Source organism: Amblyomma americanum, chromosome 1, assembly GCF_052857255.1.
Source record: "Amblyomma americanum isolate KBUSLIRL-KWMA chromosome 1, ASM5285725v1, whole genome shotgun sequence".
Taxonomy (NCBI): domain Eukaryota; kingdom Metazoa; phylum Arthropoda; class Arachnida; order Ixodida; family Ixodidae; genus Amblyomma; species Amblyomma americanum.
Window position 1 is genome coordinate 177,428,006 of NC_135497.1, and position 140,062 is coordinate 177,568,067.

Sequence of the window (140,062 nt, forward strand, 5' to 3'; positions counted from 1 at the left end):
TAATTCGAATACCGCAGGAACTAATCTGTAACGAATATCTGTGAGAAGGCCAGTTATTGTTAGTAAGAAAGAGAGAACAAAACTCAGCTGTACAGTGATGGGGATTTTACACTGCTAAAACTTCTGTTTTACGTAGAAAATATTTTCATGCGTGGAAGCTTGAATGAAGGATCGGCTTTCTACAAGAGTTTCTTGCGAGCACCGCGGATCATATTGCCCTCGAGTGTGGTAACATCGGGAGTGACCTTCTCCGCAAAGGCCATCGCTCATCTGGAGTTCGTTCTCTCCTGGACGTCGTTCGCAGGGAATTTAGCAGCGTTCCGGTTTTAGAAGCGGTGTTTCACCTCACCGGCAGCTGACCGTGACGACCGGGCCGCAACATCGATCGCCTGCGACGGCTGCGGCAATCTGACCGATGGACGCATCGCTCTTCCACTCGCGCTTGGACACAGGGATCGCACTATTGATCCGACGAGCCTTCAGCTGGAGATGGCTCGCAGTACGTGCCTCTATCACTTTTGTTCGACTGACAGTGCGTGCGCCAGGTTGGTGCAAGTCCACTTTGTGCCACGGCAGTGATATTTTGGAGCGATAGTTGCGTGGAGGGCTCTCTCCGGGGCAGACAGTTTCGACGTCGCTGGATGCCGCAACCGAAAACTCCCACCTTCACCTGCTGGCCAATGAGAACAAAGTCCAGGTGGACTTGAGTCGTTCGAGCTGGAAAGTAGCGCTCTTGAGGACGGGCCACTCGTGGTCGCGTAGCCCATTCTTCGTATGGGAGTCGGTGCTGTCATAGGGCCGAGCAGGTTGTATGCGGTGTAGGTATCGGTATTCCTTCCTCGCCGCGAGGGGGGGGGGGGGGGGGGGGGCAAAAAGTTGCAAAGTGTTATAATAATGAATGCAGTCTTTAAATACATTCGCATCAGGATTGTCATCTCCTCAAAAATTGACTTGCTAAAAATATGTGACTTTTCGGCCAGGCGCGTGAGGAATTAAAAATGAAAAGGCAGAGAAATGAGCAGTAACTGTTTCACTTCTATGTGTACACGTAGACCTCGCCTGAGTGACGAGACGAAGAAGGGAATCGAAAGATCTAGGGGCGTCCAATTGGATTGCGCGGAATAAATACGATAACAGTTTCCTTTATTCTAATTCTGATTTCATTGTCTTTCACTCTGCAATCTATTCCAATGCCTTTTTTATTACAAATCTGATCCTGTTTGAACTCTGATGCCATTCAAATTCTCATTGTATTCCTATTCCACTTCTATTCGTATTCGCTTCTTTTATTCATTTTTGCTGAGTCTTTCTTTTTCTTAGTCCGCTGTTTTTCGTACAAGTGGAGAGAGGGGGGGGGGAAGAGGGAGCGAAAGACGCCCGTTACGGGGCTGCGCGATATGAAGCCCGGCATACAATGAGTTTCAATTAATGCGTATTTACCACTCCTGCACACAGATTTTTCAGTTGGGCACAAAGTGAACACCAACATGTACCCCACACCTGTAGCCCACAGAATACAAGACAAGGCCGGCGCAGTAATGGATACTGTATGAACAGAGAGGGAGAGAGGGCGCTAGAGGGCGGTGTACAAGAGAGGAAAGAGGAAGCCACGAAGTTGATGGAATAAGGAGATAAGGAAATTAGGGAGGTCATCTAACGACGACGGTTCCCATCACAGGAACACACAGAAGCAAGCATGACACAGTTATCGGAAGAGGAAATAGGCCAAAAATGGTAATCTTATGGACAAACGAAACAGCAAGTGCAGGTCCTCGTCCAGGCTAAAATAAAGCAGTCCTCTGATCGCTGGCTGGCTGAAGTTCGCGATGCAACTAAACGGGGGCCAAGAAGATTCTGGAACCATATAAGCTGGCTGGGCAAAGCTGATCACATAAAGCAGGAACAGATTCACGATGCCGAGGAAAAATGTTCAGAGAGAGAGCGGACGCTGTGAACTACATTGTATCAGTTAAAGCTGAGTCTTTAAGGAACGACGGTAGAGTAATCTCCCCGAATGAGGAAGCAACACAGGACAGCACAATAGAAAACGGCTTAGAACTGACCATTCTTAACTGAAGATAGGCGGAAGCAAGTATTCCTATATGCAGATCCCCAAGGATAGACGAAATTCCAATCTAGCTGATTAATGAAATTGGCCCAAATACCAAGGAAATGCTGATAAAAGCATTGGAGGGAGCCATAACAAATAAACAAATTCCGCACAGCTTTAAACAGAGTAAAATGAATTTGATTTATGAAGGGAAAGGCGATAAGACAAAACATAAAATCCTTCCGACCGATTGCGATAACATCAGTTATATGCAGGCTGACGATGCAGGCGGTGAAATTAGAAATGCAGTCATGGGCAGAAAGTAATAGAATACTCGGAGAACTTCACGACGGTATCAGAAGTGATAGGCGTGTATATGATAGCCTGTTCGTGCTTACCCAGTTCATTGATATTGGTAAGATGGAAACAGACCTCTGTATTTAGCCTTCCTGGACATAAGCGGTGCATACGACAACGCTAACAGAGAACTTCTGTGGAACAGTTCGTTATATTGGTTTTAATGGCGCAAAAGCAACTATGGCTATGATGCGCCAAACACAAGGTTAGGTTTTTGTTAAATGTTACACTTTTTTATAACTAGAGTTTGTTTAAAACATTGGCTTCATTAAGAAACTTAAAAATACTTGAAATATCAACTAGTGCTTGATCACCTAAAAGCAAATTGGGGTGCAATGGGATGTATTCATTGTAGAGTGTTGTAAAACATTTTTTCCTCAGTTGTTCCAGTTTTGTACATGAAATTAAAATGTGGTTTACAGTGAGTACATCGCCGCACATTTCGCAGAGAGGTTTGTCTTGTTTTGTCAGTAAGAAGTTGTGTGTAAGGTGTGTGTGCCCAATGCGTAGCCGACATAAAATAACTTCAGTGAAACGTTCATGATGTCTACATGATTTCCATTCTCCTAAAATGGGTTTTATAGAATGCAGTTTGTTGTTTGCCTGTTATTCCCATGCAGCCTGCCACTTAATTCTGAGTTTACTGTGCACTAATTTCAAAAAATCCCTGTGGTATGTTATCTTGTTTTATTTGATCAATTCGAGCTTGTGCTGCGCATGCATCTGCTCTCTCGTTACCGACAATTCCAACATGGCTGGCCGCCCAGCAGAATATAATGTTATGTTTGTTTTTTATTTTAATTATTGTATGTACGATGTTTCCTATGATGGGTGCAGCGCTTTGAGCATACTCAGCGCTTTGAGCATACTCAGTGAATCGGTGTAAATGACGCTATTTTTAATGTTTTCTTTTACTATTTGGTCTACGGCTACAAAGACTGCATAACTCTCGGCAGTAAAAACCGATGCATACTGTGGCAGTCGTATCATTTTTTCATTTTTTCCATGAATTACTGCACTTCCAACATGACTTTCTGTTTTTGACCCATCAGTGTAAAATTCAGTGAAGGTGTCATATTTTTCTTGCAGTTCAAAGAATTCTTGTAGTATGAGCTGATGTGGCATTTCCTTTTTATGTAAGTGTGTCAGTGTGAAGTCGCACACTGAAGGCAGGCTGTACCATGGTGGTAAATTTTCATATTTTTGTGCAATATTCGGCAGGGCATCCAGTACTCCTAACTCTTCACATTTATCTTCAAAGCGCATTATTAGTGGCCGGATGGATTGTGGTTTATTGTTGAATAATCTTTTGGATGGGTACTTGGTAACAATGGGATGGCAGAGATGTTTAGGAAGAGAACGGGTTTTTAGGACGTATGCGCATGTCAGTGTGACTCTTCTATCCTCTAGTGCAGGCTCATTAGCTTCAATGTAAAGACTGTTTACCGGGGATGTTCTATATGCTCCAGTTGATAGTCGCAGACCAAGATTATGAACAGGGTCCAGTCGTTTCAAGTAGGATGCTCTTGCTGAACCGTATACTATGCACCCATAGTCCAGCTTGGAGCGTACCAGAGAGCGATAGATGTGTAATAGGCATGTTCTATCGGACCCCCACCGTTTTCGCGAGAGCACCTTTAATACATTGAGGGCTTGGGTTGCTTTCTTTTTAAGGTTGTTAATGTGTGGTAGAAATGTGAGTTTCTTGTCAAAAGTGAGCCCTAAAAATTTATGTTCTGGTTTAATTGGTAGTGTGGCTTGATTCAAGTATAGGTTGGGAATGAATTGTAGGCCTCGTCGCAATGAGAACAGAACAGCTACTGTTTTTTGAGGAGAGAACTTGAACCCATTTATCTCTGCCCAAGCAGCCAGTTTATTTAGTGTGATTTGTATTTGTCTCTCGCAGGACGATATGCTGGGGGAAGTGCATGCTATCTGTAGGTCATCTACATAAACCGAATACATTATGGACTTGGGTATTACTTTGGCTAACGAATTCATTTTTACTACGAAGAGTGTCGTGCTTAGAATGCAACCTTGGGGTACGTCATTCTCTTGGGTGAAAGTCATGGAGAGAGTTGTTCCTAGGCGGACCCTAATTGTGCGGTTAGCCAGGAAGTCGTTCAAGCAGTTCAGCATCCTGCCTCGGATACCTAGCTCTGCTAGGTCGCGGAGGATGCCGAACTTCCACGTGGTATCGTATGCCTTCTCCATGTCGAAGAAGACCCCGTTACCCTGCTGCTTGTGGATGAACGCCTCCCGTATGGTGTTCTCTAGGCGGACAAGGTGATCGGTGGTTGAGCATGCTTTTCCGAATCCACATTGATGTACATCTAATAGTTGCCGAGATTCGAGTACAAAGGTGAGTCTAATTACACTTTAAAAAGATTTAGCAATGCAGCTGGTGAGGGCTATTGGTCTGTAATTGTCAGGACTTGTTGGTGGTTTTCCGGGTTTCAGAAAAGGTACTATTACTGCTTTCTTCCACTCCTCAGGTATTCTGCCAGTCATCCATATTTTATTGAAGAATTTTAACAGTGCCTGTACGGCAGTATCAAAGAGATGGGCAAGCATATTGTAATGCACATTGTCTGGGCCTGGTGCTGTCTTTTTACCGGAAGATAATACCCTATTTAATTCCTGGAGCGTAATGGGCTGGTTGTAGTCTTCCTGCATGCCTGTTCCGAATGGAAGTTTTTGTTTTTCAGCTATAGCTTTGTGTTTCTGGAATGTGTTTGTGTAGTGGGATGACCTTGAGACTTCAGCAAAGTGCTCACCCAATAAATTGGCCTGTTCTTCCAACGATGTTTGTGTACCGGGTGTTGTCAAAAGTGGAAGTGTGAAGGAAGTACGGTCACCAGTGAATTTACGAACTTTGTCCCACATTTTCTTTCATGGTATTGAACTATTTATAGAGGACACATATTTCTGCCAGGAGGTTTTCTCAGCATTCCTGCGCACGTACCGCGCTCTCGCCTTGGCCCTCTTAAAAGTGAGTAAGTTGTCTGCAGTGGGGTACCGACGCAGGGTGCCCCATGCTTTATTTTGCGGTTTTTTTGCAAATGTACATTCTTGTGTCCACCATACTTTGTGTTTCTTCTGTACGAGTCCTGTTGTTTGTGGTATAGCGAGTGTTGCAGCAGATATTATGCATGTAGTAAACCTTTCATTAATTTCATCTATGCTGAGGTCTTCAGAAAATTCTTTATCTAGAGTGGCACTTTCTGTAAAAAGTGACCAGTCGGCGAGGTGAAATTTCCAGCGCCGTGGTCTTGTGGGGATGACTGGAGTGGAAGACGAGAGTCTGATGACAGTGGGTAGGTGATCACTTCCCAGAGGATCATTTAAAACAACCCATTTAAAATCGTTAAAAAGCGATGGTGATGCGAAAGCTAAATCGAGAAAGCTCATTTTTGCCGAGCTTGGGCAACAATAAGTTGCTTTTCCTGTATTTAAAAGACAGATGTTATTTGAGAGGATAAAATCTTCGATTGTTTGCCCCCTAGAGTCGCAGCGCTCGCTTCCCCAAAAAGGGGAGTGAGCGTTAAAATCCCCAACTACTAGATATGGCTCTGGAAGTTCACCTATCAATTCTTCTAGCTCATGGACTGTTAATGTAAAATGTGGAGGAATGTATACGGAACAGATTGTTAGTGTTTTATAGCTGACGATGCTCACTGTAACCGCCTAAAGTTTTGTATTGAGCTTGATTTCTCGAGCAGGGACGCCGCTTTGGACGAGAATTGCGACGCCTCCTGAGAGTCGATTTTGATAATGTTTCAGGATATGCACATGTTGTGGACCAAGATTGGTCTCCTGAAGACATAAAACTATGGGTAACATTGACCCTAAAATATGTGTTATGTCACTATAATTCCGCATAAGTCCTCTGCAATTCCATTGAATTAAAAAACCATGCTTGTGTTTTTAAAAGAAAATGAAAGGGGATTTACTTATGTGGTGGGCCCGTTATGAGGGCCTGTCTTTTTTTCGCTCAAGAGAGCTGTTCCGCCGCTGTAATGGAGGCGGAGTGGGTGTTGTATCCATCACCTCAACAGAGGTGCTGGAGGACCGCGCAGCCGCGGTTGTGTTAGTTTCAGGCCTCTCCCGACGGGGGGATGTCCTGCGGGATGCCGACCCATGGACCGGCGGTCCCTGCTTTGGCAGTGACAGGGCAGCTTTCGCTGACCCTGCCTGGGGCGTGGATGGCCCTGCCATAGGCTCGGTGGGAGCGGCCTTGGCAGGTGCCGGAGTGCTGTGTGGTGCTACGCCCCTGCGCACCACATCAGCGAAGTTTTGTTTTGCTGTGAAGGAGAATGTGTTTGTAAGCGCAGAACGCCTTCTCGCTTCTTTAAAAGAAATGTATTCTTTGGTCTTTATGGTGATAATTTCTTTTTCTTTCTTGTAGGACGGACACGCCCTGGAGTATGCAGCATGTTCTCCTTCACAGTTTGCACAGCACAGGGCTGCGTCACATACATCAGACTGGTGATCGTTAGAGGCACATTTTGCGCAAGTTTTACGACCGCGGCAGCTCTGTGAGCCGTGGCCGAACCTTTGGCAGTTGAAACACCTGCGAGGGTTTGGTATGTATGGTCTTACATTGATTTTCAAATATCCCACGTCGATTGTGTCGGGCAGGGTGCTGGTGTTGAACGTCAGGATCATGTGTTTTGTGTCTATTTCCTTGTTGTCCTTCCGGATTTTGATTCGGTGAACATCTATGACGTCTTGGTCGATGAGCCCTTAGAGCATTTCTTTTTCAGTTATGTGAAGAAAATCATTTTCCGATATTACGCCTCGGACAGTGTTTAGTGAGCGATGAGGAGTCACGGAGACCGGGATTTCCCCTATGGACGTTAGGTTGGAGAGCTTAGAATGTTGGACATTGTCACACAGTTCGAGCAATAAGTCGCCGCTGGCCATTTTTGACAGCTTATAGCCAATGCCTAGGGTTTCAGTCAAGCACTTTGACACAAGGAAGGGGGATATTATTCTTGCCTTTTTATCTTGTTGTTCACTGTGGATCACATGATGAAATCTAATGTTCGACGAAATCTCGTCTGGTCGGGTGAATACATTGGCGAAAATAATGAAGCGCCGACCAAAAGGTGTTGTCAAGATGGAAGGACGTTTCGACTTCCACACGGAAGTCGAAACGTCCTTCCATCTTGACAACACCTTTCGGTCGGCGCTTCATTATTTTCGCCAATGGATCACATGATATTTGGGGAAAGTTACTTTTCTTTTTTGAAAGAAGTTGTCTGCCTCGTTCCGCCCTCTTTTGAGAGAGCGATCAGGTTTTGAAAGTTGGGGAGCCATAAAAAAACTTTGTTTTTCGGTCATGGTGCCAGCCAACCACCACGGAGTCCAACAAAGGGACGGGACAGGAACTTGATAGCAAGTCCTGCCCACGCCAGCTGTACACCTCAACTATAACCAAATATGACGCAACTCAGGGTAGTTGGTCACACAAAGTTAACCCTCGCCGCCAGGAAAAAAGGAAAAACCAAGAAGCGAGTAGGACATAGGAGAGTTGTGAGACAGAGATAGGAAAGTTAAAGATGAAGGGGAGGATAGGAAAAGGCGACTGCCGATTCCCCCCGGTCGGGTCAGGCCGGAGGTGCCGTCTGCAGGAAGCTGGGGCCAAAGTGGTGTGTTGCCTCCGCCAAGGGGCCTTAGGGGTCCAAACGCTCGGCATCAGCTCAACCACCAGGATCCCCTTTTCCCCGGACACGGCGATGCCACGCACGGCGAGGCGCGGGTGCTCGGGTCCGTGGTGATGCACAGTTCACCATCATCCCCTTGCGGGGATGTCCCTGCGGATGCTCGGGAACCCGCGGTGTCGCCGCTCACCGTCGCGACGCCTGCAAGCTGCAGGCGCCCCCCTGCGGGGTTCTGTGGAACATATTCATTAAAAGATGAAGGCATCGGTCATGAGGTAATTGATTTCTAAAGGAAATAAATCGAGAAAATAAAGTTGAAATAACTTGGGAAGGAATTAAGAGTACAACAACTGCCAAGGTACATAAAGGATTAAGGCAAGGTTGTCCTCTATCACCGCTGTTCTTCATGCTTTTATGATAAATATAGAAAGAAGGCTACAATGAAGCAATCTAGGCTATAATCTGTCGCACACATTAGGCGGAAGGGGGGAAGGGGATATTGCACTGTTAGCAGATAGCCAGGAAGATTTGCAAACTCCGGTTAATTGCTGTGGAGACGAAGGATACAGTATAGGCTTCAGTTATAGCGCAACTAAGTCAGGTGAGATGATTTTCAACAATACAACTGATCAGGAGCTTACAATACAAGACCATTAAATACCCTGAGTGGCCGCATATAAATATCTCGGGGTATTGGAAAACGAAGGGCAGATGTACACGGAAAAACACGAACAGTCTCTCATAGCAAAAGGGCGAAGATATGCCGGGGTAATGAAACATAAATCATTATGGAGGTACGACAAATATGAAGTACTGAGAGGTATTTGGAAATGAATATTGGTGCCGGAGCTTACTTTCGGGATTGCGGTTCTGTGCTTGTGGGCAGAAGTTCAGTCGAGATTAGAAGTAAGTTAGAGAGCTGTTGGAAGATTAGCACTAGGTGCCCACGGGAAGACCACAAACGAAGCAGTACAGAGGGATATGGGCTAGGTATCGTACGAAGCACGGGAAGCTCAGTGTAAAGTACTATGCGAAGAACGCCTGAGGAAATTGGACGATAACAGGTGGGCAGCTCAGGTATTTAAATACCTATACACAACGAGCGTTGACTCACACAGGCGCAAAAGATTTAGGAAGCTAACCAGTGTGTATGTCAAACACGAGGACGGAGAAAGAAAGAGCATTAAACGACAGGTTAAAAAAGCGGAAGGTAAAAATTGGATAGATTCATTAAAGAAGCACAGTGTAGAACTATATCGATAATGGAAAAGGCAGATCAGGAAGGAAGCGTTTTATGATAACTCAAGAGGCAGTGCCCTACTCTTTGAAGCTAGGTCAGGATGTCGTAGAACGCGCAGCTACAAAAAAGAAATTTAACAAAGATGACACATGCTCTGTGTGTGGTCAATCTGTAGAAACAATAGAACACCTAATACAAAGAATGATGGTATCCATCCCGTTGTCGATGCAGGCACAGTCACCCTTCCTGGGGCCTTAGGGTTTAGAGATGATAGTCATGTCAGACTATCATTTAATACCAGTTACTGGAATAAAAAAGCGGAAGAAATGCGGGACAGGACGAAAGGGTGGATGGGCTGTAATCTTTCCATTTTCACGCGTGCAACTGTATGTAACAACTTTCTTGTTGGAAGGATCATGTATTTACTTCAGGTATTATATTGTGCACGAAACAATATCCAAAGGTTCCATCTGGTTTTTCCTGTCTTCATTTGGGCGTCCAATTGGGAACGAATTCTCAGGGATAATCACTTCTGGAGAGTAAGGGTCGGAGGACTATCTCTTATGCATCTATATGTACGGCAGGTGGTTTCAAGGTTTTGCTTCTTGCGTGACCAAAATGACGTCTTCCTGCGAACATTCAAACAAACCATGTTATCTAATGCACTTCCAGAATTCATAGTCTCTTCTCTTCGTACAATGCTCGGAGGTACACAGTGTCTCGCTTCGTGCGAGAGGTAGTCTGGTCGTTCAGGTTTTTGCAAGTGCGGTTCTCGCTAGAGTATTTAGCGAGTGTAACGCCGAAGCGACTATACATGGATCTTGTTGAACAGTTGTTTCCAGCTCCACTGCACAGAACCTTATACTGTGAAGGCCTTGGAAAAGACGTTCCCAGGCAAGTTAAGAAGATGACTGTTGCACCTGGCGTCAGAACATTCTTTTTCAAATTGCATACAGGAACCCTAAAATAAAATATGGCTATAGGAAAAGGGCCTTTTTGTTCCTTGGGGCCCAAACTGTCTCTTGTGCAGCATAAAGCCAGAGACGGTAGAACACGTGTTCCTGGGGTGTTGGGATGCGGTGTTCTACTGGGATGTTTTGCACAGAACCCCTTTTGCAAAGACTTGCCATTGACACCGCGCGGAATTCACTACCTGACCACTGAAAGTGATGTTGCACAGTATGACCAGATTATGTTATTGGGCCTTCACAGCATTTGTAGGAGTAGAATGGCTGCTAGACATTGTGACTTGGATGCACGATCGGTATGGGAATATTTTGTTGAACATATGTATAAATTAAGAGAAGTCCTGAAGCAGCAGGACTATGCGGATGATGTATTGAGAATGATGTACCAACTTGTTTTAATGAAAGTTCATTAGACACAGTTGTCTGCCAAGGGGCATGGCAACTACGATATATTACTGATGTTTTTATTCATGCAAGAAACAAAAAAGTAGCGTAGTCGTTAGCACGCTTGGCTGCGGATCGGAAAGATGGTGATTATAACCTAAACGTGCATAAAGATTTTACTGCGCGCACAATCCAGCATTTCACCCTGAGCCTGGGAGGCCGATAGTGTGCATGCGCGAAACCAGAGAGGAGCAGCAAGTGCGGGGCGCATGACGTCAGAGTTCGCCGCCGCCGCCGCGCGAGGAGCCGCGCCAGCCCGACTACGCCCGCCGGTGCCGCGCGTGAATGCGCGTTCGCGGTAACCGGAGGAGGGCAGCAGATTCGCAGCGCATAACGTCAGAGCTCAGCCACTGCCGCGGCCCCGTGTTTAGTCGTGGGGATAAACTGCGTACGTGCGACTGTGTTTATAAAAACTGAGGTGATACGACCCCATGTATCACAATCGCTTCGTATGGAGCTAGCGATCCTCGCATTCAGGCTACAAAGTAAGGAACTAACATTGACCTTGTGTAACTGAGGTCCGAGTATTTTATACATTACGGTCTGTAGCCGGCCTGCAAGAACCTTCACATAAATTTTGTAGTCTACATTTGTGAGGGCTATGGGCCTGTATAATGTTACCTGTCTGAGTTCTTCTGTTTGAACGGTTTTTGGTATGAACACAGTATGCGAGGATGCATATGATGTAGGCAGAGCATGCAACTCATACGCTTCATTAAATACCAATGAGAGGAGCGGTGCAAGTTCCTTCTTGAAAGCTTTATAAAAAGCCGCGCTCAGGCCGGTAAGCCCCGGATACTTTCCTGAGTTTAATTTATGAATAGCCTGTTCCACTTGTTCGCTAATTGGCAGCTCTAATCTTATTCTGTCTGCGTCATCAATACGTGGCATGGCCCCTAAAAATATGTCCTTAAATCTTCCCATGTCTACATGCCTCAAAGTGAAAGCGCTTGATAGTAATCAAAAAAAGCCTTTGCTATGCGGTCGTCGTCAGATGCAGTGGCACCGCCCCATTGAATTTCCGCGACATGGTTTCGCCGAGCGTGCGCCCTTTCCATTCCTAACGCCCGTTTTGTGGGTGTTTCGCTCGCGGAGAATTGCTCAGCCCTCGCGCGCACAAGTGCACTGTGATATCGCTCTTCCTCTATCGTTTCTAGCTTTTGTTTGGTTTTTCTGACGTCTTCACTGAAAACACCCGGTGCCTTGCATTCCCGAGCTAATAACTTGTACAGTAAGGACTTCAAATGTGCCTCGCTTAACCTTTCTTGAAAAACGTATGCAGCTGGCCCTTTCTATTATTGCATACACTTTTATCTGCTGTTTGCAACTTTCTCATTCTTCTCCAGCTGCCCGATTGCCATTAACGGTTATTTTATTAATTTCCTGTGCTGCAAACCCGGTGAAAACTTCGTCTTTCAGCAGCTTATTGTTTAATTTCCAGAGGTCCCACTGCAAAGAGTTTTTGCGTTTTACCGCGCCTATGCTACATTTCACCAAGCAGTGGTCCGAGAAAGTTGCAGGAACAACATCGGAGCTGTGACACTTTGGCGACAGGTCGACCGATAAATATATTCTATCAAGGCGGGCATGGCTACTTCGTTGGAAGTGCGTGAACATCATGCCGCGCTTATATACCACACATTCAGTCCAATGCATACTTATCGATCAAGCGACGGAGAAGTTCGGTGCTTTCATCGCGGTGGGACCGCGTGCTGGTTTTGTCAGCCGCGCTCAAGACACAATTAAAATCTCCCAACAATATCAGGTGTTTTTCAGTGCTTAAGAAACGCTGAATGCTCTCAAAAAAGGCTACCCTATCCTCGCCCAGGTTAGGTGCGTAAACGCAAATTAGTCGCCATTCAGAGCGGGCGAAAGCAAAATCCACCACTTCACAACGACCCGAAGGGCACGATATGTACGTCTGCACCTCGAGGCTAGGCAGCTTTTTTATAAACACAATGCATCCCGCAGCTGTGCCGACGGCATGGCTCTGGACCGCATAGAATCTTGTCGTAAAACGTTGCACGATGCTCTCGGTGTCTTGCTCCCCTTCCACTTTCGTTTCCTGAATAGCAAGCAGATCGATATTATGATCCGTTAAAATGCGGTGCACTTGGCTCTGCTTCCTCTTAGCGGCAAAACCTCTGACATTGAGCGTTGCAAAAGTAAAGGAGGTTGCAGAAGCCATATTTAAAACTTATGATGACGCCGAGAGCACCGTGCTCACCTTTCACGTCTAGCACGAAGCTAGACGCCGTTGCCACCACCGGAGCCGTCAGGAGCGGATGCCTGGTTTTGCTGCGGAGGGAGTGGAGGCGCCTTCTCGGCGACCCGCTTGCCTGCCGCAAGGCTGGGCGTTGGCCTGAGTGTTGATCGCCTGGACTGGACTGTTTTTGCTGGCGGCTCCTCAACGCCGCCAGCTGCGGGCTTGTCCCCTTCGTTGTCGGCCAGGGCGTGAGGTCGCTTGGCATGGGCGGCGACGGTAGTCACACGGTCGCTGCTCTGGTCCATCTGTTCCTCGCTGGTCGGTGGCTGGTCGACATTTTTAGACGGATGACTGGTCCCGTCTCTGGGCGACCCTTCATTTGTTCCAGCAGGAATTCCCGTCTCCGGTTCCTTCCCACCGCCGCTGGCCATGTTTCCGTCGCTGCTCGGGTGCCCAGAAGACTCCGTCGTCACCGCCGGTTTCGTCGTCACGTCGGTTCCCTTTGCCGCCTCTTCTGTCTCGGCGACGTCCATAATGTGCTCCGTCGTGTCGACTCCCATTGCCAGCCCGGTTGCCACTGCGTATGTGCGGACGCAGTCAATGTCGGCGCGGCCGCAACGCCTGCATTTCGAACACCGGGGCACTTTACATTCTCGCCGAACGTGGCCCGTGCCATAACCGCGCAAGCACTGCATCGGTCGCCCAGGCGCCACAACAAGGGCCAACTCCCCGGCGACACGTTCCTGGTGAGGCAGATCGTCGACCTTCAAACCAGGTTTCAGTTTTAGGAGCACAGTTCGTGTTGTAGAACCCTTGTCGTGGACGCCTTGGACGCGCCACCGTTCCCGGGTAACTTCGGTTACCTTCCCGAACGCAGCAAAAGCCGTCCGGATGTCGTCATTGGCCACGCCTTCCAGCATCCAGTGGAGCCGTAGCTTGACTTGTTGGTCTTCCGGATCGATGATAAGACACCGCCTTCCTTTCACTTTCAGTTCCTTGAAGGCGAGAAGCCTCTTGGCTCGTTCAGCGGTCTTGAAAGTCACAGCCCAAACGTGATTGATTTGGTACGCCCCCAAAGCCACCACGTCAGGGAGCGTACCAGCCAGCGCATCACGAAAATCCTCGACCCGAAAGGGCCTAACACGAACATCACCATGCAGATAAAGTGTGTTTTTGCAGATAAAGGAGTCTTTTTGTAATTCTATCCTGTACATTCGGCCTCTACATTCGGTCGCCGTTTCAACGTCGGTCACCTGACACCAACAGTCTTCTGCGGTGGCTCGTAGCCTTCGCTCACTTTGGGCTCTCCATTCGCACTGTGCTCGTGCGGTCGCTTCCCTGCTTGGTTGCTGGTTGATGCATGTGACATTTCCATGCTGTCACCATGCTGGGAAACGACGGGAGCTGACGCCCCACTGCCCAAGACATTTTCCGTTGACACCTTTACTTCTGCAGGCTGCGCTACCTGTTGCTACCGCTTACTGCTGGGCTCCTCTACGCTTGTGGATGCTTCCGGAGGGGACACAGCTGGGGATTTCTCCTTCTCCACCCTGTCCCCTGCCTCTGCTGCAGCGTCTTCCGCGTCAGCCTCGTCCACGACAAGTTGGGACGAAATGTCAGTGTTGACTGGGACGGCAGCACTCGCGTACGTGCGTACGCAGCTGCTTTCTTCGTGCCCGTAGCGACGACAGGCGCCGCATCGTGGAACCTTGCACTCACGGCGAATGTGCCCAGTACCTTGGCAGCGCAGACACAGCGGAGCTCTGCCCGGCACAACCACGAGAGCCAGCTCACCGCCAACCCTGACTTCGTGAGGGAGGTCTTCCAGCTTCACGCCAGGATTCATTTTCTATGAAACCAAGCGTGTCGTCGACCCCTTGCTGGCGACACCCTGGACGCGCCACCGCTCCTTGGTGACTTCGCTCACCTTGCCGTACGGAGCAAAGGCTACCCTTACGTCTTCGTCGGGCACGTTGTGCAGCAGCCAGTGCAGCTTGACGCGGACGTCCTGGTTTGCCGGGTCGATGACGAGACAGCGGCGGTCCTTGACTTTCAGTTCGCCGGCAGAGAGAATTTTCGTCACCGCCTCAGCACTCGCGAAAGTAACAGCCCATACATGGCTCATGCGGTACGCCCCGAAGGCGATAACTTCAGGGAGCAGCATCAGCTGAGCCAGCGCATCCCTGAAATCATCGACCCGATAAGGACGGGCCCGCTCGTCAGCGTGCAAAAAAACTGTGTTTAACACAGCACGTCCTGTAGGAAGGGTAGGCAGAATCACCTGATATTCTTCATCCGAGGCAAAAGCCCTGTTTCCGCAGCCAGACATGGCCGCTGTAGCTGCTCCAACGGAGCCCGTCATCGCACGTCCGTCACGCTTGGTGGCCGGAAGTCGAATGCCCTTGAGCTACGCCCCCGAGACAGATGGCAGCGAGGCAAATCATTCATATAAAGAAGAAAACAAGAAAGCCGGCTGAAACAAAAGCGAATCCACAAAGGGGGCACCCGGTTTTGAACCGGGGACCTCTCGATCTGCAGTCGAATGCTCTGCCACTGAGCTACGCCCCCCCCCCCCTTTTTTTTCTTTATTGCCTGACTTCGGCAAGAACCACAATACACAAATACACTTACAGGGCACAATGAACAATACTTCACACTATCCACCTGGTGGGTTGTGGCTTCGTCATATTAAAACTCAAAACTCTCTAAGCGCCACCAATGGTTCTACTCTTTCGAGCCACTAGGGAACTTCAGGAGCGATTTTCTGAATTTCAGTTAACTTATACATACACTCCTGAAAATAGATCCGTGCTGGCCCCTGCATCAGGATCGCAATGATATCCTGCCATTCTGGAGCGCCAAACACAGTGGAGTCCCATTAGCATAATAAGGTCGAATGGTGTCCCATCCTCACTATCTACAGGCAAGTACCGTATTCCATGAGAGTCTAGCGGAAATTCCTTTTTTAATGTCCTTTGCAAGATGTCCCAGAAGTATACCCCTTCCCAACAATGCAAAAAACGTGGTCTATTGTCTCCGGTTGTTTACAGATTAAACAATGTGATCCCCAAGGTAGAAATAAATGCTTCACCTCCAAAAATTTCTTCACTGGTAGTGTTCCGGTATGTAACTTAAAGAAGAATGTTTTTGCACCTGGCGGCACCTGCATCGCCTTCACACGCTTAAGTACGTCGCGTCCCAGGCCTCCACTGTATATGGCCCTGTACATAGGTTGTGGAAGAACTATATCGCACAAATCCCTATACAACTTCTTTCTGCTAACAGAAGACAAATACTCATTCGAAAACCGAACAGATAGGAATCGAACACTCGCGACAACCTCTCTAAAGTAACCAAAAATACGTCCCGACAAATTTTCGGTTAAGACAACAAAATCCGGCAGTGCATTTCCAAGCCTTAACTGGCACACAATGCGCATAAACGGATCCCTGACATCACGCACAAAAAAAAATCTGCTTACGACCTGCCGCAGAAATAAGTGCCCCAGACTGAGGCCACCGTCCTTGACCCGCATAAACAAATTCGTCCGGCTGCATCGTTCCCAGCCTGCAGCCCATACAAAAACGGCAAATATCCGGTACAATCTCTGTACGTTCATCCTTGCACAATGCAACACTTGCATCACGTACCACAACCTAGACATAAAAAACAGATTACACACTGTGGCCCTTGCGAAAATTGACAGCTGTTGCTCTTTCCACCTCTCAACCTTTTCACGCATGGCTTGCGTCTGTTCTCTCCAGTACGGTTCGCTATCGCGATAACCGTCTAGTGGGACGCCCAAGTACTTTACTGGGGTCGTCACCCAGGACATGTTCGCAAAATTGTCGGGCTTCGTTGGCCATTCTCTGTGCCAAAACCCCAGGGACTTTGACCAATTCACTTTACTGCCCGTGACTTTGGTGAATTCTTTTACACATGCCACGGCCTCGGTTACACCTTTCAGATTCACTGTGAACACTGCCACATCATCCGCATAGGCCTGCAGCTTAACTTCTGCCGCCTGAAGCTGGAAGCCACGAATTTTTTTTATTTTTCATGATATTCAAACACAACGCTTCGATGTAAATGCAGAATAGAAGGGGGCTAAGGGGACAACCCTGGCGCACCGAACGCTGCAGGACGATGGGGGCCCCCAAACTCTTATTTACAATTAGTCTTGTCGTGCAGCTCCGGTACGCCAAGGCCATTCCCTCGCGAATAATGGACTCTGCATTTACATGGTCGAGTATGCAGAACAGGATGTCGTGCGGAACTCAATCAAATGCTTTCTCAAGATCAAGCTGAAGTATTGCTACACCGCTATTTGTATGATCACAACATTCAAGCACACACCTCGTTCTATGAATATTAGTGACAATGGAGCGTCCCTTGATCCCACACGTCTGGTGAGGACCGACTATATCTTGAATAACTGACTGTATTCTACGGGCTAAAATCTTCATGAAAACTTTATAATCTAAGTTTGTGAGTGTGATAGGGCGATATGCTGTGACCTGTTGTGACTTTTCTGCTTCATCATATTTAGGAATTAATAATGTGTGGGATGTACCGTAAGACGGAGGCAATTCATTTACTTTGTAGGCTTCATTATACACTGCTATCAGTACTGGCACTATTTCGTGTTTATATGCTTTGTAAAAAGCCGCACTTAATCCATCAGGTCCAGGTGCTTTCCCAAGGTTCAAATATTCTATCGCATGCTCGACTTCTGACGCAGTTATCGACAGCTCCAATCTTTCTTTCTGTTCGTCATCTAATCGTGATAAAGCGCCAAGAAACTTTTCCTTGAATGCGCTCACATCCACTTCTTGCTTTGCAAACAGCACCTGATAATATTGAAGAAATGCCTGCTGGATATGACCGCTTTCTCCAGATAACGCCCCACCCCAATCAATCTTCTCAATGTGGTTTCGCTGAGCATGCGCTTTTTCAATTCCTAGCGCTCGTTTTGACGTTGTCTCCCCAGCTGCTACATCTTGCGCCCTAGCCCGCACAAGCGCGCCACGATAGCGTTCTTCTTCGAAGAGTTCAATTTTGTGCTTTATTTTTCTAATGTCGTCGATCCATTTTCCAGGCTCCTCGCTTTCTTTTTCGAGAAGTCGAGCCAGTAAAGATTTAAACTTTTCTTCCTCACGCTTCTTTTGTCGTATACAGCTTGACCTTTCGATCGCTGCTATCTTTATTTGTTGTTTGCAAAGTTCCCACTACTGCCATACTTTCAGTTCCCCGCCCGGCTGTAATTTGCCGATTTCTTCATTTACTTTCCTGCTAAAGATGTCCTCTGTAATGAGCTTATTATTTAATTTCCACATCTCCCAAGAAAACTGATTTCCTCTTTTCTTTGTCCCTATCCCATACTCCACTAAACAATGATCAGAAAATGATACCGGTACTACACTGTAGGTACTGCATTTAGAAATAACATCCGGCGACACATAAATGCGATCTAGCCGTGCACGGCTTGACCGCTGAAAATGTGTGAACCTCGCACAACGCTCGCCTTCTAAACATTCCGCCACATCATCGAGGTTGCACGTCGCTATAACCTCTGAGAGTGCCTCAGTGCTTCTGTCCCTAAACGCCCGTGCACTGGTTTTATCACACCCTCTCATGACGCAATTGAAGTCACCCATGACGATCAGGGATTTCTCACAAATTAAGTACTTTTTTTAGGCTCTGAAAAAAAAACTGTCCTTTCATCCACTGCATTTGGAGCGTACTTGGTCAAGCCAGAGACGTTCAGCACGTGCCCGTATCATGGCAGCTGTATACTTATCTTTTTCGATAATCTCAAGTTTACTTTTTGTATCTCTTATCTCTTTCTTATATCTTCCCGGCTGGGAACTTTCCAGGCTTACGAGCAAGCCAAGTTGGCAATGTAGTTCTCTTTGTTTAACACGTTTATCGTGGCATATAATGCTTGCCCTTTCAATCGCGTTTATTTTCACTTGCTGTTTGAAATCTTCCCACCTAATTACCCAGTTCCCAGGCTCTGCTGATAGCAATGCTTTAATGCATTCATTAACTTTAATGCCAAAGCGTTCATCCTCGAGTAACTGTGCGTTAAACTTCCACAGGTCCCACGAGAAACGAGATTTCTTGTCTTTGTTCCCCAGGGTAAACGTAACTAAGCTGTGGTCGGTAAAAGACATGTGTTTTACCTCGTAGCTATTGCACAAAGGAATCAGATCAAGCGACACATACGCTCTGTCAAGTCTCGCGTGACTTTCACCCTGGAAGTGAGTAAAATGCGGCGCTACCGAAAGAACTTCAGCAACATCATCTAAACCATTTTCTTGCACAATCGAATTCAACAATTCCGCACTTTTGTCACGAAGGAGTCTTTTTGTAATTCTATCTTCTGCTTTAAAAACGCAGTTAAAGTCGCCCAAAAGCACAATTAACCGCTCACAGCACACATATGGTTCAACGCGCTCAAAAAATTCCTTGCGCTCGTTCTCCCTGTTAGGAGCATACACGCATATGACTCTCCATAGCAAATTGCAATAAAAAAAATCCACTACAACCAAACGGCCAGTTTGACACACAGTTAAATTCTGCTCGACAATCCCCAGAGAATTCCTAATAAATACAGCACAACCGCCCGATGTGCCAGAAGAATGGCACACACAAACATTGTAGCGTGCCGTAAAAGGCTGCACCATAAGGTCCGCCTGTTCCTGTCTTTCGACTTTCGTCTCCTGTACGGCTATTATGTCTAGGTCATTATCAACGAACAGCCGAACAACGAACAGTTGGTACTGACGCTTCTTGGAAGCCAGTCCCCTGACATTAATTGTTGCAATGCGCAACGCTCTAAGAGGTGTAGGAGCCATCTAGTTTAGGTACAAGAGCCATATGGCGCATACCTCGGGACACAAGGCGACGGTGCGGGTGACTTGCCTAGTCTAAGGTGTTCGATGGGTGCGGTGGCGGTAATCCAACGTCTTTTGCACAAGGGCCTCTTGCGTATGGACTGCAAAATCAGCCCATGCAGTCCGTCACCGAAAAAGGCCATCTCACGCCCACAGAAACCACTCACAGGGCGCTCACTCCAACTAAGGCGGCGGCTTAGCCGCCGCTCGTTGATCGGCCTGTACATTCGGCCGCGATTTCAACGTCGGTCACCTGACACCAACAGTCTTCTGCGGTGGCTCGTCGCCTTCGCTCACTTTGGGCTCTCCACTCGCACTGTGCTCGTGCGGTCGCTTCCCTGCTTGGTTGCTGGTTGATGCATGTGGCACTTCCATGCTGTCACCATGCTGGGGAACGACGGGAGCTGACGCCCCACTGCTCAAGACTTCGTCCGTTGGCGCCTTGACTTCTGCAGGCTGCGCTACCTGTTGCTACCGCTTACTGCTGGGCTCCTCTACGCTTGTGGATGCTTCCGGAGGGGACACAGCTGGGGATTTCTCCTACTCCACCCTGTCCCCTGCCTGTGCTGCAGCGTCTTCCGCGTCAGCCTCGTCCACGACAAGTTGGGACGAAATGTCAGTGTTGACTGGGACGGCAGCACTCGCGTACGCGCGTACGCAGCTGCTTTCTTCGTGCCCGTAGCGACGACAGGCGCCGCATCGTGGAACCTTGCACTCACGGCGAATGTGCCCAGTACCGTGGCAGCGCAGACACAGCGGAGCTCTGCCCGGTACAACCACGAGAGCCAGCTCACCGCCAACCCTGACTTCGTGAGGGAGGTCTTCCAGCTTTCATTAAAATTCCCCTTTCTTCTCTCCTTGCTGGCGACACCCTGGACGCGCCACCGCTCCTTGGTGACTTCGCTCACCTTGCCGTACGGAGCAAAGGCTACCCTCACGTCTTCGTCGGGCACGTTGTGCAGCAGCCAGTGCAGCTTGACGCGCACGTCCTGGTTTGCCGGGTCAATGACGAGACAGCGGCGGTCCTTGAATTTCAGGTCTCCGGCAGAAAGAATTTTCGTCACCGCCTCAGCACTCGCGAAAGTAACAGCCCATACATGGCTCATGCCATACGCCCCCAAGGCGATAACCTCTGGGAGCAGCATCAGCTGAGCCAGCGCATCCCTGAAATCTTCGACCCGATGAGGACGGGCCCGCACATCAGCGTGCAAAAAACCGGTGTTTAACACAACGCGTCCTGTAGGAAGGGTAGGCAGAATCACCTGACACTCTTCATCCGAGGCAAAAGCCCTGTTTCCGCGGCCAGACATGTCCGCTGTAGCTGCTCCAACGGAGCCCGTCATCGCACGTCCGTCACGCTCGGTGGCCGGAAGTCGACATGAGCTACACCCCCGAGACAGAGGGCAGCGAGGCAATTTGTTCCTATAAAGAAGGAAACAAGAGCCGGCTGAAACAAAAGCAAATCCACAAAGGGAGCACCCGGGTTTGAACCGGGGACCTCTCGATCTGCAGTCGAGTGCTTTATTTTTTTTTCTTTATTGCCTGGCTTTGACCCATAACATTTACACAAAAAACACTCAACAAAAAACACACAAAACGCTATGTACATACGACACTGTCGTGGTCAGCCATCATGAGTCTGGCTTCGTCATACTAAAATTCACGAAGCATACAGAGCGGCTCTAGCCTCGAGAGCCACTCGGGAGGCTCCGCAACTGCTTTCTGGATGGCCAGAAAGCAGTCCATTCTTTCCCGAAAATAAATTCGGGCAGGTCGCGCGTCTTTGTCACAATAATAGCCTGCCATTCTGGAGCGCCATATACTGTGGAGGCTCAAGAGCATTATGAGATCAAATGGTACCCCATCCTCATTGTCTGTGCTTATATAACGAATTCCCTGCGCGTCAAGTGGTAGCTCTTTCTTTATTGTCCTTTGTAACACATCCCAAAACTAAACCCCTTCCCAGCAATGCAAAAAAACATGGTCTATTGTTTCGGGCTGTTTACAAATTAAGCAGTTCGATCCCCACGGTAAAAAGAAATCCTTTCCTTCCAAAAACTTTTTAACTGGCAGTGTCCCGGTGTGTAATTTAAAAAAGAAGGTCTTTACTCCTGGTGGCACCTGCAGTTTATTTACCCTTTTAAAAACATCAGCTCCAGGACCTCCACTGTACAAGGCCCTGTACATAGGCTCTGGGAAAACAGTATCACAAAGATCATGGTACAACTTCTTTCTTTTAGTTTTATACAAATAATTGCTAGAAAAACGCGCTGAAAGAAACGTAACACTTGCTACAATCTCTTTGTAGCAACAAAAAATTCCACCCGAGAGCTCTTCTATGGTAACAACAAACTCGGGCAGCAATCGCCGCAGCCTCACCTGGCATACGGTGCGCAAGAACGGGTCTGAGACGTCGCGAAACAACAAGAAACGGTTCACCAGCTGCCTTAAAAAGAGGTGCCCTAGCCCCAACCCCCCGTCTTTTACCCGCCGGAACAGGTTCGTTCGGCTGCAACGTTCCTATTCGGAAGCCCATATAAAGACGGCCCCCCTCAGCCCCCTCAGCAATCTCTTATTTTGTATTTACATCGAAACACTGTGTAGGAAAATATTAGAAGACAATAGTATTAATGGCTTTAGGTTGCAAGCTGCTGAAGTTAAGCTGTTGGCGTATGCTGACGACGTTGCTGTATTCACGGTTGATCAGGAGAGCATAAGCGAAGCTGTCGGGTGTGTACGCGAGTTCAGCGAAGTCACCGGTAGCGGGGTTAATTGGTCCAAATGCCTCGGACTCTGGCATGGATGGTGGCCATCCCACCCGGACCATTTTGCCAACGTACCGTGGACGACGACATCGGGCAAGTATTTGGGCGTTCCGCTCGATGCTTATCGCGAAAGCGAGGAGTATTGGAAACAGCAAACGAAAGAAGCACGTGACAGAGCTGGAAAATGGAAAGGCACCAATCTCTCCATTTTCGCCAGAGCTACAGACTGCAACCTGTTTTTTATTAGCAAGCTCTGGTATGTGATGCAGGTTTTGCATTGCTCTCGGGTGCACATTCAGAAGTTACACCGGATTTTTGCCGTCTTTATATGGGCTTCCGAATGGGAACGTTGCAGCAGAACGAACCTGTTCCGGTGGGTAAAAGACGGGGGGTTGGGGCTAGGGCACCTCTTTTTAAGGCAGCTGGTGAACCGTTTTTTGTTTTTTCGCGACGTCTCAGACCCGTTCTTGCGCACCGTGTGCCAGGTCAGGCTGCGGCGATTGCTGCCCGAGTTTGTTGTTACCACAGAAGAGCTCTCGGGTGGAAATTTTGGTTACTACAAAGAGATTGTAGCAAGTGTTAGGTTTCTTTCAGCGCGTTTTTCTAGCGATTATTTGTATAAAACTAAAAGAAAAAAGTTGTACCATGATCTTTGTGATATTGTTTTCCCAGAGCCTATGTACAGGGCCTTGTACAGTGGAGGTCCTGGAGCTGATGTTTTAAAAAGGGTAAAGAATATGCAGGTGCCACCAGGAGTAAAGACCTTCTTTTTTAAATTACACACCGCGACACTCCCAGTTAAAAAGTTTTTGGAAGGAAAGGATTTCTTTTTACCGAGGGGATCGAACTGCCTATTTTGTAAACAGCCCTAAACAATAGACCATGTTTTTTTGCATTGCTGGGAAGGGGTTTATTTTTGGGATGTGTTACAAAGGACAATAAAGAAAGAGCTACCACTTGACGCGCAGGGAATTCGTTATTTAAGCACAGACAATGAGGATGGGGTACCATTTGATCTCATAATGCTCTTGGGCCTCCACAGTATATGGCGCTCCAGAATGGCAGGCTATTATTGTGACAAAGCCGCACGACCTGCCCGAATTTATTTTCGGGAAAGAATGGACTGCTTTCTGGCCATCCAGAAAGCAGCTGCGGAGCCTCCCGAGTGGCTCTCGAGGCTAGAGCCGCTCTGTATGCTTCGTGAATTTTAGTATGACGAAGCCAGACTCATGATGGCTGACCACGACAGTGTCGTATGTACATAGCGTTTTGTGTGTTTTTTAATGAGTGTTTTTTGTGTAAATGTTATGTGTCACAGCCAGGCAATAAAGAAAAAAAAAAGAATGCTCTACCACTGAGCTACGCCCCCGAGACAGAGGGCAGCGAGGCAAATTGTTCCTATAAAGAAGAAAACAAGAGAGCCGGCTGAAACAAAAGCGAAAGGGGGCACCCGGGTTTGAACCGGGGACCTCTCGATCTGCAGTCGAATGCTCTACCACTGAGGTACGCCCCTGATTTTTTTTTCTTTATTGCCTGGCTTTGGCTCATAACATTTAACCAGAAAAAACATTCAACAAAAAACACACAAAACACTATGTACATAAGACACTGTCGTGGTCAGCCAGAATGAGTCTGGCTTCGTTTTTTCCTTTATTGCCTGGCTTTGACTCATAACATTTACACAAAAAACACTCAACAAAAAACACACAAAACGTCATTCTAAAATTCACGAAGCATACAGAGCGGCGAGCTACGCCCCTGAGACGGAGGGCAGCGAGGCAAATTGTTCCTATAAAGAAGAAAACAAGAGAGCCGGCTGAAACAAAAGCGAGAGGGGGCACCCGAGTTTGAACCGGGGACCTCTCGATCTGCAGTCGAATGCTCTACCACTGAGCTACGCCCCCGAGACAGACGGCAGCGAGGCAAATTGTTCCTATAAAGAAGAAAACAAGAGAGCCGGCTGAAACAAAAGCGAATCCACAAAGGGGGCACCCGGGTTTGAACGGGGGACCTCTCGATCTGCAGTCGAATGCTCTACCACTGAGCTACGCCCCTGTTTTTTTTTTCTTTATTACCGGTAAACAATACATAAAAATCTATAGCCACACTTTGGCCGAGACAATGGGTTAAAACTTTTTCATGTTAATCAGTTCATCCATAACTGCCACCCAGTCCGGCGGCTGGGGTTGACTGCGGAGAACATCTCTCAGGAAAACTGCACTTTCTATAAAGTTTTCTCTCACTGGTCGCACATTTGCGTCGGCGTGCCTGGCCGCCATTCTCGTTTTCCAGATGCTGTGGAGGCCCAGTAGCATAAACATGTCGTAAGGAACCTCCTCACTTTCTACAGGTAGAAACCGGATGCCATAAGGAGTTACAGGTAGTTCTTTCTTCAATGTTCTTTGCAAGATGTCCCAGTGGAAAACCGGGTCCCAGCAGTCGATAAACACATGTTCGATGGTCTCGGGTTTTTTGCAGAGTATGCAGTCGGTGGTCCAGGGCACAAAAATGCCTTTATCGTTTAGCCATGTTTTCACAGGAAGGGTACCGGTATGAAGTTTAAAGAAAAAGGATTTGACAGTCGGTCTTACCGGCATCTTCTTAACTCGCTTTAACACATCTTTGCCTGGGCCTCCGCAGCAAAAGGAACGGTATAAGGGAGCAGCAATAAATATATCTAGCAAATCTTTGTACAGTTTTTTCCTGGGTACAGCAGATAGATACTGTGTAGAAAAGTGGGCGCTCAAAGTGCGAAAGGCTGCCACAACTTCACGCAAAAAACCTGTTAGAGCACGATTCGTGGCCGGGTAACTGGACACAACAAATTCCGGCAACACGTTGCCTAAGCGCACCTGCAACATTGTGCGCAACGATGGATCGGTTTGATCACGTAGAAACAAAAATCTTGAGACAACTTGCTTCAGAAACAAATTAGAAAGACCAAGGCCGCCCCTTTTGACCGGAAGGAACAGATTAACTCGACTTGTTCGCTCCCAACTTGAGCTCCAAATAAAGACAGCAAACACTCTATGCAGCTTCTGCAGGTTTGCTCGGGTAATGAGCACGAACTGCAATATATACCAAATTCTGGCTATTAAAAATACATTGCACACACTTGCGCGCGCGAAAACAGAAAGGTCACGTCCTTTCCAGCCATCCGCTTTTCTCCTTGCACTCTGCGTTATCTCACCCCACAACTCCGTACTGCTTTTATAGTGCTCCAAGGGTACCCCCAAGTACTTCGCAGGGGCGGTCGTCCATTTCATGTTAGCAAACACGGCAGGTGTGCTGTCCCAATCACCGTGCCAAAAACCTATGCACTTATCCCAGTTAATTTCGGACCCAGTCTTTTTGCAATATTCCCCCGCAACTTTCACAACTTCTTTAACGCTTTCTTGATCCGCGCAAAAAACAGCAATATCATCAGCGTAAGCAAGCACTTTTACTTGCGCCGACAGAAGAGTGAAACCGCAGATCCCATCATTGTGCAACAGTGATAACAGAAAAGGCTCAAGGTAGATCGCAAAGAGCAAAGGCGAGAGCGGGCAACCCTGCCTGACCGAAGAACACACAGGTACAGGTTCAGTCAGCTGTTTGTTCACTATAATTCGGGTAACACAGTTGTCGTACGCCATCTGTACACCTTGTATTATCACAGAGCCGACGTTTTCATATTCTAGAATGGCGAAAAGAATGTCGTGCGACACTCGATCGAAGGCCTTTGCAAGGTCAAGCTGTATCATGGCAACTCGGCCCCCGAAGGCATCGCAGCATTCAAGAACAGTTCTGGCAATGTGCACATTTGTTCCAATGGTGCGACCTTTAATACCGCACGTTTGGTGGGGCCCTACAAGGTCCTTTATGACCTTTTGCAGTCTGTTGGCAAGAATCTTCATAAACACTTTATAGTCAACGTTGGTTAGGCTTATCGGCCGATAAGCCCCAACGGACAGAAGTTTAGCCTGGTCCTCACTCTTGGGTATTAAAACCACGTGTGCTGTTTTAAATGATGGTGGCATTTTCTTTGTCTCATAAATTTCGGTGAAGACGCAGTGGAGAGCTTGGGTGAGTTCGGCTTTGAACTTCTTATAAAATTCACTACCTAAGCCGTCAGGACCGGGAGATTTTCCGGCACTCAGCTCTTCGATTGCTCTTCCCACTTCGCTTACGCTGATTGGTACCTCCAGCCCTTGTTTTATATCGTCTCCTAGTTTTGGCATACGGGACAAGAACGTGTTTGCAAACCCCTCTTCTTCAAGCCGTCGCCGCCCAAGCAATTCTCGATACTGCTCAACAAACGCCAACTGAATCACTTTGCTATCATTCGTTACCTCGTTTCTGTACCTGATTTGTCTTACTTCGTTCTGAGTCGCGTACTTCTTTTCGTCACTAAGCGAGCGTTTAGTAGGTACTTGGTCAAGCCAGAGACGTTCAGCACGGGCCCGTATCATGGCAGCTGTATACTTGTCTTTTTCGATAATCTCAAGTTTACTTTTTGTATCTCTTATTTCTTTCTTATATCTTCCCGGCTGGGAACTTTCCAGGCTTACGAGCAAGTCAAGTTGGCAATGTAGTTCTTTTTCTTTAACACGTTTATCGTGGCATATGATGCTTGCCCTTTCAATCGCGTTTATTTTCACTTGTTCTTTGAAATCTTCCCACCTAATTACCCAGTTCCCAGGCTCTGCTGATAGCAATGCTTTAATGCATTCATTAACTTTAATGTCAAAGCGTTCATCCTCGAGTAATTGTGCGTTAAACTTCCAGAGGTCCCACGAGAAACGAGATTTCTTGTCTTTGTTCCCCAGGGTAAACGTAACTAAGCTGTGGTCGGTAAAAGACATGTGTTTTACCTCGTAGCTATTGCACAAAGGAATCAGATCAAGCGACACATACGCTCTGTCAAGTCTCGCGTGACTTTCACCCTGGAAGTGAGTAAAATGCGGCGCTACCGAAAGAACTTCAGCAACATCATCTAAACCATTTTCTTGCACAATCGAATTCACCAATTCCGCACTTTTGTCACGAAGGAGTCTTTTTGTAATTCTATCCTCTGCTTTACAAACGCAGTTAAAGTCGCCCAAAAGCACAATTAACCGCTCACAGCACACATATTGTTCAACGCGCTCAAAAAATTCCTTGCGCTCGTTCTCCCTGTTAGGAGCATACACGCATATGACTCTCCATAGCAAATTGCAATAAAAAAAATCCACTACAACCAAACGGCCAGTTTGACACACAGTTAAATTCTGCTCGACAATCCCCAGAGAATTCCTAATAAATACAGCACAACCGCCCGATGTGCCAGAAGAATGGCACACACAAACATTGTAGCGTGCCGTAAAAGGCTGCACCATAAGGTCCGCCTGTTCCTGTCTTTCGACTTTCGTCTCCTGTACGGCTATTATGTCTAGGTCATTATCAACGAACAGCCGGCTTAGCTGGTACTGACGCTTCTTGGAAGCCAGTCCCCTGACATTAATTGTTGCAATGCGCAACGCTCTAAGAGGTGTAGAAGCCATCTAGTTTAGGTACAGGAGCCATATGGTGCATACCTCGGGACACAAGGCGACGGTGCGGGTGACTTGCATAATCTGAGGTGCTCGATGGGTGCGGTGCCGGTAATCCAAAGTCTCTTGCACAAGTGCCTCTTGCGTATGGACTGGAAAATCAGCCCATGCAGTCTGTTACCGAAAAAGGCCATCTCACGCCCACAGAAACCACTCACAGGGCACTCACTCCAACTAAGGCGGCGGCTTAGCCGCCGCTCGTTGATCGGCCTGTACATTCGGCCGCGGTTTCAACGTCGGTCGCCTGACACCAACAGTCTTCTGCGGCGGCTCGTCGCCTTCGCTCACTTTGGGCTCTCCATTCGCACTGTGCTCGTGCGGTCGCTTCCCTGCTTGGTTGCTGGTTGATGCATGTGACACTTCCACGCTGTCACCATGCTGGGGAACGACGGGAGCTGACGCCCCACCGCTCAAGACTTCGTCCGTTGGCGCCTTGACTTCTGCAGGCTGCGCTACCTGTTGCTGCCGCTTACTGCTGGGCTCCTCTACGCTTGTGGATATCTCCGTAGGGGGCACAGCAGGGGCCTTCTCCACGCTGTCCCCTGCCTCTGCTGCAGCGTCTTCCGCGTCAGCCTCGTCCATGACAAGTTCGGACGAAATGTCAGTGTTGACTGGGACGGCAGCACTCGCGTACGTGCGTACGCAGCTGCTTTCTTCGTGCCCGTAGCGACGACAGGCGCCGCATCGTGGAACCTTGCACTCACGGCGAATGTGCCCAGTACCGTGGCAGCGCAGACACAGCGGAGCTCTGCCCGGTACAACCACGAGAGCCAGCTCACCGCCAACCCTGACTTCGTGAGGGAGGTCTTTCAGCTTCACGCCAGGGTTCATTTTCAATGAAACCAAGCGTGTCGTCGACCCCTTGCTGGCGACACCCTGGACGCGCCACCGCTCCTTGGAGACTTCGCTCACCTTGCCGTACGGAGCAAAGGCTACCCTCACGTCTTCGTCGGGCACGTTGTGCAGCAGCCAGTGCAGCTTGACGCGGACGTCCTGGTTTGCCGGGTCGATGACGAGACAGCGGCGGTCCTTGACTTTCAGGTCTCCGGCAGAAAGAATTTTCGTCACCGCCTCAGCACTCGCGAAAGTAACAGCCCATACATGGCTCATGCGATACGCCCCCAAGGCGATAACCTCGGGGAGCAGCATCAGCTGAGCCAGCGCATCCCTGAAATCTTCGACCCGATAAGGACGGGCCCGCACGTCAGCGTGCAAAAAAACTGTGTTCAACACAACACGTCCTGTAGGAAGGGTAGGCAGAATCACCTGATACTCTTCATCCGAGGCAAAAGCCCTGTTTCCGCGGCCAGACATGACCGCTGTAGCTGCTCCAACGGAGCCCGTCATCGCACGTCCGTCACGCTCGGTGGCCGGAAGTCGAATCCGAGCTACGCCCCTGAGACGGAGGGCAGCGAGGCAAATTGTTCCTATAAAGAAGAGAACAAGAGAGCCGGCTGAAAAAAAGCGAATACACAAAGGGGGCACCCGGGTTTGAACCGGGGACCTCTCGATCTGCAGTCGAATGCTCTACCACTGAGCTACGCCACCTTTTTTTTTTCTTTATTGCCTGGCTTTTACTCATAACATTTACACAAAAACACTCAACAAAAAACACACAAAACGCTATGTACATACGACATTGTCGTGGTCAGCCATCATGAGTCTGGCTTCGTCATACTAAAATTCACGAAGCATACAGAGCGGCTCTAGCCTCGAGAGCCACTCGGGAGGCTCCTCAGCTGCTTTCTGGATGGCCAGAAAGCAGTCCATTCTTTCCCGAAAATAAATTCGGGCAGGTCGTGCGTCTTTGTCACAATAATAGCCTGCCATTCTGGAGCGCCATATACTGTGGAGGCCCAAGAGCAATATGAGATCAAATGGTACCCCATCCTCATTGTCTGTGCTTAAATAACAAATTCCCTGCGCGTCAAGTGGTAGCTCTTTCTTTATTGTCCTTTGTAACACATCCCAAAAATGAACCCCTTCCCAGCAATGCAAAAAAACATGATCTATTGTTTCGGGTTGTTTACAAATTAAGCAGTTCGATCCCCACGGTAAAAAGAAATCCCTTCCTTCCAAAAACTTTTTAACTGGGAGTGTCCTGGTGTGCAATTTAAAAAAGAAGGTCTTTACTCCTGGTGGCACCTGCATTTTCTTTACCCTTTTTAAAACATCAGCTCCAGGACCTCCACTGTACAAGGCCCTGTACATAGGCTCTGGGAAAACAATATCACAAAGATCATGGTACAACTTCTTTCTTTTAGTTTTATACAAATAATCGCTAGAAAAACGCGCTGAAAGAAACCTAACACTTGCTACAATCTCTTTGTAGTAACCAAAAATTCCACCCGAGAGCTCTTCTGTGGTAACAACAAACTCGGGCAGCAATCGCCGCAGCCTCACCTGGCACACGGTGCTCAAGAACGGGTCTGAGACGTCGCGAAAAAACAAAAAACGGTTCACCAGCTGCCTTAAGAAGAGGTGCCCTAGACCCAACCCCCCGTCTTTTACCCGCCGGAACAGGTTCGTTCGGCTGCAACGTTCCCATTCGGAAGCCCATATAAAGACGGCAAAAATCCGGTGTAACTTCTGAATGTGCACCCGAGAGCAATGCAAAACCTGCATCACATACCAGAGCTTGCTAATAAAAAACAGGTTGCACACTGTAGCTCTGGCGAAAATTGAGAGATTGGTGCCTTTCCATTTTCCAGCTCTGTCACGTGCTTCTTTCGTTTGCTGTTTCCAATACTCCTCGCTTTCGCGATAAGCATCGAGCGGAACGCCCAAATACTTGCCCGGTGTCGTCGTCCACGGTACGTTGGTAAAATGGTCCGGGTGGGATGGCCACCATCCATGCCAGAGTCCGAGGCATTTGGACCAATTAACCCCGCTCTTGGACTCTGCTTCCGGCCACCGAGCGTGACGGACGCGGGATCATGAGCTCCGGCGGAGCGGCGATTGCGGCCCTTGCTGGCCGCGGAAACAGGCTTGTTGCCGACGCAGATAAGGACTACGAGATTGTTCTGCCTACACTGCCAACAGGACGTGTTGTGTTTAACACGGTGTTTCTGCATGGTGACGTGCGAGCGAGGCCCTACCGGGTGGAAGATTTTCGGGACGCCCTCGCCGACGCTGGTGCGCTCCCCGAAGTCGTGGCGTTGGGGGCGTATCAGATAAATCATGTGTGGGCGGTGACGCTCAGCAGTGCTGAAGCCACGAAAAAGCTTGCTGCATTGAAGGAGCTACAAGGGAAAGGACGCCGGTGCATCATTTTCGACCCGGAGGATCAGCAGGTTAAGCTGCGCCTGCATTGGATGCTGCACGGTGTGCCTGACGGAGACATCAGGACTGCTTTCGCGGCGTTCGGAAACGTGACGGAGGTGACGCGGGAGCGTTGGCGCGTCCAAGGGATGAAGGAGAAAGGCTCAACCACCAGGACCGTGCTACTCAAGTTGAAGCCTGGAATGAAGGTGGATGATTTTCCACACCAGTTGCGAGTAGCCGGTGAGCTGGCCCTCGTGGTTGTGCCCGGGCGACCGATGCAGTGCTTGCGTTGTCACGGCACGGGCCACGTTCGCCGAGATTGCAAGGTTCCCAGGTGTTCCCAGTGCAGGCGCTATGGACACACGGACGCGGACTGCGTCCGTACCTACGCGTCGGCTACCGGTCTCGGAAAGGCGAACGACACCGTGGAACTCATGGACGTCGCCGAGGCGGAGGAAGCAGCGACTGGCACGGACGAGGCGGGCAAGCCGCCTTCGACGCTTGCCACGTGTGTGAGCTCCGAGGATAGCACCAAGGCGGCCGACGAACCAGCGAGCCAACCGCCGACGGTAGACTGCCCCCGCTTTGCTAACGAAACGTCAGGGAACGGGGCCTGCCCAACAGAGCCTGAGGACGTCGAGGCAAAAGAGCCGAGCGAGGACATCCACGAGAAGAGCGGCGCCCGTGCAACTAGCGTCACGCCCCCCGTCACCACACCGGCGAAGCGTCCCCACGACCAGACCAGCCCCGAAGGGGACAAGGTGGTAGCGCCCGGCGTCGAGGAACCCCCTGCAAAGACGGCTCAATCCCGGCGTCCGAAGTTACGGCCGCGCCCGAACCTTTCGGATGACAAGCGGGCCGGCGGCAAGGTACTCCTCGAGCAGGCCGATGTTCTTCTGCCGGATGATACCGGCGGCAACAGTGGCGTCTAGCCGCGCGCTAGATGTGGGAGGCAAGCGCCATGCTGTTGGGTCCTTTCATTTTAAATTAAAATGGCTCCCGCCTCTCCCTTTAAAGTCGCTACGCTGAATGTACGAGGCCTGGCGACTAGGAAAAAACAAGGTCAGGTGTATCGACTTATTACGGAGCGCGAGATAGATGTATTGGCCGTGCAAGAGACGAAAGTGGAAGGCAACGAAGAAACCGACAGCATGGTGCTGCGTTTCACGACTAGATTTTTTGCTGTCGTCAGTCATGCAGTGGGGACATCTGCTGGTTGCGTGCTCTTTGTAAAGAAGATCCCGGGGCTAGAGGTGCAAGCATATTTTTCGTGTGTGTCTGGCCGGTGTATTGTCCTTGACTTTTCCCTGAATAGCATTGAGTGGCGCATTGTTGTCGTGTATGCACCGAATGGGGTAGAGGAAAGAGTTGCTTTTTTCCAAAGCCTCCTAGAACGAGTTTGCACGGAAAGGCAGCTCATCGTCTTAGGGGACTTCAATTGTGTCCTAAATGCTCGCGATAAGTCAAGCATCCGGGGGTTTCGAGACAGGAGCACTGAAGTGTTGATCAGAATTATTGATAACGGAAACCTCGAAGATGTGGCTGAATGTCTTGAGGGTGCGCGGGCAGTGAAGTTCACCTATTTTCAGGGCTCAAGCCATGCACGGCTGGACCGCATTTATACATCAGTTGACCTTGCCCCTGTATGCAGCCAGTACGAAGTTGTGGGAGTGTCCTTCTCAGACCACTGTTTAGTTGAGTGGTGCCTCGGAAGTGTCAAGCGAAGCAAGGCATTTTCATGGGAAATGTGGAAGCTAAACAACACGCTTCTTCGCGACGATGTCTACTACCGAGCAGTAAAGGATGAAATAGGAAAAATAAACCCGTGCAAGACCCTGAAGATATGGCAACAGTGGGAGTTAAGCAAAGAATCTTTAAAAATCAAAGCAATAGAAAGGGCCACTTGTATCCGGTATAAGGAAAAACAAGACGAAGCTGAGTTAAAGGCACTACTGGAAACGTTGCTGAAGCAGGAATGCAAGGCGCCTGGGAAATGGATTGAAGATGTCAGGAAAACCAAGCAAAAGATAGAACTCATGGAAGAACGGCGTTATCGCGGAGCACTGGTGAGGGCGAGGGCGGAAGACACAGCTGCTGGCGAAGCGCCATCAAAACGTGCTCTCGGTTTAGAAAAAGCCCACGCTGAAAGTAATCACATCGATAAAATAGAATGGGGGGGTATCTTATCGGCAGACAATGACCACATCGAAGCAGCCTTTACACAATTCTACCAGAGGCTTTTTTCGTGGCATCCGGCAGACGCAGTTGCATTTAAGCATCAGTTTTTTGGTGCAATCCCACGGCTGGACGAAGAAAGGAAAAAGAAAATGGAACTAGAAATAAGTGAAAAGGAAGTAGGGCATGCGATAGATGAATTAAACCTCGGAAAATCACCAGGACCAGATGGATTCAGTGCGGCATTTTATAAAAAATTTAAGCATGAAATTGCCCCGGTGCTATGTACAATGTTTAACGAAGCCTATTGAATAAACTTTTTGCCTCCGTCTTTTGGGACCTCCCATACGGTACTCATACCGAAAACTGATGATATAGAGAAATTAAAATCTGTTACCGCATATCGACCGATAGCACTCACTAATGTGGACTACAAAATTTTTATGAAGGTATTGGCGCGAAGACTACAGACAGTGATAAAGGAAATTGTTGGACCCCACCAGACATGTGGAATAAAAGGGCGATCGATTTTTTCCAACATTCAAAAAGCACGCAGTGTACTTGAAACCTGCGATGCAATTAATGGGCGGGTGGCCATGCTTTAGATTGATCTCGAAAAAGCTTTTGATTGTGTTTCTCATGAAATCTTGTTTTCCGTTTTAGACCATGTGAATGTCGGTTCAGTTATCCGCGAGGGTGTAGCCCTGGCGTATCGAAACTGCACGACAAGATTGATTGTTAACAAGTGCTTGGGGGCCCCCATTAGCGTGCAGCGTTCGGTGCGTCAGGGCTGCCCCCTCGGCGCTCTTTTATTTTGTATTTACATCGAAACACTGTGTAGGAAAATATTAGAAGACAATAGTATTAATGGCTTTAGGTTGCAAGCTGCTGAAGTTAAACTGAGCTACGCCCCTGAGATGGAGGGCAGCGAGGCAAATTGTTCCTATAAAGAAGAAAACAAGAGCCGGCTGAAACAAAAGCGAATCAACAAAGGGGGCACCCGGGTTTGAACCGGGGACCTCTCGATCTGCAGTCGAATGCTCTACCACTGAGCTACGCCCCCGAGACAGAGGGCAGCGAGGCAAATTGTTCCTATAAAGAAGAGAACAAGAGAGCCGGCTGAAACAAAAGCGAAAGGGGGCACCCGGGTTTGAACCGGGGACCTCTCGATCTGCAGTCGAATGCTCTACCACTGAGCTACGCCCCTTTTTTTTTCTTTATTGCCGGTATTTTGACCCACATGAAAAGAAAACACATATTCATACATAAGCACTAAAACACAATCAACATCTTTGTTAAAACAACGGCCGCCCAGCTTGTGCGGTCACGCTCATACTAAAATTCATTCATCGCCAATAATAACTCAACACGTGATAGCCACTCTGGACTACATTCCAGCATCTTTTTCTCCTGAACAAAGTTGCTTATGCTTTCTTTGAAATATTGACGTGCCGGCCTTGCATCGAGATCGGCGTGCCTTACTGCCATTCTGCATTTCCAAATACTGTGTAGGGCTATTAGCATGATCAAATCAAATGGGGTACCGTCATCACTTTCAATTGGCAAGTAGCGAATTCCGTACCCATCAAGCGGAAATTCTTTTTTGATTGTGCGCTGAAGCACATCCCAAAGGAACACAGCATCCCAGCATTCAAGGAACACATGCTCAATTGTCTCCTCCTTTCTGCATATTATACAGTGAGTACCCCAGGGAACAAAAAACCTTTTTCAGCCATCCACGGTTTGACAGTCAGAGTTCCAGTGTGTAATTTAAAAAAGAAAGTCTTAACACCAGACGGGACTAACATTGCCTTAACACGCTTTAGTACCTTGTTACCTATACCTTCCCTGTAAAGGGACCGATATAAAGGCACGGGGAGAACCACACTACAGAGGTCTTTATACAGTTTTTTCCGGTTGACTTCACTCAGGTATTGGAGTGAAAACCGCGCCGTCAAAAACCTACATGAAACCACAACTTCGCGTAGAAAACCATGCACTCCACCGGGCATACTGCCAGCAGAGACAACCATATTAGGCAAGTGCTTCCCCAGGCGAAGTTGACAGACAGTGTGTAGAAACGGGTGCTTAACGTCCCGAAGAAATAAATACCGATTGACAACCTGTCTCAAAAACAAATGTGACAAACTGAGTCCTCCATTTCGAACTCGTAGAAATAAATTGGTGCCGCTTGATCTTTCCCGAGACAGAGGGCAGCGAGGCAAATTGTTCCTATAAAGAAGAAAACAAGAGAGCCGGCTGAAACAAAAGCGAAAGGGGGCACCCGGGTTTGAACCGGGGACCTCTCGATCTGCAGTCGAATGCTCTACCACTGAGCTACGCCCCCGAGACAGAGGGCAGAGAGGCAAATTGTTCCTATAAAGAAGAAAACAAGAGAGCCGGCTGAAACAAAAGCGAAAGGGGGCACCCGGGTTTGAACCGGGGACCTCTCGATCTGCAGTCGAATGCTCTACCACTGAGCTACGCCCCCGAGACAGAGGGCAGAGAGGCAAATTGTTCCTATAAAGAAGAAAACAAGAGAGCCGGCTGAAACAAAAGCGAAAGGGGGCACCCGGGTTTGAACCGGGGACCTCTCGATCTGCAGTCGAATGCTCTACCACTGAGCTACGCCCCCGAGACAGAGGGCAGCGAGGCAAATTGTTCCTATAAAGAAGAAAACAAGAGAGCCGGCTGAAACAAAAGCGAAAGGGGGCACCCGGGTTTGAACCGGGGACCTCTCGATCTGCAGTCGAATGCTCTACCACTGAGCTACGCCCCCGAGACAGAGGGCAGAGAGGCAAATTGTTCCTATAAAGAAGAGAACAAGAGAGCCGGCTGAAACAAACGCGAAAGGGGGCACCCGGGTTTGAACCGGGGACCTCTCGATCTGCAGTCGAATGCTCTACCACTGAGCTACGCCCCCGAGACAGAGGGCAGAGAGGCAAATTGTTCCTATAAAGAAGAGAACAAGAGAGCTGGCTGAAACAAAAGCGAAAGGGGGCACCCGGGTTTGAACCGGGGACCTCTCGATCTGCAGTCGAATGCTCTACCACTGAGCTACGCCCCCGAGACAGAGGGCAGCGAGGCAAATTGTTCCTATAAAGAAGAGAACAAGAGAGCCGGCTGAAACAAAAGCGAAAGGGGGCACCCGGGTTTGAACCGGGGACCTCTCGATCTGCAGTCGAATGCTCTACCACTGAGCTACGCCCCCGAGACAGAGGGCAGCGAGGCAAATTGTTCCTATAAAGAAGAGAACAAGAGAGCCGGCTGAAACAAAAGCGAAAGGGGGCACCCGGGTTTGAACCGGGGACCTCTCGATCTGCAGTCGAATGCTCTACCACTGAGCTACGCCCCCGAGACAGAGGGCAGCGAGGCAAATTGTTCCTATAAAGAAGAAAACAAGAGAGCCGGCTGAAACAAAAGCGAAAGGGGGCACCCGGGTTTGAACCGGGGACCTCTCGATCTGCAGCCGAATGCTCTACCACTGAGCTACGCCCCCGAGACAGAGGGCAGGGAGGCAAATTGTTCCTACAAAGAAGAGAACAAGAGAGCCGGCTGAAACAAAAGCGAAAGGGGGCACTCGGGTTTGAACCGGGGACCTCTCGATCTGCAGTCGAATGCTCTACCACTGAGCTACGCCCCCTTTTTTTTTTATTACCGGTAAACAATACATAAAAATCTCTAGCCACACTTTGGCCGAGACAATGGGTTAAAACTTTTTCATGTTAATCAGTTCATCCATAACTGCCACCCAGTCCGGCGGCTGGGGTTGACTGCGGAGAACATCTCTCAGGAAAACTGCACTTTCTATAAAGTTTTCTCTCACTGGTCGCACATTTGCGTCGGCGTGCCTGGCCGCCATTCTCGTTTTCCAGATGCTGTGGAGGCCCAGTAGCATAAACATGTCGTAAGGAACCTCCTCACTTTCTATAGGTAGAAACCGGATGCCATAAGGAGTTACAGGTAGTTCTTTCTTCAATGTTCTTTGCAAGATGTCCCAGTGGAAAACCGGGTCCCAGCAGTCGATAAACACATGTTCGATGGTCTCGGGTTTTTTGCAGAGTATGCAGTCGGTGGTCCGGGGCACAAAAATGCCTTTATCGTTTAGCCATGTTTTCACCGGAAGGGTACCGGTATGAAGTTTAAAGAAAAAGGATTTCACAGTCGGTCTTACCGGCATCTTCTTAACTCGCTTTAACACATCTTTGCCTGGGCCTCCGCAGCAAAAGGAACGGTATAAGGGAGCAGGAATAAATATATCTAGCAAATCTTTGTACAGTTTTTTCCTGGGTACAGCAGATAGATACTGTGTAGAAAAGTGAGCGCTCAAAGTGCGAAAGGATGCCACAACTTCACGCAAAAAACCTGTTAGAGCACGATTCGTGGCCGGGTAACTGGACACAACAAATTCCGGCAACACGTTGCCTAAGCGCACCTGCAACATTGTGCGCAACAAGGGATCGGTTTGATCACGTAGAAACAAAAATCTTGAGACAACTTGCTTCAGAAACAAATTAGAAAGACCAAGGCCGCCCCTTTTGACCGGAAGGAACAGATTAACTCGACTTGTTCGCTCCCAATTTGAGCTCCAAATAAAGACAGCAAACACTCTATGCAGCTTCTGCAGGTTTGCTCGGGTAATGAGCACGAACTGCAATATATACCAAATTCTGGCTATTAAAAATACATTGCACACACTTGCGCGCGCGAAAACAGAAAGGTCACGTCCTTTCCAGCCATCCGCTTTTCTCCTTGCACTCTGCGCTATCTCACCCCACAACTCCGTACTGCTTTTATAGTGCTCCAAGGGTACCCCCAAGTACTTCGCAGGGGCGGTCGTCCATTTCATGTTAGCAAACACGGCAGGTGTGCTGTCCCAATCACCGTGCCAAAAACCTATGCACTTATCCCAGTTAATTTCGGACCCAGTCTTTTTGCAATATTCCCCCGCGACTTTCACAACTTCTTTAACGCTTTCTTGATCCGCGCAAAAAACAGCAATATCATCAGCGTAAGCAAGCACTTTTACTTGCGCCGACAGAAGAGTGAAACCGCAGATCCCATCATTGTGCAACAGTGATAACAGAAAAGGCTCAAGGTAGATCGCAAAGAGCAAAGGTGAGAGCGGGCAACCCTGCCTGACCGAAGAACACACAGGTACAGGTTCAGTCAGCTGTTTGTTCACTATAATTCGGGTAACACAGTTGTCGTACGCCATCTGTACACCTTGTATTATCACAGAGCCGACGTTGGCATATTCTAGAATGGCGAAAAGAATGTCGTGCGACACTCGATCGAAGGCCTTTGCAAGGTCAAGCTGTATCATGGCAACTCGGCCCCCAAAGGCATCGCAGCATTCAAGAACAGTTCTAGCAATGTGCACATTTGTTCCAATGGTGCGACCTTTAATACCGCACGTTTGGTGGGGACCTACAAGGTCCTTTATGACCTTTTGCAGTCTGTTGGCAAGAATCTTCATAAACACTTTATAGTCAACGTTGGTTAGGCTTATCGGCCGATAAGCCCCAACGGACAGAAGTTTAGCCTGGTTCTCACTCTTGGGTATTAAAACCACGTGTGCTGTTTTAAATGATGGTGGCATTTTCTTTGTCTCATAAATTTCGGTGAAGACGCAGTGGAGAGCTTGGGTGAGTTTGGCTTTGAACTTCTTATAAAATGCACTACCTAAGCCGTCAGGACCGGGAGATTTTCCGGCACTCAGCTCTTCGATTGCTCTTCCCACTTCGCTTACGCTGATTGGTACCTCCAGCGCTTGTTTTATATCGTCTCCTAGTTTTGGCATACGGGACAAGAACGTGTTTTCAGTGTTTGCAAACCCCTCTTCTTCAAGCCGTCGCCGCCCAAGCAATTCCCGATACTGCTCAACAAACGCCAACTGAATCACTTTGCTATCATTCGTTACCTCGTTTCTGTACCTGATTTGTCTTACTTCGTTCTGAGTCGCGTACTTCTTCTCGTCACTAAGCGAGCGTTTAGTAGGTACTTGGTCAAGCCAGAGACGTTCAGCACGGGCCCGTATCATGGCAGCTGTATACTTGTTTTTTTCGATAATCTCAAGTTTACTTTTTGTATCTCTTATTTCGTTCTTATATCTTCCCGGCTGGGAACTTTCCAGGCTTACGAGCAAGTCAAGTTGGCAATGTAGTTCTTTTTCTTTAACACGTTTATCGTGGCATATGATGCTTGCCCTTTCAATCGCGTTTATTTTCACTTGTTCTTTGAAATCTTCCCACCTAATTACCCAGTTCCCAGGCTCTGCTGATAGCAATGCTTTAATGCATTCATTAACTTTAATGTCAAAGCGTTCATCCTCGAGTAACTGTGCGTTAAACTTCCACAGGTCCCACGAGAAACGAGATTTCTTGTCTTTGTTCCCCAGGGTAAACATAACTAAGCTGTGGTCGGTAAAAGACATGTGTTTTACCTCGTAGCTATTGCACAAAGGAATCAGATCAAGCGACACATACGCTCTGTCAAGTCTCGCGTGACTTTCACCCTGGAAGTGAGTAAAATGCGGCGCTACCGAAAGAACTTCAGCAACATCATCTAAACCATTTTCTTGCACAATCGAATTCAACAATTCCGCACTTTTGTCACGAAGGAGTCTTTTTGTAATTCTATCCTCTGCTTTACAAACGCAGTTAAAGTCGCCCAAAACCACAATTAACCGCTCACAGCACACATATTGTTCAACGCGCTCAAAAAATTCCTTGCGCTCGTTCTCCCTGTTAGGAGCATACACGCATATGACTCTCCATACCAAATTGCAATAAAAAAAATCCACTACAACCAAACGGCCAGTTTGACACAGTTAAAATCTGCTCGACAATCCCCAGAGAATTCCTAATAAATACAGCACAACCGCCCGATGTGCCAGAAGAATGGCACACACAAACATTGTAGCGTGCCGTAAAAGGCTGCACCATAAGGTCCGCCTGTTCCTGTCTTTCGACTTTCGTCTCCTGTACGGCTATTATGTCTAGGTCATTATCAACGAACAGCCGGCTTAGCTGGTACTGACGCTTCTTGGAAGCCAGTCCCCTGACATTAATTGTTTCAATGCGCAACGCTCTAAAAGGTGTAGAAGCCATCTAGTTTAGGTGCAGGAGCCATATGGTGCATACCTCGGGACACAAGGCGACGGTGCGGGTGACTTGCCTAGTCTGAGGTGCCCGATGGGTGCGGTGCCGGTAATCCAAAGTCTCTTGCACAAGTGCCTCTTGCGTATGGACTGGAAAATCAGCCCCTGCAGTCCGTTACCGAAAAAGGCCATCTCACGCCCACAGAAACCACTCACAGGGCACTCACTCCAACTAAGGCGGCGGCTTAGCCGCCGCTCGTTGATCGGCCTGTACATTCGGCCGCGGTTTCAACGTCGGTCGCCTGACACCAACAGTCTTCTGCGGCGGCTCGTCGCCTTCGCTCACTTTGGTCTCTCCATTCGCACTGTGCTCGTGCGGTCGCTTCCCTGCTTGGTTGCTGGTTGATGCATGTGACACTTCCATGCTGTCACCATGCTGGGGAACGACGGGAGCTGACGCCCCACCGCTCAAGACTTCGTCCGTTGGCGCCTTGACTTCTGCAGGCTGCGCTACCTGTTGCTGCCGCTTACTGCTGGGCTCCTCTACGCTTGCGGATATTTGCGTAGGGGGCACAGCAGGGGCCTTCTCCACGCTGTCCCCTGCCTCTGCTGCAGCGTCTTCCGCGTCAGCCTCGTCCATGACAAGTTCGGACGAAATGTCAGTGTTGACTGGGACGGCAGCACTCGCGTACGTGCGTACGCAGCTGCTTTCTTCGTGCCCGTAGCGACGACAGGCGCCGCATCGTGGAACCTTGCACTCACGGCGAATGTGCCCAGTACCGTGGCAACGCAGACACAGCGGCGCTCTGCCCGGTACAACCACGAGAGCCAGCTCACCGCCAACCCTGACTTCGTGAGGGAGGTCTTCCAGCTTCACGCCAGGGTTCATTTTCAATGAAACCAAGCGTGTCGTCGACCCCTTGCTGGCCACACCCTGGACGCGCCACCGCTCCTTGGAGACTTCGCTCACCTTGCCGTACGAAGCAAAGGCTACCCTCACGTCTTCGTCGGGCACGTTGTGCAGCAGCCAGTGCAGCTTGACGCGGACGTCCTGGTTTGCCGGGTCGATGACCAGACAGCGGCGGTCCTTGACTTTCAGGTCTCCGGCAGATAGAATTTTCGTCACCGCCTCAGCACTCGCGAAAGTAACAGCCCATACATGGCTCATGCGATACGCCCCCAAGGCGATAACCTCAGGGAGCAGCATCAGCTGAGCCAGCGCATCCCTGAAATCTTCGACCCGATAAGGACGGGCCCGCACGTCAGCGTGCAAAAAAACTGTGTTCAACACAACACGTCCTGTAGGAAGGGTAGGCAGAATCACCTGATACTCTTCATCCGAGGCAAAAGCCCTGTTTCCGCGGCCAGACATGACCGCTGTAGCTGCTCCAACGGAGCCCGTCATCGCACGTCCGTCACGCTCGGTGGCCGGAAGTCGAATCCACTGAGCTACGCCCCCGAGACAGAGGGCAGCGAGGCAAATTGTTCCTATAAAGAAGAAAACAAGAGAGCCGGCTGAAACAAAAGCGAAAGGGGGCACCCGGGTTTGAACCGGGGACCTCTCGATCTGCAGTCGAATGCTCTACCACTGAGCTATGTCCCCGAGACAGAGGGCAGCGAGGCAAATTGTTCCTATAAAGAAGAAAACAAGAGAGCCGGCTGAAACAAAAGCGAAAGGGGGAACCCGGGTTTGAACCGGGGACCTCTCGATCTGCAGTCGAATGCTCTACCACTGAGCTACGCCCCCGATTTTTTTTTCTTTATTACCGGTAAACAATACATAAAAATCTCTAGCCACACTTTGGCCGAGACAATGGGTTAAAACTTTTTCATGTTATTCAGTTCATCCATAACTGCCACCCAGTCCGGCGGCTGGGGTTGACTGCGGAGAACATCTCTCAGGAAAACTGCACTTTCTATAAAGTTTTCTCTCACTGGTCGCACATTTGCGTCGGCGTGCCTGGCCGCCATTCTCGTTTTCCAGATGCTGTGGAGGCCCAGTAGCATAAACATGTCGTAAGGAACCTCCTCACTTTCTATAGGTAGAAACCGGATGCCATAAGGAGTTACAGGTAGTTCTTTCTTCAATGTTCTTTGCAAGATGTCCCAGTGGAAAACCGGGTCCCAGCAGTCGATAAACACATGTTCGATGGTCTCGGGTTTTTTGCAGAGTATGCAGTCGGTGGTCCAGGGCACAAAAATGCCTTTATCGTTTAGCCATGTTTTCACCGGAAGGGTACCGGTATGAAGTTTGAAGAAAAAGGATTTGACAGTCGGTCTTACCGGCATCTTCTTAACTCGCTTTAACACATCTTTGCCTGGGCCTCCGCAGCAAAAGGAACGGTATAAGGGAGCAGGTATAAATATATCTAGCAAATCTTTGTACAGTTTTTTCCTGGGTACAGCAGATAGATACTGTGTAGAAAAGTGAGCGCTCAAAGTGCGAAAGGCTGCCACAACTTCACGCAAAAAACCTGTTACAGCACGATTCGTGGCCGGGTAACTGGACACAACAAATTCCGGCAACACGTTGCCTAAGCGCACCTGCAACATTGTGCGCAACAAGGGATCGGTTTGATCACGTAGAAACAAAAATCTTGAGACAACTTGCTTCAGAAACAAATTAGAAAGACCAAGGCCGCCCCTTTTGACCGGAAGGAACAGATTAACTCGACTTGTTCGCTCCCAATTTGAGTTCCAAATAAAGACAGCAAACACTCTATGCAGCTTCTGCAGGTTTGCTCGGGTAATGAGCACGAACTGCAATATATACCAAATTCTGGCTATTAAAAATACATTGCACACACTTGCGCGCGCGAAAACAGAAAGGTCACGTCCTTTCCAGCCATCCGCTTTTCTCCTTGCACTCTGCGCTATCTCACCCCACAACTCCGTACTGCTTTTATAGTGCTCCAAGGGTACCCCCAAGTACTTCGCAGGGGCGGTCGTCCATTTCATGTTAGCAAACACGGCAGGTGTGCTGTCCCAATCACCGTGCCAAAAACCTATGCACTTATCCCAGTTAATTTCGGACCCAGTCTTTTTGCAATATTCCCCCGCAACTTTCACAACTTCTTTAACGCTTTCTTGATCCGCGCAAAAAACAGCAATATCATCAGCGTAAGCAAGCACTTTTACTTGCGCCGACAGAAGAGTGAAACCGCAGATCCCATCATTGTGCAACAGTGATAACAGAAAAGGCTCAAGGTAGATCGCAAAGAGCAAAGGCGAGAGCGGGCAACCCTGCCTGACCGAAGAACACACAGGTACAGGTTCAGTCAGCTGTTTGTTCACTATAATTCGGGTAACACAGTTGTCGTACGCCATCTGTACACCTTGTATTATCACAGAGCCGACGTTTTCATATTCTAGAATGGCGAAAAGAATGTCGTGCGACACTCGATCGAAGGCCTTTGCAAGGTCAAGCTGTATCATGGCAACTCGGCCCCCGAAGGCATCGCAGCATTCAAGAACAGTTCTGGCAATGTGCACATTTGTTCCAATGGTGCGACCTTTAATACCGCACGTTTGGTGGGGCCCTACAAGGTCCTTTATGACCTTTTGCAGTCTGTTGGCAAGAATCTTCATAAACACTTTATAGTCAACGTTGGTTAGGCTTATCGGCCGATAAGCCCCAACGGACAGAAGTTTAGCCTGGTCCTCACTCTTGGGTATTAAAACCACGTGTGCTGTTTTAAATGATGGTGGCATTTTCTTTGTCTCATAAATTTCGGTGAAGACGCAGTGGAGAGCTTGGGTGAGTTCGGCTTTGAACTTCTTATAAAATTCACTACCTAAGCCGTCAGGACCGGGAGATTTTCCGGCACTCAGCTCTTCGATTGCTCTTCCCACTTCCCTTACGCTGATTGGTACCTCCAGCCCTTGTTTTATATCGTCTCCTAGTTTTGGCATACGGGACAAGAACGTGTTTGCAAACCCCTCTTCAAGCCGTCGCCGCCCAAGCAATTCCCGATACTGCTCAACAAACGCCAATTGAATCACTTTGCTATCATTCGTTACCTCGTTTCTGTACCTGATTTGTCTTACTTCGTTCTGAGTCGCGTACTTCTTTTCGTCACTAAGCGAGCGTTTAGTAGGTACTTGGTCAAGCCAGAGACGTTCAGCACGGGCCCGTATCATGGCAGCTGTATACTTGTCTTTTTCGATAATCTCAAGTTTACTTTTTGTATCTCTTATTTCTTTCTTATATCTTCCCGGCTGGGAACTTTCCAGGCTTACGAGCAAGTCAAGTTGACAATGTAGTTCTTTTTCTTTAACACGTTTATCGTGGCATATGATGCTTGCCCTTTCAATCGCGTTTATTTTCACTTGTTCTTTGAAATCTTCCCACCTAATTACCCAGTTCCCAGGCTCTGCTGATAGCAATGCTTTAATGCATTCATTAACTTTAATGTCAAAGCGTTCATCCTCGAGTAATTGTGCGTTAAACTTCCACAGGTCCCACGAGAAACGAGATTTCTTGTCTTTGTTCCCCAGGGTAAACGTAACTAAGCTGTGGTCGGTAAAAGACATGTGTTTTACCTCGTAGCTATTGCACAAAGGAATCAGATCAAGCGACACATACGCTCTGTCAAGTCTCGCGTGACTTTCACCCTGGAAGTGAGTAAAATGCGGCGCTACCGAAAGAACTTCAGCAACATCATCTAAACCATTTTCTTGCACAATCGAATTCAACAATTCCGCACTTTTGTCACGAAGGAGTCTTTTTGTAATTCTATCTTCTGCTTTAAAAACGCAGTTAAAGTCGCCCAAAAGCACAATTAACCGCTCACAGCACACATATGGTTCAACGCGCTCAAAAAATTCCTTGCGCTCGTTCTCCCTGTTAGGAGCATACACGCATATGACTCTCCATAGCAAATTGCAATAAAAAAAATCCACTACAACCAAACGGCCAGTTTGACACACAGTTAAATTCTGCTCGACAATTCCCAGAGAATTCCTAATAAATACAGCACAACCGCCCGATGTGCCAGAAGAATGGCACACACAAACATTGTAGCGTGCCGTAAAAGGCTGCACCATAAGGTCCGCCTGTTCCTGTCTTTCGACTTTCGTCTCCTGTACGGCTATTATGTCTAGGTCATTATCAACGAACAGCCGGCTTAGCTGGTACTGACGCTTCTTGGAAGCCAGTCCCCTGACATTAATTGTTGCAATGCGCAACGCTCTAAGAGGTGTAGAAGCCATCTAGTTTAGGTACAGGAGCCATATGGTGCATACCTCGGGACACAAGGCGACGGTGCGGGTGACTTGCCTAGTCTGAGGTGCTCGATGGGTGCGGTGCCGGTAATCCAAAGTCTCTTGCACAAGTGCCTCTTGCGTATGGACTGGAAAATCAGCCCATGCAGTCCGTTACCGAAAAAGGCCATCTCACGCCCACAGAAACCACTCACAGGGCACTCACTCCAACTAAGGCGGCGGCTTAGCCGCCGCTCGTTGATCGGCCTGTACATTCGGCCGCGGTTTCAACGTCGGTCGCCTGACACCAACAGTCTTCTGCGGCGGCTCGTCGCCTTCGCTCACTTTGGTCTCTCCATTCGCACTGTGCTCGTGCGGTCGCTTCCCTGCTTGGTTGCTGGTTGATGCATGTGACACTTCCATGCTGTCACCATGCTGGGGAACGACGGGAGCTGACGCCCCACCGCTCAAGACTTCGTCCGTTGGCGCCTTGACTTCTGCAGGCTGCGCTACCTGTTGCTGCCGCTTACTGCTGGGCTCCTCTACGCTTGCGGATATTTCCGTAGGGGGCACAGCAGGGGCCTTCTCCACGCTGTCCCCTGCCTCTGCTGCAGCGTCTTCCGCGTCAGCCTCGTCCATGACAAGTTCGGACGAAATGTCAGTGTTGACTGGGACGGCAGCACTCGCGTACGTGCGTACGCAGCTGCTTTCTTCGTGCCCGTAGCGACGACAGGCGCCGCATCGTGGAACCTTGCACTCACGGCGAATGTGCCCAGTACCGTGGCAACGCAGACACAGCGGCGCTCTGCCCGGTACAACCACGAGAGCCAGCTCACCGCCAACCCTGACTTCGTGAGGGAGGTCTTCCAGCTTCACGCCAGGGTTCATTTTCAATGAAACCAAGCGTGTCGTCGACCCCTTGCTGGCGACACCCTGGACGCGCCACCGCTCCTTGGAGACTTCGCTCACCTTGCCGTACGGAGCAAAGGCTACCCTCACGTCTTCGTCGGGCACGTTGTGCAGCAGCCAGTGCAGCTTGACGCGGACGTCCTGGTTTGCCGGGTCGATGACCAGACAGCGGCGGTCCTTGACTTTCAGGTCTCCGGCAGATAGAATTTTCGTCACCGCCTCAGCACTCGCGAAAGTAACAGCCCATACATGGCTCATGCGATACGCCCCCAAGGCGATAACCTCAGGGAGCAGCATCAGCTGAGCCAGCGCATCCCTGAAATCTTCGACCCGATAAGGACGGGCCCGCACGTCAGCGTGCAAAAAAACTGTGTTCAACACAACACGTCCTGTAGGAAGGGTAGGCAGAATCACCTGATACTCTTCATCCGAGGCAAAAGCCCTGTTTCCGCGGCCAGACATGACCGCTGTAGCTGCTCCAACGGAGCCCGTCATCGCACGTCCGTCACGCTCGGTGGCCGGAAGTCGAATCCACTGAGCTACGCCCCCGAGACAGAGGGCAGCGAGGCAAATTGTTCCTATAAAGAAGAAAACAAGAGAGCCGGCTGAAACAAAAGCGAAAGGGGGCACCCGGGTTTGAACCGGGGACCTCTCGATCTGCAGTCGAATGCTCTACCACTGAGCTATGTCCCCGAGACAGAGGGCAGCGAGGCAAATTGTTCCTATAAAGAAGAAAACAAGAGAGCCGGCTGAAACAAAAGCGAAAGGGGGAACCCGGGTTTGAACCGGGGACCTCTCGATCTGCAGTCGAATGCTCTACCACTGAGCTACGCCCCCGATTTTTTTTTTCTTTATTACCGGTAAACAATACATAAAAATCTCTAGCCACACTTTGGCCGAGACAATGGGTTAAAACTTTTTCATGTTAATCAGTTCATCCATAACTGCCACCCAGTCCGGCGGCTGGGGTTGACTGCGGAGAACATCTCTCAGGAAAACTGCACTTTCTATAAAGTTTTCTCTCACTGGTCGCACATTTGCGTCGGCGTGCCTGGCCGCCATTCTCGTTTTCCAGATGCTGTGGAGGCCCAGTAGCATAAACATGTCGTAAGGAACCTCCTCACTTTCTATAGGTAGAAACCGGATGCCATAAGGAGTTACAGGTAGTTCTTTCTTCAATGTTCTTTGCAAGATGTCCCAGTGGAAAACCGGGTCCCAGCAGTCGATAAACACATGTTCGATGGTCTCGGGTTTTTTGCAGAGTATGCAGTCGGTGGTCCAGGGCACAAAAATGCCTTTATCGTTTAGCCATGTTTTCACCGGAAGGGTACCGGTATGAAGTTTAAAGAAAAAGGATTTGACAGTCGGTCTTACCGGCATCTTCTTAACTCGCTTTAACACATCTTTGCCTGGGCCTCCGCAGCAAAAGGAACGGTATAAGGGAGCAGGTATAAATATATCTAGCAAATCTTTGTACAGTTTTTTCCTGGGTACAGCAGATAGATACTGTGTAGAAAAGTGGGCGCTCAAAGTGCGAAAGGCTGCCACAACTTCACGCAAAAAACCTGTTACAGCACGATTCGTGGCCGGGTAACTGGACACAACAAATTCCGGCAACACGTTGCCTAAGCGCACCTGCAACATTGTGCGCAACAAGGGATCGGTTTGATCACGTAGAAACAAAAATCTTGAGACAACTTGCTTCAGAAACAAATTAGAAAGACCAAGGCCGCCCCTTTTGACCGGAAGGAACAGATTAACTCGACTTGTTCGCTCCCAATTTGAGTTCCAAATAAAGACAGCAAACACTCTATGCAGCTTCTGCAGGTTTGCTCGGGTAATGAGCACGAACTGCAATATATACCAAATTCTGGCTATTAAAAATACATTGCACACACTTGCGCGCGCGAAAACAGAAAGGTCACGTCCTTTCCAGCCATCCGCTTTTCTCCTTGCACTCTGCGCTATCTCACCCCACAACTCCGTACTGCTTTTATAGTGCTCCAAGGGTACCCCCAAGTACTTCGCAGGGGCGGTCGTCCATTTCATGTTAGCAAACACGGCAGGTGTGCTGTCCCAATCACCGTGCCAAAAACCTATGCACTTATCCCAGTTAATTTCGGACCCAGTCTTTTTGCAATATTCCCCCGCAACTTTCACAACTTCTTTAACGCTTTCTTGATCCGCGCAAAAAACAGCAATATCATCAGCGTAAGCAAGCACTTTTACTTGCGCCGACAGAAGAGTGAAACCGCAGATCCCATCATTGTGCAACAGTGATAACAGAAAAGGCTCAAGGTAGATCGCAAAGAGCAAAGGCGAGAGCGGGCAACCCTGCCTGACCGAAGAACACACAGGTACAGGTTCAGACAGCTGTTTGTTCACTATAATTCGGGTAACACAGTTGTCGTACGCCATCTGTACACCTTGTATTATCACAGAGCCGACGTTTTCATATTCTAGAATGGCGAAAAGAATGTCGTGCGACACTCGATCGAAGGCCTTTGCAAGGTCAAGCTGTATCATGGCAACTCGGCCCCCGAAGGCATCGCAGCATTCAAGAACAGTTCTGGCAATGTGCACATTTGTTCCAATGGTGCGACCTTTAATACCGCACGTTTGGTGGGGCCCTACAAGGTCCTTTATGACCTTTTGCAGTCTGTTGGCAAGAATCTTCATAAACACTTTATAGTCAACGTTGGTTAGGCTTATCGGCCGATAAGCCCCAACGGACAGAAGTTTAGCCTGGTCCTCACTCTTCGGTATTAAAACCACGTGTGCTGTTTTAAATGATGGTGGCATTTTCTTTGTCTCATAAATTTCGGTGAAGACGCAGTGGAGAGCTTGGGTGAGTTCGGCTTTGAACTTCTTATAAAATTCACTACCTAAGCCGTCAGGACCGGGAGATTTTCCGGCACTCAGCTCTTCGATTGCTCTTCCCACTTCCCTTACGCTGATTGGTACCTCCAGCCCTTGTTTTATATCGTCTCCTAGTTTTGGCATACGGGACAAGAACGTGTTTGCAAACCCCTCTTCAAGCCGTCGCCGCCCAAGCAATTCCCGATACTGCTCAACAAACGCCAATTGAATCACTTTGCTATCATTCGTTACCTCGTTTCTGTACCTGATTTGTCTTACTTCGTTCTGAGTCGCGTACTTCTTTTCGTCACTAAGCGAGCGTTTAGTAGGTACTTGGTCAAGCCAGAGACGTTCAGCACGGGCCCGTATCATGGCAGCTGTATACTTGTCTTTTTCGATAATCTCAAGTTTACTTTTTGTATCTCTTATTTCTTTCTTATATCTTCCCGGCTGGGAACTTTCCAGGCTTACGAGCAAGTCAAGTTGGCAATGTAGTTCTTTTTCTTTAACACGTTTATCGTGGCATATGATGCTTGCCCTTTCAATCGCGTTTATTTTCACTTGTTCTTTGAAATCTTCCCACCTAATTACCCAGTTCCCAGGCTCTGCTGATAGCAATGCTTTAATGCATTCATTAACTTTAATGTCAAAGCGTTCATCCTCGAGTAATTGTGCGTTAAACTTCCACAGGTCCCACGAGAAACGAGATTTCTTGTCTTTGTTCCCCAGGGTAAACGTAACTAAGCTGCGGTCGGTAAAAGACATGTGTTTTACCTCGTAGCTATTGCACAAAGGAATCAGATCAAGCGACACATACGCTCTGTCAAGTCTCGCGTGACTTTCACCCTGGAAGTGAGTAAAATGCGGCGCTACCGAAAGAACTTCAGCAACATCATCTAAACCATTTTCTTGCACAATCGAATTCAACAATTCCGCACTTTTGTCACGAAGGAGTCTTTTTGTAATTCTATCTTCTGCTTTAAAAACGCAGTTAAAGTCGCCCAAAAGCACAATTAACCGCTCACAGCACACATATGGTTCAACGCGCTCAAAAAATTCCTTGCGCTCGTTCTCCCTGTTAGGAGCATACACGCATATGACTCTCCATAGCAAATTGCAATAAAAAAAATCCACTACAACCAAACGGCCAGTTTGACACACAGTTAAATTCTGCTCGACAATTCCCAGAGAATTCCTAATAAATACAGCACAACCGCCCGATGTGCCAGAAGAATGGCACACACAAACATTGTAGCGTGCCGTAAAAGGCTGCACCATAAGGTCCGCCTGTTCCTGTCTTTCGACTTTCGTCTCCTGTACGGCTATTATGTCTAGGTCATTATCAACGAACAGCCGGCTTAGCTGGTACTGACGCTTCTTGGAAGCCAGTCCCCTGACATTAATTGTTGCAATGCGCAACGCTCTAAGAGGTGTAGAAGCCATCTAGTTTAGGTACAGGAGCCATATGGTGCATACCTCGGGACACAAGGCGACGGTGCGGGTGACTTGCCTAGTCTGAGGTGCTCGATGGGTGCGGTGCCGGTAATCCAAAGTCTCTTGCACAAGTGCCTCTTGCGTATGGACTGGAAAATCAGCCCATGCAGTCCGTTACCGAAAAAGGCCATCTCACGCCCACAGAAACCACTCACAGGGCACTCACTCCAACTAAGGCGGCGGCTTAGCCGCCGCTCGTTGATCGGCCTGTACATTCGGCCGCGGTTTCAACGTCGGTCGCCTGACACCAACAGTCTTCTGCGGCGGCTCGTCGCCTTCGCTCACTTTGGTCTCTCCATTCGCACTGTGCTCGTGCGGTCGCTTCCCTGCTTGGTTGCTGGTTGATGCATGTGACACTTCCATGCTGTCACCATGCTGGGGAACGACGGGAGCTGACGCCCCACCGCTCAAGACTTCGTCCGTTGGCGCCTTGACTTCTGCAGGCTGCGCTACCTGTTGCTGCCGCTTACTGCTGGGCTCCTCTACGCTTGCGGATATTTCCGTAGGGGGCACAGCAGGGGCCTTCTCCACGCGGTCCCCTGCCTCTGCTGCAGCGTCTTCCGCGTCAGCCTCGTCCATGACAAGTTCGGACGAAATGTCAGTGTTGACTGGGACGGCAGCACTCGCGTACGTGCGTACGCAGCTGCTTTCTTCTTGCCCGTAGCGACGACAGGCGCCGCATCGTGGAACCTTGCACTCACGACGAATGTGCCCAGTATCGTGGCAGCGCAGACACAGCGGAGCTCTGCCCGGTACAACCACGAGAGCCAGCTCACCGCCAACCCTGACTTCGTGAGGGAGGTCTTCCAGCTTCACGCCAGGGTTCATTTTCAATGAAACCAAGCGTGTCGTCGACCCCTTGCTGGCGACACCCTGGACGCGCCACCGCTCCTTGGAGACTTCGCTCACCTTGCCGTACGGAGCAAAGGCTACCCTCACGTCTTCGTCGGGCACGTTGTGCAGCAGCCAGTGCAGCTTGACGCGAACGTCCTGGTTTGCCGGGTCGATGACGAGACAGCGGCGGTCCTTGACTTTCAGGTCTCCGGCAGAAAGAATTTTCGTCACCGCCTCAGCACTCGCGAAAGTAACAGCCCATACATGGCTCATGCGATACGCCCCCAAGGCGATAACCTCGGGGAGCAGCATCAGCTGAGCCAGCGCATCCCTGAAATCTTCGACCCGATAAGGACGGGCCCGCACGTCAGCGTGCAAAAAAACTGTGTTCAACACAACACGTCCTGTAGGAAGGGTAGGCAGAATCACCTGATACTCTTCATCCGAGGCAAAAGCCCTGTTTCCGCCGCCAGACATGACGGCTGTAGCTGCTCCAACGGAGCCCGTCATCGCACGTCCGTCACGCTCGGTGGCCGGAAGTCGAATCCCTGAGCTACGCCCCCGAGACAGAGGGCAGCGAGGCAAATTGTTCCTATAAAGAAGAAAACAAGAGAGCCGGCTGAAACAAAAGCGAAAGGGGGCACCCAGGTTTGAACCGGGGACCTCTCAATCCGCAGTCGAATGCTATATCACTGAGCTACGCCCCCGAGATAGAGGGCAGCGAGGCAAATTGTTCCTATAAAGAAGAAAACAAGAGAGCCGGCTGAAACAAAAGCGAAAGGGGGCACCCGGGTTTGAACCGGGGACCTCTCGATCTGCAGTCGAATGCTCTACCACTGAGCTACGCCCCCGAGACCGAGGGCAGCGAGGCAACTTCTTCCTATAAAGAAGAAAACAAGAGAGCCGGCTGAAACAAAAGCGAAAGGGGGAACCCGGGTTTGAACCGGGGACCTCTCGATCTGCAGTCGAATGCTCTACCACTGAGCTACGCCCCAGAGACAGAGGGCAGAGAGGCAAATTGTTCCTATAAAGAAGAAAACAAGAGAGCCGGCTGAAACAAAAGCGAAAGGGGGAACCCGGGTTTGAACCGGGGACCTTTCGATCTGCAGTCGAATGCTCTACCACTGAGCTACGCCCCCGAGACAGAGGGCAGGGAGGCAAATTGTTCCTATAAAGAAGAGAACAAGAGAGCCGGCTGAAACAAAAGCGAAAGGGGGCACCCGGGTTTGAACCGGGGACCTCTCGATCTGCAGTCGAATGCTCTACCACTGAGCTACGCCCCCGAGACAGAGGGCAGCGAGGCAAATTGTTCCTATAAAGAAGAAAACAAGAGAGCCGGCTGAAACAAAAGCGAAAGGGGGCACCCGGGTTTGAACCGGGGACCTCTCGATCTGCAGTCGAATGCTCTACCACTGAGCTACGCCCCCGAGACCGAGGGCAGCGAGGCAAATTGTTCCTATAAAGAAGAAAACAAGAGAGCCGGCTGAAACAAAAGCGAAAGGGGGCACCCGGGTTTGAACCGGGGACCTCTCGATCTGCAATCGAATGCTCTACCACTGAGCTACGCCCCCAAGACAGAGGGCAGAGAGGCAAATTGTTCCTATAAAGAAGAGAACAAGAGAGCCGGCTGAAACAAAAGCGAAAGGGGCACCCGGGTTTGAAACGGGGACCTCTCGATCTGCAGTCGAATGCTCTACCACTGAGCTACGCCCCCAAGACAGAGGGCAGAGAGGCAAATTGTTCCTATAAAGAAGAGAACAAGAGAGCCGGCTGAAACAAAAGCGAAAGGGGCACCCGGGTTTGAACCGGGGACCTCTCGATCTGCAGTCGAATGCTCTACCACTGAGCTACGCCCCCAAGACTGAGGGCAGAGAGGCAAATTGTTCCTATAAAGAAGAGAACAAGAGAGCCGGCTGAAACAAAAGCGAAAGGGGCACCCGGGTTTGAACCGGGGACCTCTCGATCTGCAGTCGAATGCTCTACCACTGAGCTACGCCCCCAAGACAGAGGGCAGAGAGGCAAATTGTTCCTATAAAGAAGAGAACAAGAGAGCCGGCTGAAACAAAAGCGAAAGGGGCACCCGGGTTTGAACCGGGGACCTCTCGATCTGCAGTCGAATGCTCTACCACTGAGCTACGCCCCCGAGACAGAGGGCAGAGAGGCAACTTCTTCCTATAAAGAAGAAAACAAGAGAGCCGGCTGAAACAAAAGCGAAAGGGGGAACCCGGGTTTGAACCGGGGACCTCTCGATCTGCAGTCGAATGCTCTACCACTGAGCTACGCCCCAGAGACATAGGGCAGAGAGGCAAATTGTTCCTATAAAGAAGAAAACAAGAGAGCCGGCTGAAACAAAAGCGAAAGGGGGAACCCGGGTTTGAACCGGGGACCTCTCGATCTGCAGTCGAATGCTCTACCACCGGTAGCGTGGTTAATTGGTGCAAATGCCTCGGACTCTGGCATGGATGGTGGCCATCCCACCCGGACCATTTTGCCAACGTACCGTGGACGACGACACCGGGCAAGTATTTGGGCGTTCCGCTCGATGCTTATCGCGAAAGCGAGGAGTATTGGAAACAGCAAACGAAAGAAGCACGTGACAGAGCTGGAAAATGGAAAGGCACCAATCTCTCCATTTTCGCCAGAGCTACAGTGTGCAACCTGTTTTTTATTAGCAAGCTCTGGTATGTGATGCAGGTTTTGCATTGCTCCCGGGTGCACATTCAGAAGTTACACCGGATTTTTGCCGTCTTTATAGGGGCTTCCGAATGGGAACGTTGCAGCCGAACGAACCTGTTCCGGCGGGTAAAAGACGGGGGGTTGGGGCTAGGGCACCTCTTTTTAAGGCAGCTGGTGAACCGTTTTTTGTTTTTTCGCGACGTCTCAGACCCGTTCTTGCGCACCGTGTGCCAGGTGAGGCTGCGGCGATTGCTGCCCGAGTTTCTTGTTACCACAGAAGAGCTCTCGGGTGGAATTTTTGGTTACTACAGAGAGATTGTAGCAAGTGTTAGGTTTCTTTCAGCGCGTTTTTCTAGCGATTATTTGTATAAAACTAACAGAAAGAAGTTGTACCATGATCTTTGTGATATTGTTTTCCCAGAGCCTATGTACAGGGCCTTGTACAGTGGAAGTCCTGGAGCTGATGTTTTAAAAAGGGTAAAGAAAATGCAGGTGCCACCAAAAGTAAAAACCTTCTTTTTTAAATTACACACCGGGACACTCCCAGTTAAAAAGTTTTTGGAAGGAAAGGATTTCTTTTTACCGTGGGGATCGATCTGCTTAATTTGTAAACAGCCCGAAACAATAGACCATGTTTTTTTGCACTGCTGGGAAGGGGTTTATTTTTGGGATGTGTTACAAAGGACAATAAAGAAAGAGCTACCACTTGACGCGCAGGGAATTCGTTATTTAAGCACAGACAATGAGGATGGGGTACCATTTGATCTCATAATGCTCTTGGGCCTCCACAGTATATGGCGCTCCAGAATGGCAGGCTATTATTGTGACAAAGACGCACGACCTGCCCGAATTTATTTTCGGGAAAGAATGGACTGCTTTCTGGCCATCCAGAAAGCAGCTGCGGAGCCTCCCGAGTGGCTCTCGAGGCTAGAGCCGCTCTGTATGCTTCGTGAATTTTAGTATGACGAAGCCAGACTCATGATGGCTGACCACGACAGTGTCGTATGTACATAGTTTTGTGTTTTTTGTTGAGTGTTTTTTGTGTAAATGTTATGGGTCATAGCCAGGCAATAAAGAAAATAAAAAGAATGCTCTACCACTGAGCTACGCCCCTGAGACGGAGGGCAGCGAGGCAAATTGTTCCTATAAAGAAGAAGAAAACAAGAGCCGGCTGAAACAAAAGCGAAAGGGGGCACCCGGGTTTGAACCGGGGACCTCTCGATCTGCAGTCGAATGCTCTACCACTGAGCTACGCCCCTTCCTTTCTTTATTGCCGGTATTTTGACCCACATGAAAAGAAAGCACATATTCATACATAAGCACTAAAACACAATCAACATCTTTGTTAAAACAACGGCCGCTCAGCTTGTGCGGTCACGCTCATGCTAAAATTCCTTCATCGCCAATAATAACTCAACACGTGACAGCCACTCTGGACTACATTCCAGCATCTTTTTCTCCTGAACAAAGTTGCTTATGCTTTCTTTGAAATATTGCCGTGCCGGTCTTGCATCGAGATCGGCGTGCCTTACTGCCATTCTGCATTTCCAAATACTGTGTAGGGCTATTAGCATGATCAAATCAAATGGGGTACTGTCATCAATTTCAATTGGCAAGTAGCGAATTCCGTACCCATCAAGCGGAAATTCTTTTTTGATTGTGCGCTGAAGCACATCCCAAAGGAACACAGCATCCCAGCATTCAAGGAACACATGCTCAATTGTCTCCTCCTTTCTGCATATTATACAGTGAGTACCCCAGGGAACAAAAAAACCTTTTTCAGCCATCTACGGTTTGACAGTCAGAGTTCCAGTGTGTATTTTGGAAAAGAAAGTCTTAACACCAGACGGGACTAACATTGCCTTAACACGCTTTAGTACCTTGTTACCTATACCTTCCCAGTAAAGGGACCGATATAATGGCACGGGGAGAACCACACTACAGAGGTCTTTATACAGTTTTTTCCGGGTGACTTCACTCAGGTATTGGAGTGAAAACCGCGCCATCAAAAACCTACATGAAACCACAACTTCGCGTAGAAAACCATGCACTCCACCGGGCATACTGCCAGCAGAGACAACCATATTAGGCAAGTGCTTCCCCAGGCGAAGTTGACAGACAGTGTGTAGAAACGGGTGCTTAACGTCCCGAAGAAATAAATACCGATTGACAACCTGTCTCAAAAACAAATGTGACAATCTGAGTCCTCCATTTCGAACTCGTAGAAATAAATTGGTGCGGCTTGATCTTTCCCAGGAAGATGCCCACACGAACACTGCAAACACCCGATGAAATTTTTGGATATGAACCCTGGAGCAATGCAAGACTTGAAGGACATACCAAAGTTTGCTCACTAAAAATATGTTGCAAATTGTGGCTCTCGAGAACATTGACCAATTCCATCCATTCCATTTATTCACTCTTTCCCTCATTTTATCCACTTCACTCCTCCAGTAGGCCTCGCTGTCTTTGTAACACTGAAGAGGAACTCCCAAGTATTTACCAGGAGTCGTAGTAAAACTCATGTTGGCAAAAGTGTCTGGGGCCTCCGGCCAATCCCCGTGCCAGAATCCCAGGCACTTACTCCAGTTTACCGCGCTGCCACTGGCCGCATAATAACTTTTAACACACTTAACAGCCTGTGTTACACTGTCGTAATCATTACAAAACATGGCTATATCATCCGCATAAGCCAACAGTCGGACTTCTAACTGATGTAGTTTAAAACCGCGCATACAATCGCTCTGTATCACGCTCAAACAAAATGACTCTATATACAAACAAAACAACAGTGGCGAAAGAGGGCAACCCTGGCGCACCGAGCGTTTGACTGGAATGCATGAACCCACAACCTTGTTGACAATTAGACTTGTCGTGCAATCCTGGTACGCCATGGCGACCCCGCCTCGAATAATTCTACCCACATTCACATGATCTAGTATGCACAGAAGAATTTCATGAGGCACCCCATCGAAAGCTTTCTCCAGATCAATTTGGATCATTGCCACTTGTGTGCCCATTGCGTCGCAGCACTCAAGGATACTACGCGCTACATGTATATTTGAGAAAATATATCGGCCTTTAATACCGCACGTTTGATGCGGCCCCACCAGGTCAGTAATGACTGTCTGCAATCGCTTAGCCAAAATTTTCATCATTATCTTATAGTCTCCATTTGTGAGGCAAATTGGACGGTAAGAAGTTACTCTGCGCAATACAGAGGGGTCTTCTGATTTCGGTATAAGAACAGTGTGGGAGGATGCGAAGGAAGGCGGCAGTACATTGAGATCGAATGCCTCATTATAGACAGCAGCTAAAACTGGTGAAATTGTTCTTTTTAGACGTTTATAAAAGGCTGAGGTCAGACCATCCGGGCCCGGAGACTTCCCCGGCTGCAAGCTTTCAATAGCGTTTTTCACCTCCTCTACTGAGATAGCTGCCTCCAATAATTCCTTCTTACTGTCGTCTAGGCTGGGCATCAACAAATGGAAGTCCTTCTTGAAACGATCAATGTCAACTGAGCAGTTGGCAAATAACCCACTGTAGTGCTCGAAGAAAGCGCGCTCAATATCTTCTGCTGTGTCACTAACTTTTCCACCAACTTCAATTTCCACTATCTGATTGCGCCGCGCGTGCCACTTTTCTGCGCCCAACGCTCTTTTTGATGGAACTTCCCCCGCTATCAGCTTTTCAGCTCTCGCTCGCACCAGAGCACCGTGGTATCTTTCGATGTCGAACTGTTCGATTTAATGCTTTAGTGCGCGAATACCGTCCATGAACATGCCGGGTCTACTACACTCTTCACTGATCAATTTTTCCAAGTTTCTGCGCATCGTTTTTTCCTCTGCCCCCTTTTGTCTGCGTATAGCGCTCGCCCGCTCCAATGCTTTCATTTTAACTGTCTGCTTGAAGTTCTCCCATTTTTCTCTGTACGTCGTATTACCCATATGTTTCATTGCATCAACTTGCGTCGTCACGTCTGCCATAAAAATTTCATCATCCAGTAATTTTGAATTCAATTTACATAACTGCCACTCGAAGCTTCTTTTCCTTTCTTTCGTGCTTGCTACTAGAAAACTGACTAAGCAGTGATCAGTAAATGAAACAGCGCTCACTCGGTACTCCTTGCAAAAGGGTACCAAATCAAGGCTTACGTAAGCTCTATCCAAACGAGCGTGGCTCGAAGCCTGAAAATGGGTGTACTGCGTATTTCTTCCACCACCAAGGCATTCAGCCACATCCGCCAAACTACTGTTCCCTATTATTTCATTTAGGGCAGTCGTGCTTGCATCCTTGTACGGTCGGGTGCTAGTTTTGTCCCGGGATGAAAGAACGCAGTTGAAATCGCCAATAAGAATGACCAACCTATTACACTGGGTATACTGTTTTAGCTGTTCAAAAAACCTGCACCTTTCCCCGGCAACAGTCGGCGCATACAAACAGATTACACGCCACTCCAAGGACGACAACAAGAAATCACATACAATAAACCGTCCTGACGTGCATGACGTAACGGCTTCTATTTTAGCTCCTAGACTATGTCGGACCAACAATGCGCAGCCTGAAGAATATCCCACGGAATGGCTCACAATAGCACAGTATCGCGCTACGAATTGCTGCACCATGCCCCCGGTTTCTACGTCGCCCTCGACTTTCGTCTCCTGCACTGCTAGAATGTCAAGGTCAAAGTCGCTTAACAGGCGGTACAGTTGACTCTGCTTCCTCCTTGCGGCAAGTCCTCGGACATTTAATGTTGCCACGCGAATGGACTTATCCATAGTCATCATAGCAAGGCGGGAAAGAAAACCGGGGGCATGACGCTTACCTCACAACTGCGGTTTGATCCGGAGTGTGCTAGCACAGGGCGGTCCTCACGGCGGCATAGGCGGCGTTTCCGCCGTCTTGCGCGCCGCCGAAGTGTTCGGCAGCGGTCGAAATGAAGGACGCCGTCCAACAGTCGTCTTGGCTGGCGGCTCGTCTGCAGCAACGACACTAAGCTCCTTCCCATTTTCGCCTGCGTCGTGAGGTCGCTTTGCAGCGGCACTAATACTGTCGCTGTCCATCACGGTGACTGGTGCCGGCTCGGTGGGTGGTTTCTCGCCTCCTCCGGGAGAGGGGTGGCCCGTAGTGCTTGCCTCATCCTTCTCGTTCCCGCCTTCTGCGTCGTCATGTCGCCGCTTGTCTGCGGGTTTATCTCCGCCGTCAATTAGTTGTTCCCCTTGAAAGTTCGACGATGCACCTCGCGTAACCAGGTTACGGCTCGTCCTTGCTGTTTCCTCTGAGTCTTCCTCGTCCATCAGGTGGTCCGATATGTCGTTTGCCTGCACTGGTCCGGCTACGCTGGCGTACGTCTTTGCGCAATCAGCATCGACGTGGCCGAAACGACGACTACAGCGCGGCACATTGCAGTCGCGACGTTTGTGCCCGGTGCTCTTGCAGCGCAGACACAGGGAAGTGCGGCCCGGCACAACAAGTGTTAGCTCTCCGGCTATCTTGAGCTGATGTGGGATATAGTCTGTTTTGACGTCGGCATGCAATTTTAGCCAAACTGTACGAGTTGTCGACTCTTTTTAAATGACACCCAGCGCCCGCCACTTATCCCGGATCACATCCAACACCTTCCCGTAGGGCGACAATGCTACGCGAACGTCTTCGTCGGTAACTCCATGTAGCAACCAATTCAGCTTTAAGCGAACCTCTCGGTTATTCGGATCAATGAGCAAACACGGGTGATCCTTTACCTTCACGTCGACGGCCAAAACCAACTTCTAAACAGCATCAGCAGTTGTCATTGTCACAGCCCACACGTGGTTCATTTGATACGCCCCTAACGCCGAAACGTCGGGGAGCGCACCAAGGTTGGCCAAAGTGTCCCGGTAGTCTTCAACACGATAGGGCCGGGATTTTGGATCGCCGTGCATGAAAACGGTGTTGGCGGCGATGCTTCCGGATGGCAGATTGGGCAGAATAACCTGATAATCTTCGGCAGTAGGAACAACAAACCTGTTACCGCGGCCCGACTGGGCCGCTGAACCGACTCCGACGGTGCTCATGATAACGCGTCCGTCACGCTCGGTGGCCGGAAGTCGAATGACTGAGCTACGCCCCCGAGACAGAGAGCAGCGAGGCAAATTGTTCCTATAAAGAAGAAAACAAGAGAGCCGGCTGAAACAAAAGCGAATCCACAAAGGGGGCACCCGGGTTTGAACCGGGGACCTCTCGATCTGCAGTCGAATGCTCTACCACTTTTTTTTTTCTTTATTGCCTGGTTTTGACCCATTACCTTTCCACAAAAAACACTCAACAAAAAACACACAAAACGCTATGTACATACGACACTGTCGTGGTCAGCCATCATGAGTCTGGCTTCGTCATACTAAAATTCACGAAGCATACAGAGCGGCTCTAGCCTCGAGAGCCACTCGGGAGGCTCCGCAGCTGCTTTCTGGATGGCCAGAAAGCAGTCCATTCTTTCCCGAAAATAAATTCGGGCAGGTCGTGCGGCTTTGTCACAATAATAGCCTGCCATTCTGGAGCGCCATATACTGTGGAGGCTCAAGAGCATTATGAGATCAAATGGTACCCCATCCTCATTGTCTGTGCTTATATAACGAATTCCCTGCGCGTCAAGTGGTAGCTCTTTCTTTATTGTCCTTTGTAACACATCCCAAAACTAAACCCCTTCCCAGCAATGCAAAAAAACATGGTCTATTGTTTCGGGCTGTTTACAAATTAAGCAGTTCGATCCCCACGGTAAAAAGTAATCCTTTCCTTCCAAAAACTTTTTAACTGGCAGTGTCCCGGTGTGTAATTTAAAAAAGGTCTTTACTCCTAGTGGCACCTGCATTTTATTTACCCTTTTAAAAACATCAGCTCCAGGACCTCCACTGTACAAGGCCCTGTACATAGGCTCTGGGAAAACAGTATCACAAAGATCATGGTACAACTTTCTTTTAGTTTTATACAAATAATTGCTAGAAAAACGCGCTGAAATAAACGTAACACTTGCTACAATCTCTTTATAGCAACCAAAAATTCCACCCGAGAGCTCTTCTATGGTAACAACAAACTCGGGCAGCAATCGCCGCAGCCTCACCTGGCACACGGTGCGCAAGAACGGGTCTGAGACGTCGCGAAAAAACAAAAAACGGTTCACCAGCTGCCTTAAAAAGAGGTGCCCTAGCCCCAACCCCCCGTCTTTTACCCGCCGGAACAGGTTCGTTCCGCTGCAACGTTCCCATTCGGAAGCCCGTATAAAGACGGCAAAAATCCGGTGTAACTTCTGAATGTGCACCCGAGAGCAATGCAAAACCTGCATCACATACCAGAGCTTGCTAATAAAAACAGGTTGCAGACTGTAGCTCTGGCGAAAATGGAGATTGGTGCCTTTCCATTTTCCAGCTCTGTCACGTGCTTCTTTCGTTTGCTGTTTCCAATACTCCTCGCTTTCGCGATAAGCATCGAGGGGAACGCCCAAATACTTGCCCGATGCTCTACCACTGAGCTACGCCCCTGAGACGGAGGGCAGCGAGGCAAATTGTTCCTATAAAGAAGAAGAAAACAAGAGCCGGCTGAAACAGAAGCGAATCAACAAAGGGGGCACCCGGGTTTGAACCGGGGACTTCTCGATCTGCAGTCGAATGCTCTACCACTGAGCTACGCCCCTGTTTTTTTTCTTTATTACCGGTAAACAATACATAAAAATCTCTAGCCACACTTTGGCCGAGACAATGGGTTAAAACTTTTTCATGTTAATCAGTTCATCCATAACTGCCACCCAGTCCGGCGGCTGGGGTTGACTGCGGAGAACATCTCTCAGGAAAACTGCACTTTCTATAAAGTTTTCTCTCACTGGTCGCACATTTGCGTCGGCGTGCCTGGCCGCCATTCTTGTTTTCCAGATGCTGTGGAGGCCCAGTAGCATAAACATGTCGTAAGGAATCTCCTCACTTTCTATAGGTAGAAACCGGATGCCATAAGGAGTTACAGGTAGTTCTTTCTTCAATGTTCTTTGCAAGATGTCCCAGTGGAAAACCGGGTCCCAGCAGTCGATAAACACATGTTCGATGGTCTCGGGTTTTTTGCAGAGTATGCATTCGGTGGTCCAGGGCACAAAAATGCCTTTATCGATTAGCCATGTTTTCTCCGGAAGGGTACCGGTAAGAAGTTTAAAGAAAAAGGATTTGACAGTCGGTCTTACCGGCATCTTCTTAACTCGCTTTAACACATCTTTGCCTGGGCCTCCGCAGCAAAAGGAACGGTATAAGGGAGCAGGTATAAATATATCTAGCAAATCTTTGTACAGTTTTTTCCTGGGTACAGCAGATAGATACTGTGTAGAAAAGTGAGCGCTCAAAGTGCGAAAGGCTGCCACAACTTCACGCAAAAAACCTGTTACAGCACGATTCGTGGCCGGGTAAATGGACACAACAAATTCCGGCAACACGTTGCCTAAGCGCACCTGCAACATTGTGCGCAACAAGGGATCGGTATGATCACGTAGAAACAAAAATCTTGAGACAACTTGCTTCAGAAACAAATTAGAAAGACCAAGGCCGCCCCTTTTGACCGGAAGGAACAGATTAACTCGACTTGTTCGCTCCCAATTTGAGTTCCAAATAAAGACAGCAAACACTCTATGCAGCTTCTGCAGGTTTGCTCGGGTAATGAGCACGAACTGCAATATATACCAAATTCTGGCTATTAAAAATACATTGCACACACTTGCGCGCGCGAAAACAGAAAGGTCACGTCCTTTCCAGCCATCCGCTTTTCTCCTTGCACTCTGCGCTATCTCACCCCACAACTCCGTACTGCTTTTATAGTGCTCCAAGGGTACCCCCAAGTACTTCGCAGGGGCGGTCGTCCATTTCATGTTAGCAAACACGGCAGGTGTGCTGTCCCAATCACCGTGCCAAAAACCTATGCACTTATCCCAGGTAATTTCGGACCCAGTCTTTTTGCAATATTCCCCCGCAACTTTCACAACTTCTTTAACGCTTCCTTGATCCGCGCAAAAAACAGCAATATCATCAGCGTAAGCAAGCACTTTTACTAGCGCCGACAGAAGAGTGAAACCGCAGATCCCATCATTGTGCAACAGTGATAACAGAAAAGGCTCGAGGTAGATCGCAAAGAGGAAAGGCGAGAGCGGGCAACCCTGCCTGACCGAAGAACACACAGGTACAGGTTCAGTCAGCTGTTTGTTCACTATAATTCGGGTAACACAGTTGTCGTACGCCATCTGTACACCTTGTATTATCACAGAGCCGACGTTGGCATATTCTAGAATGGCGAAAAGAATGTCGTGCGACACTCGATCGAAGGCCTTTGCAAGGTCAAGCTGTATCGTGGCAACTCGGCCCCCGAAGGCATCGCAGCATTCAAGAACAGTTCTAGCAATGTGCACATTTGTTCCAATGGTGCGACCTTTAATACCGCACGTTTGGTGGGGCCCTACAAGGTCCTTTATGACCTTTTGCAGTCTGTTGGCAAGAATCTTCATAAACACTTTATAGTCAACGTTGGTTAGGCTTATCGGCCGATAAGCCCCAACGGACAGAAGTTTAGCCTGGTCCTCACTCTTGGGTATTAAAACCACGTGTGCTGTTTAAAATGATGGTGGCATTTTCTTTGTCTCATAAATTTCGGTGAAGACGCCGTGGAGAGCTTGGGTGAGTTCGGTTTAGAACTTCTTATAAAATTCACTACCTAAGCCGTCAGGACCGGGAGATTTTCCGGCACTCAGCTCTTCGATTGCTCTTCCCACTTCGCTTATGCTGATTGGTACCTCCAGCCCTTGTTTTATATCGTCTCCTAGTTTTGGCATACGGGACAAGAACGTGTTTGCAAACCCCTCTTCTTCAAGCCGTCGCCGCCGAAGCAATTCCCGATACTGCTCAACAAACGCCAACTGAATCACTTTGCTATCATTCGTTACCTCGTTTCTGTACCTGATTTGTCTTACTTCGTTCTGAGTCGCGTACTTCTTTTCGTCACTAAGCGAGCGTTTAGTAGGTACTTGGTCAAGCCAGAGACGTTCAGCACGGGCCCGTATCATGGCAGCTGTATACTTGTCTTTTTCGATAATCTCAAGTTTACTTTTTGTATCTCTTATTTCTTTCTTATATCTTCCCGGCTGGGAACTTTCCAGGCTTACGTGCAAGTCAAGTTGGCAATGTAGTTCTATTTCTTTAACACGTTTATCGTGGCATATGGTGCTTTCCCTTTCAATCGCGTTTATTTTAACTTGCTTTTTGAAATCTTCCCACCTAATTACCCAGTTTCCAGGCTCTGCTGATAGCAATGCTTTAATGCATTCATGAACTTTAATGTCAAAGCGTTCATCCTCGAGTAACTGTGCGTTAAACTTCCACAGGTCCCACGAGAAACGAGATTTCTTGTCTTTGTTCCCCAGGGTAAACGTAACTAAGCTGCGGTCGGTAAAAGACATGTGTTTTACCTCGTAGCTATTGCACAAAGGAATCAGATCAAGCGACACATACGCTCTGTCAAGTCTCGCGTGACTTTCGCCCTGGAAGTGAGTAAAATGCGGCGCTACCGAAAGAACTTCAGCAACATCATCTAAACCATTTTCTTGCACAATCGAATTCAACAATTCCGCACTTTTGTCACGAAGGAGTATTTTTGTAATTCTATCCTCTGCTTTACAAACGCAGTTAAAGTCGCCCAACAGCACAATTAACCGTTCACAGCACACATATTGTTCAAGGCGCTCAAAAAATTCCTTGCGCTCGTTCTCCCTGTTATGGGCATACACGCATATGACTCTCCATAGCAAATTGCAATAAAAAAAATCCACTACAACCAAACGGCCAGTTTGACACAGTTAAATTCTGCTCCAAAATCCCCAGAGAATTCCTAATAAATACAGCACAACCGCCCGATGTGCCAGAGGAATGGCACACACAAACATTGTAGCGTGCCGTAAAAGGCTGCACCATAAGGTCCGCCTGTTTCTGTCTTTCGACTTTCGTCTCCTGTACGGCTATTATGTCTAGGTCATTATCAACGAACAGTCGGCTTAGTTGGTACTGACGCTTCTTGGAAGCCAGTCTCCTGACATTAATTGCTGCAATGCGCAACGCTCTAAGAGGTGTAGAAGCCATCTAGTTTAGGTACAGGAGCCATATGGTGCATACCTCGGGACACAAGGCGACGGTGCGGGTGACTTGCCTAGTCTGAGGTGCTCGATGGGTGCGGTGCCGGTAATCCAAAGTCTCTTGCACAAGTGCCTCTTGCGTATGGACTGGAAAATCAGCCCATGCAGTCCGTCACCGAAAAAGGCCATCTCACGCCCACAGAAACCACTCACAGGGCACTCACTCCAACTAAGGCGGCGGCTTAGCCGCCGCTCGTTGTTCGGCTTGTACATTCGGCCGCGGTTTCAACGTCGGTCGCCTGACACCAACAGTCTTCTGCGGCGGCTCGTCGCCTTCGCTCACTTTGGGCTCTCCATTCGCACTGTGCTCGTGCGGTCGCTTCCCTGCTTGGTTGCTGGTTGATGCATGTGACACTTCCATGCTGTCACCATGCTGGGGAACGACGGGAGCTGACGCCCCACTGCTCAAGACTTCGTCCGTTGGCGCCTTGACTTCTGCAGGCTGCGCTACCTGTTGCTGCCGCTTACTGCTGGGCTCCTCTACGCTTGTGGATATTTCCGGAGGGGGCACAGCTGGGGCCTTCTCAACGCTGTCCCCTGCCTCTGCTGCAGCGTCTTCCGCGTCAGCCTCGTCCATGACAAGTTCGGACGAAATGTCAGTGTTGACTGGGACGGCAGCACTCGCGTACGTGCGTACGCAGCTGCTTTCTTCGTGCCCGTAGCGACGACAGGCGCCGCATCGTGGAACCTTGCACTCACCGCGAATGTGCCCAGTACCGTGGCAGCGCAGACACAGCGGAGCTCTGCCCGGTACAACCACGAGAGCCAGCTCACCGCCAACCCTGACTTCGTGAGGGAGGTCTTCCAGCTTCACGCCAGGGTTCATTTTCAATGAAACCAAGCGTGTCGTCGACCCCTTGCTGGCGACACCCTGGACGCGCCACCGCTCCTTGGTGACTTCGCTCACCTTGCCGTACGGAGCAAAGGCTACCCTCACGTCTTCGTCGGGCACGTTGTGCAGCAGCCAGTGCAGCTTGACGCGGACGTCCTGGTTTGCCGGGTCGATGACGAGACAGCGGCGGTCCTTGACTTTCAGTTCGCCGGCAGAAAGAATTTTCGTCACCGCCTCAGCACTCGCGAAAGTAACAGCCCATACATGGCTCATGCGATACGCCCCCAAGGCGATAACCTCGGGGAGCAGCATCAGCTGAGCCAGCGCATCCCTGAAATCTTCGACCCGATAAGGACGGGCCCGCACGTCAGCGTGCAAAAAAACTGTGTTTAACACAACACGTCCTGTAGGAAGGGTAGGCAGAATCACCTGATACTCTTCATCCGAGGCAAAAGCCCTGTTTCCGCGGCCAGACATGGCCGCTGTAGCTGCTCCAACGGAGCCCGTCATCGCACGACCGTCACGCTCGATGGCCGGAAGTCGAATCCCCTGAGCTACGCCCCTGAGACGGAGGGCAGCGAGGCAAATTGTTCCTATAAAGAAGAAAATAAGAAAGCCGGCTGAAACAAAAGCGAATACACAAAGGGGGCACCCGGGTTTAAACCGGGGACCTCTCGATCTGCAATCGAATTCTCTACCACTGAGCTATGCTCCTTTTTTTTTATTGCCGGCCTTCGACGGAATACAACAACAAAAAACATACACGGGTAGACACCCAAACTACAAAAAAGGTAGCCTACAGCTTCCAGAAGGGCAGGCCTTGTCAGTATAAATTCCCTGATTTCCTCAAAGGTTCGAGCTTCGAAAGCCACTCAGGGGGAGATGCTTGTGTTTTCAGAACCTCGATGAACTTGTGCATTGCCTCACGGAAATACAATCGCGCAGGCCGCGCATCCTGGTCACAACGAAAGCCTGCCATTCGGGAGCACCATATGCTATGGAGGCCCGCGAGCATTACTAAATCAAACGGTATGCCATCTTCTTTTGCTGTAGGCAGGAATCGGATTCCATACGGATCCAATGGTAATTCTTTTTTGATGGTCCTTTGAAGGACGTCCCAAAAATATACCCCTTCCCAACAGTGCAAGAAAACGTGGTCGATTGTTTGTGGTTGTTTACATATAAGGCAGTGGGATCCCCAAGGTAGGTAAAACCCTTTTTTTTCCTGAAAAGATTTTACAGACAGAGTCCCGGTGTGAAGCTTGAAGAAGAAAGTTTTTGTTCCCGGTGGTACCTGCATTTTTTTCACCCGTTTAAGGACATCTCTGCCTGGGCCTCCTGAGCATATTGCCCTGTACATTGGTTCCGGCAATAACACGTCAAACACATCCTTGTACAATGTTTTCCGCTGAATATCACTTAAATAATTTTTTGAAAATCTCGCCGTCAAAAACCTGACGCTAAACACAACTTCTTTAAGAAAACCAAAAATACCTCCAGTCATAGTCTCCGTTCCAACAATGAAATCTGGCACAGCACGCCCGAGCCTGACTTGGCATACGGTACGTAGAAAGGGATCTTTAACGTCTCGGAGAAACAAAAATCTGTTTACTATCTGCCGTATGAACAAGTGCCCCAGACCAAGTCCCCCTACCTTGACGCTCCTGAACTAATTTTTCCGGCTGCACCTCTCCCATTTTGAGGCCCATATAAATATAGCGAAAATACGGTGCAGCTTTTCCACATTTAACCGTGAGCAGTGGAGTACTTGCATCACGTACCAGAGCTTGCTTATCAAAAACAAATTGCACACAGTTGCTCTTGCAAATACCGACAAATTAGCACTTTTCCATTTTTCGGCTTTCTCAAGCGTTTCTTCAACCTGTGTTTTCCAAAAAGGCTCAGTGTCCCTGTAAAATTCGAGTGGAACACCTAGGTATTTCACGGGTGTTGTCACCCAAGAAACGCTGGCGAAAACAACTGGAGTTGACGGCCATTCTCCGTGCCAGAATCGCAGGCACTTCCCCAATTCACCAAACTTCCGGTGACCTCACTGAAACCCTTTACTGCTTCGATTGTCCTGCTTATGCTATCTTGGTTAACGCAGAAAACAGCAACGTCATCTGCGTATGCTAAGAGCTTCACTTCTGATGCCTGTACACGAAAACCATGAATAGCCTCATTTCCTATAATGTTTAGGCAGAGGGTTTCTATATAAATACAAAACAGCAGGGGGCTGAGGGGACAGCCCTGGCGTACCGATCTCTGCACACTAATTGGGGCCCCCCCGGTCTTGTTTACTATTAACCTCGTAGTGCAGTTACGGTAAGCCATGGCCGCACCCTCTCTGATAACAGAACCAACTTTAATGTAATGTAGAATGAAAAGCAGCAAATCGTGCGCCACACAGTCAAACGCCTTCTCAAGGTCAATCTGAAGAACTGCGACCCGAGCATATATTGCGTCACAACACTCAAGCACGCACCTAGCCTTGTGAATATTCTCAACAATGGAACGCCCCTTGATCAGACACGTTTGGTGAGGTCCGACTATTTTATGCATTACGGTCTGTAGCCTGCCTGCAAGAACCTTCATATAAATTTGTAGTTGACATTTGTGAGGGCTATGGACCTGTACGATGTTACCTGTCTGAGTTTTTCTGTTTGATCGGTTTTTGGTATGAGCACAGTATGCGAGGATGCATATGATGTAGGCAGATCATGCAACACATATGCTTCATTAAATACCACTGAGAGGAGCGGTGCTAGTTCCTTCTTGAAAGCTTTATAAAAAGCCGCGCTCAGGCCGTCAGGCCCCGGGGACTTTCCTGATTTTAATTTATCAATAGCCTGTTCCACTTCTTGTTCGCTAATTGGCAGCTATAATCTTATTCTGTCTGCGTCATCAATACGTGGCATGGCCCCTAAAAATATCTCCTTAAATCTTCCCATGTCAACCTGCCTCGAAGCAAAACGCGTTTGATAGTAATCAAAAAAGCCTTTGCTATGCTATCATCGTCAGATGCAGTGGCACCGCCCCATTGAATTTCCGCGACATGGTTTCGCCGAGCGTGCGCCCTTTCCATCCCTAACGCCCGTTTTGTGGGTGTTTCGCTCGCGTCGAATTGCTCAGCTCTCGCGCGTACAAGTGCACCGCGATTTCGCTCTTCCTCGATCGTTTCTAGCTTTTGTTTGGTTTTTCTGACGTCTTCACTGAAAACACCCGGTGTCTTGCATTCCTGAGCTAATAACTTGTACAGTAAGGACTTCAAATGTGCCTCGCTTAACCTTTCTTGAAAACGTTTGCAGCTGGCGCTTTCTATTGCATACACTTTTATCTGCTGTTTGCAACTTTCCCATTCTTCTCCAGCTGCCCGATGGCCATTAACGTTTATTTTATTAATTTCCTGTGCTGCAAACCTGGTGAAAATTTCGTCTTTCAGAAGCTTATTGCTTAATTTCCAGACGTCCCACAGGAAAGAGTTTTTACGTTTTACTGCGCCTATGCTACATTTCACCAAGCAGTGGTCCGAGAACGTTGCAGGAACAACATCGGAGCTGTGACACTTTGGCGACAGGTCGACCGATACATATGTTCTATCAAGGCGGGCATGGCTACTTCGTTGGAAGTGCGTGAACATCATGCCGCGGTTATACACCACACATTCAGTCACGTCCTCCAATGCATACTTGTCGATCAAGCGACGGAGAAGTTCGGCGCTTTCATCGTGGTGGGACCGCGTGTTGGTTTTGTCAGCCGCGCTCAAGACACAATTAAAATCTCCGAACAATATCAAGTGTTTTTCAGTGCTTAAGAAACGCTGAATGCTCTCAAAAAAGGCTACCCTATCCTCGCCCAGGTTAGGTGCGTAAACGCAAATTAGTCGCCATTCACAGCAGGCGAAAGCAAAATCCACCACTTCACAACGACCCGAAGGGCACGATGTGTACGTCTGCACCTCGAGGCTAGGCAGCTTTTTTATAAACACAATGCATCCGGCAGCTGTGCCGACGGCATGGCTCTGGGCCGCATAGAATCTTGACGTAAAACGTTGCACGATGCTCTCGGTGTCTTGCTCCCCTTCCACTTTCGTTTCCTGAATAGCAAGCAGATCGATATTATGATCTGTTAAAATGCGGTGCACTTGGCTCTGCTTCCTCTTAGCGGCAAAACCTCTGACATTGAGCGTTGCAAAAGTAAAGGAGGTTGCAGAAGCCATATTTAAAACTTGTGATGACGCCGAGAGCACCGTGCTCACCTTTCACGTCTAGCACGAAGCTAGACGCCGTTGCCACCACCGGAGCCGTCAGGAGCGGATGCGGGTTTTGCTGCGGAGGCAGTGAAGTCGCCTTCTCGGCGACCCGCTTGCCTGCCGCAAGGTTGGGCGTTGGCCTGAGTGTTGATCACCTGGACTGGGCTGTTTTTGCTGGCGGCTCCTCAACGCCGCCAGCTGCGGGCTTGTCCCCTTCGTTGTCGGTCAGGTCGTGAGGTCGCTTGGCTGGGGCGGCGATGGTCGTCCCACGGGCGCTGCTCTGGTCCATCTGTTCCTCGCTGGTCGCTGGCTGGTCGACGTTTTTAGCCGGATGACTGGTCCCGTCGCTGGATGACCCTTAATTTGTCCCAGCAGGAATTAACGTCCCCGGTTCCTTCCCACCGCCGCTGGCCGTGTTTCCGTCGCCGCTCGGGTGCCCCGAAGACTCCGTCGGCACGTCGGTTCCCTTTGCCGCCTCTTCCGTCTCGGCGACGTCCATAATGTGCTCCGTCTTGTCGACTCCCATTGCCAGCCCGGTTGCCACTGCGTATGTGCGGACGCAGTCGCTGTCGGCGTGGCCGTAACGCCTGCATTTCGAACACCGGGGCACTTTACACTCTCGCCGAACGTGGCCCGTGCCATGACAGCGCAAGCACTGCATCGGTCGCCCCGGCGCCACAACAAGGGCCAACTCCCCGGCGACACGTATCTGGTGAGGCAGATCGTCGACCTTCAAACCAGGTTTCAGTTTTAGGAGCACAGTTCGTGTTGTAGATCCCTTGTCGTGGACGCCTTGGACGCGCCACCGTTCCCGTGTAACTTCGGTTACCTTCCCGAACGCAGCAAAAGCCGTCCTGATGTCTTCGTCGGCCACGCCTTCCAGCATCCAGTGGAGCCGTAGCTTGACTTGTTGGTCTTCCGGATCGATGATAAGACATCGCCGTCCTTTCACTTTCAGTTCCTTGAAGGCGAGAATCCTCTTGGCTCCTTCAGCGGTCTTGAAAGTCACAGCCCAAACGTGTTTGATTTGGTACGCCCCCAAAGCCACCACGTCAGGGAGCGTGCCAGCCTGGGCCAGCGCATCACGAAAATCCTTGACCCGAAAGGGCCTAACACGAACATCACCGTGCAGAAAAAGTGTGTTTAAAACCACACGTCCGGTAGGCAGCTGTGTCAAGATAACCTGATAATCCGTATCTTCGTTTCCCTCGATCCTGTTTCCGCGGCCAGCAAGGGCCGCTGTCACCGCTCCGCCGGAGCTCATGATCCTGCGTCCGTCACGCTCGGTGGCCGGAAGTAGAATGAGAGCTATGCTCCCGAGACGGACAGCGATCCCGCGATTCGTCTCATAAAGAAGATAAAAAAAGAGCATAGTAGTGAACTGAAAATATCGCAAAAGTGGGAATTTTGCAAAGAACACGTTAAAGTTGGAGCAGTCGAACGGTCTAGTGCCATTGCGTCCAAAAAAAATTCAAAAGTTCGCAATCTAAGGTGTATAGCTTGCAAAACTGCTCGAAAAGAAATGTGAAGCGCCTGGTAAATAGATCGATGACATCAGGAAAATAAAACAAAAAGTTCAACTAATAGAAGTGGACCGATATCGCGGAGCGTTGGTGCGGGCCCGAGCGGGCCAGATGTTGCTGCAGGGGAGACGCCGACGAATCGAGCGTTGGGAATTGAAAAGACCCATTCTCGGCGAAATCACATTGACAGCATTGGCCCGAGGTCTGATTTGCCGGGCTCAGGACAGTCTCGAGCTAGGATTCTCGAGGGAGCGGGCGCACACCTTTGCGGAGCTCACGCAAATACCCCGTTTGGACCATCGGACTTACCCTCCTCCCCACCCCTCTCTTACGCACTCCCAACAGATCCTCTTCAGACGCTTCCAGACCCGCTCTCTGTCATCCCCTCAGCTTTTATCCCACTATTGCGGCACATCCTCTGCATGCTCCCTATGCGGTGATCTCCACGCCACACTCTCCCATATCCTTTTCGGCTTCCCTGCTGACCCTCGCCCGCGGGGACAGCACGCCATCTCGAGCTGGGAGGACTGGGAGGTCCTGTTTATGTCTGCAGACCCGACATCGCAGCTTGCTGCGGTGACTCGGGCTGCCGACGTCATGTCCCGGCATGACCTACTTGATGCAGTGTGGGACCGCGCAGTGGCCCAGGGACCCAGCTGGGTCTAAAACTCACTTGCTCAATTAAGTTTTTCTGTCTGTCTGTATGTGACAGCATAGAATGGGGTGGCATCTTATCAGACGAAGACGAACATGTACAGCGTGCGTTTTTTGAGTACTATCAGGCGCTCTTCGCATTGCATGATTCAGGCATGAACACATTTAAGGACAGGTTTCTTGGGGCACTGCCGCGACTTAGCGATGAGCACAAAGACGTGTTAGAGCTCGCAATAACCGAATCAGAGGTAGAAATGGCAATAGACAATTTAAATTCTGGGAAATCACCAGGACCAGACGGATTAAGCGCGGCGTTTTACAAAGCATTTAAGAGCAGAATCGCGTCAGTGTTGACGACGGTCTTTAACGAAGCTTGCGACGTAGATGAATTGCCTCTGTCTGATGGTAAATAACACACTGTCCTAATCCCAAAAATTGATGAAGTGACAAGTTGCGACACGTAACAGAGTACAGACCAATTGCACTTACAAACGTGGATTACAAAATTTACATGAAGGTTTTGGCGCAAAGGTTACAGTCTGTAATCCAGGCAATTGTTGGCCCCCATAAAAGGTGTAGGATAAAGGGCCGGTCTATTTTTACTAACATACACAAGGCAAGATGTGTGCTCGAATGTTATGACCTTACAAATAGTCGTGTTGCCACCTTACAGCTTGACCTCGAAAAGGCGTTCGACTGTGTCGCGCATAAAATTTTGCTGTGCATACTTGATTACGTGAATGTTGGTTCTGTTATCCGGGAGGGAGTCGCCTTGGCGTATCGGAACTGCACGACGAGATTGATTGTTAAACGCCTTTTTTGCATTGCTAAGCAATCCAACTCAGCCGTCAGGTGGGAAAAATATTTCACGTGTCTCAAAGACTATGCACGCCTACTCAAGCAGTCCAAAAGGAAGTTCTGCCAAGAGAATCTTCTGCATATAATGAACGAAAATACCCAAAAGTTTTGGAATCTTCTTTCCCTGGTTAGTCACCATCCGCACAAAATATCACCTTCTAACTCTGATATGGTTCACATGCGCTGCCAGACGAACGATCCGATGTAATGAACTCGTACTTTTTTCAGTTTTTACCCCTGAGCCAAAGATAATATTCCCAACTTTTCTGGTACCAGTTTTTCACAGATGCCGCCCATTATAGTCACTGCGGAAGGTATAGAAAAGATTATCGGCAAGCTGAGAGAGAGAATGAAAAGGAAACGCAGGGAGGTTAACCAGATGTGAGTCTCCGGTTTGCTACCCTACACTGGGGATGGGGGATAGGGGTTAGAAAGATGACAGAGAGGAAAAAAAAAGGAACGTGCACACATGGAGACACACACACACACACACACACACACAAGGCGTTCCAGTTAGTCTTTCACACAGGCCGGTAGATTGTAAGAAGCGCAAAAGCGCTTGCACGGCCTTCTTCTGCGACGGTAGGTCCTTTCGATGTTGTAGAATTCTTTTTTCAGATAGCGGTTGGTCGTCCAGTTGGTCAAGTTCGTGGCTAAGGCATGCCCTCTGTGGACTGTACTGCGGGCAGGAGCACAATATATGGCCAATTGATTCTTCATGGCCGCAGTGGTCACAGGTTGGAGTGTCGGCCATCCCTATGGGGAAGGCATAGGCTTTAGTGAAGGCAACACCCAACCCAAGTCGATATAAAAGCGCGGCGTCTCTACGGCGAAGCTGTGATGGCGCTCGAAGACTTAATGTTGGATCAAGTGAGTACAGTCGCGTATTTCTTAAATGTGGCTCATTCCATCGCGACTCGGTGCACTGCCGAGCAAGTAGGCGGAGCTTCCGTGCCGCGTTAGTTCTAGAAAGAGGAATTGGGACGCGGCGCTCCTCAGTATGTGCTGAGCGGGCAGCGTGATCCGCCCGTTCATTGCCGATAATCCCGCAGTGACTTGGAAGCCACTGGAACGTTATTTCATGGCCGGCATCACTTATATGGTGTAGCGTCTCTGTAATATGGAAGATTAGTTGTTCGTGCGGTTCGCGTCGTAGAGGTGACAGTAGATACTGCAGTGCCGCCTTCTAATCGCAGAATATTGTCCATTTGTGTGGCGGTTCATCACCAATGTGATGAAGGGCAGTTAAGAGCGCTGCGAGCTCTGCTGCCGTCGAAGTTGTCGCGTGGGTCGTCTTAAATTTGATTGTTGTAGCTTTCGATGGAATGACAATTGCCGCCGCGGAGCTGCTTGGAAGGACAGATCCATCAGTGTAAATATGAGTTGAGTCACGGTAGTTCTCGTACAAATGTAGTAGCGTGAGCTGTCTGAGGGCTGGTGATGACAGATCAGCTTTTTTCGAGATACCAGGTATTGCGGGGTATTTCTCATGTTAAATGTAGGTCACCAGGTCGACGACGTTATCGATCGATGATCGACCGCGTCGGAAGCCCGCCATGGCATCTGGGTAGGTGTTGTGTTACTCCAAGTACCACTCCAGGCGTCCTAGGACCATCCTCTCCATTACTTTGCCCACACAGCTCGCCAAAGCGATCGGGCGATATGATGAGAGCTCCAACGGCGACTTGCCAGGCTTCAGCAGTGGAACAAGGCGACTTGTCTTCCAGGTTGTTGGTAGCGTGCCATTTCTCCAAGATTCATTGTACACCTCAAGAAGAACTCCTCTCGATCGCTCCCCCAGGTGACGCAGAGCTCGGTAGGAAATTCCGTCAGGTCCTGGCGCTGATGTGCGGCTACACAAAGCTAATGGTGCCTTAAGTTCGTGGATCGAGAATGGTAGATCCAACCGAAAATCACGTGGTGGCGGGTAGCTGCTCGAAGGCGATGGAATGTTGGTAGCTGAAATTATCAAGCTGAAATTACCATGTAGCCCCGGTCCTGATAGCATTTCTGCCAAAATATTTAAAGCCACCAAAGTCCCAACCAGCCGTATATTGCAGATATTTGCCCAGTCCCTCGCTCAAAGCGCTCTTCCAACAAATTGAAAAATTAGCAAAGTAGTTCCTGTATTTAAAAGTGACAACCGGTCTTATCCATCAAATTATCGCCCAATATCTTTAACATACATCGCCTGCAAACTAATGGAACACAATTTATTCTCAAGTTGCCGTACACCTTGATAACAACGCATTCTTTTTCGCTAATCAGCACGGTTTCCGCTCTCGTTTTTCTTGTGAGTCGCAGCTTTTTGAATTAACCACTAATCTTCATTTAAACCTTGATTCATTTTTTTTCAAACTGATATTTTAGACTTTTCTGAGGCTTTTGATCGTGTTCCTCACTTGCGACTCATCTGTAAACTTTCTTCTCTCAGCCTGGACCCATTAATTTTAACATGGATCAAATGCTTCCTCACTGACCGCTTTCATTTCACCGTCATAGGAGAGCATCCTACAGCCTCAACCAAGGTTCTTTGTGGCGTTCCACAGGGCTCAGTCCTTGGCCCGCTTCTTTTTCTCATCTATTTTAACGACCTCCCTTGTGGCATTTCATCATCATTACGTCTCTTCGCAGGTGACTGTGTCCTCTACCGCCGAATTTCCTCTCAGACCGACCCGACCACACTTCAGGATGACTCAAATTTAATAGATGACTGGTGCAATAAGTGGCTGATGCAGCTTAATATCTCAAAATGCAAGTTATTGCAAGTTTCGCGCAAACGCTCTAACATCACCCACGTGTACTCTTTAAACTCAGTCAAAATTTCGTAAGTACTAACGTATCGTTACCTCGGTATCCTAATCTCAAGCAATCTAAATTGGCCCGAGCATATCATTAAACTGGTCGCTGAGTGCTCGAAAACACTGGGCTTTATTTGAAGAACATTATTGTTGTCGCCCCCGGCCGTTCGTAAACTGGCATGCAAAACCTTCGTACGATCCAAACTCGAATAAGCATGCGCTATCTGGTGTCCACATCAGACTTATCTCATCAACTCTTTAGAATCTGTGCAGAACTGCGCCGCTCGCTTTATATCTTCAAAATACGACTACAAAATCAGTATCAGCAGTATAAAATCATCACTGGATCTCCCCTCATTGGTGTTTCGCCGCAAGATATCACGACTATGCCTCTTTCACAAGATATTCCATCATTTCACGCATCTGCGCCAATCTTTTCTTCACCCACCAGCACGTTTATCTCGACGCTTATTCAATAGCTTAAGTATACAGCGCCTGCATGGACCAACATCTGCTTGTAATAAGCCATTTCTACCAATTGCAATACATGAGTGAAATGAATTGCCAGATTCTATTGTCATGGAAAGTGACCCTGTCAATTTCGGAGACCGGTTACTGTCTGTCTTTGAACATTAAATTTGTCTATATTCCTCTTCTCGCCTTTAGTTTGATGTGCTTGAGAAACTCGTTTGTAAATCCCTTTCGCTACTCGATTGATTTTTTTGTAACTGTTTTGTTTCCGTTCATTTCATGTTACTGATTGTATTCGTTGTCCTAATTGCCCTCTTTGTATGTTTATATAAAAGTTTTATTAGATTTGTTTCTTTTTTTCAACCTCTTTGGCTTTGTTCTTGTATTGTCCTACATACGTCGCACCATCCCCTATGTAATACCCTGTGAAGGGTCCTTAAAGGATCAATAAATGATGATGATGTCGATGTTTGTCTACTTTTCTAAAAAATAATCAGGTAAATTTGATATATTCTCATGCATGTCTAAGGAGACAAAATACAGAACACTTTGCTTCAGTGAACAAAATATATAGCCACTGGCAATAATAATATTAATAATAATTGGTTTTGGAGGGAAAGGAAATGGCGCAGTATCTGTCTCATATATCGTTGGACACCTGAACAGCGCCGTAAGGGAAGGGTAAAGGAGGGAGTGAAAGAAGAAAGGAAGAGAGAGGTGCCGTAGTGGAGGGCTCCGGAATAATTTCGACCACCTGGGGATCATTAACGTGCACGGACATCGCACAGCACACGGGCGCCTTAGCGTTTTTCCTCCATAAAAACGCAGCCGCCACGGTCGGGTTCGAACCCGGGAACTCCCGATCAGTAGTCGAGCGCCCTAACCACTGAGCCACCACGGCGGGGACCACTGGCAAGCTGTTTGAATCATTATTTCGGTACTGGACGATTTCGCATACTTTTCACGGGGTTTGTAGAAAAGCTCTGATCTAAAACCAAGTTTCGTGACGAACAGTTTCTGTAAGTTGCCTAATTTTTTTTATCTTCAAAAGTTATAAACCAAACACTCTTTCAGCGGCTGTCGTCATTATTGGCAATCAAAACTTCATCGAATGGGGCCGAAAGTGGTGTATCTCATCTCCAAAGAGATATTTTTCATCAAAGCATTACGAAGGACCGTTAAGCTAGCGCTTTTGAGAAAGAATAGTACTCAGAAAAGACTACCTTTGCTTTTGATGCTCGACTTGCGAATTTCGCTTAATGAAATGAAGCGATGTGCTTTCCGTCAAAATGCTAATTCTGGCAGATCTCGTTTCATCAATTCTTTTTTTATTTAGCTCAACAGCTCAAAGTGTTTCATTTCACCACACGATACAACATTCTGTCACACGTTCACTGATTTTTTTTTTACTGCGTCTTGGTTCGCAGCTATGGTTACATCGTCGAAATTTTCAATAAAGAAACCAGATGACGTCTGATTTTTTATGGCAAAAATTTCTTCTCAAATTTTTTTGACATCTATTTAATAGATTTCACAAAGCATACTGCGCGTGTGCGCGTTTTCCGGAAGCAGTCAAGCGCCATCTTGATTGTAGTCCTTCCAGGCGTGGTCATCATGACAACCTGCCTCACTTGGCGCCTTGAGTGGCATTAGGACCAGTGGCAGCAGCTTCCCGCAGTGTCATTATGGCAAGCTTAACGAAGCGGAGGCGTCACACAGATATTCGAAGGGTGCAGTGCAAATCGCGGCTCTCACCTGTCTGCAGTCGGCGTATCGCATACAGTACAAACGGCGCAAATGTTAGTGACCTTCATTTCAGTTAGCAGAGTTGAGAGGGTGTTCAGTTGCTGCAGAGAGTGGGGTCACCGCAGCGGCGACGCTGCGCTTGTTACTCGAAACTTCGTCTTCAAAATCTGCAGTTGAGGATAGAAACCTGCTTGATCACCCCTTTTGCTCATTTTGGAAGCAAAACTATCCATGCATTACGATGCACGCGTTTAAGCTCCCTCAAATAGTTTTTGCATTTCTTACTATTTCGTTTTGCCCTCTTTGGCGGTATTCATCTAGGCATCCACTAGCCATGCCACAGAATGTTTGCGGTCTTTATTTCTTGGTCACGCTTCTTGCCTAAAATTGGCCACGCGGTTGTTTGCTTGATCAAATAAAGGTATAACTATATTCACAAAGTGCTTGGTAGCTAAGCAGTTAGAAAGCTGAGTAGCACGAACGATCGTGCTGCGACAGATGCGTGTTCTCTTTACAAAACGGGAAAACGAGGGTCAAATCGGGGAGCTTTTCTTTGCACCAGATTAGGGTAAAAAGATTTTTATACTTGTGACCAATAAGTTCACTTTTGAGCTTATTATTGTAGCACTGGTTTGTGTTTTACTTACAATAATATAATCTTTGCTGCTAGTGCGCCTCCCGTGCGATCAGTACGTGTCTAAACACGCTAAGCACTAGACGGCCGTTTATTTTTAGTTTTGAAAATACTGATTAAGCCGGGGGCAATTCTCCGGCATGAATTGCATATTGTTAAAGTTGAACTGTCAAAGATCAAAGATCGATCTGCAACAAAAAGAAATGGAGGAGACGCTTAAGCTGCGCCTTAAAGGCGCCATGACATGGTCGTTTTTCATATTGAAGTATTCTGCTTCAGTAACTAATGCAAGAGCTTATGATTCATTTTACGAATTTTGACTGCCCTGTACGCGCTGTATTTTAAAAAAAAATACGATCGAAATTGAGACCGGACGCTCCTCCCAAAGGAAGGAGCCGCTATATTGAAAGCTGTCGTGAAGTCACTAGCACATGCACGGAGCAATGTCGTCTGCTCTCGTTGCTGCAATATGCGCAGCGAGGTCTCATTGCCCCGTGTACTTTCGCGGGCGATCGAAGTAGCAGTCGTCCCCCATATATGAATGGCTGGTACCGCAAATGCGATAATAACAGTAACGCCGTTTTTCTTCGGTATATATATAGGCAGTTTCCGGTCACAATATTGTCACGTAGTGGTGACGGCAGTCGAAGCAGCGATGAAGACGGACGAAAGGGTCTTCTAAAACAACTGTTTATATGGACTGAATCACTCGGCGGCGGCGAAGCGACAAGCGTGCTCGGAGGTCGTCGAACAGAATGCCCGCCGCTGTCGGCCGTGCTCAATTTAAAGCTGATAGCGAACATTCGAGATAAAGGGCGCAAAGTTACTAGAACATTCCGGAACAACGTAGAATCAGCTTTGCCTGGCTGCGATCAATCGAGATAAATCTAGTCGCGTCTTGCGTCGCAAACAAAGCGATAAGGTGGTGTCGCGGCAGATTTGAAAAACGAACAAACACTGCAAATATTGGCGGCAATATAGACCGATGCGACGGCGATCGACGGTCGGTGGGCTGATCGGTACGAAAATGCCGTCGCTGACGCGCTGGTCTGTCACGCTAGACCGACGACGACGTCAGCACGATCAACGATCGCGTATCGTAGTATTGTTAGAGTCAGCTTAGTTGGAACCAGAAGAGAGTGGTAAAGGACTAGTTGGTATGACATTCTATAAACTTAAGAATTTTAAAACTTATTGGACCTCATGCTAGCCACGGTGACATACGCGATGTGCGTGCACCAGCAAAGATGTGCTTTCATGCGGTGCCTGCGCAGAGAACCGATCGGCGAGGCAAGTGACATGAGCAGAAAACGCCGCACGACGGTACCGCTCACCGCCATCGCCTGGGCTCGTGCGGCCGAGCGAAAGCTTCACGCCCGGTGAGGCGACGGCCGGAGAAACTGCGCTTGTGTACCTTATCCGCATCGAAGAAAGCCAAACAAGCGGCTATCTATCATATCTTCGCACTAATCAGTGAGGAACATTTGTCTATATTCTTGAATTTCGGTTGACGGTGGACCGCCGGTCTCTTTCGTGACGAGGCCTAGCGAGTACGCAGGATTCGTGTGTGCGATTTCGGCGATTACGGAGAGCGAATTCGCAAGTTTTAGCATCTGAAAATAGCTGTCAGGCGTGGTTTTGGCTTCAGTGCCCTCAAAGCGACGACTGCCTACATCGCAGGACACGAGTACAATAAGGGGGAAGTGCCGATGTATGTGACCCAGTCTGCATAGCATGCATGTGCAGAAGGCAGCCGGCAGCAGCCGTCGGCGTTGACTGTTGACAACAAATCTGACAAATCTGGTTGTTTTCATTAATTCAAGTAATGTCCGAACGTAATTTTAGCTAAACCGATCGAATATAAATTTGGTGACATAAGAGAAAGCAGATACAATTAGCGGAAAGCGCCGGTATCCTACTTGAAGCGTTTAACATGCACGTGAGATAGCATCATCGGCGCTTATTGCAGGGTTATCATGGTGTGTAAATGAGTAAAAGTGCAATTTGTGAGCAAGTGTACGTAATCATTTAAGATAAGGATAACCCACCTGGCGTTTTATGCCCGGCAAGTGAGCAGTACTGTTTGCGCACAGCCGTGTAAACAACCTCAGCGCGGGGCTGCAGTTGTCGTAATCGTCGCACTCCTGGGGCACAATGCGCACGCACAGCAAAATGCTGTACTATTATTTAGAAGCACTAATTTAGACAGCGGCAACTATCCATCGGTGCGTACAGTGAAAGCATTCGTAGGGTTTTGCAAGCGGCGTGGTTCCTGCAAAAAGGTTCTATGAGTCGAAGGAAATGTATGTTCGACTTACAAACGCGTACATGCAGCGAGGAAGTCGTCATACTCGGCACTTTTCTCTGCACCTTTCGTGTCTCAAGGCTACTGTAGTGCACCTTTAGATTATTTGAGTTTAATTATCGAGCGATGAATAATGGACAAGAACTTGGTAGCTAGCTACAAAACGCAGTGGCTTTCGCGGCGCACATCGGTGAAGGCATGCACGGCACGTGCCGCTTCTCACATACGGGATCACTTGACTGCTCAAAAGAGACCACACTCATAACGTACGAACAGCATGCTTCTAAGCGTAAATAACAAAGCAGGGTCCCTCGATTTCTGTTTCCTCAACTATCGGAAAGTGGGCGCCACGAACAAGTCCGCTTTCCCAAGGATCACCCAGCTCGCGTACTAAGTTGAAGGCTTTCCATAAGAGAACACGGAAAATGCATTTTATTTCGCTAGGCTAAAAGAAAAAACTTCTCGAGTGACCGCTGTCTACGGTGTGCATGCAAGCACCTCAACAGCTCGCAGCAGACGACGTGTGACGTGTATGCGCTCGTCACGTCAGCGATAAGAGGTTGCCAGACCAGCAAGCAGTTCGCAAAAAAACGTTTTAAAAATATTTACCGCACATAATCAACTGAAAATTAATTAATTGTAATTTAACCTGTTAAGAATTGAAGGCGATAAGCAGAGTATGCGTGAAATCAGGCTTTCATGGCCCCTGTAAAGGTACGACGCGATAGCGTACCAGGTTAATTACTACATATATAAATAAATAAAGATTATATATATATATACATACATATATATATATATATATATATATATATATATATATATATATATATATATATATATATATATATATATATATATATATATATATATATATATATATATATATATATATATATATATATATATATATATAGCAGACAAGGCAAATGAATGAGGGGCTCGTTTGACAAACATATTAAGGAAGCCAACAGCCACCGAAACCAAGGTGAATAAGGGAACGTTTTCTATTTTTTTTAATTTCTTATGCCAATCAATTGTTCCTTTTTGAAAGAAAATTACTTATAAACCAGCAGAAAAAACAACCATGCCGCCGGTGGGATCCGAACCCACGACCTCCGAATATCGCGTCCGGTGCTCTTACCAACTGAGCTACGGCGACGGCTGTCCAATCTACTGCTCTCGTGGGTATTTATGCTTATTGCGTGTAAGCGAACCTTGAGAGTGTTCACCAGCGCCACCCTCGTCCATAGCGGTGGACGTAGCACGTCCTGTAATACCGCAAGTGTGACGTAGAACGTCTTCTAACGGCGAGGGCGGAAACTGTGCGAGAGCCCTCTTATGCTACCTATGGCATCAAGACAGCCAGAACCGAGACCCCCGTTAAGCTATTAGCAGACAAGGCAAATGAATGAGGGGCTCGTTTGACAAACATATTAAGGAAGCCAACAGTCACCGAAACCAAGGTGCATAGGGAAATGTTCTCTATTTTTTTAATTTCTTATGCCAATGAATTGTTTTTTTAAAGAAAGAGACTTATAAACCAGCACAAAAAACAACCATGCCGCCAGTGGGATCCGAACCCACGACCTCCGAATGTCGCGTCCGGTGCTCTTACCAACTGAGCTACGGCGACGGCTGTCCAATCTGCTGCTTTCGTGGGTAGTTATGTTTTGCGTGTAAGCGAACCTTGAGAGTGTTCACCAGCGCCACCCTCGTCCATAGCGGTGGACGTAGCACGTCCTGTAATACCGCAAGTGTGACGTAGAACGTCTTCTAACGGCGAGGGCGGAAACTGTGCGAGAGCCCTCTTATGCTACCGGGGGTATCGGTTCTGGCAGTCTTGATGCCATAGGTAGCATAACAGGGCTCTCGCACAGTTTCCGCACAGTCTTGAGAAAGGACAGGCTCTGTCCGAAACGTCGACTCAAAATAAATCTATGGCTAAATGAAGCGTTTTCAACTTTGAATTTTTGCCTCTAGCAACCAAATACGTTTATCTTTCTATATATATATATATATATATATATATATATATATATATATATATATATATATATATATATATATATATATATATATATATATATATATATATATATATATATATATATATATATATATATATATATATATATATATATATATCTATAGAAGGTCATTCCCTACTACTTTACAGCATGGATTCCTCTTCACTTTTCGTTTAATTATTATAAATTACTTTCTTTCTATGTATGGATCCCTGCGAGTCCTCATGCCCCTCCTGGCGCAGTGGTGCAGCGGTTAAGCGATGCATCAGTGCGCTGCGATGGCACGTGCTCCCAGCGGTCGGCCCTGTGTAGCCCAGGTTGCTTTTCCCGAGGGACAAATCATTAATTTAACGGCCACCTGCCATAGTGGGCAGTTTGCTCAGTATCCGGTGGGCAGGTTGTAATGACGCCGCAAGGGCACGTGACCTAAGTGACCCACCTGACTCCTAGGTTGCTACCTGGGGACCATCGGCCAGAGCGATGCGCGTCTGTTTTCGCCCACAACGCCGACAACGGAAACACCGGAATTTCTGAACAACAGGGCCCTTAACGCTAACGCGTTAAAATCAGAAATTATTCCATGTTCCGAGGTCATATAGCCACTCTTTTTCATTCCACGATGTAGAGAAAGCACTATCGTTACTATGGCAGCTTGAGAGATCAGAAGTGAAAACGCATATCAAGCACACACATATTGTGGACTCCTCAGTTCCTGAGTATAACAATAAAACTTCGCTCAGGTCTTCACCCACAATCTTACATCGGGCTGAAATTGCTCTAAAGACAGCTTGACGAAGCAGCACAAAGGTGAATCTGACCGCCTCCGTTCGTTAGCAGTTTGAGGGCCTCCCTCAAAGTTGAAGGGCGCGTAAAAGGCTTTTTGGAGCTTCTTGATCTAAAAATTCAGCATTTGGCAATGTACACTTATTAACAGGGACACCGGGGCTAAATATGTCGAATAAGTCTTATTCAGCTGCTTGTATTACCAGCGTCTGTGCTCTATTTTAAGGACCTTCTTTCCTAGAATACGAAAATCCAAGGCCGTCTGCTTCACTCAGCTGTATAACACATGACACCCCTCAGCTGAACCCACTTGTCCCACAAATCCAGCATACATACAGGTAAACACCGTGTGGCGAAACAAAGAAGGCTACTTCACGCGCGTACGCCACGCAGTGCGCCCACGCGGCCGTTGGCATTTGAACCACGACTCCCAGAGTGCACTGTGGCAACTGTGGCGTAGCGCAACTGCTGTTGAAGTCGTTCTATTCCATTAAAGCATCACTAACGACGTCTAGTCTCAAACATTCACCACTGACAGCGTCACCACTGCAGTGGTTCAGTGGCTATAATAATAATAATAATAATATTAATTGGTTTTGGGTAAAGGAAATGGCGCAGTATCTGTCTCACATATCGTTGGACACCTGAACCGCGCCGAAAGGGAAGGGATAAAGGAGGGAGTGAAAGAAGAAAGGATGAAAGAGGTGCCGTAGTGGTGGGCTCCTCCGGAATAATTTAGACCACCTGAGGTCTTTAACGTGCGCTGACATCGCACAGCACACGGGCGCCTTAACGTTTTCAGAGGCTATGGAGTTCTGCTTCTGAGTCCGAGGGCGCAGGAACGAATTCCGGCCAAAGTAGCCGCATTTCTATAGAGGTTAAATGTAACAATACCCCTGTAATGTGCAATAACAGTGTACCTTACAGAACCCCAGGTGGTCAAAATTAATCCAGAGCGCTCGATTACAGCCTTCTCGTAGCCCCACGTGCAGAGTCATACTCTGGGCGTGCCAGCGAGTGATGGCTAGACAAGTCGCTCACTCAATGCCTATAGAATACGGGGCACATAAAGACTTTTCTTTTGGTTTCTTTTGCATTTCACTTACTGAAAGCCACCCCCTCATAGATACCCAGGGGAAAAAATCGACAAATATCGCACGTATTCTTTGCTTCCCATCTCTTTCCGCGATATCGCGAGCTGTTTTCATGCTAAGCAATGGGTATGTGAACCGAAACCGCGTCATTCGGTCATGCTACCCGGGTGCTGAAATAAAACACCCCTGCGTAGCCACTTTGAAATTAGTGAGTGAAGAAAGTAGCGAAAAAGAAAGGCAAAATAAAGAAAAAAATGGCTGCGGCTTAGCTCGGCGAAGCCCGGTTATGCAATCGAAACCTTTGTTATGGGTGGTTATGCTGCGTTGCTAAGCCAGGTTAGACTCGACCTTTTCGTCCATCGCCGAAGCCGAAGTCGTGGCAGAGGCAGAAGCAGCAGCGGCTGCCTTAAACGCTCTTCGCAGCCGCCTTTCGGAATGCAACCGCTGGTGCGGTGAGCCAGTCGACGTTCGATCCCGTTCTTGGCCGGTCTCTGCCTATAGCTTGGCACGTTTAAGTTCACTACCTCTAGCTAACTACTTAGCATGATTGGCAACGTCAGCCGGATTATCAGACTCAGCCCGTCGTCTACGAGACCGTCCCGACGTAGCAGACGGTACCGGCCGACTCGCTTCCTCCATAGCGAGAAACTGTGAGGCGGCAGCGGCGGTGGTGTGTATGCACACGAGAGCGGCGCCGTCTCTCTTTCTAGCCAACAGCAAGTCACGTGGTTAGTTATACGGCGTTAGCATTCGCAGCGTAAGCAGCGCGAGTCTTTCTCCGGGAGTTACGCCGCCCGCCGCCGCTAGAGGCGCGACGGCCCTGCCGTTCCTAATATCAAGGGGGTTTTAACCGCTCCAGACTCCGTGTCCGTCTCTTGGCCGAATGTATTAAAAGCGTTACCGATGTCTATAGTATTCACTTTCAAATTTGATTAAAATGGCATTGAACTTGCCAGTGAACGGGATACGGCTTGTTGTCGAGCTTAATATCGAACTGGTATAACAATTTGTTCTTTATTGCTCATTTACAAGAGGATAGTTGATCGAATTAACTGGCCGCTAAAGATCGCGGGCGCGCGGTTAACATAGCGCGGAAATAATTCGTGCAACGTTCGTGTAACGTTCCGTGAAGTATAAGGACCGTCTAGATATAGCCGCTTGACTTGGAGACTGCAATCACACACGTCATTGCGGTCTATCACGTCACCATTCGCGATTGGGTTGCTTCCATATAGAGGTTTTGCGAGCGAACATACGGAATGCGCCGGTCGACGCTCATGTGATATCCTGAACGCAAAACGAAAAAAATAGAAATTAATGTTTGTTTCTCATTTGCTCACATGTGGCAGCATCATTATTTCGGCACTACAGCCAATTAACTGTGCCTCTACTGGTATAAGAAACCCACTAAGGAACGACAACATGTTACCATAATATCGAGACAAACACGCACAGTGGAATCAGGTAGACTGCTGCTGGGGTTCAGATATTTTTTTTAACATAGAGCAAGAGTTACTACGGTGGTTAAGACGCATCCCACTTGCTAACGTGTATTGGTTTGTTATTTCAATTTTGTAACGTCCGCATTTTTTTAACGAATAGCAGCCTCTACACACGCTGTACATTACAGCACAGCGTATACAGCTCGATCGGTCGAAAAGCCTTCGGCGACGTTGTAGATGATCCTTACGGCGCGGTTCGGGTGTCCACCGAGGTATGCGAGACAGGTGTCATTTCCTTTCCTTAAAATCACTTTTCATTTCGTTTTCCTTTAAAAAAACAGCAATAATAATAATAATGATAACTTATTATTATTATTATTATTATTATTATTATTATTATTATTATTATTATTATTATTATTATTATTATTATTATTATTATTATTATTCCGTGGGAGTGGTGGGAAAACTGAGAAGTTCTCGGGAGTATAGTGCCCAAATAATGATGCTGCCACATCTGAGGAAAAGAAAATGATATTAAAGTCTGGTGGGGGTAGTGGTATTATTAAAAATAATAGCAAAAAGGAAGGAAAAAATTTTTGCTAGCCCCGGCATCTGCCATCGATACTGAAGCACCTGACCTCGGGCAGCGGAAATAAAGGATAGCAGGCAGAATGGAGAAATGAAATGACAGAGGTGAGGGGACAGGAAGAGAGGATAGGGGGAGAAGTAATATGTACAAACTATTTACACAATAAGAAATGTGTCCAGGTTGTGCGCGTGATTAGTTCATTTTAGAGGAATTAAATCACACATGCGCACAGCACTGTGTTGGTTACAACTGGAGTGGGGCGTCCAGTTATTAATCGTTCAAGGTAGAACTCACGGAGCGTTCGGTCACTGCGTGTAACTACCTGACGAAGAACAGACGGGAGGTCAAGCCCGTGTGTTCGAGGAATGCACAGAGGCTCACCAAAGTTCGCTCAAGAGTGCGCGCACTGCCCTGCGGCCACAATAGCGTCTTGATGGAGTCTGGTAGTATGCCCTGCGCCCTATAGGCCGCGAGCATATCGCGACGAGCATCGGCGAACGCGGCACAGTGAAGGAGCAGGTGTTCTAGTGTTTCCACTGCACCGCATCCGTCTCACACATCACTCATCGCGATTCCGTGACGCACCCGTCGTTCCCCGGGCCACACGCAGCCAATGCGCGCGCGGAGGATCATTGCACGTTGTGACCGTGTAAGTGCGCGACAGCCGGTGACACTGTCGATGCGCTCACCTCCCGCAATGCGTGGGTCGGGGCGCTGCTTTCGGAGATGGTCATGGATGGCCGCACGCACGTCCTCCAGCGCAAGGGGCAGATCGCTGGCAGGTAGTTGGTGTGCAGCGGTCGCGAGGTCGTCAGCTTCTTTGTTGCCTGCGATGCCGCAGTGACCGGGCGCCCACTGTGCACGCACGGCACAACCTCTCTGCGTGAGGCGCTCGATGCGCGAGCGAATTTCCCGCACTAGTGCGGTACCGAGGCCGTTAGATTGCAGGCGGCTGAGGGCGGCGCAGGAGTCACACAGCAGAGAAATCCTGGGCGGCGGAGGGCCGAGGGTGAGCAGCAGGTCCAGCCCGAGCCGGAACCCCATCAACTCCACCATAGTGGAGGAGCCCAGGAATGCTGCGTGTTGCTGGCTGTGCAGTCGCAGGGCGGGGATGGTGGCCGCAGCAGCAAGGGAGCAGCTGTCGCGGGCCACTGAGCCGTCGGTGTACACGAGGAGATGGTCCTGGATCTGCTTGTGTATGACGGCTCTGGCCAGCTGCTGCACAGCACAGAGGGGTGTGCTCCGCTTTCCCGCAATGCCGACGATCTCTCGCTGTACCTCCGAGGCAGCAGGCCATGGCGCGCAGGAGCCGTTGGGGGGTGGGCCTTGTGTCAATTGCTTATACTCGAGCAGCGCCGCGCCCATTCGCATACGCTGGAGCAGCGAGCCGCCATCCGGTGCGCGGTGGCCGGTCGATGTGATTCAATGCCCTGTGCGCTGCTTGGAGCTCAAGTGGTCACGCTCCTGCCTCGGCCAACGTTGCGGCGCACTGCGAGTTTATGGGCAGGCCTAGGCACACGCGCAGGGACTTGCGGTGCTGAAGCTCGAGTTTCTTCCAGCACGGCTTGCGCACCGTGACGAGCGGTAGCGCATAGAGCGCCGCCCCCAAAGCTGCGGCATTGTATAGACGCAGCGCGGCTTGCTGGGAGATGCCCTGGCCTCGAGCGGTGAGCTTGTGCACGGCGGCGGTGATCCTCTTCATCTGCAGACAGGCCTTGGTCGCCGCGGGGCGGAAGGAAAGGCGCCAGTCGATGTCCAGGCCAAGATACCGCCCCGATTTACGCCAAGGAATCAGAGTCCCGTCCAGTGACAGTGGCGCAAGGTGCGCGCGCGAGCGCGAAACGCAGGCCATGGCCACCGATTTGTCCTCGCTCAGCGACAGACCAAGGTCGCGCAAGCTGGCATCACATAGACCTTCCGAGGCGACGGGCGAGGGACTGGCGTCGCTTCTGGGGCTCTCAGGAGCAGCTATGATAGCTGCGTTTGCGGGGCTGGGCTGCGCGAACGGATCGGCGAAGCGCTCTGCCAACTCTTCAAAGCTGAGCCCGCTGGAGATTGCGAGGGCGGCCAGCGGTTGGCGGTTTGCCTGTTGTTCGGTGATGCGCCGCAGGGTGCCAAACAGCCTCCGCTAGCTGACATCTTCCTCCATCCTTTGGCATAGTGAAGGCCATTGCCGGCGGTATAGGTTGTTGGCATGGCGGCGCGCTGCCGCGTCCAAGCGGTTGTAGACAGTCCAGTCGGGGGCTCTGTCAGTCCGTCGCGCCCGTCGCTCTGCGCGATCTCTCTTCTCGCGCAGTTGTTGCAGCTTCATATCATGTTTGGGTTGCCCTGCCCTTACCTCTGCTCGTTGGGTTGCTGCGAGAGCGCTTCGTACTAGACTTGAAAAGAAATCTGCTCCAGTGGCCGCCGCCTCGTCGACCGCCCGCCTGAACGCACTCCAGTTCGTAATGGAGTAGGCACGTTTGGGGCACGCCTCCAACGCAGTGGGTTCGATTAGGGTGGAGTAATGATCCGAGCCGCTGAGAGATGGATCTCGGCGCCATGTCGCCTCGATGCCTCTGGATGCGAAGGCAACGACGATGCAGGAGCCGGTTGTTCCGCGTCGCCGAAAGGTTGGCTCGCCGGTGTTCAAGGGGGGTGAGTCCCAGCTGCGTTGCTGCGTCGTGCAGGTCGTCTCCACGCGCGGAGTGGCGCACACTGCCCCACGCACTATGGTGGTCGTTAAAATCACCACGGATGATTTGGCGCGGGGCACAGCACGAAGACACATCCCGAAAACACAGCGCGTTCCACGCGACAGCTGGACGCACATAAACACTGGCCACCGACGTGTCAACACCCTCGACACGCACTGTCACCACCACGCACTCCAGGACGTCAGATGTCGCCGCCGCCGAGCCGACGAAGGTGTGCTGGGCGTCGTGCCGCACTTATATCGCGCACCTTGATTTTCCGGGGCGATGAGATGTGTCACAACACGGCACTGCGGCACAGGTGGGTTCTTCGCACGCGGTAGCTGAGTGGTAGCTAATGTAGCCAGGTAGCCGCATCTGGGGCTCCTTGTCATGTGTACGCACGTACGTCTCCTGCAGCGCGATAACTTCCGGCGAATCCTGTGCGATGCGAACTCGCATTTCGGCATACCGCGCTGCAAGTGAGCGCACGTTCCACTACAGGATGGATGGTATGTGGGAGGGAGTCCGGCGGCTAGCCATCATGCTGGCTTATCTGTGTGGGAGCACCTGCTGCTTATAAGCAAGCCCGGTGTCCATCGGTGTCCTCCGGGAAAAGTGCGCTGAGGGCTCGCGATCTCCGGGTCCCGTGCGTCAGGGGGCTGGCCATGAGAAGCGGCCGCAGGCTCGGCCGCGCTGTACGGGACGCCAGGCAACCGGATCGCCGCTGCCGCAGCCGGCGCTGCCGTTGCTTCGGTGGCTGCTGCTGCTGGGGTGCTCCCCTGACGGCCTGCGCATAAGAAAGCGCGCGCGACGTCTGCTGAGGTTGCTGGGCTGGGGCCGCTGTTTCAGCCTGGACGACGGCTCGGACAACCCGCCTGGACATCGGCGCCACGGATGTGGCCACTAAAGTGGCCACGCGACGCTCTCTCTGCCAGTGCGGGCACGTTGGGTGAATGGCTTCGTGCAGCCCCCCCCCCCCCCCCAAGTTAATGTAGCGGGGCTTGCTCGCGCAGGAACTAGGCTCGTGCGGCCCGCCGCAGCGCGTGCATCGGCCAGGAGCACGACACACCTCAGTGGCATGCCCCAGGCTGGCGCACTTGGCACACTAGAGCGGCCGGGGACGGCAGGGGCGGACCGCGAGCCTGCGCTTGAATATGGTGATGAACGTCGGTGGTTTCGGCGCCGCAAAACGGAGAGCGAGTGTACTGCCCGACACAGACGCCGACACCATCGGCATCGTTGACTCCGCCGCCGCCAGCAGTTCCTCCGCCGTCCTGCGCCCGTCCACACCGAAGACCAGGCCAGAGATTTGGTTCCGAGGAGGAGGCTCCTTGGCGCAGACCGGCACGCCGCGGATTACGGCTGTGGCTAGCAGGGCCTGGAGAGCATCGCTGCTCTCCGCGTCCACTGCCACCACATTCCGCCGCATGTTTACAAGGACGGCGAGGACACCCGGACGGGATCCAATCTCCTCGGCCAACTCCCAGCCCTGTTCCCTGGTGAAGGCAGTGCCCCGGTTCGCCGGGCGAAACAGCACCGTCCCCACCAAGCTGGACGGGACCTCCACGGCAGCAGCGGCTCGCTCCAGGGCAGCTCTCCGACGCCGCTGCGCCTTGGTAGTGATGGTGCGCCACGGGACCAGGTTGGCCCCAGCATCGGCGTGGCCGCTGTCTGCAGCGCATTGCTGCCGCGCGCCGCGGCGTTGGGTGCACTCGCTGCCAGCAGACGAAGCCCCAGCCGCAGCCTGGTCTCGTGCGGCGGGATTTGGCGAGGTCGCAACCGGTTTTCTTCCGGACGCCCTCGCCCCAGCATCAGCAGCAGGCTGGAGGTGGGCACCATGGGGCTCGTGCTGGGCAGTCCCTGCTCTTTCGATTGTGGAGGGAGAGCGAACAGTGACGATGGGGGGAGGGGGGGGGGCTTCGAGCTTCCCGCTTGGCCACCGCGATGTCCCTTTTGGTTTCAGTGTCTCTCTCCTCCTCGGACCCCGTTGAGCGTCGGCGTTTCCTGAGAACAGACTCGTCCATTGGGGTGCACATGCTCTCCTCGAATGCAGGTGTCAGCGGTAAGCCCGCAGCGGCAGCATCAGGGGGAGAGGACATCACAGCCGGTTCCCCAGGAGCAGCAATGGCGGCACAAAGCGCAGGGGTGGCCAGAAATGGCGGGAACGGAGCCGCCATGGAGTCCTGCGTCTGGTGAGCAAGCGCCATGGCGTCCCTCATGGCTAGAACGCGTGGGTCCGCCGGCGACACATCCAAGGTCCCGATGACGGACTCGAGGTTCTCCGAGGTGGTGATGAGCGCCCCCGTCACGACACAGTATCCCGTAGATCAGCGATCTCGGCCTGTATTCGCCGATTGGTGCTGGACGACCTTGCTCTCTGGATGGCGTTCGTCTCCGTGATCGTGAGCGTGAGCGGCCTGCCTTGCGTTGTTCATTGTCACCGCCGATCACAGGCCGCCGCTCGTTCACGGTGTTAGTGGCCTCCATGGGGAGACCCCGTAGCGCCGCGAAGCCTTAGTCCCAGCGACCAAAGGAGTGGAGAGCTAAAAAGTCCGCTCGCTTCGAGCGCCCGCCGAAAAATATGTCAGATGGTGCAAGCCCAGACACCATTTTACCCTTTTTTTTTTGGTCTTCTCAGAAAAAAAAATCATAAATGAAAGAGAGAGGGAGCCCGGACCAGCAACGCTTTACCGGGCTTAAAGCCAATAAAAAAAGAAAAACAAAAGGAGGTAAACGCTAAAAAATCTTAATTTAAAGAGAAAAGCAGGAAAATAGAAACAACAAACAAACAAAAAAAAAACATGAAACCCCAAAGGCACAGAACAGACAGAAGCACAGATAATGTCACAGAGAATGTCAGCACAGATAAAGTCACAGGTACAGTTGGTCCAGACACCACAGACAGTCAGAAGCATAGATAATGTCACAGATAATGTCAGCACAGATAAAGTCACAAGCACAGTTGGTCCAAACACAGTGTCAGGCTACAGAGAGATGCATCCTTGTCCAGCAAAGTAACCCAGATCACTTCTCTGTACAGCGCTTATGCAGGAGAAATGAGAGTGACGAAGGAACTCATCGGGAAAGTGTAGGAATTGTGCTGCTGATGAGATGAACCATTTGAATCAGAACAGCACAAGCAGCAGGGTTATTCAAAAGAGAGGGGTAAATCGACAGTGTAATTTCAGATGAGCAGAGAGACTTTAAACGGGAAACTAAAGGAGCAGTAAGGTAGCAATTCCAGAAGTAATGACTGACATCTTCGCACAAAATACCGCATGAGCAAATTGAAGAAGATTTTTTTAAAAGTAGAAAGGGAATCGACCATGCCTAGTGAGTAAAGTAATAAGAGGACTCCTAGGTAGACAGATGGAAGGAATATTGAGCGTATCGGGGATCCAGTTAAATAATTCTGTGCCGCCATTATTTTCTTGCCAATAAGTTCGCTATAAAAGAAGTGAAGAATGGTGTTAACGCGAACGCACGCAACGGCGTGAAAGGGTAGAAGTGTTTAAATGGCCATATTACCCAACACTACCAGCAGCCTGATGGGCTAACTCATTTACAAAAATTCCGGAGTGACCCCGGATATGAGTTCAAAGAAATGAAGCAAGAGAAGACAAACGATAGAGATCTTTCTTAATGGAAATATTTGTCAGGTTAAATGAAGTAACTAAAGACAGGGCAGAAAGCAGAGATATAGAATTAGTGTAGAAATGAACGGGCATTGAAGGGGGATTATTAATAGCAAACTGAACCAAAAGCAACTGAAGCCATATGCGGGGAGCTGTTATGATGACATCCAAGTCTCCACTGTCAAGTATGTGTCATCTGAAATAAGTCCTCATTGTCACATTTAATAAACATATCTCTATCAACAGGAACTTTTCCTGACCAGCTTAAAATAGCTATAGTGGTACCTATACACAAAGGAGGAACACGAAATGATTTCGTTAATTATAGACCAATTTCAGTGTTAGCGATTTTCTCAAAGGTATACGAAAAGTCTATAAATAATCGATTGACTATGTTTCTGCAAAAATATATAATCTCACCATTTCAATTCGGGTACCAAAAAAATAAGACACCTGAAGAGGCCCTGCTCACAGAAAAATCATTAATTGTAAAGAATTTTGCAGCAAAATGTTTACTTTGGGAATTTTTCGTGATTTATGGAAGGCTTTTGACTCTGTCAGCCACGAAATTTTGCTTCACAAACTTCGCAGATATGGAATTCGAGGCGTTGCATCAGACCTCATAAAAAGCTATTTGTCATTAAGATACCAGTTCATAAACCTCAATGGAGAGCACTCTGAAAACATAGAAATAAAACTAGGAGTACCCCAAGGTTCCATACTAGGTCCCACGCTCTTTTTGTTGTACATAAAGGATATCACAGATGTTAAGTACACACCTGATATAACTATCTTTGCTGATGACACTGGTTTATTTTTTACAGGTGAACACGCAAATGACCTACCAAAAGAAGCTAATCTCTACCTGTCTCAGCTATCTATTTGGCTCGAGGACAATAGTCTGCAACTAAATACGCGTAAAACAAGGTTCATACTTTTCAAACCAGTCAACAAAGTTAATAAAGAATGTCTCACACTTAAATTCAGAATGGAACACATTGAATAGGTACATTTTCAAAAATTTCTAGGTGTCTGGTTCAGTGAAGATCTATCCTGGACTCCACATATTAATCACCTTCTATCTGATCTTTCCCGTGCTGTGGGCTGTATGAACCGTATAGCTCCACTTATCCCTCTCTGGCTGAAAAAACCTTTATATATTATACGTTATTTTACTCGCGGCTTCTTTACGCAATATTAGTGTGGGGCACTACGACTAAAGGAAATTAAGGCAGGCTGTTTGTACTGCAAAAACGCGTTCTACGTCTATTTGAGAATTATAGAGGTAGAATACGTGACCTACCAATAAAGCCACTGTTCTTAAGACATGATATATTATCGGCCAACAAAGTGCATTACTCTAAACTGATGCAATTAATCCATAAAAAAACTTTACACTAGATTTACAGATATATCGCCACACTATAGCTTTCGAACCCATACACATAAAACAAGAAAAGTGAGAACAAATTATGGAGACAGGATGTTGATTATCAAGCAGCAAAGTTATTTAACCATCATGAGTTCCCCGTTGATATTACGCTACCATTTAAGCCCTTAATATTACAGTACAAAGCATTCCTAATGATCACTGATGATATCTTATGTATATAGCTGCACTCATATGTCCATGCAAATCACCACTCTTGCGAAAAAGTTTTTTTTTCATGTTATTGTCAACATGTTATCCAGCGGTTTCTTTTTCTCGCCAGTGTGTTGTCGCGGATCCTCTGATGTGCCTTCGAACGTTGCGTTAATTGACAGCCAGCATTTTATGTTCATATGTCCTTTATATTTTATGTCTATGTGTACACCGTTTCATCAGGGGAAATCCCTCAAAATGTATTGAAGTTTTGTCTGCTCCGAACTAAAGATGGGAGTCGAGGACTTGTCAGGCTCCATGCCTTTTGCCTCGTCTTCCACTTTCAACTGAAAGGAAATAAAATGCTCTGGTCTGGTCTGGTCTGAAACGCAACAGCAGAATGGAATGCTACAAGCTCAGCGGCATAGGCACTTGAAGGTGGTTCAAAGGATATGCGATGAACGTATAAAATCTTTTGTGGGGAGCTAAGAACAACAAAAGCAGCACCAGCACTGTGATTAGTGAATGACGCGTCAGTGTAATTATGCAATGGGGGTTGTCACGAAAAGGCCAAGGCTTCCTGGTAACTAAGTTGAGCAAAACAAAATTTAAATTGTAATGAGGGATGATAAGACCAAATATTAAGTACAGACTGAATTGCAGACGGGTTATAAAATGTCTTGCCGTATTCAACGGGTTGCCGTAATGTAAAAAACATAAAATCTGCACATAATTGGTCCAGCTAAATAGGCAATGGAAGAACATTGGCAAGGACATGAAGAGCAACAGTTCTCGTAGTACTGCAGGCACCAGTAAGAGCAAGAAGCGGAATGCGTTGCAACGTTAAGCACGATTTCTCAGTCTGGAAAGCGGACAATGGAACCACCAAGCTGGGGCAGCATAGGCGATTGTAAGAAGAATAACCTGATGATACATTAGGCGCAAATCAGATGAAGAAACATGAAAATGTTAACGGAACCAATTAAGGAGCTTGGTCGTAGATGCAATAAATTTTTCTTGCAAATGATTAACATGAGGAATAAAGTTTAGGTGGGAGTCAAAAACAACTCCCAATAATTTAATATTGGGTTCACACTTGAGACTGCAATTGTCTAGGAGTATAGTTGGCTTACGTTTACGCAACGCCGGGACCCCATTAAAAATAAAACAACACTTTTGAGGGTATAATTGAACACGATACTTGCCCCACAAGTTTTGGATTAATGTTAAAACATTTGAACCCGATGTTGACAACTCGCGGCTAGTCTTTCCAGGGACAAGGATAATAGTGTCGTCAGCATATGCCTCAATGTGGATAGGTGAGCGGACAGGGAGATTTATGAGGTCAATAATAAAATGTTCCAAATTAAAGGTGAAAGAGGCGAACCTTGCGGGCTGCTGACAGAATAAGGCACAGAAAGAGTACAAGAAGGAGATTGAAAAGTCAAATATCGGTTATCTTGGAAAGAAGCCAAGAGGGAATATGAATTTCCTGGACAACGTTGTTGTCTTAAAAATTTTTAAAATAAAGGGTGCCAAGCACTATCAAATGCACCTCTGAAGTCCAGAGAAATGGGAACCACCGGAAGCTTTTGTTGCTGATGTGTAAATAATAACTCCTGCAAGCGATAGCGAGCCTGAACAGAATTACGGCCATGTGTGAAACCATACTGATTTTTGTGTAGTAGATTATTCTGGAACAGGAAATAGTACAGCCTACCATACAGCACACGTTCGAGCACTTTTCCCAAAGACAAATTAATGCATACAGGCCGGTAAGAATTTGGGAAGTGTGCTGGTCTATTCGGTTTGGGAATAAAAATAATCCTACCAACTCTGCAAATCTGAGGAAAGTAACCGAAATGCGAAGCAGAATTAAAAATAGAGGGGAAAAACAAGCGGTGAGCATTAAAGACGGCACGAACAACACGAAGAGAGATTAGATCAGGGCCAGGAGATGACGTCACAGCGATCGAATGGATTACAGCTTCAATCTCCGCAGCAGTGAAGGGTAAATCTTGAACTGAGCTATTGTAAGGCTGTGCTATAATGTCTCGAACGTGATTATGGAAAGGGAGATCGTGGGAAAAAGTATATGTAGCGATGCGTGTACGAAGCAGCAACATTTCAGTGTCAGGAAGCGTTTCAGTATACGTGCCGTCAAAGTACTGAAGAGGAGGAATTACAGAAGGGCACCTGAGCTTGCAAAAACATGTTTGTATGACTTGCCAAACAGGAATTTGCGCGCAGCTGTGGAGCAGATCTCATTTAAATAATCATCATGGGTGTTTCGAATATTCGATCGATACGTTGCAAGAGCCCTATAATAAACTGAGCGGTGGAAAATTTTTAACTGAGGGTCTGAAATGCGCTGGAAACGGCGACGAAGAGCGCGCACAAGGGACCGCTCTATGCTCAAATCAGCCGTCCACCAAATGGAACCTTCAGGAAATTTGGGTTTTACCAAACGCAAGTTTCTCTTATATAGTGTCATAAAAGTGTCGTTAAGTTTAGCTAGAATCTGATCAAGGGCGGACGCTCAATGGAATTGATGATTATAAGAATATTGAAACTAAGGCAAAGAAGTTAACTGGTAAATTAAACGACTCGACCTAGTTCAGGTGAGCCGCTTGTACGGGGACACAAGTTGAAAGGAGAATGAATATGTAATAAATCTGTGCTCAGAAAGTGGTGCATCAGCACTGACTTGCCAAGAATAGCCCTGTGTTAGCAAATTTGGTGGCGCGAAGCTAAGGTCTATCCAACTTGAAGCATGCGGAGTTTCGTAGGTTGGTAAAGAGTCCGGATTATAAAGAACGACCAGGGCACTGGAGGTCGCAAAAGCTAGAACATGAGTTCCTCTAGTGTCAGTGATCTTTCCGCCCCATAAAACGTTCTGTTTGCATTAAAATCTCCGCAAATGATTATTTCATCAGTGGGCGAAGTTTGTATACAAGTGGTAAGCAAAGCAAGAGCCGCTTCAATATCTTCACGAGGCGGTATGTATACTGCAACAAAAAGAAAAATATCTGTCGGTGAGGAACATAAGATAGCAACAACTTCAGGAGAGATAAAAGTTGGAAAGGTATCAAAAGTAGGATTATGGAGCAATATGACACACCTATTTTCTTGAGGAGGGAAGATTTTGTGAAAAGTAGAGGGAAATCCTACAAATTCCATTACTGGTGGATATGTATGGGTCGCTCACTGCCGTTATAGTAATATTGTTGTCCTGGATAAATTTAACTATCGGGGAAGTCGCGCAACGAGTGCGATGTAAATTAACTTGGAGAAACAAAATGTGATCGGGCAAAGGATGCGGGGTAACACGAGGACTAAGGCCCATAATGAGTGCGGGCGCGGATCCTATCCGCACGTGCACGCAAAAGTGAACAAGACACAAGCCCCGCAGGATGGCTGGACGGGCGCCGAGCAGCCGCGCAAGGTGCACACTTGCTCCTGAGGTCCTGGACACTGTTCGGGCAAGCCGCCAAAGCGTGCGAACCCGCACAGAGGGTGCAGCAAGCCTTCAAAGGATCATTTTGCAGTTTACATGCCGTCAAAGTGAATCCATATTGAGCTCAATAAGTGCACAGTGGGACATGGAAACCTTCACGGACCTCGACAGAAGTCCATCCAATAGTTACACGACGTGCCCCACACAGACGGGCGAAGTCAGGGCGGTCAACCTCGAGTACATGCACACATTGTCCAGATTTTTGGGCAAAAGATAACCTAACCTTGCAGGAGGATGGGTCCAGATGGAGATTGGGGTTCTGGCGGTTAAGTGGCATGACGATGTCCTGCGGTCGCACGTCAGGGTCGGCCCCGGCTAGGCGAATGTGAGGGTTCCTCTGCTCGGGGACACGGACATTGATCGAAGTACGAGTGGCCTCCATCCTGGTTATAGCGGCCTTGAGGCGGTCCAGGTCCGCAGGGTCCAAAGTGGTCCAGAGCGTCCGTGAATAGTTTGTCTCGTCAACCGCACTAGCAAAGAAATGTGCTGTTTGGCGGTATGTCACAGACGAGAGGCAGATGAACACCCCGTGCTGCAGGACCTATCTTGTTCTCCTTGTCCAATATCGCAGTGACAATCTCCTCATGAACTTTCATGGCGTCGGCGTCCATGCCTAACTCTAAGCGGGCACGGGAAAAAAAGGATTGGGGTCAAAATAGCAGCACCATCTTTCGGCAATCGTTGTGTAGTGGCGCCTGAGGAAATTTCTTTCAGCTTGATTGTAGCAAAGTGTAAAGCAGAATTCGACCCACTGTTGTGAGCTCCCTACTGTACACAAATACCCAAGCTCCGTCCGAAGCTGTAGAGCCATGGCGTCAAAAGCTGAACCTCTGTTCACATCCGCCCTCTTCCTTGGAGGAACAGCCCTCGAGTTAAAGTGCGCAGGCGTTACTCTGCTGCCAGAAGGGTACGACTGAAAATGTGCATCCAGCTGACTCTACACAAGCGCACGTACAGTATTCGTAGCTCCCTTGCATAACTCGCTAAGGCTCGATAGTGCAGGGGTCACTTGTCATGCTTCTGATTTCTAAACACGTGTAGTCGTTTAAAAGCAGGTTCTGCAGGATATAGTTGAGCAGCGTCGGGGAACGCAGGGATTTTCCACCAAGCTTTGGAGTCGCATGTCGCGTGAGCGACGTTATCCACCGCATTGCATGGAGTTTGAAGGCGAACATTTGCGAAAAATCTGAGGCACCCAGGTTTATATACAGTGATAAATTTTAAGGCGAAAGCTTTGCTGGCCGCGAACTTGCGATTCCGCCGTGGAAGTGCTCCGAGGAGGCACATGTCGTCAAAACGCGCGCCTCGCCGCGGATAATTCTCTCTCTCTCTCTCGCTCCCTAGTTACTACTGCGCATGCGCCAGTAGTAGCACCGAGCCACAGGCGTTCCGTCGCTGCGCCTTTCCTCAAAATCTAACTTTCAGTTTTCAGTTTTCTCCTTCTTCTTTCTCTCCCTCCTTTATCCCTTCCTTTACGGCGCAGTTCGGGTGTCCACCGGGATATATGAGTCGGTTACTGTGCAATTTCCTTTCCTCAAAAACCAAACGAAACATTTGAGCCGACGGCGTTCATAGAGTTCATTGGCGTTGACAACTTTGCAAAGGCCGTTCATTTTCACAAAAGGAAAGGCGCACGTACAACCGGCTCTGTCGGTCAGTGGAGACCTAATAATGGCAATTTTTGGGGAAAGGAAATGGCGCAGTGTGTGTCTGATATATCGACGGACGCCTGAACCGCGCTGTAGGAACAGGGATAAAACAGGGAGTGAAAAATGAAAAAGAAAGGAAGAAATAGAGGTTCAGTAGTGGAGGGTTCCAGAAGAATTTCGACCGCCTGGGGATCTTTAACGTGCACTGACATCGCACAGCACACGGGCGCCTTATCGTTTTGAATCCATAAAAACGCAGCCTCCGCGGTCGGGTTCGAACCCGGGAACTCCGAACCCGACCACGGTGGCTGTGTTTCGATGGAGGCTAAACGCTAAGGCCCCCGTTTGCTGTGCGTTGTTAGTGCACGTTGAAGATTCCCAGGTGGTCGAAATTATTCCGGAGCCCTCCACTACGACACCTCTTTCTTCCTATCTTCTTTCACTCCCTCCATTATCCCTTCCCTTACCGCACGATTCAATTGTCCGCCGATATGTGAGACAGATAGTGCGCCATTTCCATTCCCCAAAAACCAAATTTCAATTTTAAGTTTGACACCAACGCCACCTACAAGAAAGCGAGATTGAGGTCTCCACTGACCCACGGAGCCTGTTGTTCTCCTTTCGTTTTGTGAAAATGAACGGCCTTTGCAAAATTTTCAACGCCAATGAGCTCTATGAATGCCAATGAAACACGGAGTTAGAAAATCGAGTCGCCCTCCTCGAGTTCTTTCAGCGCTGGCCTGCACACGCCTGTTAAGGGCAGTGGTAGCACGAGCGCGTCGCGCGCCTCGCAAATCCCGACCGCCCTGCCCCCGCTGGCCCCAAGCGTCACAAAGGCTGTGCGTGCCGGCGCTCGGAAGGTCCTGTGTGGCTGGACGATTCCAAGCGGTAGCTATCGTCGTCGTCCGACGGCGGCGTGTCTTGGTCCGTCAACTTGGCGCCGAAGAAGGAGGCGGGGAAGGCCGACGAGATTGGCGTCCTGATGGACGTCACCGGAAACCTTTAGTGTCCGCCATGGCGCCCTCGCCCGGCACTTCGGGCTTTGACGGCCCTCCTCCTCCCCTGCTCTGCGGCGGCTCCGGCGCCGCCTTTTCGGCGCGCTGGCTTCGTCGGCGCGTTTGGCGAACGCTGAACTGTTCGTGTGCTGCGGAGTGTGTGTGTGTGTGCGCGTGCGACTGTGCTTGTGATCACACAGCCGCGTGTGCCGCACGGACCTTTTCGCACCCCCCCCCCCCCCAAAAAAAATCAGCACGTAGTCACCTGCCCCGCCGCGGTGGCTCAGTGGTTAGGGCGCTCGACTACTGATCCGGAGTTCCCGGGTTCGAACCCGACCGCGGCGGCTGCGTTTTTATGGAGGAAAAACACTAAGGCGCCCGTGTGCTGTGCGATGTCAGTGCACGTTAAAGATCCCCAGGTGGTCGAAATTATTCCGGAGCCCTCCACTACGGCACCTATTCTTCCTTTCTTCTTTAACTCCCTCCTTTATCCCTTCCCTTACGACGCGGTTCAGGTGTCCAAAGATATATGAGACAGATACTGCGCCATTTCCTTTCCCCAAAAAAACCAATTATTATTATTATTATTAGTCACCTGCCAGCTGCCCCCGGAGGGCCGAGCAAATGTCTGGCGCCGAGCAAATGCCGGGCATTTCGTTTTGGAGTCTTCAGTGATCCCCAACCGGTCACCATTCCTTTCGTGGACGGGGTCCGGGTGCTGGGGGTCCTTTCGAGCAGAACGCTGTGTCTATTCCCGGACATGGAATTAAGTTGTCACGCGCACAATGGGTGCGCTCGTTATGTCAAAGGAGTTCGGCCTCTCCGTGCAAGCAAAGATAGCCGTTGTAAAGGGCCGCTCGTCCGCCTTTGCGCACTGTGTGGCCCGCGTAGCAGTGATGACGCACCGTACCGCGAATCGGCTTGCGTCCCGCGTGGGCGATTTCGTCTGGGACGGTGGCACGGCGCAGGTCGCCCGACGCCTCTGCCAGCTGCCGCCTACTAGGGGAGGACTCGGGCTGCCGTGTGTAGCCACGGTGCCTCGCGCGCTCAGCGCCAAACTCGTGACCCCGCAGGTGGAGAGCGACGCATACCTCGGGCGCTCGCTCATGTTCTATTGGATGAATTCTGTGCGGCGCTTCTTCACCCCTGAAAGCCATATAGGTCCGCAAGCAGAGAGGCCAGTGCCCTTCTATAGAGCGGCAGCAGGCTTTAAACAGTCTGTGGATTCTCACTTGCCAGTAGTCGACCTGAGCGAGACGCCCGCGTCTCAGCTGAGCGAGATGGTCGCGTGCGCACGCCTTGGCCCTGTTAGATGTGGGGCTTCTGCCCCGAAGCAGGGAACCGGTGTTGGGGGATTGCGCTTCGATCCCACCGCTGCCACCAGTTGTTAGATGCGTGCCCCTGGTTCGCCTGTGCCGTCTCTCGCCAAGGCCGGTGTCCCCGGGTTCCGGATCGGGAGACTGCTGTTGTGGGGGTGACGAAGAGATGAGAGGGGCTCCGAGGTGAACAAGAGACTGAAAGGGTTTATCATTTTTACAAAGTTCGAAAGAGTGAATCGGGAGCTGCTTAAATAGGGTCCCCTGTCCCCAGGTCCTTAGTTCGGGAATCTAGTTCATTAAAAATGCGTCGAATCACTGTGATGTAGATCACGTGTCCAGTTTTCCGGGTCCGCCTTCCAGGACGCCCCCAGCCACACACTCTTGCCACTTCTGGCAGATTATGGTCCGCGCTGTCCAGGCTTCAGTGATGAATAGCCCGAAGGGGGTCCCATGTCAGCGTCGAAGGTCAGTCACCTGCACTTCACAGCGGTAGCGTGGGAGCGAAAGGTTTCCACCGCAGTTTGCAGAAGCTTTCACGTGGAGCGTGGGACCGAAAGGTTGGCACTGTAGTTTGCAGAAGGTTCCACGTATAAGGAAAAGCACAGTCTAAGACGAAGTTTCTTTCGAAGCACGAGGATTCCGGCGACGTTGGCTTAGTCAAACCCGGCCGCATTTGCCACGGCTCATTTGGAGTCCCGCCGCTCGCCGGCTCCCCGTCGTTCCCTCCAGGAGAAACATGTCCCGGGTGGGTCCGGCGTTGAGAACAAAAGACAGGTTCACCAAAGCCGTTCTCAGACAGCGGAGGGCCGTTTCACCCCGTAAACAGCAGGGGGGGGGGGGGAAGGACGCTTGTAGACGCCACCACCTGCACTCGTGGCGCTGCAACCACATCGACGGCCCTTTGAAGCCTCTGTCGATTGATGATTCCCAGTGGCTTGAATACTCTTGGCATGTTGGCGCCTCCAAACGTAACAGCTCCTCCGCGGCCAGGACAATCTCGATCGGCCAGTGGTCACAATCACTGGTCGAGGAGAGATGACTTGAGCTGTAGCGTGGGAGGCCCTTCTTCACCTTGTCTGCAAGCACAGAGTAGAGTCCTAATCCTCGGACAACGGAGGCATTAGTCGAAATCAGCCACTCAACATGGCGCCACTTCCCAGGCAGTGCACGAAATTCACCTGAGAGCCGCCAGGCTGTTATGCAATATTACTGCATTGTCAATGTAAACGTAAGCACAAAATTTTGTAGCTGACAGCAATAATCTCGGCTACTAACAATAGCTTCCATGTCTGCCAAATTCGCTGCCAAAGCCCGATTCGCCGAACACGGCTAGAAGAGAGGTGGCAAATTTGGAAGCAAAAGAAAAAGGATAATATGACACTACGCCAAAACAAAGCTAACTGGTACCTAAAAATACGAAAAGGCACCGAATTGCCACCGAACGGATACCTCAATTATGGGAATAACCTTATGAATCCGTCGGCATTGCCATGACATTTGCCCCTTTTGTATCGCACAGAAAAGTTATATTGCTGGAGGGCTAGACTCCATCGTAGCAAGCGGCCATTCTTGGGCGACATTTGACGCAGCCATGTAAGCGGACAATGATCTGTCTCGAAAGTAAATTTCGCCCCGTAAACATAACAGGCTAGCTTCTGTGCGGCCCAAACCAGACAAGCGCATTCCTTTTCCGAAGCGCTGTAGGCTTCTTCCCTAACGGTTAACTTCCTGCTGGCATAAAGGATAGGGTGCTCCTCATCGTCGTCTCCGACTTGGCTTAATACGACCCCCATACCCCGGTCGCTGGCGTCACACTGGACCACGAATTCCTTGCTGTAGTCCGGCGCGCGTAACACGGGCCGCGAAACCAGCACGCTCTTCAAGCTCTGAAACGAAATTTCTTTTGCTGCGTCCCAGATAACGCTATTCGGCTTTTCTTTGCGAAGCGCATTGGTCAAAGGACTTGCTAGCTGTGAATAGTTGGTTGTGTACCTTTGGTAGTATCCCACAAGACCGAGAAATGAACGTACATCCGTCTTAGTTCGGGGCTGCGGGAATTCAGCGATAGGGGCTATCTTGAGGTCTGACGGCCTCCTCGTCCCTCTACCGACAACATGACCAAGATAGGTGACATGTGAGCAGCCAAAACTACATTTTTCGGCCTTAATGGTTAGCCCAGCGTCCCTCAAACTCGTCAGTACCCTCCTGAGATGGGAAACATGGTCTTCCCATGAGTTAAAAAAAATGGCCACATCGTCAAGGTAAGGCAGCGCGAAATACTGCATGTCCTTGAGGATGATGTCCATTAGCTTTGAAAAGCTAAAAGGTGCATTCTTTAGCCCAAAACTGAGCACCAAAGGTCGGAATACCCCCATGGGAGAAATAAATGCTGCATACCGACTCGCGCTTTCCGAGAGGGGGACTTGCCAGTACCCTCTCACTAGGTCAAGGGTGGAGATGTACTGTGCCGCGCTAACTGTCTCGATCCTTCCTTCGATGTTCCGTATTGGGTACAGCTGGTCCTTCGTTATGGTATTCAGCTTCCTGTAGTCCACGCAAGGTCGCGGATCTTTGCCTTCGCCTGACATTAGCAACACTGCCGTTATGCAGCGAAAAGCACTTGGTATCTCGACCAAGTCTTACATGTCTTAATGCACTAAATGTATAAAAGCAAACCTGTGCGAAATTTTTTAAACACAAAAAAAAACTTATCTCTCAGCGGTTCTACCTACGCAAAGAGTTCAACGACTGCTCAAGAACTGTGTTTGCTGCACTCCTGTGAGTGCCTTTATCACTTGGTAGCATCTCAAATTGACACACGTCTTTTCTAACCCAATCGCACAATTACCTTTATTCAATTGTTAAGAAAACAGTAACACCTGATCAAATCCAAATTTTTAACCTAAAGCAAAGTAGCATTTCCTTCCCCGATTTTACAAGCACAGAACCGAAAGAGGAATAATAATAAAAAAAAACAGCTACTTCGAATGGCTACGCGGGGTGAAACATGGTTCACCACCCCCGCGTCGAAAGGATTAGTCTCTCAGCCGCGCCCGCCAGGGTCGCACTCTGACTGATTGTACTGCTGTCAACTCGTGACAAAGGGCAACTGAAAAAAGACATTCCTGATTGCTACTGTCATCTCCACAGCCATCTGTCATCTCACTGTCATCTCCACTCGCTCAAAGAAATCGAAGCAGCTCAATCCTTGGATCACTAGAGAGATCATTCAGTTAAAGCGCAAGGTAAAAAGGCTACGAAAGCAAAAAAATAGAGCGACAGAACTTTCAAACATCAAAAAGAAGCTCAAAACAGTGTTATTAGATTCGAAAAAACTTACTTTAATACAACACTGACTAATTTTCTCACAAGCTCACCACAAAAGTTCTGGCGATATTTTTCAGCGAAAAAGAACGCAATCACACAGGTAATGGATGGGGACGATGAGGTGACTGATAAAAACGATATTGCAAATCTGTTTAATGATTTCTTCCAGTCGGTCTTTAGTAGGGATGACAATGATATTGAGAGTGATCATACAACAATTTACCCGTTGCCATACTCAATGCACGAGATTCGCATCAATAGGGAGGGCATCTGTGAGCAGCTGCTGTCTCTGGACCCGAAGAAATCGAGCGGTCCCGATGAAATACCGACGGAATTCCTTATACGGTATGCTGAGTGGTTATCATATTATTTGCAAATTTTATTTGAAAAGTCATTGCGGGATCATTCTTTACCTCGTGACTGGCGCAGCGCAATAGTATTTCCGGTATTTAAAGGCGGTAATCGACTTCTTGTAAAAAACTACAGGCCAGTTTCACTCACTTCCGTATGTTGCAAGGTTTTTGAACACATAATAGCTAAACACATCCTTCATTTTTTGGAAATAAATGACCTATTGTGTCCATTTCAGCATGGGTTTCGAACCGGCCTTTCGACAGTAACGCAGTTAATTGAAACAGTGAACGACTTTTGCAACGCTATAGATGAACGTCAGCAGGTAGATGTGGTCTGTGTAGACTTCTCGAAGGCTTTCGATAAAGTTCCGCATCATAAGCTTCTTTTTTAAACTACGCAGATTAGGAATCACTGAAAATATAGTACTATGGATTCAGGCCTATCTAAGTAACCGCTGTCAAGTCGTCAAAATAGAAAGTGCAGTATCGGAGAGGCGTGAAGTTCTGTCGGGGGTGCCACAGGGCTCCGTTTTAGGTCCGCTTTTGTTTTTATTGTACATAAATGATATTTCTGCTATCGTCGAATCGCCTGTCAGAATGAAACTTTTTGCCGATGATTGTTTAATTTACTCTCCTGTGGCTTCCCCGGCAGATCAGATGAACATAAATAGGTGTCTTCAGTCATTAAACTCGTGGTGCCTGAAATGGGGTATGGAAATAAACTACCAAAAATCTAATTACATGCAAGTAACATGGAAGCAGAATGTTATGATGTTACCATACAATATCGGTGAAAATTCCTTAGATCAAGTAAAGTGTCTCAAGTACTTGGGAGTGACATTAACAAATAATCTTGACTGGCGCACCCATATTGAAAATGTCTATTTAAAAGCCTACCAGAAGGTCTGTTTCCTGAGGAGGAAGTTGCCGAATGCGACTAGAGAAATTAAATTGATTGCGTACAAGACGTTCGTGCGGCCAATCATAGAGTACGCAAGTGCAGTGTGGAGTCCTCATCAAAAGAGTTTAAAACGGCAACTGGAAAGATTGCAAAGGATGTCAGCACGTTTTATATGCTCTAAATACCGCCGCACTGATTCAGTCACAGCAATGCTAAAAGAGTGTCAGTTAGAATCACTAGAAGTAAGAAGAACAAAGCAGAAATTGAAACTTTTTTTTCTGATAATGAATGATAAAGTCAAAGTTAATAAACATCACTATGTTACACCTCCTCTGAAGCGTTGCCCTCGGAAAAATCACAGTAAGGTATTACAACCTATTATTACACGTACTGATGTCTATCGCTACTCCTTTTTTCCCGATGCTGTAGAAATTTGGAATCAACTACCAAGTGACGTTGTGGACCAAACAGCTGTAGAAAATTTTGTGATAGGTGTGAACGCGTTCCTGGAAAATTGCTCTGCAAATCTGTAATTCTGTGCATTTGAGTGTTTCTTTTTTTTTAGCGAAGAGAATTGCACTTGTGTCTGTATATGTTTCCCTCCCTGTAATGACCCTCATGCAGAGGGTTAACAGTATGAATAAATAAATAAAAATAAAAAATAAAAAAAGGCCCCGGTAGCCCTCGCAGTGCCGATAACCGATATCGGGCGCCGGACCGCGACAAGCGCAAGAAGCTGCTCTCTGTTCTCGCCCCAAGCAAGCCCGGCTACCCTTTCGCCCTGCGCGCTTCCTCGAATACAGTGGGGAAAGTGAAGGACCCATCTTTCTCAAGAGCGCGCGCCGAACATGCCTGCGAGCGCGGTCTGTATTGCTCGACTCCTGCGCTCGCATGCGCCGGGTGTCCGGCAGTCTAGCGCCTTCTGATCTTTCCTGCCACTTTGCATTTTTCTTTACCGCCTTTCTTTCAGGTCCGGGTTGTCTGGGTCTTAACGCTGGCCGATGCAGTTTCAAGAACATCGCTCCTGTTCTGCTTGGTAGACGCGTTTTTCTCTTTCTGTTTCTGCGGTTACCTTCAGAAGCATCTGCGCGTGCCGCCTGACCAGTAACTTTAGCTGCAAAATTACAAGGTCCCATGCGGGAAGTCTTTTCTTCCCCTTCTGTCGCACTTTTATCTGTGCTAACGTTAGCACCTGTCTGCACCCCTGTATTTAGGGCTTGGCATTTCAACCTTTTTTTCTTGGTCCGTGCCCTCTTCCTGTTTTTACGCCTAGACCCTTCCGTTTGCCTCTCCTGATCATAACTAGCTTGATCTAGTTATACAGAGGCACCTCGGAGACATTCATCCAATTGCAAACTGGCCGCTTTGACTTCGCAGGTCAGTGTCAGCTCCACACTGCTGGCAGACGGACCTTCCGCTGCCCCCGAGTTGGGCAGTTCGCTTTCCTGAAAGCAGTCCTCCACCGCCCGCTTATCGGCCTGAACACTTACCCCTGAAACGCCCTGCTCGTCTGCAATGGAGCTTTCGTCCTCTGTCGCCGCGTGCCTTTCGATACTGCGTTTCAACATTACAGCTCCGCAGTTTTCCTGACGGTTGTGCGCTGTTTCACAATACTGTTTTACGTCGTCACGTCTGTCCAACTGGAACGATCCGGCCTGACTCGCTCTCTCTGGAGTCTTGGCTCGCGAGACCTCATCTTCCAGTTTCTTTATTTCATGCGCAAGCTGCAACCTTCTGAGCTCCCGTTCCTCTTGCTCGGCCGCTAGCCGTTGCTCTTTAATTTTTTTTGCTCATTTTCCTTTTTCTTTCGCTCCGCTTAGATGAGTTCCCACGTATTGCTAACTGTTTCTTCCTCGGCGGATTCTAAGAGCAATGTGCAAATGTCTGACTTTTTCATCTTCTCCTCTACCTCTACACCCAACTCTTCGCACAATGACAGCAAATCTGACCTTAGCAACTTCATTAGGTCCATGTTTGCTGCTCTGAGCCTTGACTTTGCTGAACAACTGTTGACGTGAGCTACACACACTCGTATCGCTGATCAACTTCCCACGATTCCCAGCAGTTCAAAGTTTTAACCCAAATAATTGAAGCCTGGCGAATCTCAAGCAAAGTTCAAGCACTCACCCACAGAAGCAACACCACGCCGCACGGTCGATCCCACCGATGCCACCAGTTGTTAGATGTGGGGCTTCTGTCCCGAAGCAGGGAACCGGTGTTGGGGGATTGCGCTTCGATCCCACCGCTGCCACCAGTTGTTAGATGCGTGCCCCTGGTTCGCCTGTGCCGTCTCTCGTCAGGGTCGGTGTCCCCGGGTTCCGGATCGGGAGACTGCTGTTGTGGGGGTGACGAAGAGATGAGAGGGGCTCCGAGGTGAAGAAGAGACTGAAAGGGTTTATTTACATTTTTACAAAGTTCGAAAGAGTGAATCGGGAGCTGCTTAAATGGGGTCCCCTGTCCCCAGGTCCTTAGTTGGGGAATCTAGTTCATTAAAAATGCGTCGAATCACTGTGATGTAGATCACGTGTCAAGACTTCCGGGTCCGCCTTCCAGGACGCCCCCTGCCACACACTCTTGCCACTTCTGGCAGATTATGGTCCGCGCTGTCCAGGCTTCAGTGATGAATAGCCCGAAGGGGGTCCCATGGCAGCGTCGAAGGTCAGTCACCTGCACTTCACAGCGGTAGCGTGGGAGCGAAAAGTTTCCACCGCAGTTTGCAGAAGCTTTCACGTGGAGCGTGGGACCGAAAGGTTGGCACTGTAGTTTGCAGAAGGTTCCACGTATAAGGAAAAGCACAGTCTAAGACGAAGTTGTTTTCGAAGCACGAGGATTCCAGCGACGTTGGCTTAGTCAAACCCGGCCGCATTTGGCACGGCTCATTTGGAGTCCCGCCGCTCGCCGGCTCCTCCGTCGTCCCCTCCGGGAGAAACATGTCCCGGGTGGGTCCGGCGTTGAGAACAAAAGAAAGGTTCACCAAAGCCGTTCTCAGACAGCGGAGGGCCGTTTCACCCCGTAAACAGCAGGGGGGGGGGGGGGGGAAGGACCCTTGTAGACGCCACCACCTGCACTCGTGGCGCTGCAACCACATCGATGGCATTTTGAAGCCTCTGTCGATTGATGATTCCCAGTGGCTTGAATATTCTTGGCATGTTGGCGCCTCCAAACGTAACAGCCCCGACGACCAACGGCGCACCGCGGTACGCAAGTGGCGCACGTGGTATAGAAGTCTCCTCCCTCCGGAAGTCCGTGATTTTGAGTGGAGGAGGAGATGGGGCGCCCCCCCCCCCCCCCCCTCGTCGAGAACGCCTCGCATCATGGGGTCTTGTGCCCAACGCCCAGCGTGCGCAGTGTGGAGCGCAAGAGACAGCGCGCCACACTCTCTTTGAGTGTGGTGTCGCCCGGATTATGTGGTGGCTAATAAATCGCATGTTTTCAGATCGTACAGGGCTAGGCATCCGGCAACCACATGACTGTTTTGGAAGATTAGTGTTTATATGTGCAATGTTTATTTTGTGGCGCCGCCGCTGTGTGGCCGAAGCTCGGCGTCAACCGGCGACCGCTTTGTACCCCGTGTTACAGAAGCTGCGCCTCCTGATCTGGCAGTACGTATCTACAAGACTTGAAGTGGATGGTGACGCGCGGTTTTTGCGGCGGTGGCATACACGCTTCATTGTTGTACAAAAAGGTCGGCTGGCTATGCCGGTGCTACGGTGTTAGCCAGGCCGACTCCTCCCCCCCTCTGCCTCATTGGCCTCGGGAATAATAATAATAATAATAATAATAATAATATTAATTGGTTTTGGGGAAAGGAAATGGCGCAGTATCTGTCTCGTATATCGTTCGACACCTGAACCGCTCCGTAAGGGAAAGGATAAGGGAGGGAGTGAAAGAAGAAAGGAAGAGGTGCCGTAGTGGAGGGATCCGGAATAATTTCTATCACCTGGGGATCTTTAACGTGCACTGACATCGCACAGCACACGGGCGCCTTAGCGTTTTTCCTCCATAAAATCGCAGCCGCTGCGGTCGGGTTCGAACCCGGGAACTCCGGATCAGTAGTCGAGCACCTTAACCACTTAGCCACCGCGGTGGGTGTGAGGAAAAGCGCTAAGGCGCCCGTGTGCTGTGCAATGTCAGTGCACGTTAAAGATCCCCAGGTGGTCGAAATTATACCGGAGCCATCCACTACAGCACCTTTTCTTGCTTTCTTCTTTCACTCCCTCCTTTATCCCTTCTCTTATGGCGCGGTTCAGGTGTGCAACGATATATGAGACAGATTGAAGGGAAGTTCCACCTGCGATTTCGTGATTTGAGACATGCACAGTGTGTTAGGATAAGGTAATGTATTAATTTTTTCGGGTGGCCACCGGCTCTGTATGCATCCTTTGTACCATCAGTCACGAGTGTGTAAACATTGTTATGTTTGTTTGCACTGAAGAATAAACTTTCCTTTGTGTGCGGACAAAAGTAAACAGAGCACGCTTTTGCCTTCAAACATTTTTTGCACGCTGCCTAACCGAAACTGACAGCTTTATTATCTCCAGGCTGGTAGTAGACGCTAGTTCGCTTTCTTAAAGACAAGTACTGTTTCTTCGTGTCCAACAGAAAAATAATTATCGCAAATTGAACGGAAGAGCGGCCTCCGATTACTTATGTCCGAACCTGCACGTTAGTACTTCTGAGTTGGGCTATACAGCTATGATACAGAGAGTAAGAAACCTAAGAATAACCGCAGACTGAAGGCTCAGTCAAGTGCGCACCGGCTATCGTGGGAAGGAAAGGGCGAAGTAAATATCTCCCTTCTCGGTGTACACCTGAACTATGCCGTGAGGGAAGGGAGGAAGGTGGAGGTGAAAGCAGGGGTGAGAGAGCAGAAAGAGGGCTCAGGAATAATTTCGACCAACTGGGATTGTTAACGTGCACTGGCATCGCATAGGCAAGCAAGGAAACGGTATATATATATGTATATATGTATATATATATATATATAGCAGACAAGGTAAAGGAGATGAGGGACTCATTTTTGACAACTTATGAAGGGAGCCAACACACACACACACACACACACACACACACACACACACACACATATATATATATATATATATATATATTAGCAGACAAGGTATAATGAAATGAGGGGCTCGATCGTTTGGCAAACATATGAAGGAAGCTAACAGTCACCGAAAACAAGGTGCGTAGGGGAATAATTCTTTTTTTATTTGTAGTGCCAATCAGTTGGAGAATAATACTTCGATTAATCTGTTGCTTAAGAAAATTACTTATAAAGCAGCAGAAAAAAAGCATTCCGCCGGTTGGATCCGAACCCACGACCTCCGAATATCGCGTCCGGTGCTCTACCAACGGAGCTACGGCGACGGCTGTTCAATGTGCTTTTTCGTGGATATTTATGTTTTTGCGTGTAAACGAACCTTGAGAGTGTTCACCAGCGCCACCCTCGTCCATAGCGGTGGACGTAGCACGTCCTGTATTACCGCTAGTGTGACGTGGAACGTCATCTAACGGCGAGGGCGGAAACTGTGCGAGAACCCTCTTATGCTACCTATGGCATCAAGACTGCCAGAACCAAGACCCCCGTTAAGCTATTAGCACACAAGGTAAAATGAAATGAGGGGCTCGTTTGGCAAACATACGAAGGAAGCTAACAGTCAGCGAAACCAAGGTGCGCAGGGGAATAATTTTTTTTAACTTTGTAGTGCAAATCCCCCCAACCCCCATTTGGACAATAATACGATTAATCTGTCGCTTAAGAAAATTACTTATAAAGCCGAAAATAAACAACCATGCCGCCCGTGGGATCCAAACCCACGACCTCCGAATATCGCGTCCGGTGCTCTTACCAACTGAGCTACGGCGACGGCTGTCGAATCTGCTGCTTTCGTGGATATTTATGTTTTTCGTGTAAGCGAACCTTGAGAGTGTTCACCAGCGCCACCCTCGTTTATAGCGGTGGGACGTAGCACGTCCTGTAATACCGCGAGTATGACGTGGAACGTCAGTGGTTATGGACGATGGTGGCGCTGGTGAACACTCTCAAGGTTCGCTTACACGCAAGACATAAATACCCGCGAAAGCAGCACATTGAACAGCCGTCGCCGTAGCTCAGTTGGTAGAGCACCGGACGCGATATTCGGAGGTCGTGGGTTCGGATGCCACCGGCGACAAGGTTGTTTTTTCTGCTGTTTTATAAGTAATTCCTAAGTGACACATTAATCGGCGTATTATTCTCCAATTGATTGGCACTACAAATTAAAAGAATTATTCCCTTACGCACCTTGTTTTCGGTGACTGTTAGCTTAGTTCTTATATATATATATATATATATATATATATATATATATATATATATATATATATATATATATATATATATATATATATATATATATATATATATATATATATATATATATATACACATTCCTGAATGACGGCCGCCGTGGTGGCTAAGTGGTTATGGCGCTCGGCTGCTGGCCCGAAAGCCGCGGGTTCGTTCCCGGCTGCGGCGGTCGAATTTCGATGGAGGCGAAATTCTAGAGGCCCGTGTACTCTGCGATGTCAGTGCACGTTAAACAACCCCAGGTGGTCGAAATTTCCGGAGCCCTTCACTACGGCGTCCCTCATAGTCTGAGTCGCTTTGGGGCGTTTATCACCCATAAATCAAATCAAATCAATCCTGATTCTTAGGAACGCCATCGCACGGCGGAACGTGAATAAACTGTTTGCAATGTTTTAAACGGTTTTGTACGTAACGCGTTATAAGAAATTGATTATTTGTAATGAGTTGTATATTCTAAAAATTCTGTAGACTATTGATTACTTTTTCAAGGTGTAACGTTATCGATAATACAATTATTTTTCATTAATCGATTATAGCATTTAATTTCTGTCTATTCGAAAAAAAAAGCTGTAAACACCACTGTAAAACCGGAAACTAACATGGCGGCAAAGACTAGTACTAGCGTGGAATATTCGTTCGCGATAGACAATGGTCCGTCTGCGGAACTGCCTGCGCGTGATGATGTCCGGAGATGCAGGCCGAGCGTCCTGCATGTGACTAGCCCCGTGTTCCGCGCTTCGCATTTCTTCGCGGCGGCACAACAGAATGTCATGTTTAGTGAGCTCGGGCTTTGTCTCCCCAGAGCACGAACAACGAAGAAGCGCGACGCTTTGCATAACTATGCGAGCTCGTGTGCAAAGTCTTCGTACATTACCACTCCGCCCTTCCCCCCAGAACATACACCGAGGCAGTCCAGTGTCGCTGCTGATATTTTAATTAGGAGGCGTGGCAAAAATACCAACAAAAAGTGATAAAAATGACTGCTGTGGAAAATTAACACCATGCAAATTGCAGTAGACAACAGATCAAGGAAGGCGCCGGCTCATTCCATATCGTATGTCTTATGCCAATAAAAGTGGAAAGAAAAATAACATTACAGTGTTCGATTACAGTCTTTTGTAAATGATCAGTTTCTTTTGGGCGGTTGTAATTGACTGAAATCAGCAACATTTAAGATTAAGTACTTGGAGTTTCAATCGGTTAGGTTTTTTCTGGAACGTGTATAAGGTTTCCCAGAATGCAATATTAGTGTCGTCTATAGAATCAGGTTGCGGGAAAGAACGCGAAAGTTAAAAAAAAGGGACAAGCAGTTTCAACTGAAGTTCTTCTGAAACTTAAAGGCGCATGCAGATATCTAAGCATTGCGATTTTACTGATACAAGTGCGCCATGATTCCAAATGAAGCAGGAGAAACACTCGCTAACGCTTATATGAACCCAGTATACCTTCCTGCGTTCTATAAGACAGCATAAAGGTACAGCAGTGCACAGGGTTGTTAGTGTCAGTAGCGGTTTTTGCTGACAGTTATAGGCACAGCTGTAAATCAGGGGGAAACGAGATTGTGCAGGCTCGGACACCGTCATGATATTTCATTGTGTCTTTCTAAAGCACTAACCTCTCAATTTTCGCCAGAGCTAGTCTGCAACCTTTTTTTTTTATTGGCAAGCTCTGGTATGCGATACAGATTTTGCATTGCTCTCGTGTGAACATTGAGAAGCTACACCAGATTTTTGCCGTCCTCATAGGGCTTTCGAATGGGAACGTTGCAGACGAACGAACCTGTTTCGGCGGGTAAAAGACGGGGGCTAGGGCACCTTTTTCTAAGGCAGCTGTAGAACCGTTTATTTTTTGTTTTTTTCTCGACGTCATAGACCCGTTCTTGCGCACCGTGTGTCAAGTGAGCCTGCAGCGATTGCTGCCGGAGTTTGCTGTTTCAACAGAAGAGCTCTCGGGTGAAATTTTTGGTTTCTACAAAGAGATTGTAGCAAGTGTTAGGTTTCTTTCAGCAGGTTTTCCAGCGATTATTTGTACAAAACTAAAAGGAAAAAGTTGTACCATGATCGTTGTGATATTGTTTTCCCAGAGCCCATGCACAGGGCCTTGTACAGTGGAGGCCCGGGAGGTGATGTTTTAAAATAGTGAAGAAAATGCAGGTGCCACCAGGAGTAAAGACCTTCCTTTTTAAGTTACACACCGGGACACTACCAGTTAAAATGTTTTTAGAGGGAAAGAATTTCTTTTTCCTTGGGGATAGAACTGCTTAATTTGTAAACAGCCCGAAACAATAGACCATGTTTTTTGCATTGCTGGGAAGGGGGTTATTTTTGGGATGTGTTACAAAGGACAATAAAGAAAGAGCTACCACTTGACGCGCAAAAAATTTATTTAAGCAATTTATTTAAGGAAGTTATTTAAGCACTGACAATGTGGATGGGGTACCATTTGATCTTATTATGCTTTTGGGCCTCCGCTGTATATGGCGCTCCAGAATGGCAGGCTATTATTGTGATAAAGACGCACGACCTGCCCGAATTTATCTTCGGGAACGAATGGACTGCTTTCTTGCCATCCAGAAAGCCGCTGCCGAGCCTCTCGAGTGGCTCCCGAGACTAGAGCCGCTCTGTATGTTACGTGAATTTTAATATGACGAAGCCAGACTCATTCTGGCTAACCACGACAGCGTCGTATGTACATAGTGTTTTTCTGTCGTTTTTCTGGGTTAAATGTTATGGGCCAAAGCCATGCAATAAAGAAAAGCAAAGTAGGGGGCATAGCTCAGTGGTAGAGCATTCGACTGCATGCAGTTCTAGAGGTCCACTGTTAAAACCCGGGTGCCCCCTTCGCTGTTACATTTTCTTGCTGGCAGCTTTTTTCTCTTCTTCTTTATGAGAACGAATCGCGTGGTCGCTGTCCGTGTCGGGGGCATAGCTAAGTCGATTCTACTTCCGTCCACCGAGCGTGACGGACGTGTTTCGATGGGCTCTGTCGGAGTCGGTTCAGCGGCCCAGTCGGGCCGCGGTAACAGGTTTGTTGCTCCTACTGCCGAAGATTATCAGGTTATTCTGCCCAATCTGCCATCCGGAAGCATCGCCGCCAACACCGTTTTCATGCACGGCGATCCAAAATCCCGGCCCTATCGTGTTGAAGACTACCGGGACACTTTGGCCAACCTTGGTGCGCTCCCCGACGTTTTGGCGTTAGGGGCGTATCAAATGAACCACGTGTGGGCTGTGACAATGACAACTGCTGATGCTGTTTAGAAGTTGGTTTTGGCCGTCGACGTGAAGGTAAAGGATCACCCGTGTTTGCTCATTGATCTGAATAACCGAGAGGTTCGCTTAAAGCTGAATTGGTTGCTACATGGAGTTACCGACGAAGACGTTCGCGTAGCATTGTCGCCCTACGGGAAGGTGTTGGAAGTGATCCGGGATAAGTGGCGGGCGCTGGGTGTCATTTAAAAAGAGTCGACAACTCGTACAGTTTGGCTAAAATTGCATGCCGACGTCAAAACAGACGATATCCCACATCAGCTCAAGATAGCCGGAGAGCTAACACTTGTGCCGGGCCGCACTTCCCTGTGTCTGCGCTGCAAGAGCACCGGGCACAAACGTCGCGACTGCAATGTGCCGCGCTGTAGTCGTTGTCGTAGTTTCGGCCATGTCGATGCTGATTGCGCAAAGACGTACGCCAGCGTAGCCGGACCAGTGCAGGCAAACGACATATCGGACCACCTGATGGACGAGGAAGACTCAGAGGAAACAGCAAGGACGAGCCGTAACCTGGTTACGCAAGGTGCATCGTCGAACACTAAAGGGGACACACTCATTGACGTTGGAGATAAACCCGCAGACAACCGCCGACATGAAGACGCAGAAGGCGGGAACGAGAAGAAGGAGGCAAGCACTACGGGCCACACCCCTCCTTAAGGAGGTGAAGAACAATCCGACGAACCGGCACCGATGAGCGTGATCGACAGCGACAGTATTAGTGCAGCTGCAAAGCGTCCTCACGACGTCGGCGAAAATGGGAAGGAGCTTAGTGCCGTTGCTGTGGACGAGCCGCCAGCCAAGACGACTGTTGGACAGCGTCCTTCCTTTCGGCCGCTCCCGAACACTTCGTCGGCGCGCAAGACGGCGGGAACGCCCCCTTTGCCGCCGTGAGGACCACCCTGTGCTAACGCAGTCAGGATCAAACCGCAGTTGTGAGGTAAGCGCCATGCCCACGGTTCTTTCTCCGCCTTGTTATGATGGCTATGGATGAGTCCATTCTCGTGGCAAATTTAAATGTCCGTGGGCTTGCCTCAAGGAGGAAGCAGAGTCAATTATACCGGCTGTTAAGCGACTTTGATCTTGACATTCTAGCAGTGCAGGAGACGAAAGTCGAGGGCGACGTGGAAACCGGGGGCATGGTGCAGCAATTCGTAGCGCGATACTGTGCTATTGTGAGCCATTCCGTGGGATATTCTTCAGCCTGCGCATTGTTTGTCCGACAGAGCTTCGGTGCCAAAATAGAAGCCGTTACGTCATGCACGTCAGGACGGTTTATTGTATGTGATTCCTTCTTGTAGTCATTGGAGTGGCGTGTAATCTGTTTGTATGCGCCGGCTGTTGCGGGGGAAATGTGCAGGTTTTTTGAACAGCTAAAACAGTATACCCAGTGTAGTAGGTTGGTCATTCTTACTGGTGATTTCAACAGCGTTCTTTCAGCCTGGGACAGAACTACCACCCGACCGTACAAGGATGCAAGCACCACAACCCTAAATGAGATAATAGCGGACAGTAGTTTGGCGGATCTGGCTGAATGCCTTGGTGGTGGAAGAAATACACAGCGCACCCATTTTCAGGCTTCGAGCCATGCTCGCTTGGATAGAGCATACTTAAGCCTTGATTTGATACCCTTTTGCAAAGAGTACCGAGTGAGCGCTATTTCATTTATCGATCACTGCTTAGTCAGTTTTTTAGTAGCAAGCAGGAAAGAAAGGAAAAGAAGCTTCGAGTGGCAGCTATGGAAATTGAATTCAAAATTACTGGATGATGAAAATATTATGGCGGACGTGATGACGCAAGTTGAAGCAATGAATCATATGGGTAACATGACGTGCAGAGAAAAAAGGGAGAACTTCAAGCAGACAGTTAAAATCAAAGCATTAGAGCGGGCGAGTGCTATACGCAGACAAAAAGGGGTAGATGAAAAAACGATGCGCAGAAACTTGGAAAAATTGATCAGTGAAGAATTTAGTAGGCCCGGCATGTTCATGGACGATATTCGCGCACTAACGCATAAAATAGAACAGTTCGACATCGAAAGAGACCACGGTGCTCTGGTGTGGGCGAGAGCTGAAAAGCTGATAGCGGGGGAAGTTCCGTCCAAAAGAGCGTTGGGCTCAGAAAAGTGGCACGCGCGGCGCAATCAGATAGTGGAAATTGAAGCTGGTGGAAAAGATATAGTGACACACCAGAAGATATTGAGCGCGCTTTCTTTTAGCACTACAGTGGGTTATTTGCCAACTGCTCAGTTGGCTTGATCGTTTCAAGAAGGACTTCCTTTGGTTGATGCGAAGCCTAGACGACATTACGAAGGAAATATTGGACGAAGCTATTTCAGTAGAGGGAGTGAAAAGCGCTATTGAGAGCATGTAGCCGGGGAAGTCTCCGGGTCCGAATGTTCTGACCTCAGCTTTCTATAAATGTCTAAAAGGAATAATTTCACCAGTCTTAGGTGCTGTCTACAATGTTGCATTCGATCTCAATGTACTGCCGCCTTCCTTCACATCCTTCCACACTGTTATTGTACCGAAATCAGAAGACCCCGTTGTATTGCGCAGAGTAACCTCTTACCGTACAATTTGCCTCACAAATGGAGACTAAGATAATGATGAAAATGTTGTCTAAGCGATTGCAGGCAGCTATTACCAATCTGGTGGGGCCGCATCAAACGTGCGGTATTAAAGGCGTATCTATCTTCTCAAATATACATGTAACGCGTAGTATCCTCGAATGCTGCGACGCAATGGGCACACAAGTGCCAATGATCCAAATTGATCATCAGAAAGCGTTCGATAGGGTGCCTCACGAAGTTCTGTGCATTATAGATCATGTGAATCTGGGTAGAATTATTCGATACGGTGTCGCCATGGCGTACCAGGATTGCTCGACAAGTCTAATTATCAACAAGGTGGTGGGTTCACGCATTCAAGTCAAGCGCTCGGTGCGCCAGGGTTGGCCTCTTTCGCCACTGTTGTTTTGTTTGTATATAGAGTGATTTTGTTTGAGCGTCATACAGAGCGATTGTCTGCGCGGTTTTAAACTGCATCAGTTGGAAGTCCGACTGTTGGCTTGTGCGGATGATATAGCCATGTTTTGTAATGATTCCGACAGTGTAACACAGGCCGTTAAATGTGTTAAAAGTATTTGTGCGGCCAGTGGGAGCGTGGTAAACTGGAATAAGTGCCTAGGATTCTGGCACGGAGATTGGCCGGAGGCCCCAGACACTTTTGCCAACATGAGTTCGACTGCGACTCCTGTTAAATACTTGGGAGTTCCCTTTGAGTGTTGCAAAGACAGCGAAGCCTACTGGAGGAGTGAATTGGATAAAATGAGGGAGAAAATAGATAAATGGAATGGATGAAATAGGTCAATGTACTCGAGAGCCACAATTTGCAATATTTTTTTAGTGAGCAAACTTTGGTATGTTCTCCAAGTCTTGCATTGCTCCAGGGTTCATATCCAAAAATTTTATCGGGTGTTTGCAGTGTTCGTGTGGGCATCTTCTTGGAAAAAATCAAGCCGCACCAATTTATTTCTACGAGTTGGAAATGGAGGACTCAGTTTGTCACATTTGTTTTTGAGACAGGTTGTCAATCGGTTTTTATTTCTTCGGGACGTTAAGCACCCGTTCCTACACACTGTCTGTCAACTTCGCCTCGGGAAGCACTTGCCTAATATGGTTGTCTCTGCTGGTAGTATGCCCGGTGGAGTGTATGGTTTTCTACGCTAAGTTGTGGTTTCATGTAGGTTTTTGACGGCGCGGTTTTCACTCGAATACGTGAGTGAAGTCAACCGGAAAAAACTGTATAAGGACCTTTGTAGGGTTGTTCTCCCCGTGCCTTTATATCGGTCCCTTTACAGGGAAGGTATAGGTAACAAGGTTGTGCTGTCCCGAGCTCAGTTTCGAATTTCCCGCCCAGGTGCCGGCTTCATCTGCGTACACTGGACTCCTATCTTCTCCGCTCTGTTTCTTCCTTCTCCCCGTACGCCTTCACTCTCGCCTGCGTTCTTTCTCCCTCTTAAGTGCTCCCTCTCCCGGAGTTTCATGTCAGGGGACTCGTGACTCATTCGTTGGCTCAACCGCGGTGCACGACTGTGGCAGAACCGCGTTTTTACAAGTTTGTAACTGCAAGACAAAGTTTTATATTCGTTGTGTTTGCGACCTGTTAACTATCTGAGGAGTGGCCGCAGCCCCAACGCGTGCCACGGAATCAGAACAGTAAAAACGCGATGAACGTCGAGTCGGTGTCTCACGCGCTCTTCGAAAGCACCTAGGCTTAGGCGGCTCCGCTGACTGGCTCTGCTCTTCAGAAGTTCCGTTTTCGCATCGCAGCCACGGACGGAATGGCGTCGCAAGACCGCAAGTCGCCCGCCGCTCAAGTTAGTCCGGAACAATCTCATCTCGCGTGCTGTGAGAAAATGGCAACCTCTGTGCAGTCACGGCATTCTTTGCGCTCAGCTCATTCGGAGCGTTCGACCGTCTCGACAATGCCAAGGATGCTTGCCGCCAGAGCAAGAGCGGAGGCCGCCGCGGCGCGACTACAGGCTTCGCTTACGAAGAAAGAAGCCGCGGTGAAACTGGAAAAGGCCAAACTGGAAGAACAAGAGAAAAATGCGGCTGCGTAAATCGAACGCAAGAAAGTGGAGCTGGACACTGAGTTACATGTGATGCGCTTGGAAAGAGAAGCGGTCGCCGCGGAAGCACAAGCAGAGATCCTGGAGGCTGCCGTAGATCAGCACGGCGGGGAGCATCACATCTGTCGGACTGTCTCTGAGGCATCCGAAGACCGCGCTCAACGTACCTTTGACTGCGTGCTTGACCAGGCTCACGTGCGCATCGGCCCGCGCCAGCAATCGCAGCAGCATGACGGCGGAGAGCATTGCGTCTTTCAGAACGTCGATAAAGCACCTGAAAGGGACACTGAGGAGAAATTGAAGTTGGCTTGTATCGATAGAATACCAGCTCCTGATCACAAAAACGCCGCTCTTACTGAAAACAAAGCTCTTGTAAGGTAGAAAATAGCAAGAACCAAAATACAGGTATCGCCACCACAGGCCAATCTCGCAAGTACAAGCGTGGTGACGCCATAGGACAAGAGACGCCACCTTGGAGGAATTTTCCATCCTACTTAGTTTCACAAATCTCTGAGGCCGACAAAGGTAGGTTGCGCAGATCAGTATTGAAGTAAGTTTTGTTTTAAAACTAATAGTGCACTTTTATCACACAAGGAAGGCAGGCAAAAGACAACCTGAATGTTGGAAGCAAAGAAAACGGATGCTTGGCGGCGCCACAGGCGGCCAGGAGAGTTTCGATTTGTTATGGCGCTTCGCGTCTGAGTTTTGCGTGCCCCATGGTTTTGTTTTTGACGCGCTTCGATTTACAAGCGCCGAACAGCAGAGGAACTCCAAGTGCCGCTTCAAGTGCTAGATAACCTTTGAAGGAGCCTTTTAAAGCTTGTCAGATGATCGCCACGGTCGATGAAAAGCTAGGATGGCACGATGGTCGGTGATCGTACAAGGCAGCACTTGTGTATTCGCACGCTGGCCCGGCGAAACATCCCTGGCTGTGCCGGTCAACTTCAAACTACTTAACGGAAATCGTTTATTATAGGGACGGGAGACAAGATACAAGGCAGTTCAGAAAATTGCTGATGGCCTAGCTCTGTTAGGCCAGGATATACCTAGCGAAAGCGCGGAGATTTCTGCATCAGAAGAGTGCATTCACTAGATGCGCCTTTATTGACGGCTGTAACTTGAGCCGTCGTGGCGGAGCGGCAGCGTATCCGCCTCAAACGCCGAAGGTCCTGGTTCGATTCCAAACCTCTGCACCGGACTTCTTTTGTTTTATTCAGTGAGTGGGCGGGGGGTTCAGTGGCTCCCGTGGATGCCGCCGCTGAATACGTTGGTTAGCGGTTGAGCGCAGGCTCTGTCAAGGCGCGTTTATGCCGCGGCGAGGCGCGCGCGCGCGTGACCTGCACGGCGAAGTCACGTCGGTCAAAGCGAGACCCTCTATACTCCAACTGCGGTTGACCGCCGACGCGTTCGGCGGCTTCGGCGCACTGTGACCGCATTGGCGGGGATATTGGAGCATGTATCTTATTTCGCGCCGAGTGCGCCAGCCGCCGCCGGCCCGGCCAGACTGATTTGGCTCCGCGGCGAGGTGCGCGTTATATTCAATAGCTGCGGCAGTTCGGCGGAGCTGTGCTTTTCGAGCTCGGCTATTTTAATCCATTCACAGTACATATCTGAAGGTGCATGCAAGTTGGCGAGAGAGCCAGATCCAGTGGACCCGTTGGATCTAGCGGAAGGCGTTGAAGCGTCGTGAGCCGACTTTGGTTTTAAGCCGCCGACTTTAAACGCGACCGCCCTCGAGCAGCCGTTTGTTTTTTTGTGGCAAAAAATAAATAACTTGGCCCATGCAACCGTGGGAGACCTCGACGATGCCTGCTGCGCCTTGCAACCGCTCCGTTCAAGGAATCACAATCCGTTGGCCCCAAAGCCCCGGCCAGCCTCCGATGGGCGCAACGCACCCCTCGCGACTCCCCGCACTGGGGTTATGATATTTAGTTTGCAACGGCTACTCTCTGAGGAAGGGGGAAACCATCCGCCGGCGCCTAACCTAACCGTGCTCCCTCAAAAGCATCGCACGCTCTGTGGGGCTGAGGTCGCTGAAATGCAGGCCGGAGTTTTTTGCGAGAACTACGTCGTCGGGTTCGGGAACGGGATCCATCGTAACGCTGGCAAGACGCCGGTGCAAACGTAAACGAAGCGACGGTGGCGACCCCCGATAGATGCCTTCAACGTGCGGCGGCGGTAGCTTTCATTTCGCAGCTGCTAGACCGCACCGCTAGCCGCCAGAAGTCACGCAGTCTCCGTTTACGTCACGTTTCACGTCACTCCGTTTTGTGTCGTCATAAGAGTTCTCCGTGTCGTCATAAGAGTTCTCGAGTTTGAATCGGAGCGGCGGGAAAAATTTTTCAACTTGGAATCCAAATTTCTTTGAAATAAATGCATCTTTCGCTCCCGGACAAGCGTCAACAAAGCTATGAAATTCCGAACTATCAGATATTGCTAACAAAAAAATTTTGATAGGGTTCTCCTCAGTGTCCCTTGAAGACCACGCTCCATGCACACCAAGCGCTCGCATCCAAGGGATCGCGCAGAACATTGCTCGATAGCAGGGAGATGAAGCGAACGCCCCCGAACTGACCGCCATGGCAAAGTATCTGATTCGACGCGACCTTGTGAGTACCTCGCTTACGAAATTCGACAACTTCCCTGAAAACTACCGGTCGTGGAAATCTACGTTCAAGGGAATGACACGGACTCTCGAAGTCACGGCAAGTGAAGAACTTGACCTTGTGAAATGGCTCGGTACCAAGTCGTCAAGCTATGCAAAGCGGCTGCGTTCCGTGCACGTCGACAACCCTGAGGCCGGGTTAAAGGTAGTTTGGGAAAGACTTGAGGAATGCTATGGTCGCCCGGAAATTATAGAAGAGGCCATCTTCATTAGAATTTCAAGTTTCCCGATACTGTCCGAGAAAGGCACCCAGAAACTCAGAGAGCTGGGAGACCTGCTTCTTGAAGTTTAGGCTGCAAAATATGACCCTCACCTGACTGGGCTTTCCTATCTAGACACCGCAAGAGGGGTAAACCCCATTGTAGAAAAGCTGCCCCAGCGTTTGCAAGACATGTGGATCGCGAATGGCTCGAAGTACAAACAAAATCATCAGGTCGCCTTTCCCTCTTTCTCGTTCTTTGCCAACTTTATTAGGGACCAAGCGAAAACGAGAAACGATCCTAGCTTCAAACTCAACTCCGCATGCAGCACCCCTTCAAGGCTCCGAAAAGCTGACGGATGGGCAACGAATGACAAGACGAGAAGAACGCCCATCTCAGTGCAACTGATGGAGGTGGAGGCCAGCACTGACCATCTGCCCCCAAACGCACCAAAGAAGTACGTGGCATGATACAACCAAGTATTGTCCTCTGCACAGGAAACCTCACCCCCTCCGGAAGTGCCACGCCTTCTGAGAAAAACCGCTGGATGAACGAAAATCTCTGCTGGTAAATTATGGGATATGCTTCAGGTGCTGCGCTTCCACAGACCACTTTGCAAGAAACTGCAAAACAGTTCTCAAATGTGACGATTGTGGTAGCGATAGGCATGCCACAGCACTTCATGCCGGAAATGTCAGCCATAAGTCTCCTGTAGCTCATAACGGCTCTGAAGAAGCAAGTCTAGACCAAGATTCCGCACTTGAAGTGTCATCTAAGTGTACAGAGGTCTGCAGTCAAAGCAGTGGTGGCAAATCCTGCTCTAAGGTCTGCTTGGTGAAAGTCAGTCATCCGACTAAGCCTCATAACACTGAAAAAATGTATGCCATCTTAGACGACCAGAGCAACAGGTCCCTTGCAAGAACAAAGTTCAACATTTTCGGGCTCAATGGTGACAGTTCCCCCCTACACGCTAAGGACATGTGCTGGAACTACACAGGCGACAGGAAGAAGGGCATCCGGCTTTCTTATTGCACACATTCATGGCTCCGTGAAGCTACCCTTGTCAACACTCATCGAGTGCAACGAGATGCTCAACAACAGGAACGAGATTCCAACACCGGAAGTTGCATCGCATCACCCTCATCTCAGAGCTGTATCTAAATTCATTCCTCGCTTGGACCCGGAGGCCAAGATTCTACTTCTCTTCGGGAGAGACATCCTCAGAGTACACAAGGTTCGCCAACAGCGCAACGGACCGGCTGATGCTCCATTTGCTCAGAGACTGGATCTGGAATGCGTCATTGTAGGGAATGTCTGCATAAGTCGAAGTCGCACACCGGGCTGTGTCAGCAAACTCAAAACAAACGTCCTTGAAAATGGACGTCCCTCCCTTTTCGAGCCATGTCAGAGTCATTTTCTGGTCAAGGGGAAGCTCACTGGCACGCAAGAATAGACACACTGGATCCAACCAGCTGAGCACGCGGCTAGGAAAGACAGCTATGATGATGGGATCGCTGAAACGCTGTTCCAGACAACAGAGGATCACAACAGACCTTCCCTTTCTGTTGAGGACAGGGAATTCTTGAAGCTGATGGACAACGAGTTCTCAAGGGACGAATCCAACAGTTGGGTAGCGCCTCTTCCCTTTCGTTCTCCAAGACCTTGGCTTCCGAATAACAAATGCTTGGCAGAGTCACGCCTCACTGCTGTGCAACGGACCTTGAAGAGAAAACCAGAACTGAGGGAAAAATTCGCGAGCTTCATGGACAAGATGTTCAAGAACGGCCATGCCGAGGAAGCTCCATCGGTTCGAGAAGGAGAATAATGTTGGTACCGCCCCATCTTCGGCGTTTGCCACCTACGAAAGCCCGGAGAGACACGAGTCGTGTTCGACTCCAGTGCACAGTTTAAGGGCGTGTCTCTAAAGTGTGCTGCTTATCGGTCCAGACTTGATCAACAGCCTGCTTGGAGTGCTCATCCGATTCCGAAAGGAACCCATGGCCATAACTGTGGACATTAAGCACATGTTCAACTGGTTCCTGGTACGAGACGACCACCGAAACTATCTAAGATTTCTGTGGTTCCGCAACAACGGCATCTACAGTGACGTGGTGGAGTATCGAATGAAGGTACATGTGTTTGGAAATAGCCCTTCACCTGCAGTAGCAACGTACGGGCTGCGGAGAACAGCACGAGAAGGCGAGGAAGAATTTGGCAGCGACGTCAGGCAGTTCATCGAAAGGGATTTCTATGTCGACGATGGGTTGAACTCTCTATCCAAAGACAAGGACGTCATCAGCCTAATACGCCGCACGCAATAGATGTTGGCCGCATCAAACCTTAAGCTCCACAATATAGCCTCTAACTCTCCTACAGTATTGGTAACATTTCCATAAGAAGGCCGTGCCAAGGATTCGAAGGATCTTGACTTGTGTAATGGCTCACAGCCGATCCAACGCAGTCTGACAGTTTATTGGAATTTGAAAAGGATGTCTTCACATTTACGACTCCAATTCAAGAAAAGCCATTCACTCGGCGTGGTGGCTTGTCAGTGGTGAATAGCCTGTACGATCCACTTGGGTTTCTTGCTCCAGTCATCATTCAAGGGACGTCCCTCCTCCGAGAGCTAGCCGCCGAGACATGCGACTGGGACTGCCCGCTTCCTGATTACAAGAGAGCCTCCTGGGAGACGTGGAAAGACTCCTTGCAAGTACTCGAGCAGCTGGACATACCTCGCACCTATGCCCCTGCCTCATTCACTACCGCAGAGTGCAAGGAACTGCACATATTCTCTGACGCATCACCCAAAACTGTGGCTGCAGTGGCTTACCTCAGAGTGACATATCCAGATGGTGCGTGTCATGTCGGGTTCGTCATAGGAAAGGCTAAGCTAGCACCGCATCCGGAGCACACCATCCCACGGCTTGAACTGTGCTGCGCTGTGTTGCCAGTGGAGCTAGTAGAGCTTATCAGCCGTGAAATAGATATGGAACTTGATGCTGTAAACTTCTATACTGACAGCAAAGTCGTCCTAGGCTATATACATAATGAGACGCGAAGGTTTTTTGTGTATGTCAGTAACAGGGTGGAACACATCAGGAGCTCTACACGGTCAGAGCAATGGCACTATGTTCCTTCTGACATGAACCCTGCGGATCTCGGAACCAGGTCTGAGCCAGCAGCCCCAAAGGCAGGACCGACCTGGCTGACAGGCCCGGACTTTCTGTATCCTCAAGATCACTGCTCGCAGGTATAGAAGGGCAAGTTCGACTTGGTCGATGTGGATTCCGACACGGAGGTGTGGCCCCAGGCAAATGTTCTCGCAACCAGTGTAGACACGAAACAACTCGGCAGCAAGCGGTTCGAGCGCTTCTCAAGTAGGATTTGGCTGACTCGCGCAGTTGCAATGCTCATACAGCTAGTGGACAAAATTCAGGGCACTGCCGGGAACGTGTCAAACTCCCCGCATAACAGCTCAACTCACCAACTGCGACCTTCTGCAGAACACCTAGCCCGAGCAAAGGCAGTCAATATTCTATCTGTCCAGAAGGAAGCCTTTTCTGAGGAGTTGAAAAGCTTGCAACGAGGAAAGTGACTACCGAAGTCAAGCCCTCTGGGGAGACTGGATCCATGGGTTGATTCCGACGGTCTTTTGAGAATTAGTGGCCGACTAGGCAGGGCCAACCATTTCGGCCAGCAAGCGCAGAAGCCCATCATGTCATCACCCTGATTGTGCAGCATTATCACGAACAGGTCAAACATCAAGGGCGCCATTTCAGTGAGGGAGCAGTCAGGGCAGCTGGGTTCTGGGTCGTCGGAGTTAAGCGTAGCATCGCCTCATACATACACAGCTGTGTTACGTGTTGTAAGCTCAGAGGAAGGCTGCTACAGCAGAAGATGGCAGACCTGCCCGCAGAAAGACTAACCAGCGAGCCACCTTTCACTTATGTCGGACTAGATGTATTTCGCCCGTGACATGTCGCGTCTCGTCGCACCAGAGGTAGTGAGGCCGACAGCAAACAGTGGGCCGTGCTCTTCATTTGCATAAGTATCCGCGCTGTTGATATCTAAGTAATCGAGAGCAAGGATACCTCAAGTTTTATTAATGCGCTCCGGAGATTCTTTGCCATAAGGGGCCCGACAATGCAACTGAGGTCTGATTGCGGGACAAATCGGTCCGCCAGGGTTGCCCTCTTTCGCCACGGTTGTTTTATTTGTATATTGAGTCGTTTTGTCTGAGCGTCATGCAGAGCTATTGTATGCGCGGATTTAAACTGCATCAGTTAGAAGTCCGACTGTTGGCTTATGCGGATGATATAGCCATGTTTTGCAATGATTACGACAGTGTAACACAGGCCGTTAAATGTGTTAAAAGTATCTGTGCGGCCATTGGCAGCGCGATAAACTGGATTAAGTGCCTAGAATTACGGCACGAGGATTGGCCGCATGCCCCAGAAACTTTTGACTACATGAGTTTTACTACGACTCCTGTTAAATACTTGGGAGTTCCCCTTGAGTGTTACAAAGACAGCGATGCCTACTAGAGGAGTGAAGGGGATAAAGTAAGAGAGTAAATATATAGAATGGATGGAATTGGTCAATGTTCTCGAGAGCCACAATTTGCAACATATTTTTAGTGAGCCAACTTTGGTATGTCCTCGTGTGGGCACCTTCTTGGGAAATATCAAGCACTTGCCTAATGTGGTTGTCTCTGCTGGCAGTATGCCCAGTGGAGTGTATGGTTTTCTACGCGAAGTTGTGGTTTCATGTAGGTTTTTGACGGCGTGGTTTCACTCTAATACCTGAGTGAAGTCAACCGGAAAAAACTGTATAAGGACCTTTGTAGTGTGGTTCTCCCCGTGCCTCTATATCGGTCCCTTTACAGGGAAGGTATAGGTAACAAGGTACTAAAGCGTGTTAAGGCAATGTTAGTTCCGTCTGGTGTTAAGACTTTCTTTTTTAAGTTACACACTGGAACTATGGCTGTCAAACCGTGGATGGCTGAAAGAGGTTTTTTCGTTCCCTGGAGCGTTCACTGCAAAATAGGCAGAAAGGAGGAGACAATTGAGCATATATTCCTTCAATGCTGGGATGCTGTGTTCCTTTTGGATGTGCTCCAGCGCACAATCAAAAAAATTTTCTCTCGCTGGGTATGGAATTCGCTACTTAACAATTGAAAGTGATGACGGTACCCCATTTGATTTCATAATGCTAATTGCCCTACACAGTATTTGGAAATGCAAAATGGCACTAAGGCACGCCGATCTCGATGCAAGACCAGCACGTCAAATTTTTAAGAAAGCATAGGTAATTTTGTTCTGGAGAAAAAGATGCTTGAATTTATTCCAGAGTGTCTGTCACGTGTTGAATTATTATCGACGACGAAGAAATTTTAGCATGAGCGTATCCGCACAAGTTCGGCAGCCGTTTTTTTAAACATATATGCTGATTGTGTTTTAGTGCTTATGTATGAATATGTGTTTTATCATGTGTGTCAAAATTCTGGCAAAAAGAAAAAAAGGGGGCATAGCTCAGTGGTAAACCATTCAACTGCAGATCGAGAGGTCCCCGGTTCAAACCAGGGTGCCCCATTCGCTGTTACATGTTTCTTTCTCGCGGCTCTCCTTTTTTTTGTTCTTTATGCGAATGATTACCATAGTCGCTATCCGTCTCGGGGGCATAGCTTTGTCATTGTAAGTCCCAGCTGGTGTAAAAACTTTCTTTTTTTAAGCTCCACACGGGAACTGTCAGTGTAAAGCCCTGAATGGTCGAAAAGGGTTTTTTTTTATTCCCTGGGGCACACATTGTATAATATGTACAAAAAAAGAAACACTTGAGCATGTGTTCCTGCACTGTTGGGATGCTGTGTTCCTTTGGGATGTGCTTCAGCGTGCCATCAAAAAAGAATTCGCACTTGATGCATATGGAATCCGTTATTTATAGAAAGGGATAATGGAACCCCATTTGATTTGATTATGTTGATTGGCCTGCGCAGAATTTGGGAATGCAGAATGGCGGTACGGCAAGCTCATCCAGGTAGTGCAGAGCAAACTCCTGGACTCCTGGGCTTGGAACTCCACCCAGAATGCGTTTCGGTCTCCTTTTACAGTATAAGTTTTTTCTCTCTCTCACTCCTAATAAAAAAGGGATACGTCCGCCCCTCTCCTCACTCTGAACAAGAGAGCCTTAGTGCCTCCGTGATGTCATTTTGTTACCATTTTCAATGACCAGTGAACTTCCCACAAAGCAGGATAGTTTATCAGAGTTGCAACGAAGCTCAGACATGGGAAACTACATCGAATCAGGCTCTAATTACCTTGCCATAACCCTAGATACGTGTTCCTTTTAATCTTGTGCAACAAAGCCTTTTTAACATGAGGGTAGCTGTTTGGGCGAGTTGGTATACCATGACGAAATTTAGCGCTCCACCAGAGAGGACAAAACAAAGCGGACACCATAGCGCATGTGGTGACCTCTTCGATCTGTCCTGCCTGATCGAGCGCTATTTTCCGTCTTCTAAACATCTTCTTTCACTTCGCTGCTAAAATTATTGATGACGCCTCGCATTAGATACGACAACGGAGTTCTATAGCAAGGTTACAACGAGTCCTCTAGGGTGTGATAAATGTGTGGGAATGGACTTGAGGACCTTGTCACGCAGCGAGTTTCCTGGCAGCCTCCCGGAGTCTTCGTCCTGTAATTTGGCACGGCGCCCGTTTGGGGCTCTGGAATGCCGAATTCATAAAGCGCTTTGAGGACGACATTCTGAATTGGCTGCATTACAGGCCTTCCCGCAACGCGACTGATGCGGCATCTCACTGCTGGCGGTTTCTCTCTCATCACAGCGGCCCGCGATGCACTCGTTGCGTGGGTGGGGTGGTCACATGATAACTGACACGTGCCCTCCACCCTACGCCGAAAAATGAGCGAGGCGCGATGAGTACGGGACGACACCGGCACCGACGACTACGCAAAACCGAAGAAGGAAGTTAAAACACTTGAGCTGAAATATGCTTCATGCAGTGTTTGCCTTTGCTGATAGCCTGTGGCTGTAAGCCCCCAGGCAGAAAGCATTCGGTAAGTCCTTTCCGGTCTTTAAAAAACAAAATTGGTTTTCCCACTCGATTAAACAAGTATGCTGTCCGTACAGTTGCGATGATGAGTTTTTATGTATTTGATAGAATGCGGTATCCGAAATTGGGTTTTCGGACTTCTTTTTCCATCTGTATTTGTGATCGATGTCCTCCATTTCCCGCCGGGACCAATCAGGACTCAGTCGCCACCGCCATTGCCGTATGCACAGAACACTGCACTGCTACGACGTGTGACGCGGCTACTACGGAGATGGAGAAAGCTTACATATCAGGAACGGAGCAGAGGCATTCCAGGGGAAGGTGTCTCTAGCCTGCAGTTCCTCACCAGAGAAGGAGGATAATTGGTAGAGTCTGAAGACTGATGACCTAGTGCAATGAACCACATGCAGTGCCCACGATTTAACGCATGCAGTTAAGATTTGTGCAAAGATTTTGACGGTGGCGTTTGCTTGGTGAGAAGCCGATTCCTTCTTTATATATTGTCACATAGTTATGACTGCAGTCCGATGAGCAGGAAGACAGCGGAAATGGGTTCCAAACGAAACTCTTTATTTGGGCAGACTCTCGCTCGCAACGAACTGAACGACTCGGCGGCGGAGTAGCAACAAGCGTGCTCGGCGGTCGTCGAACAGAATGCCCACCGCTCTCGGCCGTGCGCAATTTCAAGCTGATAGCGAAGTTTCAAGATACGCCGCACGAAGTTACCACAACATTCTGGAACAAAAGACCAGGCTCCACCTGGTTGGCACCAATTGCGATAAATCTCATAGCGTCGTTTATCACAAACTAAGCGATAATGCCGCGTGCCGGCAGCGTTCAGGAATGAACCTACAAACAGTACAAAGATTCGTGGCAATATGCTATTGCAAAGTGCCTGAATGGTCTGCCTGTCACGTCGAGTTGATCGCTAAAGAAACTGCGCCACTTAAAGTCACCATGCCTATGCCTGGAAGTAAACTCCCAATCTACCGAGGCTCGCGGACCTAACCACGCTTATCGGGATCTTATCTGCTCCTAGAGATAAATGCTTTCAATCCTCAACTTGAAAGTTCCCGCATCTCTCGCTCTTCTGTTTGCGCCGTTCCGTGCGGAGTCGCAGATCGTTTATTTCTTCAGCTGCTGCGAGTCAAGTTTGGCTCAGCGTGTTTCATAACTTTTGTCGCTCTTAACCTAGGCATATCAAAAGCTCACCAAGCACAGTAAGCTATATGCTGCACTAATCAGTTCGCATAAGACCGTTGTGATGTTCCTGCGCTTCCTTCCAGAGGTTTCGGAGCCTTGCACAAGAAGCTGAAAAAAGGCTAATGTGTTGATACTCGAAGAAGCGCTCATTCATGAACATTTATTCGCAGTCTGCACTGAAAAAAAATACTGTGAAAAAGATATGTTTCAACCAGACATTTGGGCATGTAAACTATCACTTATGCGATCAAATCACAGAAGGGTTTCGTGACTACACCGAAGTCTGTCACAGACGACAACACATGTTCACTTCCTAAAGCTATAAAGCCTTTCAGGGTCGATGGCCGCCCAGTGGACCTTTTTTCTTTTACTTTTTTCGCCCACTGCAAGAGGACGGCTTGGTCCAGAGCACCTTACTGGCCCTCGCGCTTCATGGCTACGCTATATTTTATGGAATAGAAAGGGATTAGACTTGCAGTCAGGGGCGGTGTTCTCGTGACCTTCCTTGCCTTGGAACTGACCGGACGACGACCTCTTGACTCCCATCGTAGATCTCTTCGCAGTTTTCCTCGATTCAGTGCCATCTTCCAGTGTCGTTCCTTGGATCTACGAGATTTGACCGCCAGTTCAGCGCTGTCTTTTTCCGTCGCTGAAGCGTGTCTCCGCCTCTTTCTTTTGTGCCCTTGCTGCGAATCTGTTTCATTTATCTGAAGTTCTCGCAGCGCTAGTACCATCTGTATTTCTTCGAGCTTGAATGCCGGCTTTTTCGGGAATTGCAGACCTCGCGCATCCCTCGCAGTGCCTTTAGCCTCTGGAGTTTCCATCAGAAAGACAAGAGGCGCCTTTGGACGCTACTGATGCACTGGCTTGTTCCTGTGAGTGGTCGATTTGAAAAGCACCAGCTTACGAGCAACGGCTTGTTTTGCGTCTGGTCGCTTACAGAGTGGAAGTTACCAGATGTGCGTGGAAGCGTCTGGGAGGTCAAGGGATTTGCTGAGAAGTGCGGGCCAGGGAGTCGACTGCAGAAATATGATGCATTGCTCCAGCGGCGGCCTCGGCTTTCGATCAGATGAATACACCCTCTTGAGAGCTCCGTGTATGTGTGGAAAAGGGTCAGTATGGTGGAGGAGTCTACCCCTGACACGGATCAGGAGTCCGAAGTGGCGGGGAAACAAAAACGAGTCCTCTTAAAGCGGGTGCCTATGGGGCCATTAGAGTGATCTCTGCGCTTCTTTTGTTTCTGCTACTTTTCTTCTTCTGTCAGATGAGCATGCCCGTGAGCCCAGTGTTAAATTTTGCATGTTAATTGCACATATGTAATGTAAGAGTTTAGTATGCATTATGTTGTAATGGGGCTAAACAATACAGGATATCTCAAAAAACAATTTTAGCAGCGAAATATTACGAGAAATTTAGAATGCGAAATGTAGCGTTCGATCAGGCAGGACAAAACGAAGAGGTCGCGACATGCGCTATGGTGTCCTCTTCGTTTTGTCCTGTCTGATGAAGCGCTACGTTTCGTCATGATACATTAACTCGCCCTAGGAGCTACCATCATGCCTAAGAGGCTTTGTTTCACAAGCCTAAAAAGAAACATGCGTATAGAACTATGGCAAGGTGATTGCACCCCGATGCGAAGTATTTTCACCTATCCGAGCTACGTTACACCTCTGGTAATGCTATCCTTCTTTGTCAGAAGTCCATTGGTCATTGACCGAGGTACAAAAAGAATGACGTCACGGGGTCACCAAGGCTCGCTTGTTCACAGTGAGGACAGGGGCGGACGCATCCGACGTTTACTAGTTCCTTCTCTTTGTCAGGAGTGAGAGAGAGAGAGAGAGAGAGAGAAACTTTTACTGTGTAAAAGGAGACCGAAACGGATTCTTGGTGGAGTTCCAAGGCCAGGAGTCCGGTAGCTTCCGCCGCCGCTTTGACGATGGCACTAGCACCTCCTGGTTCCTCCGCCTCCTCCTCTGTCTCCGTCTCCTGGAAGCAGCCTGACTTCGATGAACACAGAAGTAATGAAAGAAAGAAAATTAAACCAGCCCCTGTCTTGCATCAAGTATAAATCAGCGAGGAACTTGCTCGTATTTTCTGCAAGCATAGTGGCAATATCGCACATGTCTCAGCGAGCGTGAAACGGGCTGAGATTGTTAGCCTAAAGGACCAGCTGCCACATGGCAAGTTTCCTGGCTTCGTTTGCGAATCTCACTGTGCCGGTTGTTCATGAGCGTACGTAGGCGAGAAAAAAGGTTTAATGACATGCCCGGTAGAACACCGGAAAGACGTGCGTAACAAAAAATTAACAACGAATGCAATCGCCGAGTGTGTGCAGGAAAATGGCTACGAGATTCATATAGACGAAATTCAGATACTGACAAAAGAAAAGAACGATTCAGAACTCAAAACCTGGAGTTCTTTATGATGCGATCAAAGCCTAGCGCATTTAACAGGAACAATGGCACCTTACCTCCTATCTATGCCAAGTAACTAAAAACGCTTCCAAGTGCCACAAAAACCCTGATGCGTCGGCTGGTTACTTTACTGTGAACAAGGGTGCCGTAGCGCTCCCGAAACCTTATTCTTTGTTCATCATGGTCAGTGACCATTGGACTTTATCTACCATGGTTCCTGACCACGCTGTCTGCCGTCAAACAGCCGACTATATTCTTTGTGCCCCTCTTGAATATGGTCTAGGCAATGACACGCTGGCGAAAGTAGGCGTGTGATATGTGGGGACTCACCACACATTCATCCCCACAACACTCCCAGAACAGCCGCCGTCATTCTTTGATTAGCTCAGGCTGTGCAGGCTAGCATGGAAGAGCGCCGCCCCTGCGCAGGTAGTGAGCGCCACGGACGGTGAGAGCTCCACGCCGGCAAAAGACGAAGCTGATCGCCAGCTTCCGGAAGGCTGGGGCGGGACATTTTGAATCGGTGTGTTGAACTAATCCTTAAAAAGAGACAAAAATGAAATAAAACTCCCCTTGCATTTTTTCAGTATCCGCATTTTGGCGCAGGCTGCCTTCTTTTTCTATAGTCCTGTGCACATTTTTACTTTATAGATAAATGACCAGAAGCTTGCCAATATCTTGGGCTACTTGCTGTGTGTACCATAAGGGTGAGTAGAACGAATATGTGGCGTGCAGATATTCACGCACGTCCAGAGTGGACATTCTGCAGCGAAAATATGAGTCGCTAAGCGTGCAAGTTCAAGCCCAGAAATTTGCGAATGGCCGGTGTACTTGGATGCACGGGAAAGCCTGATACTTTAAATGATTTTGGAAAGATTGTGTGGCGAGTTTTGTCATGTGCTGTCCCCAAGTGTTTGGGTCCACGGCACTGCTGGCGAAATACCACGCCACTCAACGTTCATGCTGTTTCAGGCGCTGCTGCTGACCGGATTCTACTATCAGCCACCCGTTTCACCGAGATGCCTACTAGATCCGCAAGCTGCCGCTGCTGACTGGATTCTTGACTTCTGCAACCGTTGTACAGATTACCTGTGCGCAGCGCAGCCGTTTTTGGAGGCGTCCATCCTTCTTAACTGGAAACAAGCAACAATATCAGCGGAGCAGGACGCCTACATAAGGCGTGCGGTTTTCACCGTCCCCTTGGGCCACGGCACTGCTGACGAAATGCCACGCCACTCACCGTTCATGCTGTTTCAGGTTAGTTATTACGAATATTTCTGTTACCGAGATGACAATGTCTGCCTTTTAGCGGTGTCGTGGCCCCCCAAGTTCTGAACCGTTTTTGCACTGTGGCAACGTAAATATGGCGCTTTTCGGTTCTGGGTGGGGACACTGAAATGAACCTGGCTCATATGACAAAGGCTCAGGAGGAAAAGCTTGAGATTGTTTATGACGCTGTTCAAAGGCTCGAGGCTAGCCACGCGAACATCCTTGAAAGTGTTAAGATCCTCACCATTCATATCGACTTACAAAAGGATATGCAGTCTGTAATTAAACGTGTACATGAACTTGAGATCAAAAACCAGACAAGTTCAGACCTGCTAAATGAATTTAAGTCTATAGCTAAACGTGTGGAAGAACATGAACTTAAGAATCAGTCAACACGTTCATCGGAGGCTTCCACGAGCTGCACTCACGATGTGTGTAACATTCTTGTTAAAATTGATGATCTGAAAAACCGATCGCGCCCGTCCAACGTTCTTTTCTATGGCGTTTCTGACAACGATAAGACTGAAGCTTGGGAAGACTCTGAACGTCTTGGTAACGAATTTTGTTCTGATAAACTTGGTCTGACTGTATCTTCATTATCCCGGGCTCACCGCATAGGCCGTTTTTCAGACGACAAAAGCCGGCCTATTATTGCTGAGTTGTTCAACGAAAAAGAAGTTGAATCTGTCATGAGTAGGGGATACAAGATCAAGAATACGAACTTCAGTATTTCCCGCGATTACTCTCAAATTGTTAGCAATAAACGCCGCCAGCTAGTCACGTATGCAAAATCAGTAAAGTCAGAAGGTGACAAAGTGCGTTTAGTGTTTGATAAACTGTATATCCATACTATGTCTTACTTCTGGGATAACGAAGCCAGTTGTACAGTGCGGGTGTCTCAAGAGTGACGCAGACCTTCCAGTCCTCAGAAATTGGCAGACAAACTACCCTTGCGGTCACTTGCACAGCGATGCGCTGTTTTGGGTACAAACTTCCTCTACGTCAACATAAGAAGTGTTCTTTCTAAGAACGTGGCTCTTTTTTCACTAATCAATTCGTGCTGGTCGTCGATGATCGCGCTTACGGAGACTTGGTTAAATTACACGATACCTGGAAATGTCCTTTTCACCTGTGATTCTGAATTTAACATAATTCGTTGTGACCGCGTGGGCCGTAGGGGTCGTGGTGTACTTCTAGCAGTTAAAAAAGAGATCACCGCTTTGCTTACTGACGTCGCGTCGTGCCTGGAGCTAGTGTGGGTTCGCTTGCAATGTGGCCCTTCTGTTATCATTATTGGTGTAGTCTACCGGCCTCCTGACATGAGCTCTCCATCCTTAAGTGAATTTTATCGAATATTAAGCGAACTTGCTGTTCGGTTTCCGAAGTCAAACTTCCGGTTGCTAGGTGATTTTGACTTTCCGACAATTAGTTTAGTTTACTTTATGGGGTTTAACGTCCCAAAGCGACTAAGGCTATGAGAGACGCCGTAGTGAAGGGCTCCGGGAATTTCAACCACCTGGGGTTCTTTAACGTGCACTGACATCGCACAGTACACGGGCCTCTAGAATTTCGACTCCATCGAAATTCGACCACCGCGGCCGGGATCGAACCCGCGTCTTTCGGGCCAGCAGCCGAGCGCCATAACCACTCAGCCACCACGGCAGCTCTTTCCGGCAAGTAACTGGTCCTCACTATTTGCTCCAACTAATGATCCGGGAACTCAGGCTTTCCTCCAGTCTTGCCTGGACTTCTCATTGCAGCAAATAATCTCTGAACCCACGCGTTTTTTCGCCACTTCTGCAAATGTTCTGGATCTTGTCTTAACCAAATCATTATCTTTGTTCTAATATTACGCTCTTAGAAAGACTTTCGGTCATTCCAAAATCACCGGAAAGATTAATTTCACGCCCCATAAAAATATCTCACAAGAAACAAATCAGGTGCTACAACCCAGCAAACTTCGATGAAATTAACCATGAGATGACAGTTTTTGCTGAGGACTTCCTTATTGATTTCTTAACAAGTTCAGTGGAGGACAACTGGAACCTTTTCAGCAACTAACTTGCTGCACTTATCGACAGATATATACATATTATCAGTATACCGCACACTAACACTGCGCCCTGGTTTAATAGACACCTGAATAATAAGAAAAAGCGTCTTTACTGACAGACTGACAAAAACAGGCACTCTGATTCATGGGAACAATACAAAAAGTGCGATAAATATTATCAGACGGCGCTTAAATCTGCTCGTCCCCATTTATTCACCCACGATTTACCATCAATGTTAAAGGATAACCCTCATAAGTTCTGGCAGACGATCAACCCTTCCAATCATCTCGATATAACTCTTACCAATGCCGAAGGAGGCAGCGTTCCGGTGGTTGAATGCGCACTAGTTCTTAACGACGCATTCACATCAGTCTTTACCCGAGAAGAGGTCTATTCAGTCCATGTTATTACGAATCATTCTAATACCTCAATGTCCGAAATAGTTATTAGCGCGACTGGTATCTTATCTTTACTAAGGAAACTTAAAACGACATCAGCATCTGGTCACCTTGGTTTTAATAACAAAATACTCAAGAACTCATCTGAAGGTATCCATCGCATCTTGTCCGCTATTTTTTTTTGCAATCTCTTTCGTCTGGTTTGGTTCCACGTGACTGGCGCCTAGCTAAGGTTGTGCCTATTAGCCATTGCGAAGGAAGTATTTCTTAAACATTATAGTAAGCGAGCAACTAACTCAGAAGAATTCCTTGACGAAGCGTCCCCGTATCGCGAAGCTTTCGACAGGAAGCTCTTCGTAGTTGAGGGTTCGACGGACACCCGTCTGGCAAGGGATATTCAGCATATCCAGAAACGAACACTCGCCAAAGTCGTATAAGAAAAAACGTAAAAGCTTTGACATTTCGGCACCACTACGGTGCCGGTCGATTTGACGACTGTTTCTGCGTCATCCGACGACAGGATGTGGAAAAATTTCTACGGCACCTGAACTCGTTTCAAGAAAGCGTACAATTTCACTATGAAAGAAGAGAACCATGGGTGCTTCCCTTTCCTCGACGTCCCCATCCACTGAACAGCGAACGGCATCACGACTAAGTGCACAGGAAACCCGCCCACACAGGGAAGTACCTGAATT

At 48.8% G+C, this 140,062-nt stretch overlaps 2 protein-coding genes and 35 non-coding genes across 37 annotated transcripts; 2 read left to right on the plus strand and 35 right to left on the minus strand.

The window, feature by feature from the left end:
* Positions 1-15,427: 15,427 nt before the first annotated feature.
* On the minus strand, positions 15,428-15,499 carry TRNAC-GCA (transfer RNA cysteine (anticodon GCA)). Its single transcript has one exon. It is a non-coding gene; the product is annotated as a tRNA-Cys (tRNA).
* An 8,537-nt stretch (positions 15,500-24,036) lies between these two features.
* On the minus strand, positions 24,037-24,108 carry TRNAC-GCA (transfer RNA cysteine (anticodon GCA)). The gene has a single exon. It is a non-coding gene; the product is annotated as a tRNA-Cys (tRNA).
* A 319-nt stretch (positions 24,109-24,427) lies between these two features.
* Positions 24,428-24,499, minus strand: TRNAC-GCA (transfer RNA cysteine (anticodon GCA)). Its single transcript has one exon. It is a non-coding gene; the product is annotated as a tRNA-Cys (tRNA).
* Positions 24,500-24,578: 79 nt separating this feature from the next.
* On the minus strand, positions 24,579-24,650 carry TRNAC-GCA (transfer RNA cysteine (anticodon GCA)). The gene has a single exon. It is a non-coding gene; the product is annotated as a tRNA-Cys (tRNA).
* A 4,991-nt stretch (positions 24,651-29,641) lies between these two features.
* On the minus strand, positions 29,642-29,713 carry TRNAC-GCA (transfer RNA cysteine (anticodon GCA)). The gene has a single exon. It is a non-coding gene; the product is annotated as a tRNA-Cys (tRNA).
* Positions 29,714-31,085: 1,372 nt separating this feature from the next.
* LOC144093742 (uncharacterized) lies at positions 31,086-32,376 on the plus strand. The gene has a single exon (XM_077627425.1). It carries the CDS (start codon positions 31,102-31,104, stop codon positions 32,359-32,361), a length of 1,260 nt encoding a protein of 419 aa, XP_077483551.1. The 5' UTR covers positions 31,086-31,101; the 3' UTR covers positions 32,362-32,376.
* Positions 32,377-34,595: 2,219 nt separating this feature from the next.
* On the minus strand, positions 34,596-34,667 carry TRNAC-GCA (transfer RNA cysteine (anticodon GCA)). The gene has a single exon. It is a non-coding gene; the product is annotated as a tRNA-Cys (tRNA).
* A 72-nt stretch (positions 34,668-34,739) lies between these two features.
* On the minus strand, positions 34,740-34,811 carry TRNAC-GCA (transfer RNA cysteine (anticodon GCA)). Its single transcript has one exon. It is a non-coding gene; the product is annotated as a tRNA-Cys (tRNA).
* Positions 34,812-35,879: 1,068 nt separating this feature from the next.
* Positions 35,880-35,951, minus strand: TRNAC-GCA (transfer RNA cysteine (anticodon GCA)). The gene has a single exon. It is a non-coding gene; the product is annotated as a tRNA-Cys (tRNA).
* Positions 35,952-36,023: 72 nt separating this feature from the next.
* TRNAC-GCA (transfer RNA cysteine (anticodon GCA)) lies at positions 36,024-36,095 on the minus strand. Its single transcript has one exon. It is a non-coding gene; the product is annotated as a tRNA-Cys (tRNA).
* A 72-nt stretch (positions 36,096-36,167) lies between these two features.
* Positions 36,168-36,239, minus strand: TRNAC-GCA (transfer RNA cysteine (anticodon GCA)). The gene has a single exon. It is a non-coding gene; the product is annotated as a tRNA-Cys (tRNA).
* Positions 36,240-36,311: 72 nt separating this feature from the next.
* Positions 36,312-36,383, minus strand: TRNAC-GCA (transfer RNA cysteine (anticodon GCA)). The gene has a single exon. It is a non-coding gene; the product is annotated as a tRNA-Cys (tRNA).
* Positions 36,384-36,455: 72 nt separating this feature from the next.
* On the minus strand, positions 36,456-36,527 carry TRNAC-GCA (transfer RNA cysteine (anticodon GCA)). The gene has a single exon. It is a non-coding gene; the product is annotated as a tRNA-Cys (tRNA).
* A 72-nt stretch (positions 36,528-36,599) lies between these two features.
* Positions 36,600-36,671, minus strand: TRNAC-GCA (transfer RNA cysteine (anticodon GCA)). Its single transcript has one exon. It is a non-coding gene; the product is annotated as a tRNA-Cys (tRNA).
* A 72-nt stretch (positions 36,672-36,743) lies between these two features.
* Positions 36,744-36,815, minus strand: TRNAC-GCA (transfer RNA cysteine (anticodon GCA)). Its single transcript has one exon. It is a non-coding gene; the product is annotated as a tRNA-Cys (tRNA).
* A 72-nt stretch (positions 36,816-36,887) lies between these two features.
* On the minus strand, positions 36,888-36,959 carry TRNAC-GCA (transfer RNA cysteine (anticodon GCA)). Its single transcript has one exon. It is a non-coding gene; the product is annotated as a tRNA-Cys (tRNA).
* Positions 36,960-37,031: 72 nt separating this feature from the next.
* Positions 37,032-37,103, minus strand: TRNAC-GCA (transfer RNA cysteine (anticodon GCA)). Its single transcript has one exon. It is a non-coding gene; the product is annotated as a tRNA-Cys (tRNA).
* A 72-nt stretch (positions 37,104-37,175) lies between these two features.
* Positions 37,176-37,247, minus strand: TRNAC-GCA (transfer RNA cysteine (anticodon GCA)). The gene has a single exon. It is a non-coding gene; the product is annotated as a tRNA-Cys (tRNA).
* A 4,990-nt stretch (positions 37,248-42,237) lies between these two features.
* On the minus strand, positions 42,238-42,309 carry TRNAC-GCA (transfer RNA cysteine (anticodon GCA)). The gene has a single exon. It is a non-coding gene; the product is annotated as a tRNA-Cys (tRNA).
* Positions 42,310-42,381: 72 nt separating this feature from the next.
* On the minus strand, positions 42,382-42,453 carry TRNAC-GCA (transfer RNA cysteine (anticodon GCA)). The gene has a single exon. It is a non-coding gene; the product is annotated as a tRNA-Cys (tRNA).
* Positions 42,454-47,438: 4,985 nt separating this feature from the next.
* On the minus strand, positions 47,439-47,510 carry TRNAC-GCA (transfer RNA cysteine (anticodon GCA)). The gene has a single exon. It is a non-coding gene; the product is annotated as a tRNA-Cys (tRNA).
* A 72-nt stretch (positions 47,511-47,582) lies between these two features.
* TRNAC-GCA (transfer RNA cysteine (anticodon GCA)) lies at positions 47,583-47,654 on the minus strand. Its single transcript has one exon. It is a non-coding gene; the product is annotated as a tRNA-Cys (tRNA).
* Positions 47,655-52,783: 5,129 nt separating this feature from the next.
* On the minus strand, positions 52,784-52,855 carry TRNAC-GCA (transfer RNA cysteine (anticodon GCA)). Its single transcript has one exon. It is a non-coding gene; the product is annotated as a tRNA-Cys (tRNA).
* A 72-nt stretch (positions 52,856-52,927) lies between these two features.
* On the minus strand, positions 52,928-52,999 carry TRNAC-GCA (transfer RNA cysteine (anticodon GCA)). Its single transcript has one exon. It is a non-coding gene; the product is annotated as a tRNA-Cys (tRNA).
* A 72-nt stretch (positions 53,000-53,071) lies between these two features.
* TRNAC-GCA (transfer RNA cysteine (anticodon GCA)) lies at positions 53,072-53,143 on the minus strand. The gene has a single exon. It is a non-coding gene; the product is annotated as a tRNA-Cys (tRNA).
* A 72-nt stretch (positions 53,144-53,215) lies between these two features.
* Positions 53,216-53,287, minus strand: TRNAC-GCA (transfer RNA cysteine (anticodon GCA)). Its single transcript has one exon. It is a non-coding gene; the product is annotated as a tRNA-Cys (tRNA).
* Positions 53,288-53,359: 72 nt separating this feature from the next.
* On the minus strand, positions 53,360-53,431 carry TRNAC-GCA (transfer RNA cysteine (anticodon GCA)). Its single transcript has one exon. It is a non-coding gene; the product is annotated as a tRNA-Cys (tRNA).
* Positions 53,432-53,503: 72 nt separating this feature from the next.
* TRNAC-GCA (transfer RNA cysteine (anticodon GCA)) lies at positions 53,504-53,575 on the minus strand. The gene has a single exon. It is a non-coding gene; the product is annotated as a tRNA-Cys (tRNA).
* A 71-nt stretch (positions 53,576-53,646) lies between these two features.
* On the minus strand, positions 53,647-53,718 carry TRNAC-GCA (transfer RNA cysteine (anticodon GCA)). The gene has a single exon. It is a non-coding gene; the product is annotated as a tRNA-Cys (tRNA).
* A 71-nt stretch (positions 53,719-53,789) lies between these two features.
* TRNAC-GCA (transfer RNA cysteine (anticodon GCA)) lies at positions 53,790-53,861 on the minus strand. The gene has a single exon. It is a non-coding gene; the product is annotated as a tRNA-Cys (tRNA).
* A 71-nt stretch (positions 53,862-53,932) lies between these two features.
* Positions 53,933-54,004, minus strand: TRNAC-GCA (transfer RNA cysteine (anticodon GCA)). Its single transcript has one exon. It is a non-coding gene; the product is annotated as a tRNA-Cys (tRNA).
* A 71-nt stretch (positions 54,005-54,075) lies between these two features.
* Positions 54,076-54,147, minus strand: TRNAC-GCA (transfer RNA cysteine (anticodon GCA)). Its single transcript has one exon. It is a non-coding gene; the product is annotated as a tRNA-Cys (tRNA).
* A 72-nt stretch (positions 54,148-54,219) lies between these two features.
* On the minus strand, positions 54,220-54,291 carry TRNAC-GCA (transfer RNA cysteine (anticodon GCA)). Its single transcript has one exon. It is a non-coding gene; the product is annotated as a tRNA-Cys (tRNA).
* Positions 54,292-55,867: 1,576 nt separating this feature from the next.
* Positions 55,868-55,939, minus strand: TRNAC-GCA (transfer RNA cysteine (anticodon GCA)). Its single transcript has one exon. It is a non-coding gene; the product is annotated as a tRNA-Cys (tRNA).
* Positions 55,940-62,274: 6,335 nt separating this feature from the next.
* On the minus strand, positions 62,275-62,346 carry TRNAC-GCA (transfer RNA cysteine (anticodon GCA)). Its single transcript has one exon. It is a non-coding gene; the product is annotated as a tRNA-Cys (tRNA).
* Positions 62,347-67,337: 4,991 nt separating this feature from the next.
* Positions 67,338-67,409, minus strand: TRNAC-GCA (transfer RNA cysteine (anticodon GCA)). Its single transcript has one exon. It is a non-coding gene; the product is annotated as a tRNA-Cys (tRNA).
* A 52,913-nt stretch (positions 67,410-120,322) lies between these two features.
* Positions 120,323-127,277, plus strand: LOC144114982 (uncharacterized). The gene is made up of 2 exons (XM_077649076.1): positions 120,323-120,407; positions 126,904-127,277. The coding sequence occupies exons 1-2, from the start codon at positions 120,323-120,325 to the stop codon at positions 127,275-127,277; spliced, it is 459 nt and encodes a 152-aa protein (XP_077505202.1).
* Positions 127,278-140,062: the final 12,785 nt, after the last annotated feature.

Coding starts and splice junctions, on each gene's coding strand:
- LOC144093742 (XM_077627425.1), top strand. CDS start 31,102: ATGAGCTCCGGCGGAGCGGCGATTGCGGCCCTTGCTGGCCGCGGAAAC.
- LOC144114982 (XM_077649076.1), top strand. CDS start 120,323: ATGGCGTACCAGGATTGCTCGACAAGTCTAATTATCAACAAGGTGGTG. Junction 120,408..126,903: donor CAAGCGCTCGGTGCGCCAGG/GTTGGCCTCTTT, acceptor TTATCGGTCCAG/ACTTGATCAACAGCCTGCTT.